This window comes from Pongo abelii, chromosome 13, assembly GCF_028885655.2.
Source record: "Pongo abelii isolate AG06213 chromosome 13, NHGRI_mPonAbe1-v2.0_pri, whole genome shotgun sequence".
NCBI classification, from domain to species: domain Eukaryota; kingdom Metazoa; phylum Chordata; class Mammalia; order Primates; family Hominidae; genus Pongo; species Pongo abelii.
Genome location: NC_071998.2, coordinates 87,313,471 through 87,435,366, shown reverse-complemented (window position 1 = coordinate 87,435,366; position 121,896 = coordinate 87,313,471). Strand labels below are relative to the sequence as shown.

The 121,896-nt window shown below is 44.5% G+C and overlaps 1 protein-coding gene, 1 long non-coding RNA gene and 1 other non-coding gene across 3 annotated transcripts; 2 read left to right on the top strand and 1 right to left on the bottom strand.

Moving 5' to 3' along the window:
* Positions 1–727: 727 nt before the first annotated feature.
* HSD17B3 (hydroxysteroid 17-beta dehydrogenase 3) lies at positions 728–69,838 on the top strand. The gene is made up of 11 exons (XM_002819992.6): positions 728–953; positions 4,447–4,493; positions 50,183–50,258; positions 52,238–52,345; positions 53,665–53,732; positions 55,361–55,396; positions 58,547–58,581; positions 59,759–59,840; positions 60,791–60,856; positions 64,247–64,396; positions 69,574–69,838. The coding sequence occupies exons 1-11, from the start codon at positions 800–802 to the stop codon at positions 69,682–69,684; spliced, it is 933 nt and encodes a 310-aa protein (XP_002820038.1). The 5' UTR covers positions 728–799; the 3' UTR covers positions 69,685–69,838.
* LOC112135109 (U6 spliceosomal RNA) lies at positions 48,837–48,940 on the top strand. Its single transcript, XR_002916407.1, has one exon. It is a non-coding gene; the product is annotated as a U6 spliceosomal RNA (small nuclear RNA).
* LOC103891500 (uncharacterized) lies at positions 54,690–58,674 on the bottom strand. The gene is made up of 3 exons (XR_655745.4): positions 58,528–58,674; positions 57,804–57,915; positions 54,690–55,566 (listed from the first exon to the last, which is right to left on the bottom strand). It is a non-coding gene; the product is annotated as an uncharacterized LOC103891500 (long non-coding RNA).
* Positions 69,839–121,896: the final 52,058 nt, after the last annotated feature.

The window sequence follows — 121,896 nt, the reverse complement described above, 5'->3', positions numbered from 1 at the left end:
CATAGCACTGATGTTATCTTTTTTTTTTTTTTGAGACAGAATCTCACTCTGTCACCCAGGCTGGAGTGCAATGGCGTGATCTTGGCTCACTGCAACCTCCGCTTCCCAAATTCAAGTGATTCAACCTCAGCCTCCCAAGTAGCTGGGATTACAGGGGCACACCACCAGGCCTGGCTAATTTTTGTATTTTAAGTAGAGATGAGGTTTCACCATGTTGGCCAGGCTGGTCTTGAACTCTTGACTTCATGTGACCCGCCTGCCTCGGCTTCCCAAAATGTTGGGATTATGGGCGTGAGCCACCGCCCAGTCTGATGTTATCTTATTTATCTGCTCATCATCTGTCCCCACTACCAGAATCTAAGCTCCAAACTAGAGAGACCCTGTGTGGTCACTATTATCTTCCTAATGCCTTCAAGAGGGGACTCTACCTGGCAGGCAGTCAATACATAGTGCTAAATATATGAATAATTGCCTTGGATTCTGCATCCTTTTTAAGTTTCCCAAATTCAGGGAGAGAACCGTGGGCTGCCATTTGATATTTGTCCAGGCTTTGTTTTTTTCCCTTCATGTCCACCTTTTACTTTTTCACCAGCTCCTCCACAGTAACAAAAGCCTTATTCAAAGGCCTGTGAATCAGAGGATTATGTAAAGAAGTTACTTTAATCTAGATACCCCTGACTTGATGGAACACATCCAGTGACTCCTGGAAGAAGATCTGGAGGTCTCCAGAGCAGCGCGGTCCCAGGAGGCACGCACAGAGGGCCACGGCCAGGGCTGAAACAGTCTGTTCAGTGCAGCCATGGGGGACGTCCTGGAACAGTTCTTCATCCTCACAGGGCTGCTGGTGTGCCTGGCCTGCCTGGCGAAGTGCATGAGATTCTCCAGATGTATTTTACTGAACTACTGGAAAGTTTTGCCAAAGCCTTTCTTGCGGTCAATGGGACAGTGGGCAGGTAAGGGAGCGTTTCATCTCATGTTTTTTTGCTGATGTTGTTCCTGCTTATTACTATTATTATTATTTTTGAGACAGACACTTGCTCTGTCACCTAGGCTGGAGTGCAATGGCGTGATCTCGGCTCACTGCAACCTCCGCTTCCCAGGTTTAAGCAATTCTCCTGCCTCAGCCTCCCAAGTAGCTGGGATTATAGGCGCCTGTCACCACACCTGGCTAATGGTTTTTTTTTTTCTTTTTTTGAGACAGAGTCTCACTCTGTTGCCCGGGCTGGAGTGCAGTAGTGCGATCTCTGCTCACTGCAACCTCTGCCTCCTGGGTTCAAGCAATTCTCCTGCCTCAGCCTCCCAAGTAGCTGCGATTGCAGGTGCACACTACTACGGCTGGCTAATTTTTTGTATTTTAGTAGAGACAGGGTTCCGCCATGTTGGCCAGGCTGGTCTCGAACTCCTGACCTCATGATTTGCCCACTTTGGCCTCTCAACGTGCTGAGATTACAGGCGTGAGCCACTGCACCCGGCCAACATTTTGTATTTTCAGTAGAAACAGGGTTTCACCCTGTTGGCCAGGCTGGTCTCAAACTCTTGACCTCGTGATTCACCCGCCTCAGCCTCCCCAACTGCTGGGATGACAGGCGTGAGCCACCGCACCCAGCCCCTGCTTATTATTATTTATGTCTCAAAAGGGATATTGCATTTTTTCTTTTTGAGAGCAAAGAAGTAATTCCTTTGGGTAATTTTAACTGGGGGGATTAGAAAGTGTGAGTGAAATTAGAATGGTCTGCAACACAAGCTGTAGGGCATTAGGGGAACACTAGGGCAGAAGGCTACCCAGCCCTTGCTAAGCACTTATCCTCTCAACCCCATTAGATGAGTTTTCTTCTTTTGGGAGTTTCCTGCTGATACAAATAATAAATAATGCAGAAATTTCTGCATCCTCATCTCCAGATTTACAAAAAGCCCAGGGTGCTTTCACTTTACTAAAAGGTGTTTCCAAATTTTGAAATCTAAATAATTTTAACTCACTGTATTAAAAAAAGGATCCAAGTGTTTTTAAGAAATGAAGGTGTTACGAAATCAAGGCAACACATATCTCTATGGAGCCATGTTTTCAGGATGGTGTGGAACGGAATCTGGGTCTGGCTGGTGTCAGTTAAATGCTGCCTCCCCATGGGATTTATCTACTGGAACGCCCATGCAGAACTTCAGCGCTATGACTGAGATTAAGGTGAAGAGCATGAGGCCATGGTTTCAGCATCTCCTTGAATATTTGAAATGCTAAGGTCTTTGCAGGGCCTTATATTTCAAATTTGGACACACACACACACACACACACACACACACACACACACACACAAAGAATCCAATGACAAAAATGATTAAGTGACTTTAGAGATATTATCTAGGCAAAATAGGAAAGATTCTAATATCCTTATAGGGCTGCCAGATAAAATACAGGATACCCAGTTAAATTTAAATTTCAGAAAAAAAGGAACACTTTTAAAGTATAATTCACATATGGCATGAGACATATATTATACAATTCATAATTTACCTTGATTTCAAATTTAAGTGGGCATTCTGTATCCTTATTTACTAAACCTGGCAACCTTAAAAACTTAGCGATGGAAATTTAAAAAATTACCATGTGAGAAATTGTTTTGGATGACAAATGGATTTTTGACTGCTGCTTCTTACATTTGCTGTGTGCGTGTGTGTGTGTGTGTGTGTGTGTCCTCTTGGGGTATTATGCTGTCAGGAGTGAACTTGCTTGAACTTGCTCAGCAGCTTGACCTGCGTGTTCTGGATTTAAATACCCCACTCCACACAGATTCAGATGCCCATGTGTGGGTGGATGTAGCACTCTGCACAGCTGTTGTCGTTTGTGTAGGGAAAGCCCTTCTAAGAACCTACATTCTAAAAGAAGTTCAAATGGGGCCAGAGACTAAGAGCATTTGGTGACTCAAAGGAAAAACATGATCTTAACCTGTTTTTATGAGTCAAGATGGATAGAGTTACCTCTAGCAGGAGTAAAATATGTTTGGGCAGAGGCAGATATCAGGGAGATAATATATTTCAAGTAGGGGACAAAAAACAAACCCAAGAACTAGAGGCTAAGTTTTTAATTCCTCAGATAGAGTACCCTGAGCTCTGTGCTGGATTTCCTAATTCTTTTCTTAGTGTATATTCATAGACTCAGGGCCCCAAAGTCAGACAGCCTGGGTTCAAATCCTTGTGTCATCATTTTTAGCAGTGTGACCTTAATCAAGTTACGAACTTTTTCCCCTTGGCTTCCTCATTTATAAACTAAGGATAATGATGGTCCCTGCATTTTAGGTTTGTTTTGAACATTAAATGAGATGATGCATCTAAAACACTAGAAGCAGTACATGGCAAGAAGTAAGTGTGTGACTGTTATCCGTCGTTATTATTGATGGTATCATCTTGCCTGTAGTGCAGGCCCTGTATTGGGTGAATTGAAGATTCCCCACAGGGAGGGGAAGGTAAGGCCCAAGATGCCCTGAGCATAGTTCCCCCACCCAGAGCTGCAGACGGTATGCATGGAGCCTCTTAGAAGTTCCTAAATGAACAGACACATCATTAGTAATTATTAAAGCCAGAGGGCTTGTACAGCTTGGTCCGTGAGGCTTGTACAGCTTGGCCTGCACTCACTCTCAAGTGAGCTAAATGTACCTTTTGTTCACACTTTTTGAAAGCATGCCCTTTAATTGTTGTTGCAAGGGTAAATTGTAAGTTTTACGATATACCGAATTGTAGTGAATTTTGAAATTGTGACGTTCTCACGAATGAGGCGTATACTAGAGCTCAATCATTAAATATGTCTGTAATGTTGATATGAAAGGACTAGCAGACCTATTTGATTGTTGTATATTAACAGATAGTTCTATTGAGTACAAATTCTTCAGGTTTCTTCATTTCACTGCATTTTCTTTTTGCATTTTGGTATTTTCCTCTTTGCTAAATTCCCTACCTTCCATAGGCCTTTAATTGCTGCTGTGGGGTGGGGATGAGAAGTGGGCAGAGCTCCACTTTTAGGAGGAACCTTGAAATGTCCTTACAATGACAGATAGGTGCCTGGGCAGAGAGATAATGGGGAACACTGCCTGCCCTTGTGGGGTGAAGGCTCACAATATCTGCAACCTCATGGGGCCTGCAGGAAATGTTCCCTGGCTGCGGATCTGTTTCATTTTGGAACATGTTTTCTACAGTCTCGCCAATCCCTCCAAAACACCAACCAACCAACCAACCAACCAACCAACCAACCAACCAACCAACCAACGAACCCACAAACCAAACAATCCTTTCACCTGAATGTTTAGTGAGGGGCTTCAAGGGCGTGGGCTGGAGAGCAAAGGGATGAGCCTTTGGAGTACTGACTGTCCTGGAGACTAGGCTTGCGAGAAAACGTGGCCAGTGAGAAAGAGAAGTTTAAAGATGAATTCTGTCCTTTAAAAGCATTCTTGCTTTTCACAGTGATCACTGGAGCAGGCGATGGAATTGGGAAAGCGTACTCATTCGAGGTAAGCTATCTTCCTGGGGACTTTCTCCTCCCTTGTATTGAACAATCACAGTCCTGAGACATCCACCCCAACACTAGATTTTTGAATATAAAAGCAGTATGCATTCATTTAAAGGAGAAAATATACTCTATGGAAAAGCAAACAAAAATAATAATCTCACTCCCTGGACCTCTTTTTTTAAACACAATGATACTCAAAGGTGACAGTACCTTGCCTTAGGGATTGTTTTGGGAATTTGTGGGGCATTGGTATTTTCTAGTGTAATTGTGCCATATGAGCTTATATACTTAAATCTAATTTTTTCAAAACATTATAAACTACTTTCCTTTTATTTATTATTTACATTAAGCTAGGGCATATATTGATTTTTTAAAAGTCACTTGCTTAGGCAAAACATATAATCAGTGACTTTCATTTCAAGGACATTAATGGCATTATAACATATTCTATAAAAAGAAGGTCTAATAGAACTGAGAGTCACTAGAATACAATTAGTATTTTTGAGTATTTGCTTTCAGGCTTATTTCTCTGTAGATAGATAAATAGATTGATAATTATACTTTAAAAAATGCATTTATAACATATGTGGTTTTATATGCTATTATTATTATAAATTTCACATTTTTATTAATGAAACATTGTTTCCTGGAATTCCTGTGTATTTTATTTCTTCCTTATGCCTATTACACTGATGTCTAGAACCATGTCAAATACAATAGAAGAATAAAAAGAATTCTAGAAACTGTAAGAGGAAGGCTGTTTAAAAATCAATAACACCAGCTGGGCACGGTGGCTCACTCCTGTAATCCCAGCACTTTGGGAGGCCGAGGCGAGGCAGGTGGATCACCTGAGGTCAGGAGTTCGAGACCAGCCTGGCCAACATGGTGAAACTCCGTCTCTACTTAAAATACAAAAATTAGGTGGGTGTGGTGGCGGGTGCCTGTAATCCCAGCTACTTGGGAGGCTGAGGCAGGAGAATTGCTTGAACACAGGAGGTGGAGGTTGCAGTGAGCCGAGATTGTGCCATTGCACTCCAGCCTGGGGGACAAGAGCGAGACTTCGTCTGAAAAAAAAACAAACCAAAAATAAACAAAAAAACTCCTTGTGGCCCGGTGTGGTGGCTCACGCCTGTAATCTCAACACTTTGGGAGGCCAAGGTGGGCAGATCATGAGGTCAGGAGTTCCAGACCAGCCTGACCAACATAGTGAAACCCCGTCTCTACTAAAAATACAAAAATTAGCCGGGCGTGGTGGCACTCACCTGTAATCCCAGCTACTCAGGAGGCTGAGGCAGGAGAATCGCTTGAACCCAGGAGGTGAAGGTTGCAGTGGGCCGAGATTGCGCCACTGCATACCAGCCTGGCGACAGAGCGAGACACCATCTCAAAAAAAAAAAAAAAAAAAAGCTCCTTGTGTTTGACCCCCATCCCCATCCTTCATCTGCTGCTGATGATTTTTTGACACTGACCCTTCTATCTCAACTCTGTTTATTTTTAACATAAGGAATTCTTTGCTTTTATTCTAATTCATGTATAGCAACTTACTGGTGATCAGGAGTGGCTGACACTCGGGAGATGAGTGGTCATATTTGAGTGTTGAAGTTGGAGAGACCACCCAGCAGTCACTTTTCAAAACAATGTGTCTTCCATTCCCCCAAATCAGAAGGAAAACGTTTCTAGCTATTTGCATTAAAACTATATAACCTTTTATATAACAATTTCTTACCCTGGACCAGGTTTTGGAAAGACCTAATATGTTAACCAAAAGGTTCTTCACCTTACCTCTAAGTTCCCTGGATTGCCAAGCAATACTTAACGATTCTCCAGAATCTTTTCTCAAGTTCATGCTGACCTGACCTTTCTGTGGTCCCTTGCTATCTTGCAAGACTCAGACACTCTTCTTTCTGCTTAGGGGAGACCCCATGTGGAAGCTGTCCTTAGCCATTCATTTCTTTATTGTTTCACAAAGCAACGGCCCTGGGGGTCAGGAGCTGTGGGTTCCAGTCTTCACCATGATGCTGTCTGGAGATTTTGGACAAGTTACACATCCATTCTGCGCTTCTGGGTCTTTGCCAACTTTGTGTTCTGTCCTTGACGAATTCTTGCTTTGCACTTCTCCTTGTGGACATTTTTTCCTCTTTGCCTTTTTATTTTATTTGTTTTTTTTGTAGAGATGAGGTCTCACTTTGTTGCCAGGCTGTTCTGAAATTCCTAAGCTTAAGCAATCCTCTTGCCTTGGCCTCCCAAAGTGCTGGGATTATAGGCGTGAGCCACTGTGCCCAGCCTCTTTATGTTCTTTACTGAGGCTGTGTTAAACAATTTGCTGGGCTCCCAACCTCTCCTTCATGCAGACTTTTCTCCCTTCCAGAGATCCTGTTCTCTCGCTGCTAACTGCTGCTCCAAGGAGTGCAGCTGAGCCTGAGATGCTGTGGACTGTAATGGGTAAAAGCCTGAGGTTTGGAATTGATCAGATGTGTGTCAAAGCCTCCCTCCAAGGCTCACTGGCTGAATTTCCACATCAGTGGGCTGGAAGTGATGACAGTCTCACCTAGGCTTTTGTAAGGGTTAAATAGGATGAGACAGGCAAAATGGTTTGCTTAGAGTAAGCTTTCCAAGGTTAGGTTTTGTTCTCATTGGATATTTAAACTGTGATTCCTTTCACATATACTGCTTTTTTTATTTTTTGAGAGTGTATTAGTCATGGTTCTCGAGAGAAACAGAATCAATAGGGTGTGTGTCACACACACACACAGACACACACAGACACACAGACACATAGAGACAGCTGGGAGTGGGGGCGGGGGAGGAAGGGAGAGACAGAGAGAGAGAGAAAGAGAGTGGGGAGGAAGGGAGAGGGAAGGAGACAGAGAGAGAAGAGTGGGAGAGGAAGGGAGGGAGAGGGAGAGGAGAGAAAGGTTGATTTATTTGAAGGAATTGACACACATGGTTATGGAGGCTGGTGTGTCCCAAATCTGCAGTGTAGGCTGGCAGGTTGGAGACCCAAGAAGAAGCAAAGCTGCAGTTCAAGTCCACAGGCCATCTATCAGGTGACAGAATTCCCTGTTCCTCCAGGAAGGTCAATCTTGTTTTCTTAAGGCCCTCAGCTGACAAGACAAGGCCCACACTCCTTATGGAGTGTAATATGCTTTACTCAAAGTCTACTAATTTAGATGTTAATCTCATATAAAGATAGCTTTACAGAAACATAATAATGTTAGACTAAGTAGCTGGGTATCATGACCTAGTCAAGTTGACACACAATATTCACCACCACAGAGAAGAATATCTTGTATTTACCAGTATTTTCTCTTCCTCTTGCTCTTTCTTCCTTCCCAATGTCCCAAGATTCCTTTTTAAGTCACTTTATTTCTGTTTATAGAATTTCCTTTAGCTATTATTTTAGGGTTGGTCTGCAGGCAACAAATTATCTTAGTTTTTCTTCATTCAAGAATGGCTTCATTTCCCCTTCATTCCTAAAAGATAGTTTTGCTAGATACAGGATTTGCAGTTGACAGTCCTTTTCTTTCAGCACTTGAAAAATACTGTGACACTTCCTTCTGGCCTCTGTGGCTTCTGATGAGAAATCTGATATTATTTGAATTGCTTTTCCCCAATAAACAGGGGAGTGTTTCTCTCTTGGCTTTCAAAATTTTTTCTTTGTCTTTATTTTTCAAAAGTTTAAATATAATGATTCTTGGCATGGATTTTTTTGGTTTTACCCTGTTTGGGGTTTACTCAGCCTCTTGAATCTGTAGGTTTACATCTTTTCACAAATTTGGGCCTGGCGCGGTGGCTCCTGCCTGTAATCCCAGCATTTTGGGAGGCTGAGGCGGATGGATCACCTGAGGTCAGGAGTTCGAGACCACCCTGGCCAACATGGTGAAACCCTGTCTCTACTGAAAATACAAAAATTAGCTGGGCATGATGGTGGGTGCCTGTAATCCCAGCTACTTGGGAGGCTGAGGCAGAATTGCTGGAATCCAGGAGGCAAAGATTGTGCCATTGTACTCCAGCTTAGGTGACAAGAGACTCCATCTCCATAAATAAATAAATAAATAAAAACAAATTTCAAAAACTTTCATCCATTATTTATTCAAATACTTTTTCAGCCCTGCCCTCTTCTCTCCTTGTGACACTCCAATGGACATGAATATTAGACCTTTTTATAGTTCAATGGGCCCTTGAGATTCTGTTCAATTTTTTCAGTGTATTTTTTCTCTGTTGCTTATATTGGGTAATTTCTTTTTCTTTAATCTTCAAGTTCATTGATTCTTTTCTTAGTCCCACTCAGCTACTGAGCCCATCCATCAAGGTTTTAACTTTAGTGATTATATTCTTCAGTTCAAGTATTTTCATGTGGTTCTTCCTTACATCTTCTATTTCTTTGCAGAGATTTTTCTATTTTTGCCATTTGTTTTGTGTGTTTATAATGGTTTATTGAACTTTTTTTTTTCTTTTTTTGAGATAGAGTCTCGCTCTGTCGCCTAGGCTGGAGTGCAGTGGTGTGATCTTTGTTCACTGCAACCTCTGCCTCCCGGGTTCAAGTGATTCTCCTGCCTCAGCCTCCCAAGTAGCTGGGATTACAGGTGCCCACCACCACGCCCAGCTAATTTTTGTCTTTTTAATAGAGACGGGGTTTCACCTTGTTGGCCAGGCTGGTCTCAAACTCCTGACCTCAAGTGATCCACTTGCTGTGGCATCCCAAAGTGCTGGGATTACAGGCATGAGCCACATCACCCAGCCTACTGAAGCATTTTTATGCTCCAAACCTTGTCAGATAATTCTAATGTCTGTGTCATCTCTACGTTGGCATCTGTTGTTAGTATTTTCTCATTCAGATTAAGATCTTGGTCCTTTGAATGATGGGTGGCTTTTGATTGAATCCTCGACATTTTGGTTTTATGTTATGGGACTCTGGATCTTATTTAAATCTTTGGTTTATATTGGTCCATACTGACATTGCTGTGGGAGGGAGAGGATGGGGAACTGACTAGTTTCTACCAGGTGGAGTGAGGGCTCAATTCTCCACTTGTGGAGAGCTGCCTATTTCTTACTGTTGGGTGGGGGTGGGGTTCTGGCTTCTTCCTGGGCCTCTGCTGATACCACTTTGGCTGGGAGGGGCAGAAACACCTCTTTACTGCTCTCCACAAGGCCTTCAATGACACTTGGGAGAGGTGGCCTCATTCCACTGGGGAGTGGTGAAAGTCCTGGCTCTCCATGAGGCCTCCTCTGTTATCATCCCTGGCAAAGGAAGAGGACAAAGAGGAGAACAGGTGCCTCGTTACTGCCAGGTGGGGGTGGAATTCAGATCTCCACTGACATTCGTGGAGATGGTGGTGGCTGGGATGAAAGTCCCAGGATCCTTGCTACATAGCCTCACTGGCGTGGAAGACCCAGCTCCCCACCCAGCCTTTACTGGCAGGGGTATGGGTGGGGTCATAGTTTTTCCCAAGGTGTTTGCTTGGAGTACACAGTTGCTGTCTAAATGTTTTCTGTCTCACTAGACATCCCCTTTTCTGGTCCTCTAGTTAGAGAGGGCAGGCTTTTGTTGAGACTTTGTTTTTTTGAGACGGAGTTTCGTTCTTTTGTCCAGTCTCACTCTGTCACACAAGCTGGAGTGCAGTGGCGGGATCTCGGCTTACTGCAACCTTTGCCTTCTGGTTTCAAGTGATTCTCCTGCCTCAGCCTCCCGAGTAGCTGGGATTACAGGCACCCGCCACCATGCCTGGCTAATTTTTGTACTTTTAGTAGAGATGGGGTTTCACCATGTTGGCCAGGCTGGTCTCAAACTCCTGACCTCAGGTGATCCACCTGCCTTGGCATCCGAAAGTGCTGGGATTACAGGCGTGAGCCACTGCGCCCAGCGAGACTTTTTTATAACTGCACCTGTTGGCATTTCTGAACTGCCAGTTTCTCCAGCAATGTCTGGGATATGTGAAAAAAGAAAAAAAAAAAAAAAAAAAGGCCCAGGAAATACCACAGTGCCCTTCCTCGGGTTCTGAGGCCCCTAAATGAACCTCTTCTCACATCTGGAGTCTTCTGTTTGTTTTATGTATTGTGTCCAGGTTTTTTTGATGGACTTAATGGTGGCCCTAGGGAAAGCACTTCTCCTCTGCCCTTCCAGAAGCTTATACTTCACTGCATTTAACCGAATCTGCACTTACATTTAGAGCGGCAGGAGAGGCTTTGCTTCCTGTTAAAAGAATTTCAAACATTACTTGAGGCAGGTGGGAAAAAATTGTGGAGAGGGATGGGCCTGGGGTGGAGGGAGGAAGAGAGTGGGCCCACTCTTCCATACCTCTGAAGCAACTGCTCACCCTATTTTTCACACCATTTCCACTCCTGTAGCACCTGAATTCAAGCCCTTTCTTTTATTCTTGGCCACACAGAGGAAGCCCTGTTTTTCCTGGCGTTCCCACTACCCGCTGTAGATTAGCAGCTACAAGCACCTTCCTTGACCCAGGCCCCAACATACAGGAGAAGGAAAACAAGGCCCATTCATCCCATGGCAGCCGTTCTGCGTCAGGATGGGGCCCCGGCAGTGAATTCTGGGAAAGGCAGGCTTTTGCAGCTTAACTTTCTGAAAAGGGGGTGGCAAAACCTGTGTATGGAGCCTGTCAGCCTGGACATTCTGGGAATAAGATTGAGTCCTGTTCAAGCAGACAAAGGGAACAATGCCAGCCCAGACAACCAAGTGTTCTCGGGCGCCCCCCTCCTGGCCCAGACCACTTCACATGGAACCTCTAAAAGGCCTGTGGCTCTTGAGAGAAACAAGCCCACCAGGCAGAGAGCATCCTTTGTGCTGAAAATGCAAATGGCCTTTCATTTATTGGGCAATCTCCTCTTCAGGAGGCTGATGAAGTGAATTGGGAGACAAAGGTGCTTAATTCTTTAGCCATCCTGTTGATGGATTCCAAGACTCAAAAATGGAGGCTAGAGGTGGGGGTAGGGAATTTTCCATGGAGAGAACGAGAGAAGACTTGGGGATGTCATTGGCAGGGGTCAGTCTTGAAATAGGACTGTCCTTGGTTTAGTGTTTTTTTAAAAATGAAAAAACATTTTTAATGGACTTTATTTTTTAGAGCAATTAGAGGTTCACAGAAAAATTGAGCAGATGGTATAGAGGCTTCCCATAAGCCTTCTGCCCCCACACACGCAGTCTCCCCCATTACCCACTTCCATAAACACACACACACACGCACACATACACCAGGAAATCAACTGTTTAAAGAAACAATTGATGCAGCAACTAGTGACTGCTTATCTTTTTTTTTTTTTTTTTTTTTTTAGAGATAGGGTCTTGCTCTGTCATCCAGGCTGGAGTGCAGTGGTGGGATCACGGCTCATTGCATTCTTGACCTCCTGGGCTCAAGTGATCCTCTCACCTCAGCCTCCTGAGCAGCTGGGACTATAGGCTGTGCCACCATGCTCGGCTAATTTTTTTAATTTTTTTGTTTTTTGAGACGGAGTCTTTCTGAGTCGCCCAGGCTGGAGTGCAGTGGTGCGATTTCGGCTCACTGCGAGCTCCGCCTCCCAGGTTCATGCCATTCTCCTGCCTCAGCCTCCCGAATAGCTGGGACTATAGGCGCCCACCACCACGCCTGGCTAATTTTTTTTGTATTTTTAGTAGAGACGGGGTTTCACCATGTTAGCCAGGATGGTCTCGATCTCCTGACCTTGTGATCCTGCCGCCTCGGCCTCCCAAAGTGCTGGGATTACACGCGTGAGCCACCGAGCCTGGCCTAATTTTTTAATTTTAATTTTTGTAGAGATGGTGGTGGTGGTGGGGGTGTCTTGCTGTGTTGCCTGGGTTGGTCTTGAACTCCTGGCCTCAAGTGATCCTTCTGCCTCGGCCTCCCAAAGCCCTAGGATTACAGAAATGAGCCATCTCACTTGGCCTAATTGCTTGTCTTTTTAATGGAGTGAAACCTCACTGTGCAGATTGCAGGTTGGGGGGAACTTGTGACAATACCTTTGTGGTGTTAACACCTTCAGCTCTCCAGAGTCATGGCTGAAAATCACCTGTGAGAGTTAATATAATTGACTTTTTAAAACTTCAGCATCGATGGTGTCATATACATGTGGGTCAGTTTTTTAATCTTGAACAGCTTTTTGAGATATAATTTATATACCATAAAATTCACCCAAGTGTACACTTCAGTAATTTTTAGGAAATTAACCGAGTTGTTTATCATCACCACCATCCGGTTTTGGAACATTTCCATCACTCGAGTAAGATCAGGTACACCTGGTTGCTATTAATCCTGCATTCCTATCCCTAGCCCTAGGCTGCCACCGATCTTTTCTAGACATTTCATATGAAGGTCACCATACAACATGCAGTTCTCCGTGACTGTTTTCTTCTACTTAGCGTATTGTTTTGGAGGTTCATCCATATTGTAGCATGTGTCGGTAGCTCTTTAATTTTTACTGCAGAATAATATTCCATTGTATGGATATACTCCATTTTGTTTATTCATTTTCCAGTTGACAACTGTTGGAGTTGTTTCCATTTTTTTTTTTTTTGGCTATTATGAATAATGCTGCTGTGAATATTGACACTTGAGTTTTTGTGTGGACACTTTTCTCTTTCCTTTGGGTAGATTACCTAGCAGTGGAGTCTCTGGGTTGCAAGGTAAAGTTGTCTTTTTAAAAAATTTTATTTACTTATTTATTTATTTATTAAGAGATGGAGTCTCGCTCTGTCGCCCAGGCTGGAGTGCAGTGGTGTGATCTCAGCTCACTGCAACCTCTGCCTCCCAGGTTCAAGTAATTCTCCTGCCTCAGCCTCCCTGGTAGCTGGGACTACAGGCATGTGCCACCACGCCCGGCTAATTTTTTGTATTTTTAGTAGAGATGGGGTTTCACTGTGTTAGCCAGGATGGTCTTGATCTCCTGACCTCGTGATCCGCCCGCCTTGGCCTCCCAAAGTGCTGGGATTACAGGGTGAGCCACCACGCCCAGCCAGTAAAGTTACTTTAAGGTCGGCTGGCGGCAGTCACATTTCTGCAGCAGTTGGGTAGCAGCTGGAGCACGCTTGTCTGCTCCACCCAGTGGCTGTGTGTGTCGGTGTGTTTGGTCTCACCTGCCTGCCCCTGTGGGTCCAGTCTCTGCCTGGGAGGCTGACCTGCACCACTGGGCTCCCTTGGCCTCTGGTTTCAGCTGGGTTGGCCAGTGGGGAACACTGGCGACAGGTAGGAGGGAGAGTAAAGCGGGAGACTGTGCTGTCTCCCTGGTTGTGGAGGGCAGCCTGTGTCTTCTGCTGAAGGTCACCATCCCTGTTGGGTGGACGTCTCTACACAGTTCTTTCTCCAACACTTTCAGGCCCCTGGTTGTTACAGGAAAGGGGTCCTGATCCAGACCCCAAGAGAGTGTTCTCAGACCTCATCAAAGAAAGAATTCAGGGCAAGTCCATAAAGTGAAAGCAAGATTATTATGAAAGTAAAGGAATAAAAGAATGGCTACTCCATAGACAGAGCAGCCCTGAGGGCTGCTGGTTGCCCACTTTTATGGTTATTTCTTGATGATATGCTAAACAACGGGTGGATTATTCATGCCTCCCCTTTTTAGACCATATAAGGTAACTTTCTGATTTTGCCATAGCATCTGTAAACTGATATGGTGCTGGTGGGGGTGTAGCAGTGAGGACGACCAGAGGTCACTGTCATCCTGCCATCTTGTTTTTTTTTTTTTTGAGACAGGGTCTCCCTCTGTGGCCCAGGCTGGAGTGCAGTGGCACAATCTTGGCTCACTGCAGCCTCTGCCTCCTGGGTTCAAGCAATTTTCCTGCCTCAGCCTCCTGAGTAGCTGGGTTTACAGGCATGTGCCACCATGCATGGCTAAATTTTTGTATTTTTAGTAGAGATGGGGTTTCACCATATTGGCCGGGTTGGTCTTGAACTCCTGACCTCAAGTGATCCACCTGTCTCGGCCTCCCAATGTGCTAGGACTACAGGCGTGAGCCACTATGCTCAGCCAGTTATGGTGGGTGAGAGGGTGTTAGCTGGCTTCTTCACTGCAACCTGTTTTTTTTTTCTTTGAGACACAGTCTCACTCTGTCACCTAGGCTAGAGCGCAGTGGTGTGATCTTGGCTCACTGCGACCTCCGCCTCCTGGGTTAAAGTGATTCTCCTGCCTCAGCCTCCTGAGTAGCTGGAATTACAGGCACCCACTAGCACACCTGGCTAATTTTTGTAGTTTCATTAGAGAAGGAGTTTTGCCATGTTGGCCAGGCTAGTCTTGAACTCCTGACCTCAGGTGATCTGCCTGCCTTGGCCTCCCAAAGTGCTGGGATTACAGGCATGAGCCACTGCACCTGGCCCCAACCTGTTTTATCAGCAAGGTCTTTATGACCTGTATCTTGGGTTGACCTCCTATCTCACCTTATGACTTAGAATGCCTTAACCAACTGGGAATGCAGCCAAGTAAGTCTCAGCCTCATTTTACTCAGCTCCTACTTAAGATGGAGTAGCTCTGGTTCAAACGCCTCCCTTTCATAAGAGAACCCTTAATCCTAAAGGTTGCAGAGGGATGAAAATCCATCTTCTGTAACTTCTTCAGGCTGAATAGGGGCAATTATATTCCTGCTTAACTAGTAGGCTGTCTTGTATTCAGAGTAGAGAGGAGCTCAGTGAGAAGGCATCAGTATTGTGAGGGTCATTCATAACTCCAAGTTCCAACAAAAGGTGGTAGGTGGAAGATTAGTAAGTGTCCCATTTAAGAAAACGGTGAGCAAACTTGTCTTGCATTCCTACACAAAGAGTACAGCTGCAATATATTCCGCAACAGCAAAGCAAAATAAGTAAAACTATCCCAAGTAAACTAAATTAGAAGGCTTTCCATGAAGTGAGAAACTGTTGGAACCAAGCTGATATGGGGTTGCTAGCTGATTCCAATGTGCCCAGAATTAGAAGACTGATTCAGATTTTTATATTACCCATTTCTCTTATTTCTTCTGAACAGCAGTCAGAGATCACTAGTTGGTTCACAGGAATAAACAGGGTTAGTCTAAATTGCAGAAACAAACTTAAAAACAGCTGATGAGACTAGAATTTGATACACGTGTACCATAGTTCTTGAAACATAATATTTCTCTCTCCATTTTCCCATTTTTAGTAAAGACAAATCATGGTAAGACTGATTTGCTTCATTATACTTGGCCTGATTATTTGTATAAAGTACAGCAAGAATAATTATTTTTCACATAAGCTTTTTTTAAAAATTGGCTTCAGCTGGGTGCAGTGGCTCATGCCTGTAATCCCAACACTTAGGGAGGCCGAGGCAGGCAGATCACTTGAGATGAGGAGTTCAAGACCAGCCTGTCCAACATGGTGAAACCCCGTCTCTACTAAAAATACAAAAATTAGCCAGGCGTGGTAGTGGGTGCCTGTAATCCCAGCTACTTGGGAGGTTGAGGCAGGAAAACTGTTTGAACTGAGGAGGTGGAGGTTGCAGTGAGCTGAGATAGCACCACTGCACTCCAGCCTGGTCGACACAGCAAGACTCCATTTAAAAAAAAAAAAAAAAAAGAATTGGCTTTGATGAAACTCTGTTCCATAGAAGGAATCTTGATAAGACTTTTTAGAGCTGAACCCTGTCATGGGTTTGTACCCTCAAATACCCATGAGTTGAGTAAATTCCTCCCCTCTTGGGGGTCCCAAGATAACCTGGGGCTTCTGGACCTGTTAGAAAGTGACATTCTTTACTTACTATGGGTCAGAAACCTTGTACTGGCACTGCGTAGGCAAGGTATGAGACCAGTTTCCCAACGGGCTCTTATTGGCTTTACAAGTCAAGTATGATTCCTTAAAGGAAAGCACACCATTCCAGTTAAAGCCTTGGCAAAATAACCAGTTTCTCTAATTGTGTCCATTTGCAAAAGAAAACAGATTCTTTTTGCACTTATGCAAATAGCTATGTTGTCATTAAATTAAGAATACTCGCAACTAGTTTTCAAATTCTGGAGAAATCAGGTAGAGAGAAACAAATGTGCTCCAAATTTTGTTCACAGTAGTATACTTTACTCAATTGTTAAAAGCTTTAAATAGCTCAAAAGTTTTCTTGACTCTGAAAAACAAAACAAAACGCAACATTTTAAGCAAAAAGTTGAAAAGATTAGTCTTTTTTTTTTTTTTTTTTGAGATGGAGTCTTACTTTGTCACCCAGGCTGGAGTGCAGTGGCGCGATCTCAGCTCACTGCAACCTCCCAGGTTCAAGCAATTCTCCTGCCTCAGCCTCCTGAGTAGCTGGGACTACAGGCACCTGCCATCATGCTCAGCTAATTTTTTTTTTTGTATTTTTAGTAGAGATGGGGTTTCACCATATTGGCCATGCTGGTCTGGAATTCCTTGTGATCCACCTGCCTTGGACTCCTAAAGTGTTGGGATTACAGGCAGGAGCCACCGCACCAGCCACTTTAGACTTTTATTGGTTCAGTCAATTCAGGTTAACTGCTGTTCTGCTTGATATTCATGAACATTTCAGCTCTTCATGAGAGTCCTGAAAGTTTTTTCCTCTATTCTAATGTCACAATTTCCAAAGTTATCAGAAACCTGCATTTAAGAGCACTTGTTAGAGCTCTATAACTAGTTATAAACCATCTTCCAAAGAGGACCAAAACAAGACAACAATTTTTTTTGTGGATGACAAAAAGTTTTAGGACAGCCACAGTAAAAAACATGATTGACAAAGGAAATTTGGTTACCTTTGTGGCATACAATGATTTTATGTAACAAATATAATTATTGATTAACATACAGTAAGTCATATCAGAATTATAGGAATTTCCCATTATTTTGGAACACAGAAAGCCACACACTATTTTATATTTGACAGTGCTCCCTGTATGATTTTTATACCAAATAAGCCAAATGTCACTTTTGCATTAGTGCATTATTGATGTCAGACTCAATTCTTAATAAAACCTTATAGACATATATATTTAATCTTCATCAGTTTGACCATAAGGTAAGATTTTCATAAACCTTATATAACCCTTTACAATTTTTGTTAAAGAGCAGATTATAAGCAGGTTTTTGCTTTAAGAGAAATGGCTGGGCGCAGTGGCTCATGCCTGTAGTCCCAGCACTTTGGGAGGCCGAGGCAGGTGGATCACCTGAGGTCAGGAGTTTGAGACCAGCCTGACCAACATGGAGAAACCCCATCTCTACTAAAAGCACAAAATTAGCTGGGTATGGTGGTGCATGCCTGTAATCCCAGCTACTCAAGAGGCTGGGGCAGGAGGATTGCTTGAACCCGGGAGGCAGAGGTTGCAGTGAGCTGAAATTGCACCACTGCACTCTAGCCTGGGCAAAAAGAGTGAAACTCCATCTCTAAAAAAAAAAAGAAAAAAGAAAGAAACCTGTTGTGCTCAACCAATGTTGAGTTTACAGAAAAACTGAATAATGTTTCTCTTATTTTAGCCAATATGTTTACACACAGAATTTATTTTACAATATTAATTTTTTTCACAAACCTTCCAAAACTTGCTTAAACCTTTAACAATCCTTTAACCTTTTAATCCAGGCAGAAAAATCCACATTCCCATGACTTCTTATTATCTTTTGCCAAAAACACATTCTGCTTTCCTTACATGCCTTACAGGTAGAACTGTTTCTTCAGTAGTCTTAATTACACGTTACAATGTTAACCCTGAGCAACTTTTACTTTTGGTGAAAAACCTGGTTAGGAAGCAATTTTAATCATGTGCCAAGTGTGGAGTCTAGCTCAGGACACACCAGGCAGAAGTGCAGATGAGGGCTGACTCCAGCATAGCTAGGGGGTGTGGCTAACTCCCTATGTCCCTGGCCTTATCTAGAACTAATGCTCCAAAGTAGGTAAATTGAACAATTTTTAAAAGTCAAAGAAGCAGTTTATGACCTTAAAGCATTAAGTAAACTTAATATTTGACCTATTTAACTTTAGACCAAATGTCTTTATTTTACCAATATTTTTAAAACTATCTTTATTTCTCAAAGATTACTTAAGTCACATGAACTAAAAGGCATTACACTTTTTACTTTTCTCATACAATATTTGATTTAAGCTCTTATTATTTTTAAACCAATCAATCAAAGCTCTTTTATATCACAAACACAACGTATATAAATACACAGACAGAAGATAAAGGACTCCCCCCTAAGACAGGAATCAAACCTTGAACCCAGGCCACCGTTCTGAAAAGAGAAAGCACGGCCATATGGTTACAAGGTCAAGCTCCCAAGGACATGACTGACCAGTTTGCTGGGCCATCTTGAAAAGCGGGCTTACAGGTGTCCTATGCCCATGTTCTATCCTAAGTTACCCCTCTTTGTGGCAGAACAATATAGAAAGACACACAAAGCACACCAAATTTGCTGCAGCTTACGACTAGCCTCACAAATCCTTTTTCCCATTAATCAAAACTTTACAGAGGAGACGAACAGTGATTTTTACCGTTTAACCTTTTAACCGTTTGCAGAGAGACAGAGCGAGACAGAGAGGAAAGCATTGCCTGAGGCAGGATGGGGGAGGCGAGACGCTCACAGAGCCCAGAGAAAAACCCACCCATTGCAGCAACGCTGAAAAGTTCAGGTGGCTGCTTGTCAGTAGTGAAGGGATCTTTTCCTGCAGTCTCATCAGCTCTTAAGTTTCCCCTTTTAGGGAGGAAAAAGCTCCCCATGTACCACAGTGCTGTACATGCCTAATCCTGTCACCCACAGCTATTAGCAAAGAGCGAAAGGCAGATTATTCCAAAGAGAAAAGCAGTCAACATCCCATAGGGCCAAACCCGTTCTTAGCCAAGAGGGACTTTACGAGAGGGACTTTTCTGAGAGGGGCCTTTAACCCCCTAAATATTAGAAGGGACTCTAACCCTCCTAAGTTAGGCCTCTAACCCAAGGCTAGTCAAGTGCCCTTGCCTTTTATTAAGAAGGGCCTCTAACCTGCTCTGTCTTAGGAGAGGCTCTAACTCCCCTAAGTTGGGCCTCTAACCCAGTCCCATCCTTTACCCGGGTATATGCACCCCACTTACCCAAAGCCGTCCAATCAGTGCTGTAGTCTATTTTCTTTGAGTCAGGGGGCTTCTTTAGTATTGTGCCTTCAGGGTTCATGAGAAAGATGTTACCAGACCCCACCGCTTACCCAAAGTTAGCCTTTGGGAAGGGGGTTTCAAGAATTCAGGGTGAGTCCTTAAAGTGAAAGCAAGATTATTAGGAAAGTAAAGGAATAAAAAATGGCTACTCCATAGACAGAACAGCCCCGAGGGCTGCTGGTTGCCCATTTTTATGGTTATTTATTGATGATACGCTAAACAAGGGGCGGATTATTCATGACTCCCCTTTTAGACCATATAGGGTAACTTCCTGACATTGCCCTGGCATTTGTAAACTGTCACGGCGCTGGTGGGAGTGTAGCAATGAGGACGACCAGAGGTCACTCTCCTCGCCATATTGGTTTTGGTGGGTTTTAGCTGGCTTTTTTACTGCAAGCTGTTTTATCAGCAAGGTCTTTATGACCTGTATTTTGTGTTGACCTCTTACCTCACCCTGTGACATAGAATGCCTCAACCATCTGGGAATGCAGCCCAGTAGGTCTCAGCCTCATTTCACCCAGCTCCTATTTAAGATAGAGTTGCTCTGGCTCAAATACCTCTGACATGGTGACAGCAGCTCAGTGTTGCCAGCCCCACCCTATCGCACTGTCCTTTGTGGTTTCTTCATATTAAACTCTCTCCAAATTACTCAGTTTGAGTGTGCTATCTATTTCTGCCAGAACCCTGGATAAATTGAGTTTTTAGTTCATTTTTAAAAATGACAAATCAGAGTTCATCAACATCTATGCCTCAGCTAACTTGACCTTCATTAGAGGGCTTGCTAGCCTAACAGATGTTATCAGTAATTTTCCTGAGGAAATTATTTATACTGTGGAATAGTCATTCAAAATAAGTGGATTGGTTAAAAAATGTTGTACAGGCACTTCTACCCTTGAATGAACAAATGTATGTGAACCAAAAATACAATTCTAAGTCCCCCAACCAACTGAATGGACCCCTTCTCTTGGCCAAGGGCATTCCTAAGTTAACCTGAAAAACCAGTTCAGGCCATGATGGAGATGGGTGGTCGAACATGCCTCATTACGCCCTCCTCCCTTTGGAATTCAGGCACAGCTGAGCAGCACTGATATCAACACAGAGACCTTAAGAGTGACAAAGCAGGCCGGGCACGGTGGCTCACACTTGTAGTCCCAGCACTTTGGGAGGCTGAGGCGGGTGGATCACTAGGTTAGGGGATCGAGACCATCCTGGTTAACACAGTGAAACCCCGCCTCTACTAAAAATACAAAAAATTAGCCAGGGGTGGTGGCGGGCGCTTGTAGTCCCAGCTACTTGGGAGACTGTGGCAGGAGAATGGCGTGAACCTGGGAGGCGGAGCTTGCCATGAGCCGAGATCGCGCTACGGCACTCCAGCCTGGGTGACAGAGCGAGACTCCATCTAAAAAAAAAAGAGTGACAAAGCAGACTCTTTGTAGCAATAAGATAACAACATCACAGACAGCAGGCCCTAAAAGAAATCAAAGTATTTTACCCCCAAATGTATTTCTTTGACATATTTTGAAATGGCCCTGCAAAGCTCTCTGTTGTGGGGAAAATCTATGGTCTGTAAAGAATCCCCTTCCCTTTCCAGGTCATTTTCCTGATTCAGGAGAGAATTAACTGAGAGTCTGATAAGAAACATTTACAATCTATTCTCTCTGAAGCCTGCTACCTGGAGGCTTCATCTGCATAATAAACACCTTGGTCTCCACAATCTCTTATCTTACCCAGACACTCCCTTCTCTTGATTCCAGGTGTTTAGATAAACTTTTTCAACCAATTACCAATCAGGAAATCTTTGAATCCACCTAAGACCTGTAAGTCCCCCCACACCCACCCCTTTGAGTTGTTTTGCCTTCCCGGACCGAAGCAATGTACATCTTACACGTATTGATGGATAGAGCTTATGTCTCTCTAAAACATGTAAGACCAAGTTGTAGCCCAACCACCTTGGGTGTATGTTCTCAGGACCTCCTGAGGCTGTGCCACTGCAATGTCCTTAACCTTGGAAAAATAAACTTCTGCATGGATTGAGACCTGTCTCAGACACTTTTTGGTTTACACGTGTAATATCCGTGGGTATAGCAGAGTAGCATTCATGGCCTTGAACTGTGATTTGGTCCCACATCCTGCCACGTAGTGGAGGATTCTGCCACGTGATTTAGCTAGAAGGTTGACTGTATCCATCCCTTAGAATATTTTATCTACCAGGGATGAGCCCTCATGCAAGACATTTAGTAGACTGCCTAAGGATCAGAGAGCTGGGGCTCCACTGAGCTTTCAAGAACAGGTTCCTGACTCTGATCCAGCTTGATGTTTTATGTGTGGTAGAGTTCAGTCTGAAGCTTGCTTGCATTGTAAGGCACCATCTGCTGGCTGGGTTTTGTGGGAGGGGACCTACAGTCCTCATTTATTTCTAATTACTGGAGGTTATAAGAAAAACCCAATACTTAACAGCAGCCAAATAGGCTTACATCAAATAAAGACATCAAATTCATGGCCTACCATCAAATTCATGGTTCCCATCATTTCTGCCTAGTTGTAGACAGAGTTCCCTTAGGGAGTGTGTGTAATTGCTCTGGCCTTAGACAATCACTCAGCCCAGCTGGACACAAGCAGGTTGGCCCCACTCAAGTCCCATGCAGCACCCACCCTCTCCACACACATCCCCACACCCATTTCAAGAGCACTGCCATCTAATTTTTGTGTATTTATTTTGTTCTCCTTTAACTTAAAAAGTACTGAATATTTCCTTGCACCTTTACTGATGAATAATTGACAAATAAAAATTGTATATATTTAAGCATATGACTTCTTAATATATTGAAATATGTATACATTGTGAAATAATCACCATAATCAAGTTAATGAACATATCTATTATTTCATATCATTACCATGATCTTTTCTTGTTCTTTTTTGGAAGGGGTGAGAAAATGAGATTTACAGTTCTTAGCAAATTTCAACCATATAATACAGCCTTGTTAACTATGTTCTATGTTAACTACGTCCTTGTTAACTATGACTATGTCTATTAGTTCTCTAGATCTCATTCATCCTGCGTAACTGAAACTTTGTGTCCCTTGACCAACATCTCACCATTTACCCCTCACCCAGCCCCTAGCAGCACCATTCTACACTGTAGTTCCATGAGCTTGACTGTTTTAGATTCCACATATAAGTGAGATCACGCAGTATTTGTCTTTGTGTCTGACTTATTTCACTTAGCATAATCTCCTCATTTATCCATGTCCAACATTTATCCATGTTGTCATAAATGTCAGGATTTCCTTCTCTTTTTAAAGGCTAAATGATATTCCATTGTGTGTGTGTGTGCGCGCCACATTTTCCTTATTAATTCATCTGTTAATGGATATTGGGGTTATTTCCATATCTTGACTATTGTGAATAGTACTGTAATGAACAGGGGAGTGCAAATACCTTGAAGACATACTGATTTCATTTCCTTTGGATATACAGCCAGAAGCTGGATCATAAAGTAGTTATATTTTTTATTATTTGAAGGAACTTCTATACAGTTTTCCATAATGGCTGTACCAATTCACATTCCCACCAACAGTATACAAGAGTTCCCTTTTCTCTGCATCTTTGCCAATACTTATCTTTTGTCTTTTTTATAGTAGCTATTCTAACAGGTGTGAAGTGATAGCTCATTGTAATTTTCATCTGCATTTCCTTGATAATTAGTGATACTGAACATCTTTTCATATGCCTATTGACCATTTGTATGTTTTCTTTTGAGAAATGTCTGTTTACATCCTTCTTCCTTTTTTAAAATCACGTTATTTGTTTTGTTTTGCTATTAAGTTTTATTAGCTCTTTATATAGTTTGGATATCAATCCTTTATCAGATACGTAGTTGGCAAATACTTTATTCCATTTTGTAGGTTACCTTTTCACTCTGTTGATTGTTTCCTTTGCTGCACAGATGCTTTTTAGTTTGATGCATTTTCTTGTTTTTTTTTGAGATGGAGTCTCGCTCTGTCATCCAGGCTGGAGTACAGTGGTGCGATCTCGGCTCACTGCAAGCTCTGCCTCCCAGGTTCACGCCATTCTCCTGCCTCAGCCTCCTGCGTAGCTGGGACTACAGGCGCCTGCCACCACGCCCGGCTAATTTTTTGTCTTTTTAGTAGAGACGGGGTTTCACCGTGTTAGCCAGGATGGTCTCGATCTCCTGACCTCGTGATTCGCCCGCCTCAGCCTCCCAAAGTGCTGGGATTACAGGCGTGAGCCACTGCGCCTGGCCAGTTTGATGCAATTTCAATTGTCTATTTTTATTTTGTTGCTTGTGCTTTCAGTGTCATATCTAAAAAATAATTGCCCTGACCAACATCAAGAAGATTCTCCCCTATGTCTTCCTCTAATAGTCTTATGGCTTTAGAGGTTGCACTTAAGTCTTTAATCCCTTTGGGGTAGATTTGTGTATATGGTGTGAGATAAGTTCCACTTTCATTTTTCTGCATGCAGATATCTAGTTTTCCCAACATCATTTATTGAAGAGACTATCTTTTCCTAATTGTGTGTTCTTGCCACCTTTGTTAAAAATCAGTTGACTGTAGATGTGTGAATTTATATCCAGGCTCTCTATTCTGTTTCATTGGTTTATATGTCTTTTTTAATGTTAGTAAAGCATTCTATTTTGATTACTGTAGCTTTATAATATATTTTGAAGTCAAGAAGTGTGATGCTTCCCGCTTTGTTCTTGCTCAAGATTGTTTTGGCTATTTGTGATCTTTTGTGATTCCATATGAATTTTTGGATTTTCTTTATTTCTGTAAAAAATGCCATTGAGATTTTTGATGGGGATTGCATTGAATCTGTAGGTTATTTTCAATAGTATGCACATTTAAACAACATTAATTCTTCTATCTTCTAATCCATGAACACAGACATGTTTCCATTTTTCTGTCTTCTTTCATTTCCTTCATTAATGTTTTATAACTTTTAGCATACAAGTCTTTTACCAGTTCATTCCTAAGTATTTTCTTCTTTTTGTTGCTATTGTGAATCAAATTGTTTTCTTTCTTCTGGTTTTTTTTTTTTTTTTTTTTTATGAGACAGGATCTCACTCTGTCACCCAGGTTGGAGTGCAGTGGTGTGATCATGACTCACTGCAGCTTTGACTTCCCCATGCTCCATGCCCAGCTTATGTGAATCTCTTGCAGACACCGTATCACTGGATCTTGTTTTTTAAGTCCATTCAACCACTCTATGCCTTTTGACTGGGGAGTTTAATTCATTTACATTTAATATAATTATTGATAGGTGAGGACTTACTATTGTTATTTTGTAAATGGTTTTCTGTCTGTTTTGTGGTTGTTTTGTCCCTCTTCCTCTTTTGCTGTTTTCCTTTATTTCATGATTTTTTGCATTGATTTGCTTTCATTATTTTCTCTTTATCTTTTTTGTATCAGTTATTGCTTTTTCTTCATTGTGATTAATTTGAGGCTTACATAAAATATCTTATAATTGTCTACTTTAAGTTGATAACAATTTAATTACATACAAAAACTCCACACTTTTATTCTCCCCTCTTTGTGTTTTTGTAGAAAGAGTTTGCTTTTTCTTTTTTTTTGAGATAGGGTCTCACTCTGTAACCCAGGCTGCAGTGCAGTGGCATGATCTTGGCTCACTGCAACCTCCACTTCCCAGGCTAAAGTGATCCCCCCATCTCAACCTCCCAAGTAGCTGAGACCACAGGTGCGTGACATCATGCCTGTAAAGTTTGCCTTTTATACTGGGTATCTGTTAACAAATTTTTATCTTTTAACTTTTATATTAGGGCAAAAAGTAATTTGTGCACCATCCTTACAAGTATTATATTATTTTATATTTATCCAAATATTTTCCCTTACCTGTGAGATTAATGCTTTCATATGATTTGTGTTGTTGTTTAGTGGGTTTTCATTTCAATTTGAGGAACTGCCTTAAGCATTTCTTGTAAGGCAAATCTAGTGGTGATGAACTTCCTCAGTTTTTGTCTGGGAAACACTTTATCTTTCCTCCATTTAAAAAGGATAATTGTGCTGGGTATAGTATTCTTGGTTGACAGCTTTTTTTTTTCCTTTCAGTATTTTGAATATATTATCCCACTCTCTTTTTGCCTGCAAGTTTTCTGCTGAGAAATCTGCTAGTAGGGGGTTCCAGCTTTTCTCTTGCTGCTTTCAAAATGCTCTCTTTGTCCTTAAATTTTGACAATTTGATTGTCCGATGTCTCAGAGTATTCTTAATTTGTGTGATCCTATTTGAGGTCCTTTGGGAGTCATGAATCTGGATGTCCATTTTCTTCGCAAGATTTGGGAATTTTTCAGACTTTATTTTTCACATAAGCCTGTTGCCCTTTTCTTTCTCTGTTCTCTTTGGAATACCGTAATATATATATTGGGTTGCTTGTTTATGTCCCATAAATCTTATAGGCTTTCTTCAATCTTTTTAATTCTTTTTTCCTCTTTGTCTCTGACTGGATAATTTCAAATGTCCTGTCTTCAAGTTCACAGATTCTTTTTTCTGCTAGATTCAGTCTGCCGTTAAGGCTTTCTATTGCATTTTTCATTTTATTCATCATATTCTTCAGCTGCATAATTTCTGTTTGGTTGTTTTTATAATTTCTACCTCTTTATTGTTCTCATTTTATTCCTGTATTTCCCCTCTCATTTTGTTGAGTTGTCTATCTGTATTCTTTTATTTATTTATTTATTTTGAGATGGAGTCTCACTCAGTTGCCCAGGTTGTAGTGCAGTGGTGTGATCTCGGCTCACTGCAGCCTCCACCTCCCACGTTCAAGTGATTCTCCTGCCTTGGCCTCCTGAGCCAGCTGGGATTACCTCCTGAGTAGCTGGGATTACAGGTGTGCACCACCATACCCAGCTGATTTTTGTATTTTTAGTAGAGATGGGGTTTCACCATGTTGGCCAAGTTGGTCTCCAACTCCTGACCTCAGGTGATCCACCCACCTTGGCCTCCCAAAGTGCTGGGATTACAGGCGTTAGCCACCATGCCCGGCCTGTCTTCTTTTGTAGTGTGCTGATCTTCTTTAAAACAATTATTTTGACTTCTTTGTTAGACAGTTTTAGATCTCTATTTCCTTGGGGCCACTTACTGGAAATTTATCATGTTCCTTTAGTGGTGTCATGTTTCCTTGATTTTTCATGTTCCTTGGAGTCTTGCATTAATGTCTATGCATTTGAAGAAGAAATCACCTCTTCTAGTCTTTATTAACTGGCTTTGGTGGGGAAACACCCTCACCTATGGTTGAGTGTGAGGGAGGTGGCTGGATTCTGTGTGGTGGCTTTGGCTCCAGGGGAATGCACCGATGGCTCTGGTCCTGGGGGTGGGGTGCGTGTGCAATGCTGTGGACTTCAAGCAGCCCTGTCAGCTTAGGTTAGTGTTGGCAAAGATTGTGGGGTCTTGGTAGTGAAGGCGGATACAGATCTTCCTGCTCTCCTTTTTCCCTCATGGGGGAAGTTATGACCAAGGGGATCCCTCCTGGTGTCAGGGTTGAGGGTACAGTGCAGGCATGGTGGTGCCAAGGCTGGAGTGGTGGCTTCTTCTTCACAGTAGGTGCAGTGGTGTGGACTCCACGCAGGTCCATTGGCTTGGATCAGCATCTGTGAAAACTGTTGAAGTCCTCAAGGGTAAAAGAGGCAGGTGTCTGTGGTGGCTGAGGCTGCTGGAGTCATCCTGTTCTCCTTTTCTCCCATGAGGGACAGTCACAGCCAAGGGGATCCTTTTGGAGCCAAGGTGTGCCAGACTGGGAGATGGGGTGACACAGATAAAATTGCTTTCCATGCATTTCTATGTGTTCATCCTCAGTTTTTGTGCTCCACTGAATTGCTGAAACTTCTTTGTAATCAGGACTTCTCCCAGAGCTATTTTATTGGTGGATAAATGTTAAATTATGGGGGGGTGTGGACTAAGATCTCATAGTACTATAGAGAGATAATATGTATTCTTTACCCAATTTCTCCTAATGGTAACATCTTGCAAAGCTATAGTACAATATTACAATCAGGTCTGGGCATTGATATAGTCAAGATACAGAACAATTCCATCACTACAAGGATCCCTGGGCTGCCATTTTATAGCCACACCCACTTTCCTCCCAGTCCCTTCTGGGAACCACTAATCTGTTCTCTATTGCTATAATTTTGTCACTTCAAGAATGTTATATAAGTGGGATCATATACTATGTAAAACTTTTTGGATTGCCTTTTTCCCCCACCTAGCATAATTTTCTGGAGATTCACCAACGTTACTGTATCAGTAGTTTTTTCCTTCTTAGTGCCGAGTAGAATTCCATGGTATGGATGAACCACAGTTCATCTAACCATTAATCTACTGAAGGACATCCCAGCGATTTCCAGTTTTTGGCTATACACATAAAGCTGTTGTTAACTTTCATATATAGCTTTTTATGTAAACATAAGTCTTTATTTTTCTGGGAGAAATGCTCAGAATTGCAATTGTTGGGCTGTATGGAAGTTGCATGTTTAGTTTCTTAGGAAACTGCAAACTCTTTTCCACAGTTGCTGTATTCCCTAGCAGTGTGTGAGTGATCCATTTTCTCCACACCCTCATCAGAATCTGGTGTTGTCATTAGTTTTTACTTTAGCCATTATGAAGGTTGTGTAGTGATATCTCATTGTGGTTTTAATTTGTATTTCCCCAATGGCTAATAATGTGTGTGTGTATATATTATATTTATGTATATTAATATTATATATATATTAATATTTATATATATATATATATAGAGAGAGAGAGAGAGAGAGAGAGATGCAGTCTCACTCTTGTTGCCCAGGCTGGAGTGCAGTGGCACGATCTCGGCTTACTGCAACCTACATCTCCCAGGTTCAAGTGATTCTCCTGCCTCAGGCTCCCGAGTAGCTGGGACTACAGGTCCGTACCACCACACCTGGCTCATTTTTGTGTTTTTAGTAGAGATGGGGTTTCACCATGTTGGCCAGGCTGGTCTCAAACTCCTGACCTCAGGTGATCCACCTGCCTTAGACTCCCAAAGTACTGGGAATACAGGTGTGAGCTACTGTGCCCGACCTATATACGTATTTTTAATTCAAAGAGGGGAATAGAAGAAAATGACTAAGGCCACCATCTCTTTGCCTAAATAACTCCTGTTAAAAATAAAAGTAATGGAGGTATAAAATTAGAAAATTCAAGCAGTACAGCAAGGTACAAAAAGAGAAATAAAGGCCTCTTCCCAACCCTGCTTTTACCTTACCCCTCTCTGTAAAGGTAACCAGTGCTAAAATGTCTTGAGATTCCTTTCAGAAAGGTAAGGAAAAACCATTCCTTTCAGAAAAAGTAAGAAAAAAATTCTATAGTTACCATGTTGGTATAGATGTTAATAGTATGATGAAGATTGGCAGCTGTAACAACAACAACAACAAAAAACCCAATAATGTCTAGAGACTTCACAAAAAATGAGAGCTTTCCCTGTTGGCAAGTAGATCTGAGCAAGTTCCATCTATCATGTGGGCTCTTGCTCTCTTCTTCATGGTTGAAGCTGGATCATAACACATATCTGCTCTGACTTGTGAGAAGGGAAGAAGGGGAAGAAATCATGGTACACCCAGAGCTTTCCAGTATGGGTCCACTGACCTTCCCTTGGACAGAACTCAGTTCTGTGGCCAACCCAAGTGCAAGGAAGGCTGGGAAATGTCACTTAGTCATGTACCCAGGAAGAAGGAGAGAACAAGTTTTAGCCCCACCAGCAGTTCTCTATCAGAATTTATTATTAGAATTAAATTATCAGAATTAAAAATTGTTTAATTTTTGCCCACTGAGCACAAATGGGATCCTACCTCACACAACCATAAACCCTGTTCTAAACTTTGCTTTGTTTATTTAATAATATAGCATGGAGATCTGACCACAGCAAAGGCACACAGATGGGCTTGATTCTGTTTAATGATTTCAGGATATCCCATCCCATGGATGTACCATGTCTCTTTTATCAGCCTTTAGGGATGAACACTAAGGTGAATTTTCATTTTTCATTTTGCAAATAATTTTGTAAGTCGCCTCTTTGAGCATACATTTGAGCCCACATCCAGGGCTACATCCTTATCGGTAAGACTGCTGGCTCAATAGGTATGTGAATTTAAATATTGCATACCATTGCCAAATTGTTTCCTATTTGATTATATCAATCTTAAACCCCCCCAAGAGGATTTGAGAGATCTTCTCACTACACTTGTTTGTATGAAATATTATTAATTTTACTTTTTGTCACTCTGATATGTGTAAACATGTATTCTTGGCTGTTATTGCTCAGAGAATGCTAGAACCAAAATACAAGATGAAAGGTTAGCTGAGTTTCATTCTCCACGTCTGGGCCATTCTAGTGCCATCTCCCAATACCTGGGAAGGCAACATCTGGGTGGCCTGCCCACCTCCAGTGTGACAGACAGGGCAGCCAGAATTCTTCTGAAGACAGTGTTCCTGATAGCTTCAGGTAATGGCACACAGTTGGCCTTTGGACTAAAATCACTTGGCTAGCTCTGTCTCAGACAAACCCAAGAAAAATAACTGCCTTGCCCTATTTTTGAATAATAGCACATGCTTACTTTGCAATATATGGCAGTGTCTTTGGCCAGTAAGGAAATTCTTCTTCCTAATGTCTAAATTCCTCCATCTGCACTCTCAGCATATTTTCTTTCATCTGGCCTTAAATGAAAACAGCAGCTTTTAATTATTTTTATGTTCCTCTAGATTTGTTCCTTTGTTCTTGTGCTACTTGACTTCAACCCTGCAATTTCTAATCCAGGCTTTGAATATCCTAAGTACATTACAGCATGCCATGGCACTCTTTCTCTCTCTGTCTCTCTCTCTCTCTCTCTCTCTCTGTGTGTGTGTGTGTGTGTGTATGTGTTTGGGGGGGATAGATCAAACAAGAGTGTATGTAATGCATAGATATGGTTACAAAAAAATGATAAAATCAGTCCTGTGTCATTTATCACTCAGCTTAAGAAACAGAACATCACCAGTGTCCTTGAAGCTGCCTGTATGCCATATTTATGTTTACCCTCCCTCACCCTGACACATGTAAAACACTTATTTTAATAATTTCCTTGCTTTTTAACAAAGTGGTTCTATTGCATATGCAGATATGCCTAAATAATATGTTGGTTTTATTGCTTGTTCTGCACTTAATGTAAATTGAGTCCTACGTATTCTATAATCTGCTTTTTTTTTTTTTTCTTTTTAAGATGGAGTCTCACTCTGTCACCCAGGCTGGAGTGCAGTGGCGTGATCTTGGCTCACGGCAACTTTTGCCTTCAGGGTTCAGGTGATTCTCCTGCCTCAGCCTCCCGAATAGCTGGGAGTACAGGTACCTGCCATCATGCCTGGCTAATTTTTGTATTTTTACTAGAGACAGGGTTTCACTATGTTGGCCAGGTTGGTCTCAAACTCCTGACCTCAGGTGATCCGCCTGCCTCGGCCTCCCAAAGTGCTGGGATTACAGGCATGAGCCATTGCGCCCGGCCTAATCTGCTTCTTTTATGTAAATCAACATTATGCTTCTGAAATTCATCCATGCCGACATGGATGAATGAAATGAACCATGGAACATGGTTCATTTATTTTCAGTACATATAGTACTCTCTTCTACTACAGCATTCCAATACATCCCAATTTAATTATCCTTTCCTCTGTCAACAAATATTTATGTTGTTACTATTTTTGCTGATAGAAACACTTCTGCCTCCTGCAGGACACGTCATGAGTAGAGAACACACCCAGGAACAGAATTACTGGGTTACAGCTTACCTAGTCACCATTACTAAATATACTCATGTGGTACAAAATGCTTTGGTCAGTGACAGACTGCATATACAATGGTGGTCCTGTAAGTTTCTAATACCATATTTTTACTATATCTTTGCTATGTTTAGATAACACAAATACTTACCACTGTGTTCCAGTTGCCTACTATATTCAGTACAGTCACATGCCATACAGGTTTATAGCCTAGGAGCAATGGGCTCTACCACAAAGTCTAGTTGTGTAGCAGGCTATACCCTCTAGGTGTGTGTAAGTGCACTCTATGATGCTGGCACAATGAAACTGCCTAATAATGCATTTCTTAGAACGTATCCCTGTTAAGGTGACATATGTAATGATGTAATGCCGACTTTTCCAAAGTTTTTTTTTTCTTTTTGAGATGGAGTTTCGCTCTGTTGCCCAGGCTGAAGTACAGTGGCACGATCTCGGCTCACTGCAACCTCTGCCTCCTGGATTCAAGCTATCCTCCTACCTCAGCGTCTCTAGTAGCTGGGATTACAGGGGTGCACCACCACGTGCAGCTAATTTTTGTATTTTAAGTAGAGACAGGGTTTTGCCATGTTGGCCAGGCTGGTCTGGAACTCCTGACCTCAAGTGATCTGCCCACCTCGGCTTCCCAAAGTGCTGGGATTACAGGCGTGAGCCACCGCGCCTGGCTTTCCAAAGTTTTTGTGTCATGTTTTCATACGCCTCATAAACTGAATACAGGTGTTTTATTCTTTGAAAAAGATTGTGTAATTTTGGAATGATTGGTTTTTTAAATGTTTGATAGAATCTATCTGTAAGACTATCTGTGGCTGCAGTGTTCTTTGTGGGACCACTTATTATCATTATCATCTTGTTATTATTGTTAATTTTTAATGGTGGTAGAACTACTTGGGTTAATTTTTTTCTTGCACCAGTTTTGGTAATTTATATTTTTACAGAAATATATCCCTTTCACCTAAGTTTTCAAATTGATTGGCATAAAGTTTTTTTTGTAATATTATCTTACTATGTTTAAAAAAACCTAAGCAGGAAATGAGTTTATCGTAAAGCTATCACCTAGTTCACAAAATCACTGAGAAGGCTCAAGAACCATTTCAGAAAATGAGCAGAGAGGCCAGGCGTGTGACTCATGCCTGTAATCCCAGCACTTTGGGAGGCCGAGGCCGGTGGATCATTTGAGGCCAGGAGTTCGAGACCAGCCTGGCCAACATGGCAAAACCCCATCACTACTAAGAATACAAAAATTAGCTGGGCGTGGTGGCGTGCACCTGTAGTCCCAGCTACTCGGGAGGTTGAGGCAGGAGAATCGCTTGAACCCAGGAGACAGAGGTTGCAGTGAGCTGAGATCGCACCACTGCACTCAGCCTGGGTGATAGAGTGAGACTCTGTCTCAAAAAAGAAAAAGAAAAAAGAAAATGAGCAGAGATATGGAGGGGGAAGGCTGTGGGGGCACAGCTAGGGTTGCCCCACAGAGCAGGGGCCAGGATGTTCTCATTATCCTGTCTGCTTTGTCTCTTTTTTCTGGATCTCCTGTCACTCATATGTTGAAAAATGTTATTTCTGGAACTCCTATTATGCAGATCCTGAAATCATTCTTTATTTCTCTTCCTTTTTTTCTCATAATTTCTATTTCTTTGCTCCTTTGCTTTCCTTTCTGCAAAAGGATTTCATCAATTGTATCTTTCATCCTTTCAAATAAATTTTTTTCATTTTTGCTATTTTCTTTTTCAATTTCTTAAAATTAAAATTTTTAAAGAAATCAAAAATTTTTTACATTTCTGAATTTTCATTTGTGGAGCAGCGTGTTCTTTTCATAGACGTAGTAGCTTCTCTAATTCCTCCGAAGGTATTTTTTTCTTCTTTTAAAAATGATTGGCCAGGCACGATGGCTCACACCTGTAATCCCAACACTTTGGGAGGCCAAGGTGGGTGGATCACTTGAGGTCAGGAGTTCAAGACCAGCCTGGCCAACATGGTGAAACCCTGTCTTTACTAAAAATACAAAAAAGTAGCTGGCCGTGGTGGCGTGTGTCTGTAATCCCAGCTACTCAGGAGGCTGAGATAGGTGAATTGCTTGAACCCGGGAGGTGGAGGTTGCAGTGAGCCAAGATTGCGCCACTGCACTCCAGCCTGGGCGACAGAGCAAGACTCCATCTCAAAAAAAAAAAAAAAAAAAAGGTTGTCTCTTGCCTGGCGCTCTTCCACCAAGTTGCTCTTTCCCGCGTTTGTTTGGCAGTCTGTCTTTCAAGTTAGCTGCTGCTCATACACACTTCTTGTTGTGTTTGATTAGGTGAGGTTAAGAACCTGCCTGGACATTCCTTGTGTTGAGTGGGTCTTGTAGTTGTGAGTAAGATCAGGGTATACTATAGGGTGAGAGGAGTCCTAAGCAAGTGCCTCAGGGTCTTTTCCTTGGGTTGGGTCAGATTCCGCAGAAAAAAACCATCTTACCTCCTGCCTGTAGAGTGAAGGCCACCTGCTGTTCTGGAATCAGCACTCGATGCATACCCACTGCTTTATCTCCTCAGTCTCAGAGAGGGCCCTGTCCTCAATGCCTGGAGTGGAGAAGGGCATCTGGGGCTGATGACTTCTCACTCTGACCCAAGCCTCCTGAGTCTATCTTCTCTCTCCCAGGTTCAGTACTGGCAGTGCCTGAGACTTTCGAGGATTTTACTGGTATACATTTTGTCAGTTCTCAGCTTACTCTGTTGCTGGTTTAGGATTTAAGATCTTGCCCATTCATTTTCTAGGAACAAAAATTTTGTAGGCTGGGGCTAGGCATAGTGGCTCATGCCTGTAATCTCAGCACTTTGGGAGGCTGCGGCAGGAGGGTAGCTTGAGGCCAGGAGTTTGAGACCAGCCTGGGCAACATAGCAAGACCCCAACTCTACCAAAAAAAAAATTAGCCAGGAATGGTGGTGCATGCCTGTAGTTTCAGCTACTCAGGAGGCTGAGGTGGGAGGATCACTTAAGCCCAGGAGGTCAAGGCTGCGGTGAGCCTAGGTCACACCACTGCACTACAGCCTGGGTAACAGAGTGAGACTGTCTCCAAAAACAAACAATTTGGGATTCCTCTTGTCTCTTGTTGTCATCTTCCCCATGGATTTATGTTTTCCTAGGAAAAAACTAAAAGCTAAAAGGAGAAATTTCCTATGGTTTAAAAGGATTTCAATAGGCAGCAAAATTAACTGTGTGTGCTCACTCTCCTCTCTTAACCCTTTTTCTATATTTTAAATCTTGCCTGTATCTCTAATTATGCTCATTTAAAATTCCTCATATTGTGTGCTGCTTATTCGTGTGCTCTCTTCTTCTCCTTGATCAATTCTGCTGGAGATTTGTCAGTATTATCAGTGTTTTCAAAGAGCCAACTTTCAAAGGAACATCATCTGTCCCTGTTCTGTGTTTAGACATGGCCCTTAGATCAGATGCATTATTTATGTGGCGTACATAATTTGTATCTCTGCCAAATGTTTGTGTGTTTCACCCAACAATTACTGAAAAGGTAAAATGAAATCTCCCACTCTGATGGGTATTTTTCAGTTCCCTTTGTAGTTTTATGTAAAGCTATTTTATTAAGCAATCCAGGATTACAACTGCTATAACTTCCTGATAAATTTAGCCTTTTAACTCGTTTTTATTTCTAGTAATACCTATTTGCTTTAATGCCTATTTTAGTTGATATGAATAAATATCATATATATATATGTCTCTCTTCTTTTCACTTTAACTTTCTCTTTTAGGCTATCTCTTGAAAATATCATAAAGCTAGATCTTAAAACTTCTTTCGATATTGTCTTTAATAGAGCATGGTAGTATGTTTATTACATTATTTCTGAAATCTTACAGACATTAGGATTATAGTATAACTCTTGTGGCCATTTAGCCAAATAACTCAAAGGATCAAACAACATTACACATTCAGTGTTGTAAGAGCACAACTCTCAAAGACATATCTTAGCAGTTGTTAAAGTTTTATATTGACTTAGTAACAAAGGACCTAAGCAAGAAGACAAAAGATCTGAGTGAACAGCATTTAAACAATAGGGATTTATATAGTTAGTCTAAAAAGGAATGCAAAATAATATTGCTGAGTTAGGTACCCAGTGGGCTGACTTTCTAAGGGCTATTGACCATGTCACCTGGAGGTCAGCTTCTCTGTCAAGCTATAATGTCCCAACAACTCCTCTGTTTCCAACCTCACTGGCTGTGAGCTGTCTGCACCTTCACTGGCTGAGAATTGTTAAACAAAGATTTGGTAACAGCAAAGTTACCTGCCTAAGGGTGTCAGATGAGGTCAAGCAGGCTTATTAGAAAATATTCTAGGGTGATATTAATTTTTAAAAACTCAAGCAATCATCAGCTTGCTTTTTTTGAAGTTTGGAATAAAGTTTTCTTTAACAATTTAACATAAAAATATAAAATTATTTTGTCACAATGTATGCGATTCTGATCTTATTAATTGATAAAGCTAAAGGTAGCCTTAGCAAAAATATAAACTAGAATAGCTAAAGGTCGCTGTAAAGTAAATAAGCTTTTATAGACAAGAAACTTAAATTTTCTATCACGGCTATTGTAAAAGTTAGAATTGGTATAATTTACTTAATAAGTAGCAAATGACATATATATTACTTCCATCAAAATATAGGTCTACCACAGAGGCCAGACGCAGTGTGGGGGCTGGACGTGGTGGCTCATCACACCTGTAATCCCAGCACTCTGGGGGGCCGAGGCGGGTTGATCACTTGAGGCTAGGAGTTTGAGACCAGCCTGGCCAACGTGGCGAAACCCCGTCTCTACTAAAAATACAACAAACAAACCAACCAACCAACCCAGCAACAATAAAACAGGCCTACCCTGGAGTCATACTCTAATTTCTTCTATTTTCCTCCCTTTCTGATCCTTTATCTCACTTTCTCTTTCTTCCTCTTCTTTCTCCTTCTTTGTCAAAGACATAGAGGATTGAGTTATTATCATTGATCCATACAAAGTCCCTCTCTCATTTATTTTCTTTCATTCCCACCCCCATTTCTATTCCCCGTCTTCCCATGTGCAACCTTCCTAATATGTTTGATATGCATCTTTTTGCTTGTATGTATTTTTAGAAAATGTTTATTGTTTTGTGTGCATTTTTTATTTCAGTGTTTTACTAATTCATAGGTAGAACTAGTCTTTATATATGCAGTTTGCAAAAAATGGCTATTCTTTTACTTATTTAAATTAATTAATTTTTAAATGGCAAATAAAAGTTGTATATATTATTGGGTACAAAATGACATTTAAAAATATATACATTGTAAAATGGCTCAGTTGAGCTAATTAACATACAAATTACTTTACATACTTATTTTTTGTGCTGAGATCACTTAAAACCTGTTCTCATCCATTTTAAAGAATATGAAACATTGTTATTAACTATAGATGTTGTATATCTATAGTTAATACAACATGTATACATGGTGTGCAATAGATCCCTTGAACATTTTTTCCTATCTTACTTTCCATCAAAGGATACAAAAAAGAAACTTTGTATCCTTTGAGCAATATCTTCCCAATACCCCCACCTCAGAAAATGACTGTTCTTTTTCTTGTAGCTTATTTTTATTTTTTTATTTGTTTTTTTTTTGAGAGGAGTCTCACTCTGTTGCCCAGGCTGGAGTGCACTGGCACAATCTCGGCTCACTGTAAGCTCCGCCTCCTGGGTTCACGCCATTCTCCTGCCTCAGCCTCCCCAGTAGCTGGGACTACAGGCACCTGCCACCACGCCCCGCTAACTTTTTGATTTTTTTTTTTTTTTTTTTTTTTTTTTTTTTTTTAGTAGAGATGGGGTTTCACTGTGTTAGCCAGGATGGTCTCAATCTCTTGACCTCGTGATCCACGCACTTTGGCCTCCCAAAGTGCTGGGATTACAGGTGTGAGCCACCGTGCCCCACTCTTGTAGCTTATTTTAAAATTGCAGATATGAGTTTGTCTTTGCTACACTGTAATCAAATTTGTTGCTCAATTACCCAATATGAGGCAAACCAGTGTAGGCTTTATGTTGAAGAGTGCAGCCACTAGATGGAAAAAACAGGGCCAGGACTAAGGTGAGGCTTGCGAGGTGACCGTGAACCTGAGAAAGAGCACCTCCTTAAATTTTGCATCTGGAGTGCTTTACTTGCCTCATCCTAGTTTCAGCCCTGGAAGAAAGTCTAGATCCCTGCATCATTGCAGAGAGGGGCTGCTCTGGGCTGTTGCATTACCTACAGAAGACACTGCAGGAGGAAGAACGAATGCCTCTTGTATGAAGTCACTGAGACTTGGGGTTAGTTTGTTACTACAGTATTGCCCATCCTATCCTGCTTACTAGTCATAAAACGGAGACAAATGGCAAAGAAAGCATAGTGAGGGGAAACTCATAAATAAGACAGCAGAAGTTAGTGTAACAAATCTGCAATCTCAATAAATATGACAGTTACACTTACTGATAAATGGCAAATACTCAGATGGGGCTTAAAAATCCAATGTTGATTACAGAGAGGTTGAAAATAAAGGAATGAAAAAAACATATACTGGGAAAATGAAAACAAAAGAAAAGGAATGGAAGCAATATTAGTATCAGACAAAATATAATTCAAGACAAGAAATAATATTAGCTTGGTGAAAAAGTAATCGCACTTTTTTGCCATTATTTTGATGGCAAAAACTGCTATTGCTTTTGCACCAACCTAATAAAAGGAAAATATTCATATTAATAAATTTCAGATTATTAATACTGGGCATATTATATTCCTGACAATATAACTTCAAATTATTTGAAAGTATAAAGAAATTAAAATAAAAGCAATTGGCTGGGTGTGGTGGCTCACACCTGTAATCCCAACACTTTGGGAGGCTGAGGAGGGTGGATCACAAGGTCATGAGTTCAAGACCAGCCTGGCCAAAACCCCATGAAACCCCGTGTCTACTGAAAATACAAAAATTAGCCAGTCGTGGTGGTGGGTACCTGTAATCCCAGCTACTAGGGACGCTGAGGCAGAGAACTGCTTGAACCCGGGGGGGCAGAGTTTGCAGTGAGCCGAGATTGTGCCACTGCACTGTAGCCTGGGCGACAAAGCAAGACTCCATCTCACAAAAAAAAAAAAAAAAAAAAAAAAAAGCAATTGACATGTTTACAACCACTGTGGGAAACTAGCATGTCTTTTTCAGAGGTAGAAACACATAGTGTAACCAGTGTTTTCAATAAGCAGTCTCATGGGACTCATTGGGCGTTGTTCATGACCATTCTGTTTCTAAGTGTCTCTTTAAACTTCATAGTGATTCTTTCTCTGCCGCCACTCCTGTTGCCTCATTGATCCTTCCTAGGTGAAACCAAGTCCTTTGGTCACTTTCAGATGCAAACATGGTTTCACTTCGTAGTTACAGTGCCAGTCACCTGCAGTAGTCCAAGTGCTGAACCTGTGATGAAAGTTACATCTCCCCTCCCCACAGCTAGGACCTGCTTTGGACACCACTGCCATCGGAAGACAGTGCCGTGGTGTTTTCTCTCTTTCCTGGCCTAGCAGTTCTCCATTCTGTCATTGCTAACTGAGATGTCAGAACCTGCCCAAGTCTGAGGAGTAGGGAGATGGGAGAGCACAGGAGGGAGGACAAAGAAGGGGCATTGGGCAGGTCTGCGTGTCTCCCTCTCTGGGTCTGGTGACTAACACCGACTCTTTCCCCGTGGGGCCCTTTTGTGGGTTCTCCCCGTGGAGGTGCCGCTCACTGCTCTACAGGACCTTGGCCCTGGCGAATGCACCCCACCCTGCATCAGCCTCCTAAGGCCCTGCCACCCAGCACTCTGCCTCCAACTTTGCTTCCCCCAAGGTCTCTGTGCTTTGAGATAGAAGTTTTGGGCCAAGCGCAGTGGCTCATGCCTGTAATCCCAGCACTTTGGGAGGCCAAGGCGGGCGGATCACCTGAGGTCAGCAGTTAGAGACCAGCCTGGCAACACGGCGAAACCCCGTCTCCACTAAAAATACAAAAATTAGCCGGGCATGGTGGCACATGCCCATGGTCCCAGCTACTCAGGAGGCTGAGGCAGGAGAATCCCTTGAACCTGGGAGGCTGAGGTTGCAGTGAGCCAAGATTGTGAATAAACACTTATATTTCTACTGCCTGAACCAAGTCTTGGCAGCAGTCCTAGCCCTTGGCAGCAGAAGGCTCCATCGTCAAAGCAGCTGAGGAGCAACAATCTCCTGCTCATTAGATTTTTGGGGAGTCTGGGTCAAAGATCAGTCTACAATTTGAGCATAATGAGTAAGAAATAAACTTTTGTTGTGTTAACCTGCTGAGATTTCAGTGTTAACTTGTTGCCACAGCATTACCTATCCTATATGAACTAATTCAGGCAAAAAAGGAGAGGGGGAATAAAAAACAAGAGCGCACAGTGAACATAAAACCTGAAACAAGATGGGAAGGGACTATTGCGAGCCCTCTCCTTTACTGTGAGGTGAGAGGTGGGCAATGCTCCCTCCACACCCGACCCGAGGGGGATGGGAGTCACAGTTTGGCAGCAGAGAGAACCAAAGAAATCCTTTTCACACATTCCTCTTAGTTGCTACTCTCTTTGCCTTTTTTAAAATTTATTTTAAATTATTGTTTATTCATTTATTTATTGAGATAGAGTCTCACTCTGTCACCAGGCTGGAGTACAGTGGTGTGATCTCGGCTTACTACAACCTCCACTTCCTGGAGTCAAGCGATTTTCCTGCCTCAGCCTCCTGAGTAGCTGAGACTTATAGGCGTGCGCCACCATGCCCAGCTAATTTTTGTGTTTTTTTAAAGTAGAGATGGCATTTCACCATGTTGACCAGGATGGTCTCGAACTCCTGACCTCATGATCCGTCTGCCTCAGCTTCCCAAAGTGCTGGGATTACAGGGGTGCACCTGGCCTTTTTTTTTTTTTTTTTTAGAAAGGGTCTTGCTCTGTTACCCAGGTGGGAGTGCAGTGGTGCAATCATAGCACACTGCAGCCTCAACCTCCTGGGCTCAAGGGATCCCTCTGCCTGAGTAGCTGGGACCACAGGCATGTACCACCATGCCCACATAATTTATTTTTATTTTTTGTAGAGATGGGGTCCCACTGTGCTATCCAGGCTGGTCTCGAACCCTTGGGCTCAGGCAATCCTCCTGCCTTGGCCCCCCAAAGTGCTGGGACTACAGATGTGCGCCACTGTGCCCAGCCTCCCTCTTTATGTTGTTATCTTTCTTATATGAGTGAGGAGTCCACTGGGGAAGGGCTCGAGAATCACATTCTAGTTCATAGATATTACTTTTTCTGAACAAAACCTGGGCTGCCTTGCCTGGCACAGTAAAGCCAAACATCCACCCTGAGGTTTTGCAGTGAGGGAAAGGAGGGTGATGATTTGCAGGGCACCAAGCAAGGAGGATCAGGCAGCTCCTGCTTAAGAGATGACCTCCCTAATGGCTTACAAGCAGGGGTTTTTAAAGGCAGGGGTAGACTTCAGGAAAGTAGATAGGCAAAGTCATAAATCAATACATAGACATTATACACTGGTTTGTCTGAAAGAGGCAGGATAAGTTGAAGTGGGGGCTTATAAGTCACAGGTGGATTCAGGAATTCCCTGGTTTCAATTGGTTAAGGAAGTGAAGCTTTGTCTAAAAACTTGGTGCCAGCAGAAAAAAATGTTAAGGTCTGGCCTGTGGGCATAACTCTCTCCAGCCCTCAGGAAGAAGTTTGGAACAAAACAGCAGCCATATTCAGTCCTCAGCTGCCCCTTATCTGAGGTCTATGTACGAGTGAACAGTATTTTCCATTTGGTGGGGGGGTCCGGGTTTCTGAAAAACAACTCAGGGACACGTGTCCACATGTTATCTTTAGTTTCTGTGGGGAACTGGCATCTTGAGCTAACCTCCGTGGCCATGATGTTAAGCTGTTATTACCTTTCTGCTCATCAGGTGCTCATGTGCCTCTCAGGGCTGGCTAGGGGCCTGGTATTTCCCTTGGAGGGACTAAGATTGTCCTTTATTTCATGCTGGTAAAGGTGGCAGTGGTCAGCAGGCTCCTAAGAGGGGTCCCTGCTCCATCTTATTCTTTTGTGCTGTTTCTGCTCACATTTCGGACACTAAATATGTGGGGTTTTTCTCCTCACACCAACCAGTTCTCCAACTCTCTCAACACAACCAGATGTCCTCCAATTCAGTTCATTTCTAATACTACCCAGAGTTAGCACAGACCCCACAGGTTAAGGGCCCGGTCCCACTAGACTACCCACATGCCCTTCAGATTCCAGTTGAAAGTCCCAGGTCTCTTGTACTTCTCATTGACTGGGTATAAATCAGGGACTCCCACAATCCCCTCCTTAGGTTCAAGCCTCTGCTAGAATGGCTCACAGAGCTGAGGAAGGCAGCTTACTTACTGGTACCAGTTTGTTATGAAAGATAAAGCTCAGGAATGGCCAAACCACAGATGCATAGGGCCAGGTGTGGGGAAGGGCTGGAGCCTCTGTGCCCTCTCTGTGGGTATCGCCTCCCAGTGCCTCCATGTGTTCGCAGCCTAGAAGCTCTCTGAAGCCTGTCACTTAAAGGTTTTGATGGAGGCTTTGTTACATAGGCTTGATTGATTAAATCATTGACCATTTGAGATTAGCTCCATCCCCAGCCCCTCTTCCATCCTTGGAACAAAGAGGGAGGTCAGGAGGTAGGGCTGAAGGTTCTAACCCTGCAATCACACAGTTGGTTTCTCCAGCAACCAGACCCCATCCTGAAGCTCTCTAGGGGCCCTCAGCCACCAGTCATCTCGTAAGCATACAATCACCACTAAAGAACTAACTCATGCAGCCAAATACCACCTGTTCCACAAACACCTATGGAAATAAATTTAAAAAATGCTCATTAATATGCCATCTGCTTCCTGCTGAGACTGCTGATGTTGTATATATGAGAGGCTCTTACAATGCAGTAAGGAACCACAACAATAACGACAACAAAAAGACACTCTCATCACTCTGAAGATTCCAAGAATCTTAGAAACTCTTGTGCCAGGAACTTGGGACCTAGACCAAACATTGTAACAAATATCATCCCTATCAATCAGGAAATTAAAGGGTATTATGAGCTTTGTGCCACGAACAAGGTACAAATATCAAGTATATTCATTGTTATCTTACAATATCACAGTTTTTTTCAAGGTCCTTTCTCTGAAATCCTTTTGTGATCTAATGTCTATTGTGTCTTAGCACTCCTGTTGAAACTTGTAATGTAACATCTTATTACATAAATAAGAAATAATTAAGGCTATAAGGAATTTGAATATCCTCTCATACTGGGTTAACAAATATCTGGTAGGGCATTTGGTAAACCTCTAGTTTGGTTTAATAGACAACTATTTATAAGACTGGGTAGCCAACAAAGATTGCACATACATTCCTGAAGTATATACAGGAGCCATTCATAAAAACGGTCTACTGACTAGGCTACAAAGGAAATTGTGACTGATTCCAAATAGCAAAAGACATACCATTACATTCACTGACTACCATGCAATAAAATTAAAAATAATGTTAGAAAACTATATCCATCCCCACCTATACTCAGAAAGTATTCTCCAGTGTACTTCTAAGATTGCAGAAAAAATAAAAGTGGGTACTCTCATGAATTGCAGCCAAGGTGCTATGCAGATGAAAACTTTCCGCTTTAAATGCATCTATCACAAAATAAGAAAGATTATAAATAGATTTAGCTTCCAAGAAACTCTAGAAAAGGAATAATAAAAAAATCCAAAAGAGATATAAGGAGGAAATTAATAGAGAACAAAAACTGATGATATAGAAAACGTAGGAAGAAACTGAATTGATCAGTTTAAACCAAACCAACCAAAACCAATTCTTTTTTTTTTTTTTGAGATGGAGTCTTGCTCTGTCGCCCAGGCTGGAGTGCAGTGGTGTAATCTCGGCTCACTGCAAGCTCCACCTCCTGGGTTCACGCCACTCTCCTGCCTCAGCCTCCCGAGTAGCTGGGACTACAGGTGCCTGCCACCATGCCCGGCTAATTTTTTTTTTTTGTATTTTTTAGTAGAGACAGGGTTTCACCGTGTTAGCCAGGATAGTCTCGATCTCCTGACCTCGTGATCCGCCCGCCTTGGCCTCCTAAAGTGCTGGGATTACAGGCGTGAGCCACTGCGCCTGGCCTAATTCTTTAAAAATGCCAAATAAGAGACAAATCTTTGAAAAATCTTAAATTAAAAAAAAAAAAAGAGGCCAGGCTCTGTGGCTGATGCCTATCTATAATCCCAGCACTTTGCAAGGAGAGGCAGGAGGATCTCTTGAAGCCAGGAGTCTGAGACTAGCCTGGACAATGTAGTGAGACCTCATATATACAAAAATTTAGAAAATTAGCCAGGAATGGTGGCACACATCTGTAATCCCAGCTACTCAGGAGGCTGAGGTGGGAGGATTGCTTGGGCCTGGGAGTTCAAGATTACAGTAAGCTCTGATTGAGCTATTGCACTCCAGCCTGGGTGATGAGTGAGATGCTGTCTAAGGAGGAGGAGGAGAAGAAGGAGGAGGAGGAGGAGGAGGAAAAAAAGAAAGAGAAGGACCAATTTTAAGAACTTAGCTACAGAAGAGGAGATTTATTTAAGAAAGAAGAGGAAGAAGAAAAAGAGAGGAAGAAAATACTACTTAAATCTTTGGACCAAGAAATTGAAAATCTGGATGAAATAAATAATTTTCTGTGAAAATATAAAAACACCAAGAGATTAGTAGTCATAAAAAAATGAAAAAGGCAGTTATGAAGAGCTACGGCTGAACAAAATGTCCAGACATTTTTACAATATTACCAAATCCTCAAGGAATAAGAAAAAGCCCCCCCATATTTCTAGGATGATTAACTAGTTTGATTTTTCTGGGCTTGGAGGGTTCCTTGGATGTGTAACCACCCTATGGGTTCATTTTGCGTGCTGCCTAATAGAGCTGATTTATCAAGACAGCAGAACTGCAATAGAGAAAGAGCTTAATTCACGCAGAGCCGGCTGCGTGGTAGACCACAGGAGTGACTGGCAGGTCTAGGTGGTACCATCAGTCATCAGAAATGTAAAAAACCTGAAAAGACATCTCAAAAGGCCAATCTTGGTTTCTACAATAGTGATATTGTCTGCAAGAGTAACTGGGGGAAGTTGCCTATCTCGTGACCTCCGATATAATGATCGGTAATCCTTTATGTCTACGCCTCAGCAGAATTCAGGGTCTTCTCCTCTCCCTAGCCTGGTGGCCCTTCACTAGCTTTACCAAGGTGATTGAGTTTTGGGAACGGGTTATTATAATTTAAATTATAAACTAAGTCTCTCCCAAAGTTAGGTTGGCCCAAACCCAAGAATAATTAAGGACAATTTGAAAGCTTAAGGGCAAGACAAGGGGCTGGTTAGATCAGATCTCTTTCACTGCCATAATTTTCTCACTGTTACAATTTTTGCAAAGGTGATTTCAGATGTAGGACTTTCAGTTTTAAAACTGGGAAGCTCCTGGGACAAGTTGATCCCGTACATGTTTTATAAATTATCTAGACAGATTAGCATGACTTGGATACCAAAATGGGACAAGGATAGCATCAGAGAAGTATGATCCAATTTAAATATTTGCAAACTGAATCCAGCAGTTTATTAAAAAAGCAATTTGGAAAAAAGGAACAGATGTAACTGTTCTTAAATTGATAAAGAATATCTACCAGAAGTGACAGGAAAGCTCATGTTTGCATCCTGAGAAACGCTGTAAGTGTTCTCAGGAGAGTAGGGAGCAAGGCAAGTATGTTTGCTGTTACCGCAACTGCTTAACATTGTATAGGAGGTGTCTGCCAAGATATGAGGCCAAAAATATGCAAATATTAGAAAGAAAGGGACAAAACTGTACTCTTTGTAGAGAATACTATTGTCTATGGCGAAAACCAAATACTGATGAACAGACTATCAGAACAAATAAAAAATTCTTCGAGGTGGCTGCGTAAAGAGCTCTCATTCACAATTAATAACAAATTGAATATATAGAAAAATAGGTAACACAACTGAGGGCTTCTTATGTGACAGATTCTCTGCTACACACTTTTTTTTTTTTTCTTTTGAGACGGAGTCTTGCTCTGTCGCCCAGGCTGGAGTGCAATGGCGTGATCTCGGCTCACTGCAAGCTCAGCCTCCTGGGTTCAAGTAATTCTCCTGCCTCAGCCCCCTGAGTAGCTGGGGCTACAGGCATGCGCCACCATGCCCGGCTAATTTTTATATTTTTAGTAGAGACAGAGTTTCACCATGTTGGTCAGGCTGGTCTCGAACTCCTGACCTCATGATCCACCCACCTCGGCCTCCCAAAGTGCCGGGATTACAGGCATGAGCCAATGTGCCCGGCCACGCCGCACACTTTTGAATGTATTCCCTTCTATGATCCCCAGAACAACTGACTTGCGCTGACGGAAATAAGTGGTAGAGACAAGAATTGAACCTACCTATTTAATCCTGAAGTGTCTTCTATCCAAAATAATTCAGGTCACCAAGGCAGTGAATAAACATAAGATCCTGGCGGCAGGAACAACTCAATGTCCACCCAGATGCCTACTCTCTCTTCCTTAGGGTGGAGTTGCAGCTGGTAAGTGGCTCCCAGCAGGGCGCTTCCCAGGCTCCCTGACATCTGTGTGAGGCCATGCGACTCATTCTGCAAATGAAAGCAAGCGGAAAGGATGCGGGTCACTTCTTGATCAAGGTGGTTAACAGAGAGGCATATCTTCTCCAGCCTCTCTCAATCCGGCACTAGCTGGATGGCAAAGCCCAGGGCAATCTTAGAGACCCGGCGGTAAAGATGACAAACCCTCTCTCAGCTTTGGGTCCTGAATGAGTTCCCAAATGTGAAATAGGGTCTGCTACATAAGACAGAAACAGACTTCCTTCGTGTTAAACTGCTGAAATTATAGAGTTATTTGTTACAGCAACTAATGTTATCCTAATTAACACAAACCTAACAAGAAATGTCCAGGATTTACATGAAAAAACTTCTAAATGTTTAGAAGACTATATGAGATTTGAAAAAAAAATGGATACTATAATATACTTATGGGTAAGACAACTGATTCCTGCAAAGATATAAATTTTTCCCTAAATATCCCTACCTCAATACTTGTCTAGACAATTTTGTCATTTATTTGGAAGATTAAACAAAGAAGATGAAATAAAATTTTGAAAGAGAATAATAAACGGTAGGGTCTTCCTTAACATTGTACAGGAGGGGTCAGCTAAGATAATGAGGCCAAAAATATGCAAATATTGGAAAGTTATCAAAGGCTAATATAAGATTATGATTAAATCATAAGTGGCCCTGGTGTGGAGATTGATAAATAGGTCAGTGGAACAGTACTGATAGACCAGAAACAGTCTCAGGCACACATGAGAATTGAGCAAATGACTAAGTCAACATTTTAAATTAGGAATGAATGGACAAAGTGGAGAATGTTGTTGAGACAATTAGGCACCCAATTTGAAAAACACATTGTGGAATTATTTCAATCTCATACCATTCTCAAAAATAAACAATTACCTTGAAGGTAAGGAAAATCAAAAAGAACATATAAAACAAGGAAAACATTCACAAATTTGATAACATTACAAGTAGTATATATGACATGGCACCAGAAACAAAGTAGAAAATACTTGCTATGTACATGGCAGGCAAATAATCAATAGCTGGGATATATACAACTTCTACAAATTGATAAGAAAATGATAAGTTACTCCATAGAAGAATGGGCAAGGGGTATATACTGGTAATTCACACATAACATAGCAAATGATGCTCAGCCCCACTGATAATTGGATAACTGGATAACAATAAAGGGGCTGGGTGGGGTGGCTCACCCCTGTAATCCTGGCACTTTGGGAGGCTGAGGCGGGAAGATTATTTGAGCCCAGGAGTTCAAGACCAGCCTGGCCAACATAGTGAGACCTCATCTCTACAAAAAATAAAGAATTAGCCAGGCATGATGGCATGCATCTGTAGTCCCAGATATTCCTATACAGTATATAGGAATTAGTTTACTCATTGTAAGAGCTATGTAGAAGGGCTTGCACTGTAGCAAGAGTGGTAATAGGAAAACTTGAAAACACCCTAAGTGCTCATTCAAAGGTGAACTCTAGAATACCATGGAGCAATAGAAAAGAATCAAGTGGTTCTTCGTGGACTGCTATGGAAATAGATACGATTCTTAGAGACAAAATACGTCATTAAGTTAAAAAGAATATTGCAGGACACTGCTTATAATGTCATTTATATAGGATAAAAATAAATAAAACCCACAAAACAAGCCTTTATTTCTATATGTGCCTATATATGCCCGTAAATGTAGAGATAGTTAGAGAAGGTTCAACAACAAACTAAAGGTGGTGGGAGCCTAGGGGTGGGCGGGGAAATGGGCAAGGGCAGCCTTGGAGACATTTGTTTCCTTGACATTGTTGGAATCTTCTACAATGAGGATGTATTTGTGCATATAATAGTATAATTTAATAAATACAAATAGAAAAAGATGAAAATCCTGAGGCTTCCATCCCAGAGATTTTTATCGGGATGGTGTATTATTTCGTTCTTGCACTGCAATAAAGAAATATCTGAGATTGGGTAATTTATAAAGAAAAGAGGTTTAATTGGCTCACAGTTCCGCAGGCTTGTACAGGAAGGATGATGCTGGCATTTGTTTGGCTTCGGAGGCCTCAGGAAACTTACAAACATGGAGGAAGGCAAAGCTGGAGCGAGCACTTCTCATGGCTGGAGCAGCAGGAAGAGAAGGGGGAGGTGCTACACACTTCTAAACCACCAGATCCGCAGATGACTCACTCTTACCACGACAGCACCTGGGGGATGGTGTTAAACCATGAGAAATGGCCCGCACGATCCAATCACCTCCCACCAGGCCCCACCTCCAACACTGGGGATTACAATTTGACATGAGATCCAAACCATATCAGACGGTTTGGTGGGAATCAGTGTTTTTTTTTTTTGACGTCTCCTTGGGTGATTCTGAGACCGTGGGCCATAGTGAATTGCTGGCTATCGGAGACTATATATTATAGACCATAATTCATAATTCAGCTTCTTATGTGTTTTCTATAATATGTAACTCTTTTTTTTCAGACGGAGTCTTGCTCTGTTGCCCAGGCTGGAGTACAGTGGCACGATCTCGGCTCACTGCAACCTCCACCTCCTGGGTTCAAGCGATTCTCCTGCCTCAGCCTCCCGAGTAGCTGGGATCACAGGCGTGTGCCATCATGCTCAGTTATTTATTTTTATTTTTTATTTTTTGTGTTTTTAGTAGAGACAGGGTTTCACCATGTTGGCCAGGCTGGTCTTGAACTCCTGACCTCAAGTGGTCTGCCTGCCTTGGCCTCCCAGAGTGCTGAGATTACAGGTGTGAGCCACCGTGCCCAGCCTATAATACGTAACTTTTTAAAATAACAGTGTAGTGCTTGTTTCTGCAACACATATACTAAAATTGGAACCATACAGAGAACATTAGCATGAGTTCCCAAGGATGACACAGAAATTTGTAAAGTATTCCACATTTTTGTTAAGGTGGTAGATTTTGTTATGTGTATTTTATCACAATTAAAGAAAATAACAGTATGAATCATTTGACTGAAACCACAGAGACAGATTTCAATAAAGTGGGGCCTTTGTCACTACTTCAAATGTCATCCGTCTCTGTTTAAATGAATGTTGGTTTTTCCTTTCGTCTTTCAGGAAATCTCTAACTTTTCTCACTGGTAGCAGTTTTAGGTACAGACACATCTCCAGCGGCCTGTGATCCCCCAGCGCTCCACGTTTACGTGTCCCCCGCAGAATCTCTCCGACTGCTCTGTGTGAAGCACACAGCTCCCCACCCCGTCACGCAGCCCTCTGGAGTCCAGGCGTTATCCACTCTGCAGGGCCGCCCTGCTGATCTCAGGGGACGCGTCCAGCTCTCTACCCTGTGCTCCCCATCCCGTTTTCTCTTCTGTTGGGACTCAGAAAACAGAAGAAAGGTCTCAGGTCGAGTGAGCCACAGAAGGATGTACTTGTGCATAGGAAGCAGCTCAAAAGTCGGAGCAGATGGCTGGGCATGGTGGCTCAGGCCTGAAATCCCAGCACTTTGGGAGGCTGAGGCGGGCGGATCATACGCGGTCAGGAGTTGGAGACCAGCCTGGCCAGCACGGGGAAACCCTGTCTCCACTAAAAATACAAAAATTAGCCGAGCTTGGCGGCGCGTGCCTGTAATCCCAGCTACTTGGGAGGCTGAGGCAGGAAAATTGCTTGAACCCTGGAGGTGGAGGTTGCAGTGAGCCGAGATTATGCTATTGCACTCCAGCCTGGGCGACAGAGCAAGACTCTATTGCAAAAAAGAAATGTTGGGGCAGAAACACTGCTTTTATTATGGGATGCTGCCCCACCCCCTGCTACATAAGATATAGTATAAAGTCCCCAGTATTTTAAATTCTGATGCATAGCTGAGCCCATGAATTTCAGAGAAGCACTTTCAGTTTGTGGGCCTGGACAAGGAAAGCACTTAGAAAAGTTCCCGGCACACAATAAACACACAACAAGTGTTAACTCGTATCATGATGGCTGTACTAGTTAGCCTGGCCCATTGGGGTTGTGTTGTTCCCAGCCCAGAAAGCTTTGTCACATTCTGCACACTTAAACCCAGGTGAAGCAACCACGTCACCCTGCCAGTATGTGCACAGCCTCGGGACCAAGTCACCTTAACACAAGTCCTCCCTGTCTGCTCATCATCCTTCCTTGTCTCTTTTGGTTTTTCACTCCCACTCTCAGCTAGCAAAACGTGGACTCAATGTTGTCCTTATTAGCCGGACGCTGGAAAAACTAGAGGCCATTGCCACAGAGATCGGTGAGTGACCCCCCAAATAAGGGAGATGTGTGTGGAGCCCACCAACCAAGCCTGCTCCCACCATGCCAGTTGATGTACTTGGCATCCCCACATCTGCTCTCAGAGCCTGGGGCACCAGCTCTCCTGGGGAGCCTGGTTACAAAGCAGAGGGCGGGATAGAAGGTGTCAGCTTTAGTGCACACTGGCTCTGTGGGCTGGGGGAAGCAGGAACAAACTGAGGCACAAACAGGTCCGCTCTCTCCTTTGGGTGGGTGCCTTCATTGCTACATCAGCCCTGCTTAACCTTGAGCAGGCTTTCCAATTTTTCTGCAATGATACACTGTTTTCTGAATAAGAAAGAGAGTCAATTCTCAACTAACTATACTGTTTCATGGATCAATCACAGCAATGTTTATTTGCTAAACTAATTCCTGAATTAACTAATTAACTAATTGCTGAATTTTAAAAATAATTACATTTTTACATATGAAAGTGTACAGCATATCCTTGAGCCAGCAGGCTGCCTGGTTGCTTCTGCCACTCCCTTCAAAAGCAAGATCGGTGTTTGGGACTTCCCTTCCCCATGTCTGTGCTCTGCTCTTTGCAGGAGGATGAGGTACAATGCTTATTGGTGTTTGTCAGATTTTATAAACAGTTTTGATCCAGGATCATCATGTAAGGATGTGGCAGTTGTACACTGTACAACCCTGAGGCAACTTTTATATCATAATATTTTATTATGATGATTTGCTCTGAAGTGTTCTTTTGTTAATAATGATAATCATATTTCTTTTGGGACCTTTGAATTTTAATAATTATTAATTTAATAATTAACAAACTCTTTAACTCAAAGGGATGAGACTTTAGTTATGGAGACTTGTGAAGACTATGGTGGGCTGTCAGGGGTAAGCCTTGTTTCCCTGGGGGAGATTTGGGACAGGAGATGGGTGTGGGAGGTGTGGGCTGTGCAGTCACACTGTGAAGCACAGTGCCCTTGAACCCATGAATTCTGCTTTTGTTCTGTGTCTGGATATCAGAAGTAACTTTGACTAGGACCGAGACATTCTTCAGTGTTTGCCTCACAATGCTGAAATGTACTTTTTATCATCCTTTTGAAAAGCAAGTAGTGTCTTTGGACTGAAAGCATTGTCCACCCCCAAACTATGCCTCAAGATTGCTTGGCCCACAAATACTGGCTAACTCCAAAGCAAAGCAGCTCACCAAGCCACTGGTAAACTCTGTAGCTTTCACATCTGACGGAAAACTCCCGCAGAAGGCAAGTTAACACAGAGTAGTGGGGAGCGCATTGAATGTGGAGTGACCAGAGAGTGGATGGTCTTGGCTACATCAGTTAGCTTCTCTGAGCCTTCATTTTCTCCTCTGGAAAATGAAAGTCATAATGCCTACTTTAGAAGGTTGTAGGGACGATGACCATAAGACATTGTGTGTGTAAATGCTCTGTGAATGCTAAAGCATTGGACAAATACAAAGAGTTGCTGGGTCTGTGTGGAGGAGACTTGACACTTGTGAGCAGAGGCAGTGTCAGACCTTGCTTTTACAGCTGTCAGTCCGGGGTCTCGAACTTGAGCAAGCAGCAGAGTCTCTCGGAGGTGTGTTAAGCAGGTGGCTGGCTGGGCTCCACCCACAGAGTTTCTGACGCAGTAGGTCTGGGGTAGAGCCCGAGAATTTGCATTTCTGACAAGTTTCCCTGTAACCCTGATGCTGTGGTTTGTGGACTCCACTTTGAGAACTGCTGCAGTAAATCTATCTTAATGCATATACGTGTCCCTGCAGTAACTCTTAGAGACATGTAGGAACCACCATTCACCAATCTTAGCACTCCCAACATTTACCCAGAGCCATGTTCCATTTTTATTTGGGGCAATAGGCTGTCCTCTTCAATGTCTGCTCAGGTAATACAGGAGCATTGGGGGAAACTTCATGGGCGAGGGGGCATTTGGATCCCTGTTCATTAAAAAAAACTGTTGTCTCTCATGTAGAGCGGACTACAGGGAGGAGTGTGAAGATTATACAAGCAGATTTTACAAAAGATGACATCTATGAGCATATTAAAGAAAAACTTACAGGCTTAGAAATTGGAATTTTAGGTGAGTAAATTGCAAGATGCAAAGCTTGTTGTCATACATCAGTGAAATAACCTGACACTGATTAGTGACATTTGATTATTTCATGGTGATTTGTACTCAAACCATGACTGTATTTTAAGCTGTCCCATTAAGTTGAATATCAAAGCACACTTCTTCTAGAGGCATTACTGAATAAAAAAATTTATATATTGGTTTGGAATGTATCAAACATACATATTTCATATTTCAACCCCCAACTATATTTTCTTTTTTTTTTTTTGAGACGGAGTCTCGCTCTGTCACCCAGGCTGGAGTGCAGTGGTGTGATCCCAGCTCACTGCAACCTCTGTCTCCCAGGTTCAAGCGATTCTCCTGCCTCAGTCTCCCAAGCAGCTGGGACTACAGGCGCCCGCTACCATGCCCAGCTAATTTTTGTATTTTTAGTAAAGACAGGGTTTCACCATATTGGCCAGGCTGGTCTCAAACTCCTGACCTCGTGATCCACCCGCCTTGGCCTCCCAAAGTGTTGGGATTACAGGTGTGAGCCACTGCACCTGGCCGGACCAACTATATTTTCTAATATTAAAATGAATTTTCTTTTATGGAACTGACGTTGACATTTGGCAGAAAAAGAATCCCAGAAACATTGGCCTAAAGGAATTAGTTTAGCAAGCAAACATTGCTGTGATTGATCCATGAAACAGTACAGTTAGTTGAGAATTGACTCTCTTTCTTATTCAGAAAACAAGATAATATTTATTTCTGTAATGATTTACAGACAAGGTACTTTATGGCCACGTGCACAGTGCAGTGTTTATAGTATATATAGAAGAAAGTCAAATTGGATTTCTAAACCTTCTGCTGAATTTTAGAAATAATTACATTTTTACATATGAAAGTGTACAGCATATCATTGCAGAAAAATTGGAAAGAATAGACAGGCTGATAAAATAAATATGAATCTCTTAAAATCCCAATATTCTGAGATAGCATTTTGGTGCATATTTTTCTAATCCTAAACACACATATTTTCAAAACTGGAATTATATGTATGTGCTGTTTTGTCATATATTTAAAAAAAACTTACATCATGCATGTTCTCCCATGTAAGCAGCCCAGCCATAGTTTTTAATGACTACACTGCATTCCAATATATGACAACCCCATGATTCACTGAAGGTGTCTCCTATTACTGGACAAAAATTTCCCCCAGTTTCCTCACCGTTATCAAATCATGCTGCGATGAACAACCTTACATGTCAATCTGTTTGTACATGTTTCTTTGGGAAAATCTCCCACCTGATCTTCTGACACGTTTTTGTTTTGCTTCTTTCTGCCAGTCAACAATGTCGGAATGCTTCCAAACCTTCTCCCAAGCCATTTCCTGAATGCACCAGATGAAATCCAGGTAGACTTGTGCTCTTCTGTGTATAGATTCCTCTCACCCAGGTTCTGGGTCCCCTGGCTGGGTAATGAGTCAGGCCTGGGAAGGCGTGATGGAAGCGTGCATCTGGCCGAAATCCTGGACTGTATGTATTGAGGCCCCCTTTTCTCTTCACCTTAGCACTTGATCCACAGTCAAGAGTACCACTTTTCACGATATCTCTAGGATAGGGACATCTTCCTCCTTCTCTGCACATCAAAACTTACCTGTCCATTGTCCTATTCTTCTGGGGTGCTGCACTCCACTTTATAAAGGGTAATTCTGCCTAACACATTTGCAGCTGTAAACATATATGGGAGAAGACCAGCTCTTTGGCTTTCTCTGTCTTCCCAGGTACTAAGATTTGTTTAACTTTCAGTGTGAGGGAAGTACATGACACAAATTCTATGGCTGGCAGGATTGTAAGTTCGGTAAACTTGGCTCAGATCCATGACTGCCATTGTTGGTTGGGAGTACATTTTTAATGGATTTAACAGTTCTTTTTTTTTCTTTTTGAGATGGAGTCTCCCTCTGTCGCCCAGGCTGGAGTGCGGTGACATGATCTCGGCTCACTGCAACCTCCGCCTCCCGGGTTCAAGCGATTCTCCTGCCTCAGCCTCCTGAGTAGCTGGGACTACAGGCGCCTACCACCACGCCCAGCTAATTTTTGTATTTTTAGTAGAGAAAGGGTTTCACCATGTTGGTCAGGCTGGTCTTGAATGCCTGACCTCAGGTAATCCGCCTGGCTCGACCTCCCAAGGTGCTGAGATGACAGGCGTGAACCACTGTGCCCGGCCGCATTTAACAGTTTTTGAAGGCACAATTTGTTGACCCTTCCTTAGGCCCTGACCTTTGGAGTCATTAGGGCTACACCAATCTGAACAGGCTCTCATGCTTCCATTCCCCACTTCTGCAGGTATCCCATCGTCCTGTGTAAGCCCCGAGTCTGCTGCACTGGATGATAATGCCAGACTGCTTGGGCGCTGCTGCACATCCTCACCAAACTCCTGAACTCCTCTCTGGACCACACATCTCCTGTGTGGGCTCTGTCTCCCACACTGTGTTTCTGGCACAAATCTATGTCTCTCCATGCAGCAAGTTCCAGGGTTGCTCCTCTGCCTGTGTGTGTCTGTTTGTGCTAGTGTCTGTGTCTGTCCTCTTGTCCTTTCTCTTTATCTTGGGTGATTCTAGTGGTTTCTTTACCTGCCCTCCATAGCCCAGAACTTCTACCTTATATTATACAACCATTTGCCTTTCTGTTCTCCTAGACTCACATAGGCTAACCCCTCTTCCTCCAGCTGGGAATGGAGTAGCTCCCTTTGAAAAACCGTATTTATATTCCTCCAGGAACATAGTTCCAAGTTTTCCAGGAAACTCTTAATTGACGTCTAGTCAAGATGACGTAGGTACAGAATGACAGAATGGGAGTCAGATGTTTCTTGATGCTAGTGCATGCTTGCTGGAAGGCAGTTATGAGCCTAATTTGCAGGGTGAGTGATGAAACCGTTCAGACATGCACTTTGGCCCACTTCATGGTTCTTTAGCACCAACTACTTTCCAGGAGAATTTCTTTAATCATCCGGCTGATGTGTGGTTGTGATTATTTATTACAGAGCCTCATCCATTGTAACATCACCTCCGTAGTCAAGGTATGTGATCAATATATGTGCGAAATGCATTAACATGTAGTAACTGTTGAAATTTGGCAACTCAGGAGAATTGTGCCCATCCACTGTAGAAGCAGGATTCTTTGAAATCGAACCACACTTAGTTGAGAGGCCATGTCGTGGTCTTGTAATTGTCTTGTTCTGTTTTTCATCTAGAAAATACAGTAATGGATTCAACTCTCCCTTGTATCTGAATTCTATTTCTGCTTTCAGTTTTGTCACACGTCAGAACATACTAAGCTCGATGATGCTGAAACGTATTCAGGATTCCAAGGCAACTCTAAAAAAAATTAGTATCTTCCTCTAATTTTAGGCTTTGTAGATAGAGGAAAGCTCACTCTGGAAAACTGACGGAGGGTGTGTCTTGGATTTTCTGGACTTTTGTTGTTCAATAAATATTTGTTGAATCAAAGCTCAAATTCATCTGTGTTCTGGTCCCAGCACAGCTACTAATTAGTTGGACAGCATTGGACAAGTTATGTAGCCTCCTTGAACTTGACATTCTGCATCTGCTATTAAAAGGCTGTGGATCAGCTGGGCGCGGTGGCTCATGCCTGTAATCCCAGCATTTTGGGAGGCCGAGGTGGATCACCTGAGGTCAGGAGTTGGAGACCGTCCTGTCCAACATGGTGAAACCCTGTCTCTACTAAAAAATGCAAAAATTAGCCAGGCATGGTGGCAGGCACCTGTAATCTCAGCTACTCAGGAGGCTGAGGCAGGAGAATCGCCTGAACTGGGGAGGCAGAGGTTGCAGTGAGCCGAGACTGTGCCATTGCAGTCCAGCCTGGGCGACAGAGCAAGACTCTGTCTCCAAAAGAAAAAAAAAATGGCTGTGGATCAAGAGATGTCTTAGGCACCATTCAGCATTCAAGTTCTTTGATGAGGGTCAGCTGTACAAAGATGTATAGCATGAGTCCCTCAAAGCTATCCTATGTAGACAATTTAGAGAAAGGTACTGTTTAAGAATGGTCACAGCTTGTGGCTGCGTGACTTGGTGAGTAGACGAGGATTTTGTGTGAATGACGTGTTTCCCCTTCCTCTGGGATAAAGCCCTCTTCCTCTACTAGGGCACGTGGCTTGTGAGTGAGCTCTGAGCTTCCCACCTGCACTAACCCCACACCTTGCTCAGTACACAACATTCACAGCTGTATATGGCAGCTCTGGAAGGTCAGTGGGACTGCAGTGATGAGTAAAGTCTGATTCCTGATTTCAAGGAGCTGGGACCCTGGTTGGAGAGTAGCAGAAGGCTCAGTCTCACCCATCTGAACAACGTGGACTGGCAGTAGGGGAGGACAGATTTCCCAAAGAAAGCCAGGTTGCTGTTAAGATAAGGAGGGGAAATGGAGGCAGAGTAGACAAAAAAAATTTTTTTTCAGGTGAATAATTTGGGCTGACAATAACTATTTGGTTGTTTTTCTGTAAGCATGCTGGTATTTTATGGTTTCCTGCTCAGTTGCTATTGGGTACACACATCTTTTTGTGCTTAGCAATGGATGGCTTTTTGGAGCCCCCAGCTGATGTAATTATGAGTTTTATATGTCTGTCATCTGCAGCCTTATCACTGAAGTCTTTCACGTTATTTTACAACTGACCTTTTAGTCTTGGGCTGTTTGATCATAGGCATTTCTCAAATGCACTTGACAACCCTCTGACTCCTTTAGCAGAGAAATGCTTTGATTTGTTTAAAAAAATTATATATTAATAGACACTAAGTTCCCTAAGTAACAAAGAAAATAAATTGAAGTTTAGCTTCTAAGTATACCATGCCCCAGTGAACCGTGCTGGTTAGAAGCATGACTGGTGAAGCTGCACTATTTTAAAGAAGCCATCTGGAGATGGTCGAGTTCTCTTTTGGGGCAGGGATGGGAGAATATGCGTTTGAGGGCAAAGGGAAGGTGGAATAAGAAACTGAATATTGGAAGCCTTGAGGCAGGGACCCACAAGATTCAGTGTTGTCTCTCTAATTGGGATCATTCAGCCAACAGGGCTAGTGAGTTCATTTGGGAGGCTTTGAGGCAATGTGGATGCTGGCTGACAAGGCTCATATAATATCCCTAGGAAGTCATTCACGGAAAGCGGGCTGACACTAACTCGGCCCTCATCCTCCCTCTTCTTCCCTAAAATCCAGTGTTGCAGAGGCAGCCCAGTGGTTCTAGAGAGCCCCACCCCCTCCACTGCCCTGGCCCCCTGGCCCTCTGGCCCCCCAGCAGAGAAGACGTTCCCTGGAGGCTCTGAGACAGGCTGGGGCCTGGCCTGGGAGCGGGCACCTCTGAGGAGCTGCTGCAGGGCCCCTGGACAGCATGGAGAAATGGGCAGCCTGTGTCTTCCGGTCCCCAGGTGCCTTGATGTCTCCACCCCTCTCCTTTCACTTGGGTCCCTTGTCTCAAACCTGCTGCATTCAGGATCTGCTCCAGGCCTGCCAGGCCTGATTGCATCAATTCTACCTCAGAGAACATTTCAGTCCATGGGGTTGCCTCTTCCTTCATTTGTAAAATGTGTACCTTGTAATTTTGAAACAAAAAGTTCTTTTAGGCTCCTGAAATGGCAGGGAAGACCTTTTCAGGGGTCTCTAGGCTGGGAGGGGAAGGGGCCTCTCAAGGCTCTTGTAATTCCAATACACAGGAGTGGCCATGCGCTGTGTCCACAGAGCTATTTCACAGCCTAGCTGCAGGCTGCGTAAGCGGTTGCTGTTGATTCAGAGAGGTGTCCTTCTCTCTACAGAGTCTTGTTAGGTTTCCCCGTAGTTCCCCAATTCCAACTCATGGCCGGTCCACTTTTGCCTGTCCCACAGAATGAAGAGTATCATGGGAACCTCAGTGTTGGTCCCACAGCTATAAGCCAATTCCCCCAATTTTTCACTGCCCTCATTTTCCAGGAAGACATTAGCTTTGGGGGGAAGAAACCAGAGGCCCCAGAGCAGCCTGTCATTTGTCTAGGTTGGCTCCTGTGGGTTCCAGCCAGACTCTAATGTGGCCAGAGTGACCTCCAATGAGTGCCAGGAATTTTCAAGCCCATCTGAGAAGATGAGGCTCTTTCCCAGCTTCCTCCCGCGCTCCCTTCCCTGTTTCCATCCTGCCCCCTTGCACTACTACTTAGTTCCTTGTCGGGCTTACCTTTGGCCTTCTCTTGTAGATGACACAGCTAATTCTGAAACATATGGAATCAAGGTAAGGCCTTCTTCAAAAAGGTGTGGAGCAACATGGCCTCCCTGCCCTGGCGGTCAGCTAACTCAGGGACTGGGGACACAGAGTCCATCTGGCTGTGCTTTAACAAACGATAACAGCTATGATGAAAGCACACAGTGATTATGGGAAAAAAAAACATAACATTCTGGGCCAGGCCAGCTCTGCAAATAGACAAGCTTATGTGAAGGTCAAATGTAACACACATCGGAGGGAGGAAGAGAACGGCAGTTTCAGCACACACTGGATTAAAGAAAAATTAACTAATGTTGAGTGTAAAAGAAAACTTCAGAAGTTGGCCCGAGATCAGGACCATCTCTTTGTTAGGAATTTCAGCTTTTGTCAGAGAGAATACTCCGATTTAGTGTGAAAATTGCTGCTGTGTCAGCTCCTCCACTTATTCCATATTTATGTCACCCTATTCCAATGCCCATTTGTGAGTTGGTTTTTCTCAGGTGTGTTCATTAAAAGCAAATGCTTGATAGCTTATCTTCCCTAGAGGAAGAAGGGGCTTGGCCTTGGATTCTAATTTGCAGTTTCTTGTCCCCTGCCCCTCCATTGAATCCGTTTAATTGGGAAGGATTAAGAATATTGAATTTCAAAAGGACAAGTAAGGCTCCTGGAGACTTGCATAGGGTATCTGTGTGAGCAGGTCCTGGACTGTGAAATTCTATCCAAGACAATATTCCACCGTGTGACATCTGTCCTGCTGTGGGTCCTGAGTCCAAAGGGACCGGCAGCTCATGTGGTCACATTTAAGGGAGAAGGATTCTCTCCCCTTAAATCCTGAGCTGAACTGGTTATCAGTATTTTGGTGGAGAGACCTCAGTTGTAGCACAGCCTCTGTTTCCAGGAGCAAGCCCCTCACATTATGTGATGTCACATGACTGCCAGGTGGCATCACTGTGCGGCGGGAATTCAGACATCGCTGTGTGGTGCCCTCCAGGGGAAGGTAGGGGAAGTTCAGACATCGCTGTGTGGCCCCCTCCAGGGAAAGGTAGGGAAAGTTCACTTACCATTCCTAGAAGCTGAGCCCGTAGCACTTGCGGAAGCCTAGAAAGGGCCGAGTCTGGCAGTGTTCACAGGGTCCCCTTTGTTTTCTTTGTACTCAAGGTCGGGTAGGGCAACAAAGCCATGGGAACTTTGCTTCTTTGCCTTTCAGGCGGAAAGGTCTCATCCTGAACATTTCTTCCGGGATAGCCCTGTTTCCTTGGCCTCTCTACTCCATGTACTCAGCTTCCAAGGTGAGTGATGTCTTGACTTCCAAGTCTCTTCCTTCTTCCTCTTATTTCTCCCAGTTGGCAATTTCCTTTGATCATCTGGCAAGTTGTTGGAAAGGTTTGCCCGGAGACGCTCTCTTATGTGCAGGGCTGAGCTAGTCACTGGGAAGTCCAAGAGGAAATTAGAATAAAGCACCTGCTCTGGGCACACGAAGCCCTGCGGTGCACAGCTTGGCCAGCCTCTGGGGATGCCAGCCCCATTCACCTCCTCTGAGAGCCTTTGCCATCTTCCTGCTGACAAATGACACTGTAGCTTCCTTCCAGACTGGGAGATCTAGCCTGGTGTCCCCATGCCCTAGTCATAAAAACAGCCTGAGGAGGAGGGGGTGCTGTACAAGGGAGGTTAATCTATGCAGTGGCCCTAGGGATGGATTTATCCCAAAACAGACTTTCCTGCTGAGTGGGAGGTCCTCTTCCCAGACCGGGGGATGAAGTGCTAACTCCCATCAAGGCAAGCTGGTTCATTTTTTCCCTTACCCTCTTTCTGCTCCACTCTCCAGCTTTATTAAGGCGTATTTGACAAATAAAAATTGTGTCTATTTATAGTATGCAAGGTGATATTTTGATATATGTATATGTTGTGAAATGATCAAATCAAGCGAATTAACGTATCCATGACCTCACATACTTACCGGTTTTTTTTTTATGGTGAGGACCCCTGAGATCTACTTGCTTAGCAATTTTCAGGTATGTGGTCTATGATTGTTAGCTTTTGTCACCATGCAGTATAGTAGATCTCCAGAACATATTCACCCTGTGCAGCTGAAACTCCATAACCTCCGTACCCAGAGTTCCCCACTCTATTTTAAAGTCTAGCAGGTAGTGTCTCTGCAGTGCCCCTTGAAGTCAGAGGAAGTTGGCTCTGACGAGGGAGCTCACTCTGGGGCCTCAGGTGTCTCTCCTTCTTGCTCCAGGCATTTGTGTGCGCATTTTCCAAGGCCCTGCAAGAGGAATATAAAGCAAAAGAAGTCATCATCCAGGTGAGGTGGGCAGCTGTGGAGTCTTTGTCATCATCCAGGTGAGGTGGGCGGCTGTGAGTCCTTGAGAAGGGTTACTCTGGACCTCCCGCAGCTGGGGCCACTGCCTCCTGTGGGTCTGGCTGCGCACGTGTAGTCAGCAGGAAGATGAGCTGGGGACGCCACGTGGGCTTTTGGGGCGCCTCAGTCCCACCTGCTGCTGTGGCTCCTGTTGCCCTCCCCCGTGCCCTGGGTGCTGGAGGAGGAAATAGGGGAGGGGAGTGGCTGCTCAGAAATGCTGTGGACCTTCTTGCTATCTGATGCTTCATCAGAGCAGACGTTAGGGTTGGTTGTGGCTTTTCCTCTTTGACCCCGGTACAGGACACAGGCTTATGTGGGAGGAATTCTGGAGAAGAAGCAAACAAAACAAAACTGGGCACTTGATCCAAGTTTGAACGAGGGGAGGGGCTAGTCACCAGGGGTGGGGTCCTTCTGTGATGGGCCACAGAGGTCCCCACATTCTGGTTCTCGAGCAGGTGAGGAGGAGGCACTCTGCTTCCCTTCCACCTATGTCGTGGAGATGACCTGTCCTCACCTAGGCAGAGCTGGGCTGGCACTGCCTGCTGCAGGCTGAGCAATGTGATCCCTAAAGTGTCAGTGATTTATTTGTGCTTGGTTCAGCAACAGAGTTAGAGTTAGGTAGTTTCTGGAATGTAGAATAAACAGAGTTTTTGTTTTGTTTTGTTATTGTTGTGTGGGAAGAAGTTTTATGATATACTATTAGAAATGGAGAAAGGCACACTCAAAATTATATCTTGGAAATTACTGCTGCACACACTGATTTTCAATTAAAATATCCAGTGAGAGTATTTTAGGCGGCTGTTCCTATAAACTAACCAGCTACAGGGTAAAGCTTATTAAGTAGGCAGATATGAGTTAATGGTAGGAATTTGGCCAATAATATCATTTCTGAGCCATAGTGAGTGGTTGTAACAGCTTTGCCACCGGGTCACAGTCCCTTTCTCTGCCATGCAGAAGCCGTCTGACCCATCAGAAGGTCCTGCTTCCATGCTGGGGTCTCTGTGCTCCCACTCCCAGCTGAAGCTGGGGTTTCCCTTTTGTAATGCTGCAACTCTGTCTGGGCTAAGTTTGCTGCAGTAAAAAATAACCCCTAAAATCTCAATGGCTTAAAACAACAAAGTCCTATTTTGCATTCACGTGACACATCCACTGTGGGTTCACAGAAGACATTGGCTCACTGTGCTGACACAGGGCCCCAGGGTGATGGAGCAGCCGACATGCCAGAGGAAAAGGAGTGGGAAGTTCTAGTGGGTCCTGCTTTGACAATGAAATGCTCTGGCCCAGAGATGACACATGTCACCTCTGTTCATAAATCACTGGCTAACTCTGGTTGCATGGTCCTACACAGCCACAGGGGGCCAGGAAGTGCAATTCTATTATGCATGTGTCTGGAAGAAGAAGGAACCAAGAATCCTTGGTGATTTCTAAACATGAATGATCATCGCAGCCACCTGCTTCCTAGCCATGTGACCCTCAGCAGCATCTTATCTTGATCCTTGGGACACAGCTGCCGAGGTAGTGGGTACCATGGAGCAGCAGGGTCAGAAGGAGATGTGGGTGGGGAAATGGTGTCCCTTGTCCCTTCCCTGATGCAGAGAACTTGGAGGTGCTCTTCTAGCAAGGAGGAGAAAGTGAAAAGACTGTGATGTTTCAAAAACCAATTGGCCTCTCCGAACGCACACTCAGTAAATACTCGCTGAATTAATAAATACTCGCTGAATGAATGAAAAAGTATGTACTGTGGAGTTGGGTTTGAATTTCATCACAGCTCTACCACTTATCATCTGAGTGATCCTGGTCAGCTTGTTTAAACTCTGTGAGCCTCAGTTTTCCCATCCATAAAAAGGGGCTTATAATCCCTGCTTATATCTCTGGGTTATAGTAAAGATCTAACGAAGAAATAAGTACATATGTTTAAACAATATTTATTGAGCCCCTATTTTGTACATACAGGTGTTTTGTCAACCCAAAATCACTTAAGAATGAAAATACTTATCATTACTTCCCTATCTGGAAACTGTGGTGGAGAAAGCACACTCCTTATATTTCTCAAAGAGTAACACTTTGAGATCCTTGGAAGAAAAGTGTTATACAAATTAATCATGCTTCAATTTGCATAGGAACCTGCTCATTTGGATTAACTGACTCATAATTGGGTTCAATTATGAAATAATGTAATTCCAAATGTGATGTGGAGAAAAATAAAACCTATAAAACTTTTGCGGATTTTTTTTTTTTTACTTTTTCTTTTCTTTCTTTCCTTCTTTTTTTCTTTTTCTTTTCTTTTTTTCTTTTTTTTTTTTGACAGGGTTTCACTCTGATGTAGCCCAGGCTGGAGTGTAGTGGCACGATCTTGGCTCACTGTAACCTCTGCCTTCCAGGTTCAGTGGATCCTCCTGCCTCAGCCTCCTAAGTAGCTAGGACTACAGGCATGTGCCACCGTGCCTGACTAATTTTTCTATTTTTAATGGAGTTGAGGTTTTGCCATGTTGCTCAGGCTGGTCTCGCACTCCTGGGCTCAAGCAATCGTCCTGCCTTGGCCTCCCAACATGCTGGGATTACAGGCATGAGTCACCATGCCAGCCTTTTTTCTTTCTAAAGATGCCAAACCCTTTGTTCTAGGAATAAGGTAATAAAACCCCATTATGAATCCCCATGCCAGGCCACAATGTGGTTAGCCCACAGGTGGAAACATGGTGTTGGGTTTTTAGGGCACAATGTGTGATTGTTTTTCTTACCACAACAGGAAAAGGTTATGAGGTGTGTGCTACTCTTGGTTCCTAACTGAAGTGTGAAAGTCGGAATCCAGAGTGCTTTCAGTTGCTCCAACTTTGGTTATATGTATTAGAAACAAACTTCTGAGATAGAGTTGCCAGATTAAATACAGGACCTCCAGTTAAATTTGAATTTCAGATGCCTATGAATAGTTTTCAGTATGAGTATGTCCCATGCAATACTTGGGACACGATTGTGCTGAAGTGGTTTTCATTGTTTGTCTGAACTTCAAATTTAACTGGACATCCTGTATTTTTATTTGCTGTCTTGTAACTCGGTTCTGAGAGAGAGACCCGAGTTCTTCCCATTCACACTGTGTGTTGGGCAGGGCATTTGGGCCACCTGAGGTTGACTGGGTAGGTTCTCATCTTGAGAAACCAAATTTCTGATTCCCAGCTCTGTGCCAGTACTGTGCCTTTTTCCACTGAAGATCTTAAAACTTTGCCTAGGAAGAGAAGGGTCGGGAAATGGTGGGATGGGGACTCAAGTGTTAATTTCTCAGAGTCTTCTTCCTGGGGTGGATTGCTTCTGTGCCATGGTCTTTGTTTCCTGTTGTAGGTGTTGACCCCATATGCTGTCTCGACTGCAATGACAAAGTATCTAAATACCAATGTGATAACCAAGACTGCTGATGAGTTTGTCAAAGAGTCATTGAATTATGTCACAATTGGAGGTGAAACCTGTGGCTGCCTTGCCCATGAGATCTTGGTAATTGATAACTTCTCCTTTTCTTGAAGCCAGGGAGGGAGGACATGCAGGTGGCCCTGGCAGGGCTGGGCTAGCTCTTCCTTGCTGCTGGAGCACTCATTGATGTGTTAATATAGCCAGGGACAAGGACTATGTGGCGAGGCGGGGAGAAGCCAGAGCCTGGGAGCTCAGCCTCTAGATAACCCTGAAGTTGGCAAGTCTCATTCTTGGCTGCCTCCCTCCTCCCCTCAGAAAGTAAGGTGGCTCCCAGGAGCTGTTGGGCAGGGAAGACCAAGATATATGGCGCTTCCACGTGGGGGCTGCTGTCTTCTTTTGACCCTCTATTCCAGTCAGTGTTTAGCTGTCAGCTCTCCAGGGAAAAAAAACAAAACAAACACAAACCACTTTGATGTGTAGCATTTGACTTCCATGGTATAAATACTTCCAGCATGGCTGAGTTTCAGCCACCGACATGACGCTGTGTGCATGAATTGAGGAGTGCATGGTGCACGCAGGGCTCTTTTTTTAGTTTTCATTTTTATTTTACTTTAAGTTCCAGGATGCACGTGCAAAACGTGCAGGTTTGTTACATAGGTATACATGTGCCATGGTGGTTTGCTGCACCTATCAACCCATCATCTAGGTTTTAAGTCCTGCGTGTGCTAGGTATTTGTCCTAATGCTCTCTCTCCCTTTGCCCCCCATCCTCCGACAGGCCCCGGTGTGTGATGTTCCCCTCCCTGTGTCCATGTGTTCTCATTGTTCAACTCCCACTTATGAGTGAGAACATGTAGTGTTTGGTTTTCTGTTTCTGTGTTAGTTTAATGAGAATGATCGCAGTGGGCTCTTATGAGTGAGTACAAGCCAGCTCCAGCATGCCACAGATCCAGCATATGGCAGAAGAGGCTCTTACCACTCCTGGGCTGCTTTTAAAAACAAACACAAACATGAAACAAAGGTAGACTTGAGTATTGCTCACTAATACTGAAACAAACATAACATTGGCATAGCTGTGACTCCAGTCCCACCGAAGAAAGTTAGATGGGGTTTCCTTACTTACCCGTCATCTGTCAACTTCCTCCTCTGTCTCACTGGCTTTTCTACTGTGGGAACTGGATCTCTCCCTCTGTCTTTCATGGATGGTAGAAGGATTCATGGCTCCATGCGCTGAAGTCTCCCAAAGCATTCCTTTATCTGCTGGGACTTAAAGAAGACTCTGGCAAGACATATTGAACTTTCTCAATTACTTGCTATTTTTATGTAGAACCTCAACAATGTGCAGAATCACCAATGTAACTCACACTACAAAGCAGACATGCAGAGAGGATATAAGGTCTTTCTTTTTTCTGTTGCTGATCTGGTCTTTTCCCAGATCACTACTTGCTGCAGGAAAATTCATCGAATGTCCAATGAGTCTAAACTGAGTTTGATCTAGTCATCTCAACTGGCCATTTAGGAAATGTACTCTTAGTCTGTTATTTAGGGGAGAAGTGTTCAGTCTTCCCTGGAAGCTCCCTTCTTCCTGCGCCTCTCACTAGGTGGCGCTGGGAAAGGATGCCCTGTGGTCCATGACGATCCTTCCATGTGTGTGGGCTAGTGTCCTGGGTGGCTGTTCACCTTGCTGAAGTTTATGTCTGTCGAGGATGAGGGAGATGAACCTTTCTGTCCTTTTGACTTGGCCAGTGGATACCCTGACAAGGTCTCCCCAGCTACTGAGGGCAGCAGACTGCTGTACTCTGCCAAACATCCCTCTCCAGCTACAGGCCCAAGGTCCATCTGCAGCTTTGATCCACATAGACCTCTGGCTGCTATCTCTACATCAGCACCAACGTGGACCTGAAGGAAGCTGGGAAAACCAAATCTCAGCACCTGTCTCACCATGCTGAGATAATTTCCTGTGGTTGGACCCCAGAGGAGAGGGGGCCATGGCCCCTTCTTTGCCCTCAGTGCCACCCTTACTCATGAATCACAGTTCTCCATCCTTCATGTGCCAGGCCTTATCCTTCAGCCCCCAGCCTAGGCCAGAGCTCACATCCGACAGAGGACACACTTCTGACCATGCCTTTCTTTTTCTCTCCTCCCACTTCCCACTATCTCCAGGAAAGAAAAATTACAGATTTTTTTTTTTTTTTGAGATGGAGTCTAGCTGTTGCCCAGGCTGGAGTGCACTGGTGCGATCTTGGCTCACTGCAGCCTCCACCTCCCAGGTCCCAGCGATTCTCCTGCCTCAGCCTCCTGAGTAGCTGGGATTACAGGTGCTCTCTGCCACAACTGGCTAATTTTTGTATTTTTAGTAGAGACAGGGTTTCACCATGTTGGCCAGGTTGGTCTCCAACTCTTGGCCTCAGGTGATCTGCCTGCCTTGACCTCCCAAAGTGCTGGGGTTACAGGTGTGAGCCACCAAGCCCAGCTAAAACTACAAATTTCTTGTGCACTTTCTCGGTGTCACAGCTTAGCCCTCTCCAGTTGGGATGGCGTCCCTTCCACCTTCAGGAGGACTCTGTGACCTTAGTCCTCCAGGATGCTGATGGCTTAAACAGAACTCATCAGCATCTGAAAAATGTTTCCTTGTAGAAAAATAAACATTTTATTTTTATAAAAATAGAATAAAATTTTATTTTATCTTGACACATGGTCAAAGTTGAATATTTTGTTTAATTTTGACATAGCCATGTTGCCCAGGCTGGAGTGCAGTGCAGGATCACAACTCACTGCAGCCTCTTTGAACTCCTGGGCTCAAGGGATCCTCCCACCTCAGCCTCCACAGTAGCTGGGACTATAGGCACATGCCACTACATCCAGCTAATGTTTCAATTTTTTTTTGGTAGAGACTGGGGCTCACTTTGTTGCCCAGACTGGTCTTGAACTCCTGGGCTCCAGCTATCCTCCCGCTTTGGCCTCCCAAAGTGCTAGGATTACAGGTGTGAGCCACTGTGCCCGGCCTGAATATTTTCTTGACCTTTCCTTTTAATTTCTTAGATAACAGATTCTAATTTCTTCAGGCAAACAGTTGCAAAGAACAGACCAGGAAAAGGAGTTTTTGTATCTGGTGAAACAGGAGAGAAAATAAATGAAAATACCTTAATTATTAAAGCCAATTTCGAGTTTTCCAGGATTTAGAAAGCTGATTGTATCTAAAGAGAGAGACAATCATGTAGAATCAAATGGTAAATAAGCGACCCTTTTATTTCCAAGAGGCCAGGCAAAGATAGCATGCCCTCCACCCACAGGGAGCATGGGGCTGGAACTGAGGCAGGAATGGAACCCCTACCTACAGAGACCCTGTCGTGCTTGGAGGCTTCATGCATGTTGCCTCACTTAGTTGTCCTAATAATCTTGTGAGATAGGTCTTAGAGTCGCCCTTTTACAATGGAGGAAAACAAAGCTCAGAGCTGCAACAGCTGGCCCATGGCCACCCAGCTGGTAATGGTGAAGCTAGAATTTAAGTCCGCTTTTGTCGGGGCCACAGCCTTTTCTGGCTCCTACATGGCCCTTCCAGGCTGGGAAGGGGTAGACAAAGATGGAGATGGAAGAGGGACTCTTTTAGGACTTTTTAAAGGGGGCTGGAATTGTAATTTATTTTGCTTATTTTCTTTATGGCTGACCTCACTATGGCAAAACATTTAGTTCAAGACAGAGCTACTGAAAGGGCTTGATTTTGCTGTGAGATAAGAAAGCTCGGAGAGAAAAATGAAGTTCTTGAGGAAGAAGTTGTGTTGATTCAGCGACGTGGCTAGTGGGAGGAGAGGTCAGCTTTGGGCTCCCAGAAGCTGTCATTAGTCTCTTGTCTTCAAATATCTCAGAGGAATGCAGAGATCTGAGGATCTGAGCTGGCTGGCAAAACATGAACAGCTCCCCTAAAAGCTCAAGTTTTCCTCTGGTTGGAATCCTGTTGTTCTGTAGGGAATAGGTAGATTGAGGCATGTTGGATTAATAAAGTTATGGTGTGAACAAAATGATTGCATATGGGGTCCTGGACCCCAGAACTGTGCAAGACACAGTTGCAATTTGGTGGCAAGGAATCTTTCAAGGCCTGTACCTACAGCCTGAAATACATTGAACTGAAGGCTTCCCCCTTTTTGAAAAGCAAGTGCTGCATGTCGATAATCTATACCTTTCTGTGACTGACTTCCATTCATCCAGGCTTCACGTATTTCCTTAGCGCCCACTATGCCTTGGAGTTGTGCCAAATGATGGAAAGCATTTCTGATTCTCTCCTGGATCCTCATTTTATTTATTTATTTATTTGTGACAGACTCTCGCTCTGTCACCCAGGCTGGAGTGCAATGGTGTGATCTCAGCTCAATGCAACCTCTACCTCCTGGGTTCAAGCGATTCTCCTGCCTCAGCCTCCCGAGTAGCTGAGACTACAGGCATGCGCCACCATGTCTGGCTAATTTTTGTCTTTTAGTAGAGACAGGGTTTCACCATGTTGGCCAGGCTGGTCTCGAACTCCTGACCTCAAGTGATCCACCTGCCTTGGCCTCCCAAAGTGCTGAGATTACAGGTGTGAGCCACCATGCCTGGCCCAGGATCCTCATTTTAACAGAAGCTTGGTAGAAAGGACTTGAAGACAAGTGGGGACATACTCACTAAGAGAAAAAGTAAGTCAGGGAGGTAGTTAACACAGAGTTCTCTTCATTTAGAATTTCCGGACCGGGCACGGTGGCTCACACCTGTAATCCCAACACTTTGGGAGGCCAAAGCAGGAGGATCACTTAAGTCCAGGAGTTTGAGAACAGCCTGGGCAACATAGTGAGACCCTGTCTCTGAAAAAGAAAAAAAAAAGAAAAAATTAGCCAGGCATGGTGACACACTCTTATGGTACCAGCTACTCAAGAGGCTGAAGTGGGAGGATCCCTTGAGCCCAGGAGGTTGAGGCTGCAGTAAGTTGTGATCATGCCACTGCACTCCACCCTGGACGACAGAGCAAGACCTTGTCTCAAAGAAAAAAAAAATTCCTTAGGGCTGATCCTACTAGGTCGTCCAAAGGAGTGTAAAAGGACTGGCTCCTTTGGTGTCTGAGAAAACCTTGTGTGCTGAGAAAGTGCCACAAGACCTTTAAACTTTATCAATTACATAAAAGGTTCTGGGGCTCCACTTTAGTAGTCAGAAAAAAATATTTTTAAAGACCACAAAGATGAACTGAGGTACTTGTTATTTCTTCCTCCCCAACACTGATGCTTCTCTCTGTTTAAGGCGGGCTTTCTGAGCCTGATCCCGGCCTGGGCCTTCTACAGCGGTGCCTTCCAAAGGCTGCTCCTGACACACTATGTGGCGTATCTGAAGCTCAACACCAAGGTCAGGTAGCCGGGCGGTGAGGAGTCCAGCACAACCTTTTCCTAACCAGTCCCATGCTGGCTGAAGAGGTCCAGAGGAGCAGACCAGCACTTCAACCTAGTCTGCCGAAGATGGAGGGGGCTGGGGTCACAGAGGCATAGAATACACATTTTTTGCCACTTTACTTGAGTCTGAAGATCTCTGGGAAAGTTGTGGTGCCAATCTGTGCTGTCATCCTGAAGTGCTCACCTGTTCTCAAACAGGGTTCCTGAAGGACCCAGGAAATTGGTGTGAACCAAAAAGTGTCTGAGACAGATCTCAATCATTTAGAAAGTTTATTTTGCCAAGGTTAACAACGTGCACCTGGGAGGCAAGTTTGTGCCTTTCTCCAATGATGATTTTGAAGGCTTCAATATTTAAAGGGAGAATATTGGGGAAAGAGGAAGAAATTTTGCAAAAGTATGGCCAGATAAGAGACAAGCGGTTGCATTCTTTTGAGTCTTTGATCAGCCTTTCACCAAATACACAATTCACATGTGGGAGGGGGTAGAGGAATAGTCACTTATGCCTTGTCTAGCTCAGTGACTCTGGTTTTTTACATCAGAGGAAGCAATCAGATGTGCACTTGTCTCAGGTGAGCAGAGAGATGACTTTGAGTTTTGTCCTTTCTCTCCATCCTGTGAAGATAAGTGATCAATTTACATTGTCAGGATAAAATTCTACAGAACCATTTTAGGGTAAAGATCTTGGGACACACAAGGAATTTCCTAGTGGGCAAATTGCAAAGGAGGTCTGTAGCTTTTTTTCTTTGTAGTCATCTTATTTAGGAATAAAATGGGAGGTAGGTTTACCTGACGCAGCTCCCAGCTTGACTTGTCCCATTGGCTTAGGGATTTTGGGGTCCCAAGATTTATTTACCTTTCACATTGAACAGAGGAAGATGTCAGGCAACAGTTACATCAGGCCAGTTTCTGGTCTCCTCCCGACCCATATCAATGAATGCAACACCAGCTTTATCTATTTTATTTATATTTGAGGTTCTATGTAAGACTGTTGGTAAAAACAAAAACATATGATAGGATACTCAAAATGTTTAAAAAACCCTTGCTCTAATGCAGGAGTTGGTAACTAGAAATGAGGTTTCTGAGGGTCTCCAACTCTTGGGGTGCTGGGGACACATGGAGTGATGTATCCAGCCCTAGGTCTAGAATTATCTGAAGGACTGCATCCTTACTTGTCAGGAGATTGAGGGAGTTGTTGGCTGGGACCCCAGCAGGGGCTGTCACATGAAGCACCTATGCATGGCCTCTCTGAATGGCTGCTTGGTCTTCCTCGAAGCATGGTGGCTGCCTTCCAAGAATGAGCATCCCAAAGAAAATTGGGAGGAAGCTGTACTGTCCTGTATGACTTACCCCTGGAAGTCACGTGGCATTGTGCCCAAGCCCTCCCAGATTCAATGGGAGAAGATGCAAAACCTGCCATGGGAAGAGTGTCCGATGGAATGGTGGATATTGTCATGCTCATCTCTAGAAAATGTATTCTCCATTCATCCATCTTAGTGTAAGTGTTTGTCCTAGCATCTACCTATTATGATGAATTACTTGGCCTTTCCACTGGCACTAGAGCGACTTATAAAAGTGTAGACACTGTGTTTCTAGAACCTTCCAATCAAACCCTGGTGAATTGGCCTTTCAAGAACAACTTCTACAACCAGCACCTTAGGCGAGAACAGAGACACACTTCAGCTTAAATGGCCTGGGGCAGATATTTAGAGGTAAATTTTAGATGTGTGATACAGGGGTTTTCTAGTGTAATAATCCTAGGTTGATTTGCACGGTTGTCCAACAAGCTTCTTGAGGGTTCTTAAAGTAAGAGAGAATTTCCTAACAGTAAAGGCCCCAAGACGTTGAACTGACTTCTTACGAAATGAGGGCAGAAAAACTCCATATTTTAAGATCTTTATCCTCATCATCAGTAGTAGATAATAGCTATCATTCATTAAACACTAATTGTAGTCAGGGACTATGTAAAGCCTCATAACAACTGAAGAAGTAGGTACTATTAGTATTGCCTTCATTGCACAGATGAGGAAACTGAGGCATAGAAAACTTAACACGTGTGTGGGTTCACTTGACCAGTGAGTGGCAGAGCTGGCGTTTCCCGCACACCTTGGCTAAAGCAGAACAGTAGAGCCCTACGTCTGGGCTAAGTTTATTTAATCGAAATTAATGGCAAGGGGTGAACGCCGTGCCCTCAACTCTGTATATTTCACTCTCACATGTTGTGGAGGCAACAGGAGGGGAGCCAGGCTTCTGCAGCCAGGCCCATATGTCTGGATTTCAACACTGACCACTTTCCAAATTTACTATCCTCTGGGAATCATTCAGGAACAGGGAGGCCTGCCAAGTTTCACTGACCTTTTGTTTCTGCGGAAGAGTACTGGGCTCTTGTTTCTTGCCTGATTCTCTTATCTTTGGAGGGCTTGGGACCCCAGGGCCCAGCATCAGAAGCCGGCCGTTTTGATAGACGTGTTCCCTCTGCGTCCTTGCAGCCTTCCATCTGTGCTACCTCCCAGGAAGCCGAAGGCCGCAGAGTCCCTTTCGGATGGCACTGGGAGCAGGAAAATGAGGTGATTATGGGCTGCTGCTCCAAGAAGTATTGGCAGCTGTTGCTGGGGCAGCTCCCTGGGGTGTCATCCCTTTCTTGCTCTTGTGGATGGGAACCAGAGCACCCCACTTCAAAGACTCTGTAAGCCAGGGCTTACCAGAGAAAGCTGAAGAGTCCAGGGCCAATTTTAATCAGTTTCTTGTGCTTCTCATGCCAAGAGAGATGATTGTCCTCACTACAGTTCATCCACGGTGCGGCGGGCTCAGCGGGGCCTGACTCGCTACTGCCCTCTAACGTTCTGGGAGAGAAGCTGTTGGGTCTTTCCTACCTAATCTGGTAGAAATGTTAGAACAGAGGCTAATTTGGGGAAAGAAATCTCAATTTTTTGAGCTTCTTTGTGTGTGTGCGCGCGCGCATGTGTGTGTGTAAGGCGCAGGGTCGCTAAGAAAGAAAGAAAAGGAGGCGAGAGGAGGAAAGGACCTGTTTCAGTTTCACAGGCTCTGGCAAGGTGACTGAGGAGGCGCCAAGCCCCTTAGCCTCTTTGGGCTCTGGTTACCTCATCAGTAAAATTAGAAGGTTTTATACATGATTTATCCTTTTTTGTTCAGCTCTTATAGTCTATAAATCTCCAGTAAGTTGTGGAAATAAACTGTCTTTTAAAAATCTTTAAAAAAACATTTTCCTAATTAGATATACAGTGTAGAAAATAGAAAAACTACCAGAAAAATATCAGAAAATAAAAATCCCAGCATTATCCTACCATCCAGAATGAACCACTCTTCACTGATTGTGAATTTCCTTTTATAATTTTCATGCGTGTGTGCTTGTGAGTCTAAGTGTAGATTTTATATTCTGCCTTTCCTCTTAAGATTAAAGCATATTTCCTCGTGATAGTAGCTATTCCAAAGATGATTTATAATGTTTGCTTAATATTTGTTCATAGTACCGAACATAATTTATTTTACCATCCCTTTTTTATGTACATTTAGGTGTTTTCTGATTTTAAAAATCTTATAGGCTGGGCACAGTGGCTCACACCTGTAATCCCATCACTTTGGGAGGCCAAGGCAGGATAATTGCTTGAGCCCAGGAATTTGAGACCAGCTTGAGACATAGTGAGACCCCTTCTCTATAAAAATTAAAAAATTAGCCAGGTGTGGTAGTGCACACCTGTGGTCCCAGCTACCTGGGAGGCTCAGGCTAGAGGATCTCTCTTGAGCCCAGGAAATGGAGGCTGCATGAGCTGAGATCACGTCACTCCAGTCTGGGCAACAGAGTGAGACCCTGTCTCAAAAAACGAACAAACAAACAAACAACCCCACAAAACCTTATAACAACATCCATCCTTGTATGCGCATTTTCTTGTTGTGATGTTTCAACTTCTTTTTATACTTTAATTCACATACTGTGTGATTCACCCATTTAAAGTATACAATTCAGTTGTTTTTAGTATAGTCACAGAGTTGTGTAACCATAATCACATTCAACTTTAGAGCAATTTTAGAATATTTTTGTCACCCACATGGAAACACAATAGCCATTAGCAGTCACTCCACATTCCATACCCGAACCCCCCAGCCTTAGGTAACCACTGACGTATTTTCTGTCTCCATTGACTTGCTTATTCTGGACTTTTATTTTATTTATTTATTTATTTATTTATTTATTTATTGAGATGGAGTCTCACTCTGTCGCCCAGGCTGGAGTGCAATGGTGCAATCTCAGCTCACTGCAACCTCCACCTCCTGGGTTCGAGCGATTCTCCTGCCTCAGCCTCCCAAGTAGCTGGGATTACAGGAGTGCACCACCACGCCCGGCCAATTTTTTTGTATTTTTAGTAGAGACAGGGTTTCACCATGTTGGCCAGGCTGTTCTTGAGCCCCTGACCTCAGGTGATCTGCCTGCCTCAGCCTCCCCAAGTGCTGGGATTACAGGCATGAACCACTAGGCCTGGCCGTATTCTGGACTTTTAATGTAACAAATATAAGATGTGGATTTCTGTTTTTGACTTTTTCCACTTAACACCATGTTTTCAAGTTTCATCTATGTTATAGCATGTATTAGTACTTCAGTCCTTTTTTATTGCTGAATAATATTCTATTGTATGAATAGACCACATTTTATTTCTTAGTTCATCAGTTGATGGACATTTAGATGGTTTCCACTTTTTGGCTATTGTAAAGAATGCTGCTATAAACATTTGGTACAAGTTTTTGTGCAGATATATGTTTTCATTTCTCTCAGTTATTTACCTAGGAGTAGAATCGCTGGGTCATGTGGTCACTCTGTGTTTAACCTTTTGAGGAAATGCTTCACTTTTCCAAAGTGGCTGAATCATTTTACATTATCACCAGCAGAGGGTGAGGGTTCCAAGTTCTCTATATCCTCACCAGTACTTGTTATTTTTCTGTCTTTTTGGTGATAACTATACTAGTGTGTATATGAAGTGGTATCTCATTATGGTTTTCATTTTCATTTCCCTGACAGCTAATGATTTGAGCATCTTTCATGGGTTTATTGGCCATTTGTATATATTCTTTGGAGAAATGTATACTCAGATACTTCATTCATTTCTAAAATGAGGTTGTTTGTCTTTTAATTATTGCTGTGTGTGCATTACCAATTATTTCCTCAGAGTAGGATTCCTGGATAAAAAGTTTAATTTTTTTTTTTTTGAGGCAGAATCTCACTGTTGTTGCCTGACATAGAGTGCAATGGCGCAATTTCTGCTCACTGCAACCTCTGCCTCCTGGGTTCCAGCAATTTTTCTGCCTCAGCCTCTCGAGAAGCTGGGATTACAGGCGCCTGTCACCACGCCTGGCTAATTTTTGTATTTTTAGTAGAGACGGGGTTTCACCATGTTGGCCAGGCTGGTCTCGAACTCCTGACCTCAGGTGTTCCACCTGCCACGGCCTCCCAAAATGCTGGGATTACAGGGGTCAGCCACCACGCCCAGCCAAAAAGTCTAAATATTTTTAAGGCTCTTTATATTTATTACCAAGTGATTTATAGAAAAGTTGTATAAATATACACCTCCATCTTAGCAGTGGTTCTCAACTGGGGAATGATTTTGTCCCCCAGAAGACATTTTGTATTTTTTGCAAAAATGTCTGGCAACGTTTTTGGTTGTCACAACTCAGGGAAGGAGAATGCTCCTGGCATCTCTCACTGATAGAGGCCAGCGATGCTTCGGAACATCCAACAGGGCACAGCACTGCCCCTACCCCCAACCAACACAGAATTATCTGGACCCAAATGTCAGTATTGCCAACGTTGAGAAACTTGACCTGTAGTTAATGGGGGTACCCATCTCAATATTCCATTGTTTTCATCCAACCATTCTTTCTTTTAGAATTATGTTAAATCCTACCTGGCCAATGATTACCATTATACTATTGAATTATTCTCCTTTGGACCAGTATGTCTTCTATCACTAAAAGCTGGAGTGTGAGATATTCAACTCACTCCCACAAGTATTTGTTAAAGCCCACTGTGGGTTATTTATTGCTAGAAACAGAGCAGGGTGCAGAAAATCAACAAGACAGTAACTCGAGGGCTGTAATGATAGTGATGAGTTATTACTATCTTCAATAGCTAATATATGTTATACACATGTGCACGTCCACTCATCACTGCACACCGTGAAGTAGGTATTTTATTGGTTAGATTTGAGTTCAGTTGCGGACTTATAGTTGTGTAGCAGAAACTTCAGCAGCGGTTTATCAAATGAGGATGTTTATTTCTTTTTTGCATAAAAATCCATAGGTAGGGAGTCCAGGGCAGGAATGGCAGCTGTGTTCCAGGAAGGTTTTAGGGCCCCTGCCTACTTACCACTACTCTGTTCCTATGGTGTCCAAGATAGTGGTGGCTACATCTCCAGTCAGCACATCCACATTCAAGACAATAAGATATTGTCTTGATGATGATTCAAGACAACAAGATGGAAAAAAAAGGATGATGAAAGAGAAGCAAAGAGTGTATGCCTGTTTTATTTTAAAGAAGATTCCTAGAAGCTGTCACATGATGTACTCTTATTTCTCACAGGGAGAGTTTAGTTATACACCCACACCTAGCTGCGAGGGAGGCTGATATTCTGTAAGACTGTACACACATCTCAAGACTTCTATTACTGGGAAAAGGGGGTAACAGATAAAGGGGGAAACAAGAGCAGCCGCCGCACAACTTTTTCCTGGCCCTCAGAGGGAAGGACATAGAAGCTCAGGGACATTAAATTGCCTTCAGTTACATAGATTAAAAATGCTAGACCTGAGACTTGACCCCAGCTCTGTCTGAAAACAAAGTTCATATTTGTTTGTTCTCCTGCTCTGTCACCTCACCTTTCACTTAATAGTTTAATGAGCTACCAAGACATCAGTTGCACAACATGGCAGATATTATTTAAGTGTTAGAATACGTGGCATAGAGTCCTGGCTGTGGTTTGAAAAGCTCACAGGTGCCAACCCTTTGCCAAAGCTCAGGAGAGAGCACAGGGGAATCTGTGCAGCAGAGGCCCTCACTGGGGCATGGAGTTTATCAGTTCATCAAAAAAGTTGGTTAAAACTGAGGATCATAGGCAATAACACATTCCTTAAACATTTTACCTTAAAAAATTACTGTGGAAAATTCCAAACATACACAAAATAATCAGTGTAGTATAATGTGTCCCATGGACTCATCATCCAGCTTCAGCAATTATCATCATTCTGCCATTCTTGTTTCATTTCTAACTCCATCTTCTCCCCATCCCCCACTGGAGCTTTTAAATTCTATTTTTTAGGTAAAGTTTATGTACATTCAAATATGCAAATCTTAGCTGTACAATTTTGACAAATAGACACAGAAGTGTGATTTGATCACCCTGGAAATTTCTAGAGTTCTCCCACTGTAGACTAGTTTTGCCCATAATGGACTTTTATATAAATGAATTCATACAGGATGGGCTCTTTTGGGTCTGGCTTCTTTTACTCGGTGTCATGTCCGTGAAATTTACCCATGTTGTTGCATTTACTCCTTTTTATTGTTGAGTATTATTTCAGTAGGAATATATCACAATTTGTTGATCTATTCTCCTCTTGAAAGACATTTGGTTTTACAGCTTGGGTTTTTATGCATAATGCTGCTATGAACGTTTTTGCTTAAGTATTTTTGTGGACATATGTTTTCATTTCTTTTAGGTTTATACTCACCAGTGGATTTGCTGGGTCAAAGGGTTGGTACATTAAACATTTTATTTTAACTTAAAACATATAAAAGTATATTCCTTTGCCAATCTTTAGATGTAGGGCCAAGTCCTTTCCTTTAAATGTGGGGCCACTGACTGGAATTGCAGCTTGTCTTTCTTACATAAATCACACTCATCTAATGCACCAACTATAATATATAGTTTTGATTTCCTTAAAGTGGAATGAGAACTTAATGACACTTGAAAGACATCTGAATGCAGAATTCTTTTGGATTTTCAAAATCACCCCAACAATCTTTTATAGATATTATGTTGACACCTACATCTACAATAATGACTTTTATTGATTTGTCTTTGAGTTTTCATAATAATAGTAACTCTTTTCTTTTCTTTTTTTTTTTTTTTTTTTTTTTTTTTTTTTTTTTTTTTTTTTTTTTGTGACGGAGTCTTGCTCTGTTGCTCAGGCTGGAGTGCAGTGGCATGATCTCGGCTCACTGCAACCTCTGCCTCCTGGGTTCAAGCAATTCTTCTGCCTCAGCCTCCCAAGTAGCTGGGACTACAGGCGTGCACCACCACGCCTGGCTGATTTTTGTATTTTTAGTAGAGATGGAGTTTCACCATATTGGCCAGGCTGGTCTCAAACTTCTGACCTTGTGATCTGCCCGCCTCAGCCTCCCAAAGTGCTGGGATTACCGGCGTGCACCACTGCGCCTGGCCAGTAACTCTCTTTTCATGCCAAGGCTTTATTGGCTTATATATTTTTAATTCAACTGTGCAATTATCATAATAAATACAGCTTACATTGACAGATTTGGAAACAACACATGTCTCTTCATAAGCACAACTCACCTGGAAGGAAGAAATGAAAGCAAGCATGACAGAGAGTGGCTTCATACTTGTTAGTAGATGGTAGTAAGCATGTTCGCTGATTTGCGGTCAATATGTTTTGCAATAGGAACAAAGAGTACCAGTTTGTTCTGGTTACTATTGCTGGATAATAAATTGTTCCCAAATCTTGCAGCTTAAAGCATCATTTTATTAGGCTAATGAATTTGGCAGGTTGTTAATTTGGATAGAGAATGGTGGAAAAGACTTGTATCTGCTTCAAGATGTGGAACTTCAATTGGGAAGGCTAGGTGAATGGGAGTGACAATGGCTGGGGACTAGAGTCATCTGGATGTCTCTTTATTCACACATCTGGCAATTGATGTGAACTATTGGCTGGGGCCTCAGCTGAGGCTCTCAACTGAAGCCTCTCCATGTGGCTTGGGCTTCCTTGCAGCATAGCTATCTTCTTACTGACAACTCAGGGCTTCAACAGTGAACGTCCCAGTAAATTTGTAGAAACTGCAGTGTTGTCTTTTTTGACTTAGTGCAGAGTTACTTTGATTGGTTACAAATAGATGATAATGAATATCTTTTCATGAGCATTCTTTTTTGCCATCCATGTATATTCTTTGATGAATTGTCTGTTCAAGTCTTTTGACCATTTTTAAATTGAATTTTTAGTTTTGTTTGTATAGAGTTTAGAGAGTTCTCTATGTATTCTGGATGATGCAAGTCCTTTGTCAGATACGATATTGAAAATTTTTTCCCATCTGTGGCTTTTCCTTTCATGCTCTTATCAGGGTCTTGAGAGCAAATGTTTTTAATTTGATGAAATCCAATTGATCAATATTTTCTTTTATAGATTATATGTTTGGTGTCATATCTACAAATTCTGTGCCTAAACCTGAGTCACAAATAATTTCTCCTATGTTTTCCTTTAAAAGTCTTCTTCTTTTTTTTTTTGTTGTTGTTGTTGTTTGTTTTTAGAGACAGGGCCTCACTCTGTCATCCAGGCTGGAGTGCAGTGGCATGATCATAGGTCACTACAGACTTGAACTCCTGGGCTCAGGCAATCCTCCTACCTCAGCCTCCCAAGTAGGTGGGACTACAGGCATGTGCAACCATGTCTCCTTAATTAATTTTTTCATCTTTTGTAGAGACAGGGTCTAAGCTATATTGCCCAGGCTGGTTTCAAACTCCTGGTCTCAAGCAATCCTCCTGCCTCAGCCTCCTAAAGTACTGGGATTAAAGATATGTGCTGCTGAGGGTGGCCTTCTCTAAGTACTTTATAGTTTTATATTTTACACATAGATCTATGATCCATTTTTAGTTGCTTTTTGAATAATATGTGAAGATTAGGTTGAAGTTCATGTCCAAGTATTCAAACACCATTTGTTGAAATGACTATCCCTTTCCAATTGAGTTGTCATTGCATCTTTGTCAAAAATCAGGTGGCCATCCTTGTGTGGGTCTGTTTCAGAACTCTCTATTTTATCATTGGTTTATGCCTCTATAACTTTGTCAATACCACATTATCTTAATTGCTGTAGTTATAGTAAGTCTTAAAATCAGGTAATACAATTCCTCCAACTTTATTCTTTTTTAAAACTGTTTTAATGAATTGGTTACTTTGCTTTTCCATCTAAATTTTAGATTTAGTTTGTCCATATTTGTAAAAAAACCCCACTAGGATTTTAATAAGAATTATGTTAAACCTGTAAATCAATTTGAGAATTGACACCTTTACTATATTGACATCTTTACTATATTGAGTCTTAGCAATCCATGAACATGGTATGACTCTCCATTTATTTACATCTTAATTGATTTCTTTCAGGTTTTGTAGTTTTTAGCATACAGATGCTGTACATGTTTTGTTAGATATATACTTAACTCTATCTTCTGTCCTTCTTTCCTTTCTTTTCCTAGCAATGATAAACAGTATTGTGTTTTAAATTTCAGTTTCCCATTGTCCACTGATAGTTTATGGAAATATATTGATTTTTGCATTCTCATCTTGTATCGTGTGGCTTTGCTAAATCCATTTATTAGTTCTAAGAGGTTTTTTGGATAGATTTCTTGGAATTTTTTTACATAGACAGTCAGGTCATCTGAAAATAAGGACAAGCCCTGCCCTGCCCCTTTCCAATCTGTATGCCTTTTTTTTTTCTTGCCTTGTTGCACTGGCTAGGACTTCCAGTCCTATGTTGAGTAGGAATGGTGAAAACAGAAATTCTTGCCTAGTTCCCAATCTTAGGGGAAAGCATTTAGCCTTTATCATTAAGTTTAATTGTAGTTATAGGTACATAACATCACTTTTAATGACTGCTTAATACTCTGAAATATTCAGTCAATGTTCTTTTGGGCATTTAGGTTGTTTCCTATTTTTTGCTATTATAAGCAATGTTTCAATAAATGTCCATATGGAAAAATCTTTATGCACATCATAATTACCCTCCAAGTGCCTACATTCTCTGTTTTCCCCTTTTTATTAAGGATGAACGATCTCATCCAAGGCCTATGGTCCTCTGGTTTCTATCCCATATCACCTGTAACTATCTCCTCTCCTTTCCTCACCATCAGTTTGTCTCCAACTCCTGGATCATTTGCATGAGCATCCAAACAAGCTCTAGCATATACTATTAAACAAATATTCCTTCCTTATTTCCACATCATCTTGCAGCTGCTGCTCCTCTCTGTGTCCCTTCATGAAACTTCTTGAGTTTTTCTTTGTCACAGTCTCTACTTCCTCACTTCACATTCTCTCCTCAACTCACTCTAATTAGCCTTTGTTCTCACCTCTCCATGGAGAATATGCTTGTCAAGGTCAGCAATGACCCTTATGTTGCTAATCCAATGGTCACTTCTTGGTTCTTATTTTAGTTGTCACTGACTCTTCTTGGAACACTTTCTTCATGTTACTTCATGACATCACACTCTAATTTCCTTGTAACTCACTGGCTGCTCCAGAACACATCTACTAATTTATCCTCCCACCAGCCATGGCATCAGGATTGTGCTAGATTAGTAAAATGAACTTAGAATTTTTTTATTTGTTTCTATCCTACAGAACAGTTTAAATAGCAGAAATATTTTCAATTCCTTGGAGATTTAACATGCCTCTAAACTTCCTGGGCCAGCATATTTTTAAAGAGGTGATTCTTAATGTAATCAGTTTATTTCACTGCTATTGACACTTGAGATTTTGTTTTCTTTTACCCAATTTGTCCTTGCTTGTTGGATAGTGACTTAAAACATGGACTATTGGCTTAGAAGTTTTTATGTTGAAGGGTCCTTTCTTTCCATTCTAGTTTATTCTATTTTAGTTAGGCGTAGAGAATTGTTAAGGAGAATGAGGATGTTTGCAATGTTCATCAATGACTGTCTCACACGGGCTTTGGGATTAAGAGAAATAAAAGGAAGTTTGAAACAACTCAGCCTTTTAGCAACAAAACTGCCCTCAATTACCAGGGAAAATCAGCCCTGAATCCAAGCACTAGTTTTAAAACTCTTGAAGTGCCAACCTGTTTGGATAAGCAATGCATAATTGAACTTTTCTTCTTCCTTAAAAAATATATAAATGTATAGGGACAAACACGAATTTGAGCCCAAACCATGATCCAAACCATGGACGTTGAACTTGTAAAGTTCTGGGGAAAATGAGACAACTGTTTGGGAACCACTCAAGAGGAAGAATTTACCAGGATGGCTTTGAAGAGTCATTGTTGGGAGAATTTCCCAGTGTGGTCAATTGGGAGGAACCGCCGTAGGCTTCTGCTGACACTCCACCCTCCTGGCAGAACTAGGGAAGAACTGGCTTGCCATTTACACTCATGACCCAGTTCACTGGTTGCTGTCTCCCAGGGACTTTCTTGCCTACTCTCAATCCCATTTGTCCACATTTGCTGCTGGCTGTGGATGCAGGAATAGCCAAGGGAGAGGGAGATGCTACACTAAGGGTGTCGGTGCTGTAAGGAGGCTAGCCCCAAAGGGCTCATTGTGCTAAGTTTACAGATGAGAAAACTGAGGCTCAGATAAGTTAAAAGACTGCTGGAATTTTACCCTGAGTTAAAACCAAGTCCAGAATCATTACAACATGGGTCTTGAATCTGAAGATGCTTTACTGACTACCCCCCAAAAGAGAAATTTGCATGCGTGGCAGTTTTCAGGAGCTGGGGATTGAGGGCTCAGGGGATATGTATAATTCAGGCACTACTTCCCCTAGTGGCCAATGGGAACATTTTCAGCAAGACTAAACCATTTAGGCTGGGGTCCCAAAATTAGGGAGATGAGGAAGATTAGGGGCACTAACCAATGTGTCATGAGTAGTGGTAGGCATGTTAGTCACTGACCAAGGCATGAGTTGATTCCTAAAAAGGGGAAATAAATTTACGGCTTAGAATTTCTATTTAAGAATGTTTTAGGGATAGTCTTCTGGGGGGAGGGGCTAGATGTGCCATTTTATTTAGATGGTGTGTTTCCTGGGGAGGCTGAGGGTATGGGAAGATGGGATTTTTGACGGTCTGACTTTCCCCAAGTGTCCCCTGGTGTTTCCATTGCTTGGTGTTGATTGTTGGGGTGTAGAGCAATTGATTGTCCCTAAACATTTTTGAGGATGCCTGGGTGTGGAGGACCGTGCTGTTTGTGGACTTTCGGCTGCCCACCTCTCTGCTTTGGTCTGCTTAAACCATTGATTTTCAAACAAGACCATGCCCTAGAATCACTGGGACAAGTTGAAAAATAAAGATTTGTACGCTCTACTCCTGACCACCTGTAGCCTCTTTCTCCAAGGGGTACTAAGCCCAGAGACCTGAGGTTTGTTGTTTTTTAGGTAAAAATGGTTTTATGGAGGTGACACTGACATATTACGTACAATAAGTACATATTAAAATTGCCTAACTTGATACGTTTTAAAACTATCGCAATCAATCACAATGACTACAATATTGATCACCTCTCACCCTCCCCCACATCCTTGTGCCTTTTGAAATATGTCCTTCCTGCCCCATCCCAAACTCTTGTGATGACTGATTTGCTCTGACACTATAGATTCATTTGCATTTCCTAGAAGCTTATAGGATGGAACCACATAGTAGGCATTCTTCTTAGTCTGGCTTCTTGCACTGAACATAATTGTTTTGAGAGTCACCCATGTTGTTGGCCGGGCATGGTGATTCACGCCTGTAATCCCAGCACTTTGGGAGGCTGAGGCGGGTGGATCACCTGAGGTCAGGAGTTCTAGACCAGCCTGGCCGACATGGTGAAACCCTATCGCTACTAAAAATACAAAAATTAGCCAGGCGTGGTGGCGGGCACCTGTAATCCCAGGTACTCAGGGTGGCCAAGGCAGGAGAATCGCTTGAATCTGGGAGGCAGAGTTTGCAGTGAGCCGAGATCGCTCCATTGCACTCCAGCCTGGGGGACAAGAGCGAGACTTCGTCTCAAAAAAAAAAAAAAAAAAAAAAAAAAGAGAGTCACCCATGTTGTTGTGTGCACAACATTCCTTTCTTTTTCTTTTTCTTTTCTTTTCTTTTTGTGTGTGTGTGTGTGTGTGTGTGTGTGTGTGTGTTAGGGGGGCGGTTTGGAGTCTTGCTCTGTGGCCCAGCCTGGAGTGCAGTGGTGCAGTCTCAGCTAACTGCAACCTCTGCCTCCCAGGTTCCAGCAATTCTCCTGCCTCAGCCCCTCCTAGAAGCTGGGATTACAGGCATGGGCTACCACACCCGGCTAATTTTTGTATTTTTGTATTTTTAGTAGAGACGGGGTTTCACCATGTTGGCCAGGCTGGTCTCAAACTCCTGGCCTCAGGTGATCCGCCTGCCTCAGCCTCCCAAAGTGCTGAGATTACAGGCGGGAGCCACTGCGCCAGGCCCTTTTTTTTTTCTCCTGAGGCAGGGTCTCACTCTGTTGCCCAGGCTGGGTGAGCTGAGATTGCATCACTCCAGCCTCGACCTCCTGGGCTCAAGTGATCCTCCTGCCTCAGCCTCCCAAGTAGCTGAGATTACAGGCCTGCGTCACCATACCTGGCTTTTTTTTGGTAGAGATGGGATTTCTTCATGCTGCTCAGGCTGGTCTCCAACTTGTGGGCTCAGATGATCTGCCCACCTCGGCTTCCCAAAGTGCTGAAATTACAGGCGTGTAATCTCATCATGCCCGGCCAGTGCATTCCTTTTTACTCCTGAGTAATATTTCTTGGAGTGTCTGTACTACAAATTATTTATTCATTCAGCTGTTGGTGGACATTTGGGTCGTTTCCACTTGGGTGCTATTACAAACAAAGCAGTTATGAGCAGTCAGGTTCAAATCTTTGTATAGACAGATGTTTTCGTTTTTCTTGAGTAAATACCTAGGAGTAGAATGGCTGGGTCAGATGACAGGTGTATGTTTAAAATTTTACGAAACTCCAAACTGTTTTCCAAAGGAAGAGGGTCATACCATTTTATATTTCTACCAACAATGAATGAGGACCTCAGCCCTCCTAGGGCCCAGTCTGGCGACTGTGACCGTATTCCAGAGGCTTTATAATCCTGTCTTTTTTCCTGTGAGCAAAAAAGTTATAAAGGAATGAGATCTAGGAAAGATAGTTCTAGGTGAACCAAAATCTTTTATCCAGGGTGAGGGCATACAAACTGCAAGGGGCCTGGGTCGGGGAGGCAGAGAAGCGCCCGCCTCTTCCGACCTCTCAGGTGCGTGTGAGCCGATGCTCCGATAGGGGGCGCGGGAGAGCAGGCCGCCCCCCGCGTGGCTCTCAGAGCCCGAGGGCTTCCTCCGGGTCCGCTGCCTTCTGCTCACAGGAAGGAGTCACTTTCCCAACTGGAGCGGGCGGGTTAGGGGGGCCCGTTGAGCCGCATCTGCCACAGTCACGAAGCTTTCTTAGCACCTCCTGGAGTTCAAGGAAAATCCAGAAGCAGCTTTTTCCTTGAAGGAAGACGTTCACAGCATCGCACCCACGAAGATGGTGCGGCTTCCCCTTCTCACCCTTCTGGGTCTCGGCCGATCGCCTGGCAGTTGGGCTCGTGGCCCATCCTGCAGGAGGACGCAGGCATGCATAGCGCCTGCCGAGGAGCGCTGCTCCTATGCCCCAGGCTCGGCCCCCGCAGGCCAGGCAGTGACCCCGGTGGCCCGGCTCTTAGGGCGTGCGAGTTGACCGTGCCCCTTCTCCAGGACGCGCGGCCGGCGGATGGGTTTTCGAACGCGCGGCTGTGAACGGCTCCTTGGCGAGGAGGCACAGCCTCCGCAGGCCGGAAGCCACGCGCCCACCGAAGGCAGGAGGAGCAGGGCGGAGAGTACTGCGGGTCAGGTAAGCGAAGCCCTCGGGGAGGCGCCCAGAGGAGCGGGGCAGCGCGGCCGCAGCGCGGGTCGGGTCCGCGGACGCTGTTCAGGCCCCACTGTGGGGCTGCTGCCCCTGGGCTGCCCTCCGGCTCGGTGGAGTGCGGGGGGCGGGGCGCCTCTGCTGCTTCCACCCCAGAAACCCGGGTCAGCGTTGGGAGCTGCACTGGGCGGCAGCGGAGAACATTAGAAGGGACAGTGTTTGGGTTAAAATCTAACCCTCGGCCAGGCGTGGTGGCTCAAGCCTATCCCACCACTTTGGGAGGCCGAAGCGGGAGGATCGCGAGGTCAAGAGATGGAGACCAGCCCGGCCAACATGGTATAACCTCATCTCTATTAAAAATACAAAAATTAGCCAGGCGTGGTGGTGAGCGCCTGTAGTCCCAGCTACTCGGGAGGCTGAGTCAGGAGACCCACTTGAGCCCAGGAGGCGGACGTTGCAGTGAGCCAAGATCGAGCCACTGCACTCCAGCCTGGCGACAGAGCGAGACTCCGTCAAAAAAAAAAAAAAAAAAAGAAAAATCTATCCTTCATGATCTTGCTTTCTGTGCGTGTGTCTTTGCGTCAGGGGCAGGGAAAGCCTGTATCACACTCATAGCCTAGTGTGGTCTTTACAACACAGGCTTTAATTATTTTCCTTCTTTCGCAGCTGAGAACAGAGAATTTCAGCAACTTGCCCAGAGTTCCAGAGCCAGACCGTAAAGGTAGGACTTGTGACTCCTCATTAGGAACGTTCTCCTCCCCTGGATGGACCCGATGCCCCGCACTAGTAATCTTGAGCCGGAATTCAGCAACGCAGTGGTGACATTCAACCTTCCGCCTCGCGGAGGCGGCGCCGGCGGGACAGGGGACGGCCGCCAGGGGGCAGTGTGGCTCCGTGCCTCCGCGCCCGCTCCCGGACCCGCGCCCTGCCCCCGCCGGCGCTGAGCCCTCCAGCTCTGCTCCGCGCGTTCTTAGCAGCATCGCCAGGCGTGGAAGAGGTTGGACTCACGGCTACGTCTTCCATTAGTTAAAAAACGAGGGGCCGAGGCCCCCACAGTTAAAGTGGGCGAGAGAGCAGCTTCCAGCATCTATGGCGATGATGGCCTTTTTTTGCCCAGGTGCAGCCAGGTCTGCCCGTCGGCCAGCTCGCACGGAGAGGCCCACCTCCAGCCTTGGCCTCAAGAGGGACCAGGCACAAATATTACCTTGATAATGTTTCCAGCAACACTTCGCTGGGACAACTAGTCAGTGTGGTCAACCAGGCTAGGACAACTAGTCAGTGTGGTCACCCTTGTGGTCGTTCTTATGGGGAGTTTGGTTCTTATGGGGAACTTGGTGAGACTTGGGTATAAGCCAGAAGTTGCATTAGTTGTTTTTGTAGCTTATCTTGTTTTACTAACAGTGATAGTAAGATTTTGCTTGTTTTTTTTTTTTTTTTTCTTCTGGACTGATCCAAACGGAATGCTGAAGTTCTATCTCCATCCGGAAGACCTGGGCTGTGGCCTCCTGGCCTCTCTGGGCAGGGGCGTCTGCAGGTCCCCACTCTGGTGGGCACCCTGCTGAGAGTCTGCTCGTACTCAGGGTGGATGCACCAGCTGCAGCTTTCAGCTGAAAAGAAACACGCTCTGCTCTGGCTTATGTCTGGCTGAGCTCTGGAAGGGCGGGCCCCTCTCAGCGAGCTGGGGGGCCCCCGCTGACGAAGATGACCCGCAGGCCTTATCAGCACTTATCTTTCAGTAAAGCCTGAGAGGCCAGCTTTGTGTCTGGGACCCTGGGAGCTCAGGAGGGCAGCTCGGCTTTTGTTCCTTGTTCTTCTCCAGCTGTTGGGAACTTTGCTGACAGCAAAAATCTACTCCATGGATTCACAGCACAGGCTATGACCAGAGACATATTTTTGTCCTAAAACATTTTTTTTTTCTGATTATAAAGTTAATGGCCATTTTCTTTTCTAACTTTTTATTTTGAAATAATTTGAAGCTTGTAAAAGCAGTTTAAAAATTATGCAAAGAGTTCACATACACCCTTCGCCCACATTGATGCCCTATAAATGCCTTGGTTTATATTTCCCCCCAAAATAAACACAGGCTCCTGACTGAATCAGGAAATTAACATTGATATAGTTCTGTTATCCTCCACAGACCCTCATCATATTTCCCCTAGGCCCACGAATGGGCCTTTGCTGAATCACACCTTGGGTTAGTTATTTCGTCTCTTTAGTCTCCTCTAATCTGGAACACTTTCTCAGTTTTTCTTCATTTTTTCATGACTTGGACATTTTTTGAGCATACGGACCAGTTATCTTGTAGGAAGTCCCTGAACTTGGGCTTGTCTGATGTTCCCTCAGTATCAGACTGTTCAGAATCCCAGGGGTGGTGCTGGGTTCTTCCTGGTGCACCCCCACCCCTGCCCCCGCCAGGGAGCAGCTGTTACCCACGTGAGCCGTTCCTGGAGATGTCACCTTTATCACTCGGTTAGGTGATGTCTGCTGTGTTCTCCACTGTAAAGTGATTATACCTTGTGGAGAGATACTTGCAGACTTTGTGATTATCTTATTTCTGAAACATTTTAGAGAATTTGAAAAGTATAGTCAAGAAGAAGGGCAAAGAATCCCTCCTGGCTCCCCGCCTGGAGATAAGCACTGTCTCCATGCTGACTCCGTGCTCTTCTTCCTTTCCCTGGAGTCTCTGCTGTCTTTGGGATCCTCTAACCCTGCTGGAAGAACGTGTTCCTGTGGCTGATAAGTCTCACGCGGCCTCTCCCACCCCCTGTCCCATTCCTCTGGGGGTGCTGTGGAGATTCTGTCTGAAACAGAGGTGTGATTCTAATAGAATTTTTAGGTCTAGCCCAGGGAGGAGGGAGAAGTTTTAAGTGGAGCCGTTTAGCTCCTCCAGAATTCAACATCCTGGGGCCTCCTTCCAGGAGGACTAGGGGAAAATTAAGGCAGCCACTCAGAAGGTCCAGGCTCCAGTCACTTGGGAACTAAGGAAGGGTCTGGGGCTGACCTTGTGCTCACAGAGGCCACCAGGGAGCTCAGTGCCTCCTGCCCGTCCTCCTGGAGAGGCTTGAGAGGAAGGAGGGAAGGTAAGTGCTAAGGAGCCCCATGCCATGGGAACTCAGGGAAACTCACCTCTCAGAATTATCTAACCCAAGAGGCAAGGGAGCTGGGGTATGTATACACCAAGTCTTAAGAGTAGTTGATTCAGGGCTGCTAGTGGAGGTGGTCAGTGTGTGTTGGTTCCTCAGGCCTTCCTGCCACCTGCAGGCATATGGTGAGAGTGACCTCTGAGGTTCTGGGGGAAAGCTCTCAGGCCAGAGGTACAGATATGGCCGAGGGAACCCAGAGTTCTGGGGTACAGGTGGGACACTGAACATAGTCCATAGACCCTGACTCAAGTGCTGGTGACCCAAGTGCTGTACGAGTGAAGGCAATGGAGGACTTATGAGCTGGATCTCATGGGGTCATGGACGGGGTTACTGAAGTCGAAAATGGTTATTTACAAGAGTCTCAAGATCTTGAAGTAGATGAAAATGGTTTTTAATCACCATTAGCCAAACTGGCCAGATGAGCAGGAAATGCTTTCCTGTGGATGGAATGGACTGCAGACGGATTAATTTTGAGGGCACCCTCCAGATCCTGTCTGGAGAATAGGTTGAGTGGGCTCCGTAACACGTGGAGGTGAGCTGGTTATCCAGAGCATAGTGGAAGGGTCATGGCAGCGGGGAAGGTACAGAGTGCAGTCAGCTTCTTTCATGAGGCAGAGGAGGGTGAAAACAGCCACGGAAAGAGAAGCAGAAGATTAACCACACTGCATCCTCTGCTTTTCCAGGAATTTTAAATTCCAGGGAATGAGGCCATCTGTCAGTCTGAGGTGTGAGCCTGCACACTGGTGACAATCCCCTCTTCTAATGCTGTTCTCCTTTTGGCTAAAATGTTCTTAGATCTCAGCGTGGTCAGATATGGTCCACTGGGCTCCCCTGTAATAAAGTCCGTACGCTTCAAACTAAAGCCTGGTACCCTGACTTGGTTCCTGCCGCTTCCCACTCATGATGCCTTTTCCTTGTGTGCTTTATTTTTCACAGGGCCACTCCCTAGCCTTAGAAGTTTATTTGTGGGGTCTCTCTGAGGCTTGGAGTGAGGGGGTGTTCTTGGAGAACATCTGCACTTACCTCTGCCCCGGGAGGCCACTATCCACCTGCAGTGCTTTTAACGAAATTCACAGCTTGATGTTTCGTATGTTTGGCTGCTAACACAGAGAGGGCTGCTATGCGGGTGCAGCTTTTGCCTCCCCCTGCTCTGCTCAGCACTGCAGCTTCTCTTTGCAGTGCCTTGGGGAAGGGGTGGGGCAGCCTTATGGGTCACACTATTCTATTAGGTTTCCCACCTTGGGTGGTCCCGAAGTATTGAAGTATTGTCTTCTTCCCCAGTGCTCTGGGAAGCTGTAAAAACCAGAGCTCAAATGTGCTGAGTTCAGCAAATGCCTCCAGGGCTAAAGAGCTTCAATTCACAGCTATCTCTTTGGGGGTCTGGCTTCATGTAGGTTTGGCCTGATAATAATCAGTTTTTGGTGCAGGTAAACTTTTTCTTCCTTAGCATTTTTGGTGGTTTTCAGTGGGTAGGAAGGTTGGTTTAAGCACTAGGCAGCCATGGTACTGAAAGTTCCAGCAACTCCTCCCTGAGCCCTCCATGCCCGTCCCCTCTTACCCCAGGCTCATGCACTCTGCCAGTCATGTGGGCATTGGCGATGAGGCAGACTATGTTGCTGTAAGTGGTTTTGCCTTCCACTCTCCATCTCTTGTTGCTTGTCATGGCCACCATGGATCCCTAAGTGCCCAGTGGTTTGGGGTGAGCCATGAGCTTCTGGCGTTTTGCGTGGTGGTTGTAGTGGGAAAAACAAGAGCTTTCTTTTATTTCTAACCCCTACCCTGAGATGTTTGAAGTGGTAGTTTGAGAACAGAGGATCGTCTGCTCTAGGGATTTTAGGCAAAGCTCAAGAAAGACAATGTTCTTTTCCTAGGGCAGGAACCAGATGCTAAACAAAGGACTTTGTACCCCACAGTTTTAAACAGAGATCCTGTGAAGCATCTTCCTTTCAGTCCAGCTTGAAACCAAATTTAAAGGACGTGTTCAGCCCATCCTTCAAAAGGATTTCCTTTATCAGTACTGTTATGTGCCTGTCACTCATTCCTAGAGCCACTGGACTATGAGGAGTCCTTTAGAGCAGCGGTCCCCAAACTTTTTGGCACCAGAGATCGATTTTGTGGAAGAAGGCGGGGCAGGGGTGGGGGGGAAGGGGGAGAATGGTTTGGGGATGCAACTGTCCCACTTCAGATCATCAGGCATTAGATTCTCTTATGGAGTGTGCAACCTACATCCCTCACATGCACAGTTCACAAGAGGGTTCATGCCCTTATTCATGAGAATCTAATGCCACTGCTAATCTGACAGGAGGCTGAACTCAGGTGGGGATGCTCATTCGCCCACCACTCACCTTCTGCTGTGTGGCCTGATTCCTAACAGGCCATGGACTGGTACCCGTCTTTGCCCTGGGGTTTCGGGACCCCTGATTTAGAGCGTGTATGTGCTCACTCTCATCATAGTCCATGGTTAGACAAATTCTTTAGATTGTGTGGACACTGAGAAAGATTTAGGACTGAGAAATGTCTTCCCACTTAACTGATTGATTTTTGAAAAATTCATCTCACTTCTTTTTAAACTGAGAGTAGTCATGCTTACCTCACTGCATTGTTGTAGGCATTTAATGTGATAGAGAATGCAAAAGGGCTTTGTGAAGTGCAGCCTGACACAGTCTCCATCTAGCCTGGCTTCATGTCTGCATATATTAAAGATCTGCTGGGCCGGGTGCGGTGGCTCACACCTCTAATCCCAGCACTTTGGGAAACCCAGGCAGGAGCCTCACTTGAGCCCTAGTGTTTGAGACTAGCTTGGGCAACATGATGAAACCCCATCTCTACAAGAAAATTTAGGAAATTAGTTGGGCTTGACAGTGCATGCCTGTAGTTTCAGCTCCTCAGAAGGCTGAGGCAGGAGGATCTGTTGAGCCCAAGAGACGAAAGCTGCAGTGAGCTATGATGGTGTCACTGCACTCGAGCCTAGACCACAGAGTGAGACCCTGTCTCTGAAAAAAAAAAAAAAAAGATCTGCTGTGTTAGATTCTCTGTTCTAAGTTCAGTGTATTCAATGTTGGGACATGGCTTTCTATTTCCGGAGGCAGCTTAGCTCCATATGTTTTAAGGCCCTGTAGTGTGTCATGGGTATGTTTTCTTTAGCATCTTCAAACCATATGAGGTTTGACAGTATAGTTTCTCAAAAGGGTAATTTAGACTTCAGGAAAAAGCATAGACAATAAGAAGATAGATGTATAGCATTTTAAATTTGATTTATATAGTATTTGGATATTAACTCAGTTGATTCTCATATTAGTCCTGAGTAGTGGGCAGGGTAAGTATATCTTCATCTTACAAGGAAGGAAACCAAAATTCAGAGAAAACCAGAGATTCACATAAAAGTGAAAAGCTGAGCCTGTAACACTCAAATCTTATGCACTGCCCAGGAGACACTGCTGGGGTCACAGGCGAAATGCCATCCTGTGTTAGCCCAGAGGTCCAGCATCTTGTTTCTGAGAAGGGTATTCAATATTCTCTGATGAAAGAGTGTGGCAATTTTCTCCCACCATATTAGCAGGGAAAGCTCAGTGACCTTTCACGACAGTCCTGTGGCGTCCACTGCCAGACCCCCAGTGTCTGCGAGGGTGGAGTTGAGGATATGTGCCTTTCAGGACATGGGATCCCCTCGTGAAAAAGCCCGACGTGTCAGCAACCATCCTGTTGAGCACTAGCAGAGGCTGGATAATGGAAGCTGATTTTTTTGAGATGGAGTCTCACTTTGTCACCCAGGCTGGAGTGCAATGGCGTGATCTCGGTTCACCGCAACCTCCGCCTCCCGGGTTCAAGTGATTCTCCTGCCTCAGCCTCCCGAGGAGCTGGGATTACAGGCATGCACCACCACACCTGGCTAATTTTTGTATTTTTAGTAGAGATCGTGTTTCACCATGTTGGCCAGGCTGGTCTCAAACTCTTGACCTCAGGTGATCCACCCGCCTTGGCCTCCAAAGTGCTGGGATTACAGGCGTGAGCCACCGCAATGGCCTGAAGCTGATTTTTTGATGTACCCATTGAGCATGTAGGACTCAATATGTGACAGCGTGTGCTCTTGTATCGGCTCCTTTTAGGCCCCAGTTTACATGTCTACCTTGGCCTTTTCCTTTTCTTTCCCACATGATTCTAATATGCTCTATATGACTGCATTTTATGTACCCTAACAAAGCAAAAGGCTCTGGAGACAAGTTCCCAACTAATAAATAAAGGAATGCATCCAGGAATAAGTAAATCAATAAATAGAGTTAGAGTACATGTGCAAACTATAGGTGCTAAGAGAATTGGAGACCAAAATTTTATTATGGGCTGAACCAGTCATTGAGTACTCCATGGAGATAGTGGGATTTGAGGTTGAATTAAATGGGAGGGATACCGAGGGAAGAAAAGCAACGTGAGCTTTCAGAAGGCAGCTGGGATTGAGAATGGCGCTGGCTGCAGATGAAGCCTTCTGAGTGAATGGGAAAGATGTAGGCAGGCAAGTGGGGCTAATTGGTGGAGGAAAGCCAATGTGGAGAACTCGAATCAGATTCAAAAACAAAGAAGGCTTCTTACATATGGAGGGGCCATGTGGGTTTGTTTCCTATCCCTCCAGAAGCTCACCAGGATGACAATAAAGGAAATACAAAGATAAACCCACAAGGGCCAACATAGATGTAGAAGAGAGACTGTAGGACAACCCTGAAAGATAGAGAGATGCTGAAGAAGTAGTAATGGACAGAACAAGCCAAAAATGTCCATCTTGAATGTCAGCAGAGGGGACACAGGTGAGAAGGAGCTTCCTTATCCCCTAGAACCTGTCAGGTCTCAAAGGCACCAGGTGCCATGCTCAGTGAAGCCAAAAACCAAGGGGCTGATAAAGGTCTGGATGAAGTTGCCCATTCACCCAGGCAACTGCCACCCTCTCCCCTCAGGAGGCTGGAGAGTTATCTGGTGAGAAATTCAGCTCTTCTGCTCTGGACTAGGGGCCATCAGACAGCACAGTGCAGAAGAGAGGTCAGATGCAGGGTTAAAAATGGGGAGATGTGGGGAACGTCTTCATACTGAATGGTGAGGTCTCCAGCTTTCTTACCTTTCTTTGCTCTCAGAACATGGGAAGGCAGTCACACACCAGTGGCCCCGCCCTCCTGCAGGCACGGGACTGAAGGACGCTTCCCTTAAGAAACGAAATGGACCCAGAGAGGAGACCTCCTGACACTGACCTGTTAGGGACCTCCATCAGGAAGCTTGTCACCTGAGGTCTCTGAAGGGACTCTCACTCACTAAGAAGCTCTGCCCACCCCTCAAAGCTTTCATTCAGACTTTTAGCACTTAAGTCTTAAATATGAGCAAATAGCCCCAGATTATCAGACATTAAAGAGCAACACTCACGTAACAGAGACAGAATAAGGTGAACGTAGAGGAAAGAGAAAATGCATAGAACACACAAAAACTTAAAAAAAAAACCCACCTCTCAGAGACAAAGTCAAATAATGCATCCATATATCAAGTATAAGACCCTTTAAAAATAAACAATCTGACAATAAGAAGAGCTTTTGAAACTTAAAGAAAAAAAGCAAAATAAAAAAAGTCAAGTTGAAGTAGAAAACAAAGGGAATGTTCCAAAGGAGGAACAAAAAGGCAGAGATGGACAAGAAGAACATAAATGTAAGAAGCTTAAGAGGACCAATCAAGGATATCTAACAATGATGAACCCAAAAATGAAGCCAGAGTAAGGAGAAGAAATAAAAAAGAAAAAGACACTTTATCAGAACGTACGCAGGATATCTAGATCTGCACTCTTCAAGATGGTAGCCACTAGCTACCATGGTTAACTAAGTTGAAATGAGAATTAACTGAGATTAAATGAAATGAAAATTTCATTCTTCAGTTGTGCTAGCCACATTTCCAGTGAGCGATAGCCACGCGTGGGTGGTGGCTGCTATATTGCGCATGCAGATGAAGAATGTTCCCTCATCACAGAAAGCCCTGCCATGTGGAGCTGCTCTGCACTGAATCCATTAATTTCATAATTAGTGAAAAAACACTCATTCTTTATAACTCTAGGGATTAAAAATAATATCTCAGAAGCTTCTAGAAGAGAAGAAAAAGCAATGACACACAATGAAACAAGAATCATGATGACATTGCATTTCCCCATAGTGTCCTGGAAGCTGGAAGGCAGTCAAATGATGTCCTCACACTTTTCAGGAAAACTTATGACCCACCCAGGTTTCTACATCCAGCCAAACTATGAGTCAAGTGTGAGGATAAAATGAAGGCATCTCAAACTTGCAAGAACTGACCAATTTTACCACTCTTGTACTCCTTTTAGGAAGTTAATGCAGGATGTGCTCCAGCGGAATGTAAAGGTATCCTATGAACAAGCAAGAGGTGAGTTTAAGAGAGCTAACTTCTGAGCCACAGCACCTGTTGGTGCATCACAAATCACCCTGAGACATGGCAGCTAAAAGCAACATGTGTTCTCATCTCACCTGCTTTCTGAGGGTCAGGAGTTTGGAAGCAGCTTAGCCGGGTGGTTCTGGCTCAGGGCCCCCCATGAAGCTGCAGTCAAGCTGTCGTCCTGCAGTCACCTCAAGGCTTGCCTGGGCTGAAGAAACCACTTCAGGCTCACTCACGTGGTTGTTGGGAAGCTTTGGGTCCTCACTGGCAGCTCCCAGCCTGGCAAGTGGATTCTCCAGGGGGACTGATGGGGGAGAGGGAGACAGGGGGCGAGAACCCACGACAGAAGCTGTAGTTCATGAATTAATCTTGGATGTGGCCTGCCATTATTCCACTCTTTAGCAGAAAGTCCCTAAATCCAGCCTACACGCACGAGAAAGGGAATTAAGCTCCACCACTTGAAGAGAAGAGTATCAAATAATTTGTGGACTTATTTTAAAAACAACCACAGATGTCAAGAAGTAGTCTAAATATTTAGGGAAGAAATAATATCAATAGTACAGAAACAATGCAGAGACTAGGAAAAGAAAGAACATTTCTCAATTCATTTTATGAGGCCAGCATAACATTGATATCAAAACTTGACAAGGACATTATAAGAAAGGGGAATACAGGCCTGCATCTCTCATGAGCAGGCATGCAGCAAATAAAATACAAAAATATATAAAAAAGATAATACATCATGAACAAGTGGCTTTTTTTTCTGGGAATATAAGGCTGGTTTAAAATTCAACATAATAATCATATTAATAGAATAAAGGAGAAAAAAAGTCATATGATAATCTCAATAGATCCTAAACAAAGCATTAGACAAAATCCAGCAACTGTTTATGACTAATTAGAAATAGAAAGGCACTTCCATAATCTACTAAAGGATATCTCCGAAAGATCTGTGGGTGACACCTTACACAAAGATGAAATATTGGACACTTTCCTCCTGAGGTTGCAAACAAGTCAAGGATATCTGCTGTGGCCAATTCTAGTCAACATTGTCCTGGAGGTCCTAGCTGGACCGAGAATGCCTCCCAGCCATGCGGCAGCCTGAGTCCTTCACGTCCCCGTTGCCCTGTCCTCAGCCCTCTCCTCCCCTCGCCACCAGCTACCAATTCCTGCCAACACTTGGTCCAGACTAAGGCAATATCTAATTGAAGAACAAATTATATGCTTACCCCCAAATTCTGAGCTATTGGGCAAGGCCTCCAAAAGCCCTTTGCATAAGAATCCCATCCCCCGAGAAAGTGGTGGATGTAACATTGAGATGGGGTGCCCCAACTCTGGGTTTCGGGGGTCAACTCTTCCAAACGGAACAGGAGAAGCAAGGCTTGCTCTCTAGGTAGGAGGCTCCAAGAGGTAACCCCAAAGAAGAGGAAGGCAGAAACCATGGGTCTTGGTTGATGGGGTCCATGCATGAAGCTCCTGGATCGTGAACTTCCCGTGTTGACAGGCTCAGTTCCCCAGTTCACTGCATTACAAAATATCCAATTTCTGTAAGAGTAGTTGGGCCCTTACAATGTGCCAGGCCTGCCTTCTACATGTTCTCTCACTTCATGTGCTTTCTACACATTCTCTCGCTCTCCCTCTCTCTCTGTTTAGAGTTAGGGTCTCACTTGTTGCCCAGGCTGGAGTGCAGTGATGTGATTATGGTTCACTGCAGCCTCGACCTCCTGGGCTTAAGCCATCCTCCCACTTCAGCCTCCTGAGTAGTTGGGACTACAGGTGCACATGACCACGCCAGGCTAATTTTTCATTTTTAATATTTGTAGATACAGGGTCTCACTATGTTGCCCAGGCTGGTTTTGAATTCTGGGCTCAAGTGATCCTCGACCTTGGCGTCCCAAAGTGCTGGGTGTGACCCCCTGCACCCAGCCTACATGATCTTGATTCTGGTGTCTGCCCTAATGAGGGTTAGCAAGGGAACAGAGAGCCAGAATCACAAGCCCAGCCAAAGCTGCTTTTCCTCTTTCCTGTGGCCTGGTGTCCTTCTTTCTTCCTAGCTCCCTCATGCCCTCTGCTGAAGGCGCGGTCCTAAGAATAGGAAGAGCTCTCCTCACCCTTTCCAGGGCCAGGCACTGGTGATGTGTGTGAGGCATACCTTCCGTTGTTTCTCTGTCATGCCGGGCCCAGGAGGTGAGTCCTCCTCTGCCCATTTTATAGAAAAGAGAAAGGAAAATTGAAGTAATTTGCCCTGATCACACAGCTAGGCCTCTGTTTCCAGGATCTTGGCTTTAACCATTGAACCCTATTGCCTCCCTGAGGCTGTGTCCGGGGGCCTTTGATTTGGCCTTTGACCCATAGCAGTTTTCCTATTCCTGGAGCTGAGTCCTTAAAACCAGCAGCCCCAAACAAATGGCCCTTGCCCATGACGAAATGTCAGGCCAGCAGGTCTGGGTGATTTTAAGGGAAGGTTTTCCCTAGCAGGGCCTCAAGACACAACCCACAGGTGGCACTCACTCCAAGGGACTCCCCAAACTGGGACCTGTCATGGGCGTGTCATGGTTAGTCCCTCAGCAAAGCATTGGAGGGCCTAATGGGGAGGAAAGGGGAGACACGATGGCTCCCCCAACCCCTTAACCTCATGAAGCCTCACTTCTTTAACTACCAAGGATCCAGAGGGAAGAATTAAGGCCTGAAATCCCATTCAATAAAAACTGCGAAGGAGGCCCCTGCTGCAGTGTCTGCAGAGGCGATACGGCAAGCCTTGCTGGAGGCTTTGACTTCAAAACCTGTCTGCACACGATTACCCTGCACGCCCAGGGTATTTCAGAGGTGACTTCCTTCTCTATCCCTTCATTCATTTAGGCTTCAGTCTAAGGTGTGTTAAAGTCTGGTGAGAGTGATCACTTCTGTTTGTATTGCTATTAACCAACATCAAAGACAGCATTCGACTTTGATAGCAGTGCTTTTTTTCTTTTCTGCTGCCATGAAATTGAAGCTTATTCATGGAAAAAAGGCAAGACCATGGGAAGTTCTGAATGGAGGAGGCAAAGGGTGTGTGTGGGTGTGAGGGTGTGTATAGATGCATGTGGGTGTGTGTGGGTGTGTGTGGATGCCTGTGGATGTGTGTGGATGTGTGTGGGTGCATGTGGGTACATCTGGGTATATGTCTAAGGAAAAGATGGGAATGGGGAGGTCTAGCAAGGCAAACATCTCCTTATTCAACAGCCGCTTGGCATCCGTACAGCCCCTCCTCGCTCCAGCCACAGAGTGCCCTCGGGAGGCAGCGAGGCAGCCCAGGCCTCCGGGGCTGGCACTGAAACTGTGGCAGACCCTCCTTGTGGCAGAAGGAGCGTTTGCTGTTTGACACACGTAGCTATGTGAGTGCGTGTAAGCAGTACTGTGACCCTACTTCATATGACCACAACCTGTTGGGAGTGCTGAGTTGTTAGCGGAACGCTAAATCAGATGCAGGTTTCTCAGAGCCACTTGTAGCTGGGGATAAGCCCACTCTTTGCATAGCTGACAAACACAATGGAAAATGTGAGATTTGGGTTTGAGAGCTGACTTGGGCATCTCAGGGGAATGGCTCACAAGAAAGATGTTTGGCTTTTAGCAGCCAAACTGGAAATGTCCTGGTAACCAAAAGGGAAGCATCTCAGTCACAGGCAAATCTCCATGTTCGCAGCAGCGCTCTGGGAGCTTGCAAGTAGTTCTCACACTGGAAGGACTCAAGGATATGCTTGGAATGGATTCAGAGGAGCAGAATTATTTTGTCTTCATGAACCAAAACGGGCACTACTGTTAAAGTTTGATTTTTATCCATCCGTCTCTAGAGAGATTAGATCAAACACCAAGATGAAAGTGTTGGAGATGCAGCCCAATAACAAAAAGAAGCCCATGGCTGGGTGCGGTGGCTCAAGCATAGTCCTAGCACTTTGGGAGGCCGAGGTGGAAGGATCACTTGAGCCCTGGAGTTTGAGACCAGCCTGGGCAACATAGCAAGACCCCAACTCTACAAAAATTTAAAAAATTAGATGGGTGTGGTGGCGCCTGCCTATAGTCCCAGCTACTCAGAAGGTTGACGAGGGAGGATCACTTGATCCCAGGAGGTCAGGCTGCAGTGAGCTATGATTATGCCACTGTACCCCAGCCTGGGTGACTGCGTGACAGCTTGCATCCGTTAAAAAAAAAGAGAAAGAGAGAGAAAGATAGAAAGACAAGAAAAGAGCTCACATGTGTGCAGAGAAGAGAGCTGTTTTAACGGCCTGCAAACATGTTCTGTGTGCCCCCAGCACCTTGCTCTGAATCTCCAACTCTTAGACCCTCTGCCTTGGCATCACTGGTTGGGGAGTTTTTGGTTGGGTACCCAGCTTTTATTTCCACCACAAACACAATGCCTCTTAAGCAATCTTCCTGGAATCCCAGGCCTGGTACTGTTCTTAGTTGTGAAAACTTAATGTGGCAGTAAATTTTAATTAACTATCTGCCCTCAGTTTTACCTTTAAATGTTCTTGTTGCAAAGGTATTTTTCCAACTGCCAATTGAAACTTCTGAAACTGCACAGTGTGTATAAAGACAGCAGGTGATGTGAGCTGGCAAGCATATGAGTGTATCAGTCAGGATAAGCTGGGTTTTGCTGCAACAACAATCAGACCCCAGATACCAGAAGTTTAAAAAGAAAGGCTCATGTCTCAGTCACATCATGGGTTCATTACTGTTTGGCTGCCACTCTGCTCCATGTTAGCTGTGCCCTGGGACCCAGGCTTAAGGAGTGTCCTCTCTCTGCAACTTGCTGGTGTGACAGAGGAAGAGAGACAAGGTCCACTATACACTGTCTTTGAGTGTTTCCACTCAGAGGTGGCACATGCCACTTCAGCCTGCATTCCATTGCCCAAGGGAGTCACTTGGCTCTGCCTCAGTTCAGTGGGAAGGGGCCACATCCACAAGATCCCTCCTGGAGGAGAGTGGCTTCCGGGAGGGAAACCTGGATATTTGGGGAAGGCAACAGGGCTAGCACTGAAAAGGGGCCCTCTGTTTATTCTTGGTGTCTGGCCTGAAGTTAATAAGCAAGGTTTATCTGTATATACACGTTTCCAGGAAAAAGCCTAACGTTGGGTATTCCATTGCAGGAGGCACCCCACAAGCCTGGTATTCCTGTTCTCCAAAGGACCCTACGATGCACGGATAATGTGTGAGGAACATTTTCTTTCAGTCCCGCCCTTGCCTTTGAAACTGAGCCACACATAAAAGCCCCGGCTCAGGCCCAGGCCTGCCCAGCCCTGGCCAAGCCACACTCTCCTCCCGGGCCCTGGAGAGCCCCTTCCCCCCTAGTACCCTGGGTGGCCCAGCCCTCCGGAGGCATCTCCCTCAGGAGAGCAGAGGCCCCTCCATCCCATCTGGATCCCAGAGACCAACCGTCTTGGCTGAGGCTGCCCAGGGTAGGGTGTCAGTCAAACTAAAGAATATTCTTTTAATACTGAATAACCATGTAGGGCTGGCAGGGATCCCTCCGCCTGACAGATGGCGAACACATGCCCGGGGCGGCCGCTCCCCACATCAATCTCACTCTGCGGCTTTCAGCACATCCTCGGCCAGGCCCCCTCCTCGCAGGGCTCGTGATGGTAATACAGAGGCTTTCTGAGGCTGGGGGGCGGGGGTGTGGAGGGATTTTTCGGAGGAGAGGCAGGAAGTTGGGGCGCTGATATCAGATGCTGTTAGATAGATGCTCGCTTTCCCCCTGACTGGAGCTGCTGGCCTCGGCTGAGCGGCCACCAGCAGGCAGATGGCTCCTGTGTGGGCAGAGGGGTTTGGAAACCGCAGCAGCAACTGGGAACGGTTTTGTGCTTGTAAGATCAGGTTCTTCCCATTGTCACTAGGCTTTTCCTATCCTTTAACTTTTCAAACCAATCTCTTTTCACATCCCTTAGATCAAGTTGGAAAAGATAACTTGTAAAATCTCAATGATTGGCAGGAGATAGGAGATCTTTCCAAGTCCATGTGGCGTGGAGATGTGGCCTCGTGGGGCAGTTAAGCAGCGAGCTTGCTGCAGGCAGGACATCTGCTAAGGTCTGAGTGTCTGGGCCACTGACTGCGCTCGCCGTTGCCGTGTTTTGCAAGACCATCCACACACCGGTGCGTCCAGGTTTCTATTTCTAGCCCAGGTCTTTCTCCAGAGCTCTAGCTCCACTCTCCTACAGCCAGCTGCCTTCTGACATCTCCATCTGGGTATTCCAGCATCTCAAACTTTTCACATCCAAACCAAGCTCAAGATGTTTAACTCTGACATTTGCTTCTCCAACAGTGTTCACAATCTCAAAGTTGCCACCCTCTCAGTCTTAATCAGTTTCTAGTCTTGTAACAGAATACTTGAAACTGGGTAATTTATAAAGAAAGGGATTTATTTCCTACAGTGATGGAGGGTGAGAGGTCCAAGGTTGAGGGGCTGCATCCGGTGAGGGCCTTCTTGCTGGTGGGAACTCTGCAGAGTCCCAGTGGCGCAGGGCATCTCGCGGTGCAAGGGCTGAGTGCGCCAGCTCAGGCCTCTCTTCCTCTTATGGTGGACCATAAAGTCACCAGTCCCGCTGCCATCATAACCCATTAATCCATTAACCTGGTAATCCATTAATCCATGAATGGACTAATTCATTCATGAGGGCAGAGCCTCTTAAAGGCCCTATCTCTCACTACTGCTGTGTTGGGGATTAAGTTTCCAGATGGGTTTTGGAGGGGACGTTCAAACCATAGCACCCTCCCAGTTGCTCCAGTTAGACACCTGGTGGATTTCTCCCTTCTCATTCTCCTCAATCCACCGTACTCCTCTCCCATCAGATCCACCAGCAGTTTTTGTAATCTGCCTTTGTTGTGTATCTTTTTTTTTTTTTTTTGAAATGGAGTCTTGCTCTTGTCACCCCGGCTGGAGTGCAATGACATGATCTTGGCTCACTGCACCTCTGCCTCCCTGGTTCAAGCGATTCTCCTGCCTCAGCCTCCCGAGTAGCTGGGATTATAGGCGCCTGCCACCATGCCCAGCTAATTTTTGTAGTTTTACTAGAGATGGGGTTTCACTATGTTGGCCAGGCTAGTCTCAAACTCCTGACCTCAGGTGATCCGCCCACCTTGGCCTCCCAAAGTGCTGGGATTATAGGCATGAGCCACTACACCTGGTCTGTTGTATATCTTGAGTCTGTTTATTTCTCTTTGCTTTCATGGTCACTGGTCCTCTGCAAGCCTCCATCATTTCACCCCTGGACTGTTAGATGAGCTGTCACTTTCACTCTTGTCCTCCTCACCCCCATTCATTCTCCTGGGGTCTCAATGGGGTCTTCCAACAGAAACTAGGCCATGGTCAGGCATGACACCCTCCATGACTAGAGAGCCACACTCTTCTCTTTGGCAGCATGGGCTGGTCCTGACTCTCATTCCTGCCCTGTATTAAGCCGCTATGATCCTTTCTTTATGACCCTGCAGCAGCGCTGGCCTCTGCAAGTTGTCTGATCTTGACAAAACTTCTTTGGGCTCAGGGTCTTTGCATGGGCCTTCCACACTGCCTAGAACACGCTTGCTCAGGTCATCACTGACTGACTCTTTTTGGTAATTTAGCTCAAAAGTCTGTAGCTCGACAGAGATGTAGCCATGACTCCAGAAGGGGCAACTGGAGGCTGAGTGCCAGGCAAGGTTTTGGCAGCCGGGCTTTGTGGGAAGCCTGTGTCAGGTGTGAACTAGTTGAAGCTCTCCTCTACATTAGCTGGCCATGTCAGCATGCAGAAATGCTAAGGCAAGTGGACCAGTTACAAAGGTGATGCAAGAAGCCAGGTGACACTTTAAAAAGGGCCTGAACTAGGGAGGTGGCCTACACACAGCCGACCAACAAGGGACCGATATCAGGTAGGTGGCAGGAATCGGTCCGTCTCTAATTGCCGATGCTCTCATCTGAGAACCGATGTCTGAGGCAGGAAGGAAACTGTTGTAACAATGGCCTTTCTCTTCTGCACAACTCTCCTCACTTAGAGGACTCTTCCCTGGGGGCTGGCATTCCTAAATTAGATGACACCGTGGGACCATTTCACATCTGTGGCTCCTGCTGGCCGCATAGCTTTCCTCACTTAGGGTTTAGGGTGAATTACCACTGCTTAAGTGAAGCAACTCTGGTGTCTTGCACATGTGCTTGAAGATAAAGAATCTTCAAGGATGGAAAGTAGCCAAGTTCCTCCAGAGAAAGAGCTGCGAGTTTCCCAGGAATAAAATGTTGTGTGTTTGGGGCACCCTGCTGAGGGAGCGCAGGGCAACTCGGGGAACTGAGCTCCCAGGGGCACATCCTGGCGGGAACATCCTGGGGCCATCTCTCCCACCCTTCAGCCAAGCAAAAAACCTTCCAGAAAATGGTGTGAATTACTGCTTACCAAAATAGTGATGGTGGGGAAGAAACCCAGGGCCAGGCTCAGCCCTCCATGGGCTTTCTCACACCCTGTGAGAAGCTCAAACTGTAAAGCCTGTTTTCTGCAGTTAGAGATTTTCATCTGCGGAGGGCCTGTCTTCTCAGCTCTGTGCATTGCCTGCCTTTTGTGCTGCTGTTTTGTTTACTGTCCTGAATGAGTAAAAAGCCACTCAGGTGAGCATAGAGGCAAAAGTCTTATTTACTTTCTCCCGTAGCTTGATTTGATCTACTGAGGAGAGGTTTCACTGCTGCACAATTCTTCATTCACTGTCCATGCTTAGAGGGAAGGAGAAGAAAGTGCTAATTTTGAGAAACAGGCCTGAAGCTTTTAGCAAGAAACAGAGATGTGGGGGGATGGATTCAGAGAAGCAAGGAGTCACATCACCACCATCTGGACCACGGGCCATGCAAATGGTTATAGAAATGCAGGATTTAGGGCATTTGACTTTTATGATTGAGACCTGAAGAAGCCACAATTAGGTATGTTGGAAAAAAATAGTCACAGTGGGATGGAATCCTGCAGATACTTTTGTAGACAGTCAGTGATTTATTACTCCCTATGACATACATGCACAAACCCTGGGTAAATTCACATTTGAGTGGATCATTTTATTTTATATAGTATCTCCTCAAGTCAGGATTTGCCCTCAGGAGGATCAAAGGGAAGGGAGCTGGAATTGATCCATTTGTGGTATCGCACTTTCTCATCTTGTGCCTCATTCTGCTGAGATTTGGAGGTACTATGGGGGGTGTAGGGTTTTGGATAAAATTTACTTTGTGGATTTCCCCCTTCCCTATTGTTTAGCCTTGTATGTAGCTCAGAGAATACCTTTGGGCATTTTCAGGGGCTTAAAATCTTTTATCTATTCTTCTTCTTCTATCCCTATTTTTTAACAGGTGATATGTACAGCATTATAAAGACATATATGATATTTATTTATTTATTTGAGACAGAGTCTCACGGTGTCACCCAGGCTGGAGTACAGTGGCATGATCTCAGCTCACTGCAACCTCCGCCTCCTGGGTTCAAGCAATTCTCCTGCCTCAGCTTCCCGAGTAGCTGGGATTACAGGCATGCGCCATCACGTCCAGCTAACTTTTGTATTTTTAGTAGAGATGAGGTTTCATCATGTTGGCCAGGCTAGTCTCAAACTCCTGACCTCAGGTTATCCGCCTGCCTCGGCCTCCCAAAGTGCTGGGATTACAGGCATGAGCCACTGCGCCCGACCCATATACAATATTTAAAAGGGCATACAGTAAACAGTCAGTTACCTTCCTACTCCTGTCTCCAACCAGCCTCCGTCAGTCACCTTGCTCTCCAACCAGACATGACCTGCATCCACACAGACACATGTGCATGTGTGCATGGATGTCCGTGTCTACATATGGAAGAACACAAATGGTAGCGTGCTATATTCACTCTTTTGCAGTTTTCATCATTTACCTAAACAGATTCCTTTGGGATTGACATTGAACTACAAATAGATGAGCCCAACCAGGAAGTCCTCTTCTGTGAATGCCACGGCTGGGAGCAGCTAGTCTGAGCCTGGTTTGCTCTGCACGTCACGTATTCCAATTGCTGAAGGAAAGGAGTGGTTACACATTTATTCCTCAATTTTCTTTCAGCTTTTCTCTTCAGCTCCTGTGTTAACTTCTGTGTTTCATGTTTACTTGCATCTCCCGTCTTTCCTTTTTTTTCTGCCCATGATGACATTGCCTCTTCTTCTCTCATGCACTCTCTGTCTCAACTTGGCTTCCTAAGAGCTCTTCTTGCTGCCTCTGACACACTGTCATTTCTTTCTGGTGATTTTTCTTCTCCCTAAAGAATGAGTTCAGCTTTTCATGAGGCAGCTCCTTCACATCAGTGATTGACACAAGATGTTTTTACTGGTAATTGAAGATCTCTCTTTTTGGTAAAATACATTAGTCCAGGAAGGTTCTGCTTGGAGATGATGTTATTTCTGGTCTGTCGGGAGTGTTGCTCAGCCATCCAGCCTCCCAGCTGAGTGGAACAGAAGGAAGTGAAAGGACTTGCCCAGCATGTGAAAGACAGCCAGCATGTAGGTGACATCAGGATGCCTCATCGGCTCGCCCCTCTACCCAACAGCGCACGGCTGCCTGTAAGGAACAGAGAGACAGGAAATTGTCCTGGGAGTGAGAAGACGGGAAGACGAGGGGCACCGAGTAAACTTGAGGAAATGCGTGGGAGTGACAGAAGGAAGTTTTGCAGGAAGGCCCAGCCACAAGAAGGAGGCCACGGCAGGAAGCCTTAGGGAGGAAGGCTTTCCTCCATCCCTCCTTCCTGGACCCAGAGCTCATAAGCAATGTGCACAGGTGGCTCAGGGGGTGGCTGTTAGAAGGCAGGGTGGTGGGAGAAGCAGGACCCTTGGGCAGGGTGAGCAGCCGGAGATGGTGCCTCCTTCATGAGAAAACAGGGCAGCTGCGCTTGCTGCCCCAGCCGGCTCCTGTCCGGAGGGTGAGAGGGGCTGGTGTGGATGGGAACTTCATCCTTCTCTCAGGGTGCCACCAGGAGAGGGGATGAAGGCCTCTACAGGAGTGGATTGGTCACGCTGGAGCGTGTTCTTCCAGGCTTTGCCTTCCCAGGCACACGCACTCGTTCCCACTCTCCTGCCCCTGCCCTGTTTTCTCCTTAGCACTTGTCACCTGCTAACATGCTGTTGTCCTCCTTACTTTGTTTTGTTATTATTTTAAAAGTACTTGCCACCTTCTCTCATTAGAGTATAAGCTCCACCAGGGTGGAGGTTTTTTGTCTGTTTTTGTTTTTTTTCCTCCATTTTGTTCCCTGCATCTCCCCAGCACTTAGGACAAGGCCTGGCATGTAGCAGGTGCTCATTAAGTATTGTTGGATGAATGAATGAATGAGGACAGTTCTGATGAGGACACTTTGTGATGTAACCCAGGGCAGGGAGGCCATGGATGTGTCCTTAGCAAAATGATGCCAAGCTTATTATTTCCTAGGAAATATGGCCAACATCACAGTAGTAGAAGGGACATGATCTCTCGTACAGATAAGAAAGGAGCATCTTAGGAATGAAATCAGGCCTCCCGTGGTGTGATGTTTGCTTTTGGCTGTTTCTGGGGCAAGCTGGCCAGAAGCAGCCACGTTCCACTCGGCTCCCTCTGAAGTCAAAGGCAAGCCCCGAGCCCACTAGTCTCCTGAGCAGAGCCTCTCAGCAGGATGAAGACAGAGGAGCCCAAAGCCCTGGGCTTCCTCATCTGAAGGGAGGGACAGATTTTTTGGGAGAAGAGAAAACTAGGCTAGGGCGTAGGTTCCCCTTAGGAGCTCTGCCTGCATTCTGGAGAGAGGCTGGCGGTCACCGCGTTGCTTCCCGTGTGGCCTTGGGAGAAAGCAGACTTCCTCAGAGGAAGGTATTCCGGGCTGCAGGTTTGATTTTCTCTTCTTTCCAGCTCCAGAATTTGTCGGGGCAAATTCTGGCTGCCTCTCGTTTCTGTCTAGCTCTTGCACGGCAGCCTCTGCAGTCACCCTCAGGCTTTCTGGCCTCGCCCAGCCCCTTGTGGCTCCTCTGCGTCCCCCCACCCCACTTTTTTCTTTAATTTGTGACAGACTCTCACTCTGTTGCCCAGGTTGTGGCAGGGCAGTAGTACTATCTGGGTTCACTATACCCTCGACCTGTCAGGCTCAGGTGATTCTCCCACCTCAGCCTCCTGAGCAGCTGGGACTACAGGCGCCCGCCACTACACCAGGCTAATTTTTGTATTTTTAGTAGAGATGGGGTTTTGCCATGTTGCCCAGGCTGGTCTTGAACTCCTGGACTCAGGCAATCCTTATGCCTCAACCTCCCAAAGTGCTGGGATTACAGGGATGAGCCACTGCGCCCGGCTCTCTGACTTCTTTTCCCAGCCCTCCCACAGTCTCTGCGAGGCTTGCAGTCTGGGATACACCAATTTCCCCAAACCCTCAATCCACTCCTCGCGTCCTTGTTGAGTCTGGCATTTGTGGGACCTGGTCTACCCCTGAGCACTGAGCCTCCTGCTGGCTGGAGTGGAGGCCCTCGTGGCTGGCAGTGGAGCTGAGTGGCCTCCCTATCCCTGATTTCTGTTTCTAGACTGTCTCTATGCCTCTCCTGGCCAAAAATCAAGCTATCTAGCCATGCACCGGCCAGCCTCATGGTGACTCCTGGGCCTGGCTTCTTGGTTCCTCTTGGTTACAGACTTCAGCGCCTGACCTCCCTCTTCACCCCCACTCATGTCCTCAATCACAGGGAGTTCAATATCCAAGTAGAGCACCCATCCACCTCCTTGGCTATTTGTCCTTGACACTGGACCACTAATGACCCTTTTTCCCCTCCACTGCAACCATCCACTTCCATGGTCACACACTGAGTCTCATCATTCACAGAAGTCATTTTATCCAAATCTCATTTTCAAGCATTCCATTCTCTGACAATCACTCCCTGTTGTTCTAGTCTCCTGGCTGCTAAGATTCCTCAATCTCATCAAAGGCTGTAACCCACTAAACCCTACACTTTGCCTGTCAAAGGCTTCCCCTAACTCATTCTCCAGTTAGATGTCATGGTGATGTGTATTATCATTCTCTTCAAGAAAACCTCTGTGCCCCTTCCTGGCTGTCCTCTGTCCTGCATGTGGCAGGCTGTATTTTCCAAAGGTGATCCTTCTACCCACTCCTCCACAATGCGACCTTGCTATTTCCCATTGAGAAGTGGGGTCTGATTCCTTGCCCTTGAATCTGGACTGGCCATGTGACTTCATTATATCTAAAAGAATGCAGTGGGCTGGGCATGGTGACTCACACCTATAATCCCAGCACTTTAGGAGGCCAAGGCGGGAGGATTGCTTGAAGCCAGGAGTTCGAGACCAGCCTGGGCAACATAACAAGATCCTGTATCTACAAAAGTAAAAATAAAATAAAATAAAATAAAATAAAATAAAATAGAATAATGCAGTAGAAGTAATAGCACTAGCTTGGAAATGGCCCCACAGCTGTCCCCTGGTCCCTTTGGGATTCTTACTCTGGGGAAATCAGCCAATCAAGTAAGGAATCCAGTTGCCCTGAAACTTCCATGCTAGAAAGACTATATAGGCTCTTGAGTCAACAGTCTCAGGGGTCCTTGTGGTCCCAGCCTTCCTGCCATCTCAAGGTGTCAGATGTGTGAGGAAAGCTGTCTTGGATGCTCCAGACCAGCCTGTCTGCCAGCTGAGTCCCATTGAGTGACCTCTGCCAATGCTACGAGGAGCATAAGAAGCATCCAGCTGAGACCTGCCTGAATTCCTGACCTTTGAGATAGAATCAAATTGCTGTTCTTTAGAGCCACCAAGTTTTGAGGAGGTTTGCTGTGTGGTAATCAAAACAGAAGTACTCTACTTGAAGACCCCAAGCTTGATTCGACCCAGTTGTCTGCCTTTTTTATTTCTATTCCTCAGCAGCTGGAGAAAATTGAAAATTGCTAAGCAGAAATGACTGGCTTCACTTCAAACATCAAATGGCACAATGCCTAGCAATCCCACGAACCTTGCTCTTGTTGTGGTCATCGGACTATTTCACACATTGCTTCTTGCCTCAAACTTCTTCCATTCCCTTCTTCTTTCCCAAGTCATCTGAGGAGAGATGTCAAATAGGCAGCAGGCTAGATAAGTCTGGAGTTCAGGAGAGAAGTGGTGATAGAGAAAAAAATTTAAGAGGCATTAGGGTGTAAGTGGAATGTAGAATCATAAAACTGGATGATATCACTAGGTTGGAGCGTGGGTGAGTCCTCAAGCTTCCCAAGGCTTAGAGGTCTGGTAGAGGAAGGAGAAGCCAACAAAATGGGTCTGGAAGGATGGCTGGGGGTTAGAGTAAAACCAGGAGAGCATCACGGTCCAAAAACAGAGAAGAGAGCCAGGCACGCTGGCTTATGCCTGTAATCCCAGCACTTTAGGAGGCCGAGGTGGGCAGATCACAAGGTCAAGAGTTCAAGACCAGCCTGACTAACATAGTGAAACCCCGTCTCTATTAAAAATACAAAAATTAGCCGGGTGTGGTGGTGGGCACCTGTAATCCCAGCTACTCAGGAGGCTGAGGCAGGAGAATCGCTTGAACCTGGGAGGCGGAGGTTGCAGTGAGCCGAGATCATGCCACTGCACTCCAGCCTGGGCAACAGAGTGAGACTCTGTCTGAAACAAAAACAAAAACAAAAACAAAAAACAGAGAGGAGAATATTTCTAGAGGGCAAGGCCTTGTGGAGGTGAGAGGAGGTAAGGTAGAGGATGGAAGTGGATACCTGGGACGTCCTCCCTGGCAATAGGAAGGGACAGGGAGGTGCACAGAGATGCTCCTGGAGTCTAGATTAAATGGCGGAAGATGAGGGAATGCCCAACCGATGATGTTGTTTATTTTCTCTGTAAAGTATGGATGTCTAATAGGCATCTCAGACTTATGGTGTCTAAAACATAATTCCTTCCTCACCTCCAAACCCACTCCTATCTCGGCCTTTCCCAGCCCAGTTAATGATTTCCCCATTCAGTGCTTTGACTGGAAACACCAGATCCTCATCTTCTCTCACACTCCATGTCCAATCCAACAGCAAGTCCTTCTGGCTCTACCCTAAAAATGTGTCTTAAATTTGGTCATTTTTCATGGTTTCTACTGCTGTTGCCCTTGCCCAAGCCACCTTTGCCTACACCTGACCATGGCCTTTGCTGAGCTCCTCATGGTCACTCTTGCCCTTTCCGAAGACCTGTGACCCTCAGAACTCTAAAAGAGATAAGTGTAAAACACAGAAATCAAATTTAATGACCCCACTTAAACCACTCCATTGTTTTCCCATCGTGCTTAAAACAAAATCCCAACTCCATAGGAATTGGTGGGCATTGATTTTGGATTTGGTAAAATAGAGGACTCAGCTAGGGACATAGGAAAGTGAGCCTCTGACAATTGCCCCCGCAAAGTGGACAGGTCTGAAAATTCAGGTTATGGTTGGCATTATGTTTGCAGTTGTGGCTACAGTTTAGAGCTGTCCTAGTCACATGAATGAGGTCTTGTACGATAGTGGGAGAGGCTCACATTGAGAAACTGATCCTGCTGACCTAATCAGAATATCACTTCCCCTTTCGTGGAGACCACCCTGGCTGGGATAGGGAGGGTTGTCTTGTTACTGCTCCCTCATGGCCTCCTCTGACACTGTGGGGGATGTGGCCCTTTTATTGTTGAATGGAAGTGAAAATCTAGACACTCCACTTGGCCTCCTCTGATGCCACTCCAGTGGGGAGGGGAGAGGTACCTCATTACTGCTGGGTGGGGATGGGAGTCTGGGCTCCCTACGTGGTCTCTACTGACACTTTGGGGGTGTGTGTGTGTATGTGGGAGAGGCTGGTCACTGCACAGTGGATTTAAAGTCCTGGCTCCCCACTCCACCTGCTCTGACACCACCCTGGCATAAAGGTTGGTCATCCCATTGCAGTCTGGCAAAAGTAGAAGTCTAGGCTATTTGGCCTTTCCAGGTGGATGTGCCCCCAGGAAATATTTAAGTATGAGAACAGAAGACTGTCCTAATTCCCTATAGGTATTCAAAAAGTTTTGGATGAATTCTAGTCTGCAAGGTGTTTACGTCATGGGATTCCCAGCATACCTATGGTCCACAGAGCAGGATTCTGACCATAGACCTCTTCTGAGAAGAGTAAGACTATAAAAGCAAACCCCTAGGGACCTTCCAGGAGTGTCTTAGGAATAAATTTCTGTGGTTTGGTTTGTCCCCACGAAAATTCACATTGAAATTTGATCTCAGTGTGGCAGCGTTGGGAGGTGGGAGTTAATGGGAGGTGTTTGGGTCATGAGGGTGGATCCCTCATGAATACATTAATGCTGTCCCTCAGGAGTGAGTGAGTTCCTGCTCTTGTGAATGGATTAGGTTAAAAACAGTCTGACTTCCTCAGCTTCCCTTTCTTGCTGCCTCTCTTACCTTGTGATCTCTTTGCACACACTCGCTCCCCTCCCTTTTTCTGCCCTGAGTGGAAGCAGCCTGAGGTCCTCACCAAATGCAGCTGGCCAATCTTGAACTTTCCAGCCACTAGAATCATGAGCCAAATAAACCTCTTTTCTTCATAAATTACCCAGTCTTGGGGATTCTGTTATAGCAACACAAAACAGACTAAGAAACTGGACAAGTGACTGCTCAAAGGAAGATGGTGCTGAGTTTAGCTGCAGTTCTAAATTTTAAAAAACATATCTGAAATAAAAAAGACTCAAAGCAAAATAGGTTATACATGAAAGCAGTTGCCCCAGTTCTACCAGCCACATTTAGCCTCAAGACACTCCTGTTACTGATTAATCCTCTTTATCCACAAGCTCTCTTGGTTCTTTCTCAGCAGGGCAGTTGGGCATGGCTGTGGTCCATCATTCAGTCCCTAAGTTGACACTTCTTTCTTGAGTTGTTGGCTGGCAGTTCAGCTGTTGAACTCTCTGCTTGGGGCTTGTCATTATTTCTCTCTATAGAATCGGACTGTTCGGTGGTGTAGACTCTGCTTCACACAATCATGAGTCCTTTTAGCTTTAATTTTTAAAACCAGGTAAGTACAAGTCCTAGAGTCAAGATATTGACTGTGGATATGATCCATTCTTTCCCTCTCTACTCTGAGGATGCATGCTGGTAGCCTGGCTGTTTAAAGAGAGACTGATGAGATCTGTGGTGCTGTCAACAGGAAAACTACTATTTAAAACACTGTCTTCTAATTGGACTTGAGTGCCTTAATACAGCTTAAACTTTATTAAGGCTATTTGTCCAGTTGTGTCTAAAATGTACTGGACAAATTCCAGGTAGCAATCATGGCAATTCAAGGTTAATATTTCAAGGGCCTGTTCTCTAGCACGTCCAGTAGTGATGTTCTCCAGGAGACTTGGTCTAGCTGAGGAGATGGGACCTCTCTACATATGAAAAATGAACTGACAAATATATAAAGGATTTAGATAACTGGACACCATAGGTACCATAGGATTAATTGATCAATGAATTATATATCTTATGCTATTATATAGAAGGCTTTGGAGGAAGAAAAGAACTTTTTATAGCTTGAAGAAGTTGGGGTTTGAGCTGATTCAGGGAGGAAAGTTGGGATTTGGCTATGTGGTGTGGCCACAGGAATCAGGCTAACTATGCAGAGGCAGATTCCCAGCATGGGCAAATGCATGGCTGTTGAAACCCACACTGGATTCTCAGAGTGAGAAGATGAGTCTAGCTTGGGAAGAGGGTCAGGTAAACTGAGTAAAGGAGAGAAGGTTTTTTTTTTTATCAGGATAGGTGGAGACTGGCTTGTAAAAGGCTTTGAAAATTAGGTGAATAATCAATTGATACTTACTGATTGCTTACTAGGTGCCATGTGGTGTTCTAAGTCCTTTACATATATTTTGATTCTTGTAACAATCTCATGAGTCAGGTACTGTTATTGTTGTTGCCAACACCATTTGCTAGCTGAGGAAACTGAGAAACACAAGGGTTAGGTAAGTGTCCCAGTTGGAGTAAGTGTGAAGTGCAGGGTATGAACACTGGCTATCTGGCTCTACTGTCTCTTGTTAAGGTTAAGCAGTCTTAACTGACCTTCTTGGCAAATGAAGATTTATTTACAAATTTGGTGCATGGATTCTCAGTGAAGACCAGGTATGCTATTGGCTTAAGGTGCAGAATTACCTTGGAGCACTATTTGACATCCAGACTTTTCCTGGGCCTGAATTTGCATTTTGTTCCTGGGGTACATATGGAAAGGCATTACCCAGTCTCCCATGTGTCTGAGCCCAGGCACAGCTGGAAGCATGAGATAGATTGACTGTAACTCCCTCCAAGTGATTTTGGTGGGTGGAGGGCTCTGATCCAGTTGTGTGATATATCACTTTGAGCCAAAAAGAGAGAAGTCCTGTCAGTGAGGTTGAGAAGTCAGCCAGGGGAATTCATTCACTTATTCTTTCATTCATTCACTCAATCAGTATCAGTTGAGTATTTGCCGTGTGCCAGGAACAGAACAGAGTTCAAGGAATACAGACAAAGTACTCTCATGTAGATTAACATTAATTCATGGGATAATGTTAGATGCCTGCATGAAGTCAGTAGACCAGAGTAATGTAATAAAAAGTAAAATGGATGGTGGGGAGAGGCCTGAGTTCATGACATTTGGGATATACCTGAAAGATTCAAAGCACATGGCCAAGTGAAGAAGAAGGGACAGACATTTTTGGCAGAATTAACAGGACGTGCAAAGGCCCTGAGGTGAGAATAGCTTGGTGAGTTGGAGAGAAGAAGGCCAGTGTGGCTGGAGAGGACAAGTGGGGAAAGAAACTAGAAATGAAGGCTTTAAAGAGGCAGGCAAGGGCAGGCTAACAGATTGTAAGAGTTTGTAGTAAGGAGTTTGGATTTTATTCTGTGTGTGGTGGGAAATCATTGAGGTTTTCAACCCAGGGACTTAAGAAGACTCATTTCATTAATGTATGTCTTGAGGGGCTTGAACAAGTTTTGTCAAATCATGTTTCTGAAGAAGAGCCTGGTATAAGTTGCTGGTGGCACATGCCTGCAGGTATGGGTAATGGTTGGGTGGGAGGCAGGGGCACTTTCACAAGGAGCTGTGTAAGGTGGGAAAATAGGTAGGTAGCACTGGACTCTTCAGCCACTGAGATTAGAAAAACCAGGATTCTGAGGTAGCAGCTCTTGCAACTAGCAGATGAGACCTCATAAAGTTTTTTACATGCCTTACGTGGGGAGATGGGATCCATGTTCCCATTTCTTGAATCTGGGAAGGGCTGTGACTGTTTTGGCCAATGGAGTGTGTTGGAGTGATGACACATGACTTCTGAGGTTGGATCATATGAAGCAAGGCTAGAGCATACACCTTTGGAGTCCTGAGCTGCCAGGTACCCTTGGGCCCCTGTTCAGCTTTCCTGAGTCAGTTGTGCCAGGGAGGCCACATGGGCACTCTGATCAACAGTCCCAGTTGAGTCCAGCCTTCCAACCACCCCTGCCATTGTGCTGGATGTGTGAGTGAAGTCATCTGCCAGTTGAATACCACTGAGTGACCTTCATGGCTGCCACATGAAACAGAAGAATCGCTCTGCTGAGCCCTGCCCAATTTCCTGGCAATAAAATCCAACCCATAAAATCATGAGATAACATAATGTGGTGGTTGTTTTAATCCACCAAGTTTTGAAGTAGTTTGTTAAGAAGCAATAGTTATCTGGAACAAGGTTCTATTTGCTGCAGGTACCTGCCTCTCTTTTTCAACCCATCTTTGAGGGAGAAGATCTCCTTGAGGGAGCCTGGAGAGAGTGATCCTTTGTTAGATTCAATATCAAAGAAAGACAATCTCCTACCAATTGCCTGCAAACCCAGAGTGTGGTGGAGGCAGAGATTTGGTTAGCCAGTGAGACCTAAAATGGTAGCTTTACCTGAGGACCTCAATTTGTGAGTACACTGAGGGCTGGTGATGCATTTTATTTATTTATTTATTTATTTATTTTGAGACACAGTCTTGCTCTGTCACCCAGGCTGGAGTGCAGTGACACGATCTCAGCTCACTGTAACCTCCACCTCCTGGGTTCAAGTGATTCTTGTGCCTCAGCCTCCTGCGTAGCTGGGATGACAGGCATGTGCCACCACACCCAGCTAATTTTTGTATTTTTAGCAGAGACAGGGTTTTTGCCATGTTGGCCTGGCTGGTTTCAAACTCCTGGCCTCAAGTGATCTGCCCACCTCAGCCTCCCAAAATGCTGGGATTACAGGCATGAGCCACTGTACCTGGCCTGGTGGTATATTTTAGATGACCCCAGGGAGGATCTATCTTTGGTCCCATAAGGGTCCTAAACAGACACTCGGGAGTAGGGAAGGAGTAGCAAATCAAGAGGTGAGGAGATTCTGTGGCCTGCATGTCACCTCTGTGATGAAATGCAAGGATGCCTGAGGAACAGAAATAATGGCTACATAGGAATAGAATGGCCTGGACAATCCCCAGCTCTCCTTATTGACCCCCATACCTCAGAGTTTGGGGGTCTGTCTGCAGAAGGCCCAGTTCTTCAGCCAAGGCTGACATGGTGCTGTGAACCAGTGACCCAGAGGAGAACCCCATCAACCCCATGGCCACAGGCTAGTTGGGGGACAGGAGCCCTCATAAAAATGTTCTCCACGGATCACTTCCTCAGGGACTCCGATGAAAACACAGCTCAGAGTGTTTAAAAGACTCTCAGCTGCCGTTGGAGGCCCAAGGCCACAGACCAAAACCGGCATTATACCAAGTCCAGAGCTGCTGCAAGACTCTAACTGGCTCTGGCTTCTGTGTCACCTCGATTTTGAGGCCTGATTCCATTCTGAGACAGAAATATGGGCAGCGTTTCCAAATACAAGAAATAAAAATTCATCCTTTTCCTTCAGAGTGAAAGTGTGTGAGAACAAAAAGCTGTGTTGGGGCCAAGCCTCTGTGCGGGCAGGGCGACTTCTGGCTTGGCTCCTTTTGTGTTTGTCACAAAATGATTTTATAAACGAGTTTAAGGAAAACCCCGAAACAAAGGAGAAAAACCTCTTTGGCGAAACGACGGTGGGGACGGAGCTATCTTGCTCCAAGACAACTTCTTATGAGGATTCTGTGTGGCTGTTCCGAGTGGTATGTGAATTGGGCTCCTTTGATTTCATTTATGTTTTATAACTGAGTCTTAAACTGGCCATGGGATCTTATCCTCATTTTCAAAGGTGACGAGCCTGAGGACAAAGGCAGGATGGCCAACCATGAATCAGAGATGATGGGAACGAGTTAACAGCCACAGGAGGTACCTCAGCAGACCCCAGTGGCCAGTACAGTGCACTCACAGCACCTCCCAGAAGAAGTCAGTGCCAACAGCTGAGACCAACAATGGGGATGTAGATTTCCACCTTCAGGAATTCACTCACTACATGTTTGTCCTTTTACATTTAGTTGGACATACTTTACAATTTATTGCTAAATATTTTCTGGAGCATACTTCAATTATGTCTATTAAATTAGCTTTTCTAAAATATTCATAGATACATAGGTGTGTGCATGTACTTCTATTATTTTTATCTCAATTTTCTGTTGTTCCCTGAGTCCATGTTGGAATAATTTATTTAATAGTGACTAAGAGTCAACACCATGACAATTTTATGGAATTAAGAGAATTTAAAACCAATAACATGGGCTTCCCATTTCTTCGGTGTGATTACACATTGTTTTTATGACTATGTAGACATATTCATTTTAATGTAGGCAGAATATCTTAGTTAAAAAAAAATTCTGGAATCTGAAAAACAGAAATATCTGTTCATTGCCAATAGTTCCGATGTACTGAGACTCTCATGTTTGTTAAACTTTTTGTGATTCGTATAGTTTCTCAATGAGAAAAACAAGTGCCAGAGATGAGAATTTAATTTACAAAAATGCTCCTCCAAAAAAATTTTGATGAGGATATAGGAATCTTTTCTTTTTAATGTAAAAATATAGTGGAAGAAATTCTTACATAAAAATATGCTAATAATCAGGAATTTAACACTGAATTTACTTAGAGTGATTGTATTGTGGATTAACACATAAGCCAAATAATTTACTTTTATTTTCAGCTGCTTTAATATTTTAGTGTGCTGGGTCACCCAGTTGAGAATCCACCTTAATCTCAACCCTAACCCTACCCTACTCCTCACCCCAACCCTAGCACCAACCCTAATCCTAACCGAGCCCTGCCCCCAATCTCACCCCAACCCCAACCCTACTAACTCTTTTGTTTGCCTTCCCATCTGTGATGCTTGGCATTGATGCAGCTAACTTGTGCTCAGGCTCACCGCAAACGCCGCCTTCGCCATATCTTTTTATGAAGCCACCTGGAATCTGTGTTTGAGGGAACGTTAGCACTCCCTTCCCTGGAAACAGGAAGCTGCTGCACAGACAGGCTCTGCGCCTCACCCCACGCAGCTTCGGTTGGGGGAGCTGCCTCCTGAGCTCCAGCATGCTGTTTCATTTATTCTCTTTATTACCTCTGTGCTGGCAATAAAGTTGGGGTCATAAAATTAGAGTGTGGTCGCCCCGTACGGTTTCCCAGATTTCCATGTCATGTTGGGAAACTCCAAAGTTCCTGATCACTGCCACTGGGTATTTTCAATCCTCTTGTCTAGATTGACACTGAACATAACTTTTTTAAAAAAGAGAGGATGGAGGGGAGAGGGAAGCAAAGCAAACTTCAACATTTTGGAGCGAACATAGGCTTTATCTGGAAGAGGGGTTGGTTATTTATGGCAGATTTGCAATCCTGAATGCCCTTCTCTAGCATGAGAAACATGTACGCAGGCAGCCCCGGGACCCCTGCAGCCTGGGACCACACAGGGAGAGACACAGCCTGAGCTGTTTATCGCAGACTGGGAGTGCGGGGCCTGCCGCGCAGCTGCCCAGCCAGCGCGCGTGTCTGAACCTGAGCTGGGTCGGCTGCGGGCTGCAGGCGGGCTCTGGGCGGCCACCCAGCGCTATCACTACGCAGCCTCGCCGAAGCCTTCAGCCAACCAGCAGGTTGATTGACTTTTGTTTCTCCTTGCATTCCTTTCTAAAGGACAAGGAGTGGCTGTGTTTAAAGAGGGAAAACTCAAGGAGGTCTAACCACAGAAACAGCAGCAGAGTTTTCTTTGTCGCTTTTCCAAAGCAGGGCTTCCGTTTTGAAAGAAAAAGAACAAACAAACAAACAAACGTTCCCCACTACCCCTGCAAATAACATTCTCCTAAAACATACAGACTAAAAAGTATATCAATTTTTATTACAGTGTCAGGAAATAGCAAACGGTATTGATAACTACCTTTTTTAGTGAGGGCTACGTATACAGTTATGTGTTGCTTGACGATGGGGACACATTCTGAGAAATGCATCTTTATGTAATTTCATGGTTGTACAAACATTACAGAGTGGTGTTTGCACAAACCTAGATAGTATGGCCTACTATACATCTAGGCTACAAACCTGTCCAGCATGTGATTGGACTGAATATCTGTAGGCAATTGGAATACAGTGTCAGTATTTGTGTATCTAAACGTAGAAGAGGGACAGTAAAAATAGAATTATGACGGGACCACCATTGTATATGCCATCCATTGACCAAAATGTTGTCATGTGTACCTGCCTATATGTGGTCGGGCATGATTTTTTACAACCAAGTGGGGTAGGTACTTCACTGTCCCCAAGCTGCAGGTGAGAAGAAGTGAACCTGCCAGCCCAGGATGGCACAGCTGCTAATTCCAGCCCAGGCCTGGCTGGCCCTCAAGAATGCCTTCTCAGCCCAGGCAGTATTTTCTTCCTGAACTTGAGTGGGTGGCCATGGCTGCTTCCCAAAGAGGGCAGTGGTTCTTAACTGGGAGCAGTTTTTTCCCCCAGGGGACATTTGGCAAAATCTGGAGACATTTTTGATTGTCACAGATTGCTACTGGTGTGTAGTGGGTAGAGGCCAGGGATGTTACTAAGCATCCTGCACAGGGCAGCCCCCATGGCAAAGAATTATCCCACTGAAGATGTCCATAGTGTGAAAGACTAGAAACCCTGCCATTGATGTTTCTATTCTGTGACATTTATGTTTAATGTGGTTTACTAAGCTGTGAATAATTGGAGGGGAAACTGTATTGTGAAAGCAAAACTGCTCCCGAAAATTGTCACCCATGACAAATGTTTGGAAACCAAACCAAACCCTACAATACTTTCTCCTTAAAACCTGGGCAAGATCTAAACACCTAGAGGTGGTGTCTAGTGAACAATTGATGGTTGCTTCCCAGTATCTTCTCATCCATTCTTTATGCCTTTTTACAACAGCTGGGGCAGGATCTCCAGGGGTTTCTGGTGAACCCACACCAATTCCAGATCCTGTGGCGAGGATGTGGCTAAGGTTGAGAGATCAGGCATGTGGTCATCCTGGCCTGAGAGACCAGTGGCAGAGGGGTGGGTGTGTGACCCATGCAAAGGGAACTCCAGGTATTTTCTGGGAATGCTGGGACAGGAGCTCTCCCCTTAAGAGAGGGAGGGAGTGAGAACTGACACTTAGGAGAGATCAGAATGAAAGGCAGGTAGGAAAGGGATCCAGAACTCTGAGGACTTGGAGTTAGACAATTGATCTGCCCTCTGCTTTTACTTCAACCACTTGCATTTTGCTTTTGTTTTGTTTTGCTTTTTGAGACAGAGTTTCTCTCTGTCACCCAGGCTGGAGTGCGGTGGTACGATCACAGCTCACTGCAGCCTCAACTTCCCAGGCTAAAGCAATCCTCCCATCTCAGCCTCCTGCATAGCTGGGACCACTTTGATTTTTTTTTTGACATAAATCACCATATATCTTGGGAAACAAATGTCTCCCACTCAGCAAACTAGAACTGCAATAGGGACTCAACTGTTGGGGGTTGGCAGCCTGGGGTTCATGTGGGGATGTCTTCCCAAGGGAATCAACTTGATCTCAATCCTAAATCTCCTCTTCTGAGCTTCTGCCTTACACAGCTGTCTTTCCTAACTGGGATCCCCAGTTAGAACGTTGATGGCTGTTGAGGAGCAGAAATCATGCTGTGTTTTGTCCACCTGGCGAGAACCTGGAGGGTGGGATGATGAATAAGCCAGAGTGTAGGGGGCAGGACCGGCACCCGAGGCAGGGAGCCCCAGCCCTATTCACAAAGCCCCATGTGCTGTCCGGGACCCTCGGTCACCAGGACTCACCTCACACAGCCCCCAATGCTGGTCTCCTGCCCCGCTCTTTTCCACCTGCAAGCCTTAGCTGAAGGAGCTCCCTCTGCCTGGAACACCTTCCACCTTCCTACCCACTTTCCATGCTTGGCTTCAATCCCTTCTCCTCCACAAAGCCTTCCTGGATTACCCTGAATTCTTAGCCTGTTTATTGACTGTCAGGGCTGAGTCACATGGTGTATTTTCATTATCTACCCAACTAGATTATATGCCCCTGGAAGGCAGGCTTGTGTCCTCTGCCTTTGTATTCTTGCAGTACTAGTTGTCTGGAAGGGCCAATGGCCCCGGGCACAGAGCCACCTAGGGCTGTGTGATTGGGGGTTCCTGCTTTACATGACTTAGTTTGGAAAAAGAGGACAGAAAGCTGGTTGGGGAGACAGGCTTTGTGACCCTACACTTCCCAGTCCCGCTGCCAATCAAGGGACTTACATGTGTGTATAATATCCATGTTCTCAGGTGCTCGTGCACTTGCCTTGTTCCTCCACGTGCTTTTCTGCTCCTCGCTTTGTGATGATTTCTTCGCACTTCATTCCAGCTTCACTGCTTCCCAGCTGAGGGACTGACTGCTGCCAAGTTCTCAACTTCCATGTCCCTCCTCTCCTCACCTGCACCTGCCCTGTAGGGTAATTATAAGGCTTCAGTGAGCTACGTCCTGGAGGTGCCCCCTGAATGTTAGCTGTGAGGAGGAGCAGTGGAGCAGGGGAATGCAGAGGAAGAAGAGGTATCGTGGAAGAAGGGGTAGTCTTACTGGCTATGTATTGAGCAATTTTTCAAAGTTGGGAGTGTCTTACGTAGCCATTTGTTTAGACCTCGGCTGTCCAGTGCGGTGGTCACTTGCTACAGGTGGCAAGTGAACACTTGAAATGTGGCTAGTGCAAACAGATGTGCCGCAAACATAAAAGGCATTGGGTTTGGAAAATTTAGTATGAGGAAGGGAATGTACAATAACTTAATATTTTTTCATGTGAATTAGATGTTGAACTAATATTTTGGATATATTAGGTTTAATAAAATCTATTATTAGAATTAATTTCACCTGTTTCTGATAACAATGTTTTTTGATGTTTCCACTAGAAAATTTCAAATGACATCTGTGTCTCCCATTCACTGATCTGAATGGGACTTACAGAAAGTGACTTTGGGCATATTGAATAGAACTTGCAGCCCATACAATATCTCTTGCATTGGACAATGATGGCAGAAATCCCACTAGAGCAGCCTCATTGCTTAAAGACCTTGAGCTTTAGGAAATTGTAAGGTTCTCTAGGGAATTTTGAGCTATCAGTCATTTGCACCGTACTATGAATAAGCACTAGAGTCTTTTTTTTGGAAAGCAGATTTTGATATGAGGAGTGGGGTCAGAGGAAGACAGAAGGAAATAAGAACCGTGACAGCAATGAGCACGGAAGAGAGGGGAAAGGGGCCCCTCCCACGTGGGTGAAAGGAACTGAGTGGGCAGATGGTGAAACTGACCCACAAATGATGCCTTCACGGCTTTGTGTCTTGATTCCTTTTGTCCTTCTCACAGTCCTGTCACGGTGGTCTGCATGTTGTGGGAGCACACAATAACTGTTAGAGCTTGATGGCCATAAATGAGATTTGAAAGATGGCTATACGAGACAA

What these genes read in the sequence shown, in the direction of transcription:
- HSD17B3 (XM_002819992.6), top strand. Translation starts at nt 800, where the DNA reads ATGGGGGACGTCCTGGAACAGTTCTTCATCCTCACAGGGCTGCTGGTG. An exon ending in CTGAAACATATGGAATCAAG is followed by an intron (nt 58,582 to 59,758) that starts GTAAGGCCTTCT and finishes TTTGCCTTTCAG; the next exon opens with GCGGAAAGGTCTCATCCTGA. An exon ending in GCCTTGCCCATGAGATCTTG is followed by an intron (nt 64,397 to 69,573) that starts GTAATTGATAAC and finishes TCTCTGTTTAAG; the next exon opens with GCGGGCTTTCTGAGCCTGAT.